At 42.1% G+C, this 114,330-nt stretch overlaps 4 protein-coding genes, 1 long non-coding RNA gene and 1 gene segment (V, D, J or C); 2 read left to right on the forward strand and 4 right to left on the reverse strand.

Annotated features, from left to right (window-relative positions):
- The first annotated feature begins 6,665 nt into the window (after positions 1 to 6,665).
- Positions 6,666 to 29,104, forward strand: col1a1a (collagen, type I, alpha 1a). Its single transcript, XM_041061829.1, has 48 exons — positions 6,666 to 6,914; positions 9,172 to 9,363; positions 9,692 to 9,714; positions 10,077 to 10,112; positions 11,653 to 11,745; positions 13,588 to 13,656; positions 13,747 to 13,791; positions 14,409 to 14,462; positions 14,554 to 14,607; positions 14,715 to 14,768; positions 14,868 to 14,921; positions 15,028 to 15,081; positions 15,772 to 15,816; positions 15,924 to 15,977; positions 16,106 to 16,150; positions 16,452 to 16,505; positions 17,152 to 17,250; positions 17,505 to 17,549; positions 17,740 to 17,838; positions 18,063 to 18,224; positions 18,997 to 19,050; positions 19,199 to 19,297; positions 19,386 to 19,439; positions 19,538 to 19,636; positions 19,780 to 19,833; positions 19,930 to 19,983; positions 20,182 to 20,289; positions 20,390 to 20,434; positions 21,180 to 21,278; positions 21,382 to 21,489; positions 21,706 to 21,867; positions 21,995 to 22,048; positions 22,176 to 22,283; positions 22,384 to 22,437; positions 22,666 to 22,719; positions 22,813 to 22,974; positions 23,219 to 23,326; positions 23,705 to 23,812; positions 24,349 to 24,402; positions 24,870 to 24,977; positions 25,090 to 25,143; positions 25,247 to 25,354; positions 25,454 to 25,507; positions 25,627 to 25,734; positions 25,899 to 26,178; positions 26,394 to 26,584; positions 26,840 to 27,082; positions 27,389 to 29,104. The coding sequence occupies exons 1-48, from the start codon at positions 6,833 to 6,835 to the stop codon at positions 27,533 to 27,535; spliced, it is 4,344 nt and encodes a 1,447-aa protein (XP_040917763.1). The 5' UTR covers positions 6,666 to 6,832; the 3' UTR covers positions 27,536 to 29,104.
- A 933-nt stretch (positions 29,105 to 30,037) lies between these two features.
- Positions 30,038 to 34,140, reverse strand: LOC121198896. The gene is made up of 3 exons (XR_005896385.1): positions 34,005 to 34,140; positions 31,228 to 31,297; positions 30,038 to 30,158 (listed from the first exon to the last, which is right to left on the reverse strand). It is a non-coding gene; the product is annotated as an uncharacterized LOC121198896 (long non-coding RNA).
- On the forward strand, positions 31,072 to 42,575 carry LOC121198895. The segment is given in 8 exon segments: positions 31,072 to 31,148; positions 31,247 to 31,543; positions 33,291 to 33,293; positions 39,541 to 39,585; positions 41,162 to 41,509; positions 41,617 to 41,634; positions 41,729 to 41,835; positions 42,340 to 42,575. Coding segments are annotated over 8 exon segments (909 nt in total).
- Positions 42,576 to 46,663: 4,088 nt separating this feature from the next.
- On the reverse strand, positions 46,664 to 52,749 carry LOC121198987 (insulin-like growth factor-binding protein complex acid labile subunit). Its single transcript, XM_041063407.1, has 7 exons — positions 52,695 to 52,749; positions 51,092 to 52,124; positions 50,150 to 50,559; positions 49,108 to 49,253; positions 48,722 to 48,890; positions 48,465 to 48,627; positions 46,664 to 47,898 (listed from the first exon to the last, which is right to left on the reverse strand). Exons 3-7 carry the CDS (start codon positions 50,453 to 50,455, stop codon positions 47,591 to 47,593), a joined length of 1,092 nt encoding a protein of 363 aa, XP_040919341.1. The 5' UTR covers positions 50,456 to 50,559; positions 51,092 to 52,124; positions 52,695 to 52,749; the 3' UTR covers positions 46,664 to 47,590.
- A 21-nt stretch (positions 52,750 to 52,770) lies between these two features.
- pex12 (peroxisomal biogenesis factor 12) lies at positions 52,771 to 55,705 on the reverse strand. Of its 3 annotated transcripts, none has more exons than XM_041063403.1 (4): positions 55,482 to 55,705; positions 54,648 to 54,778; positions 53,797 to 54,335; positions 52,771 to 53,217 (listed from the first exon to the last, which is right to left on the reverse strand). In XM_041063403.1, the coding sequence occupies exons 2-4, from the start codon at positions 54,768 to 54,770 to the stop codon at positions 52,779 to 52,781; spliced, it is 1,101 nt and encodes a 366-aa protein (XP_040919337.1). In that variant the 5' UTR covers positions 54,771 to 54,778; positions 55,482 to 55,705; the 3' UTR covers positions 52,771 to 52,778. The 3 variants fall into 3 exon arrangements, with proteins under 3 accessions (XP_040919337.1, XP_040919338.1, XP_040919340.1); XM_041063404.1 differs by having other exon boundaries at positions 54,648 to 54,781; XM_041063406.1 differs by having other exon boundaries at positions 54,648 to 54,782; positions 55,479 to 55,705.
- A 779-nt stretch (positions 55,706 to 56,484) lies between these two features.
- hdac5 (histone deacetylase 5) lies at positions 56,485 to 109,439 on the reverse strand. Of its 3 annotated transcripts, none has more exons than XM_041062075.1 (29): positions 109,204 to 109,439; positions 96,182 to 96,356; positions 81,533 to 81,619; positions 79,780 to 80,036; positions 79,482 to 79,626; positions 79,261 to 79,366; positions 77,383 to 77,516; positions 75,389 to 75,520; positions 75,101 to 75,210; positions 73,723 to 73,839; positions 73,292 to 73,403; positions 72,970 to 73,083; positions 72,654 to 72,847; positions 72,458 to 72,576; positions 72,155 to 72,350; positions 69,138 to 69,249; positions 67,263 to 67,396; positions 66,660 to 66,780; positions 66,165 to 66,214; positions 65,963 to 66,070; positions 65,818 to 65,873; positions 65,548 to 65,635; positions 64,473 to 64,592; positions 64,022 to 64,119; positions 63,703 to 63,821; positions 63,456 to 63,589; positions 62,846 to 62,945; positions 62,563 to 62,743; positions 56,485 to 62,125 (listed from the first exon to the last, which is right to left on the reverse strand). In XM_041062075.1, exons 2-29 carry the CDS (start codon positions 96,201 to 96,203, stop codon positions 62,086 to 62,088), a joined length of 3,306 nt encoding a protein of 1,101 aa, XP_040918009.1. In that variant the 5' UTR covers positions 96,204 to 96,356; positions 109,204 to 109,439; the 3' UTR covers positions 56,485 to 62,085. The 3 variants fall into 3 exon arrangements, with proteins under 3 accessions (XP_040918009.1, XP_040918010.1, XP_040918008.1); XM_041062076.1 differs by having other exon boundaries at positions 62,846 to 62,927; positions 109,075 to 109,439; XM_041062074.1 differs by having other exon boundaries at positions 109,075 to 109,439.
- Positions 109,440 to 114,330: the final 4,891 nt, after the last annotated feature.

Genomic DNA, 114,330 nt, shown 5'->3' on the forward strand with positions numbered 1-114,330 from the left:
TAAGGTCTCTCACCTTTGTCTGAGTGGCTCGAATACAGTGCACGGTGAACAGCATATGACTGATTTAGCAGAATATTATTTTTTAACAATCTCAGTCATGTTTTCATTATCTCCAATCATTTATTACTGCATTTGTCAAGCTTTTTCTAATAGTAATAGTTCTTTATGCTTCGTTTTTAGGGCTGTGAGGAAACTTATTTTTAAAATATGCTGTGGCTTCTCAGAAAGGATAGAGCCTGCTGCCTCCTCAGGTTCCTTCTCAATGTTTTTCCATGAAAAAGAATTTGACTCTTCTTCCTTTCAAAGACACTGAGCCAACATTTCCTTTTCTTCCCCTCACTTTGTACCAGTGTGCAACCTGTAGACGACGTCCCTATCATCAACTAACCCCTTCGCTCCAAGTAACCACGAGTGGAATCTTTTTTTATGACACATTTTTATTATCTTTTTTTATACCATTGACACTGACAGACAAATAAATAAAATAAAGATATTAAAAAATAATATCACTTATCCTCCCACAGTACAAACACCCCTCTGGTCACTTTGCACATCATACAAAACTCTGCTTATGCTCTACACAAAAAAGAAATCACAATCCATAATTCACAAACAATAATCATTTATGAGTAAGTGTTTTAGTAAATTGTCAGCTCTTTTGATGGCAGCATTTCATGTAAACTATTTACCGTACAAATACAATGAATATTAAAAAAAAACTAAAAGACTGGAATGAGGACAGCCACTGTTACATGTGTAGGGCATGCTGGGGTTTTCAACTTAAAGCAAGACTTCTTATGGTTGCAGTCAAGTCAGACAAAAATGACCTTCTCTTAAAGTCTTCATAAGTTAAGTAATGAGCAGCCACTCAGCAACACAATGTTTTTACTCCAGTAACATCTGCTATATCTGTCACTTAAAAGTTCTTCTTCACATAGAAATCAGTCCAGGAGCTGTTATAGGTAACTGAGAAACTTGGACGAGGGTCTCAAGTTATGTTGCAATCCCTTCACAATGTCAATATAAAATTATTTAATACATATAGATTGTGTATTTCAATTTATACCCAGCAGAGAATTTCTCAATACTCTGAGCATGAAAGAACAATGATATAACTTAAAAGTAGTTGCCATCCTGCAACATATATCAGACATTCATTCATATACACAAACAAATCGTCAGCATATATAGAGATTTTGGATTACCACTGAGCACAATCTGTTGCTTCTTGTCAGGCTCAGTCAAGCCACAGATTTGCTGTTTTCATTGGTCCGTAGTTTGACCTTGCTAAATCTTATTGGCCAGAACATTGAACTCAATCTCCCAATGTGGTCCTGGATAATAATCCAATCACTTACTAAAGCAACAAGATACAGAGTCAGTCTTTGCCTCTCGTTTTGGTGTCTCCCTACTTCTTCTCTGACCTTTGAGCATATATAATATCATTTCAGCCTCTTCTTCTCTTCCTCCTGTGCAGGAATCCTAAACATTTCCATGGTTTTTCTCCAGCTCTGCTCTGGCAGGGAAACACTGGAAATTACAGAGTAGGATTTTTTGCTCCACTGATCAGTCAGACTTTACTGCTATACAGCTTTGCAATATACTTTAATTAGATCATACTTATACACATGGACTGTGTCCATGTAGACGTGCGTGTGTGTGTTGTTTCATCTCTGGGGTCAAACATACTGTTCTGCTTGTAAGAACTGATCTGACCCAACACGCTAAAGATAAACCCCTTGAAATTCTGAACCAGCCAATCAACGCAGAACTAATTACTGACAGCTCTCTGCATGTAATGTGTGCTAAGAAAGACTTTTTAGGAATCAAAGTCCTAAAGTACATTTATAGAAATAAAGACAAAATCTACATGAATGTGTACTCTTTAATTTAGAGGTCACATTACTCTTTAGGCTTGAAAAATGATTCAAGCATCAATTTCACGAAAACAACATATTTGGTCCAGACTACATAGATGGAAAACTTTCACTGGTTTACTGTGCTTTGTCGACCAACATGACCTTGTTGGTACAAGATTTGGATGTGTGTGATCTGAAGCTGATATCAAGATTACATTTTGGAAAGAACAGTTTCATAGTGCATTTAGAAAATCTGTGATGTGACGGTTTCTTCAATGCTAAGAGAAGAGCTCAGAGGGGAGCCAACGTGGGGCTGTTGGCTCAAATATGTGCTTCATCTCCCAAATGATTTATTTCACTTCTGCAATGCGTCACATGTCAACATGGAAGATATTCAAGAAAAAAATCCTGTGTTCCAGTCGTACTAGCAGCTGGCAGGGATGGCAATTTTTCTCTGCCGGTTTGTCTCTGTCCTTTGGTCATTCCATTTTGGTCTAGGACTGAATTATCTCAAAAACTACCAGACTAATTGACATGAAATTGTGTACAGACATTCATTAGGATCAGAAGATGCGTTGTAATCACTTTGATAATCCTCTGACTTTCAGGTAGCACCATCAGGCTAAAACTGGAAGCAAAACAAATGGCAGAAAAGTTAAAAAGCAAACACACTAAACAAAGATTCTGAATATGTAGGAAGACTTTGCTGTTAGTATAAGACAACCCTAAACTCATTTCCTTTACATGCCCAAGTCTGAGCCTACCTACATTCATTTCAATGGAAACCATTATGGTGTATAAAGAAAGATTGCTCACTGATAGCTACTGACAGCTGACATGCTGTAGATTACACACAGTTTCTAAATGACTGAAAGTGAACTGAAAATACCACATAGTGAAATTGCTGTTGAATAGTCTGTGGTGTGCTGCTGAAATGAGAGTGATGGTTTTTTTTTTTTTTCATCAGAGATACAGTGGAACAAAAGTGAAGTGTCTGTGACTGTGAATGAGTGTGTATGTGTGTGTATGTGTGTGTTGGCGTGTGACGCTCTGAGGATCCGATCAGAGCTGGAGGTCGAACCAGGGAATGATGAGGTGGCGCTTTCCTCCCTTTCTTCTCCTTTTCTGCCTCTCGGTCTTCCTGAAAGACAGATTGCATTCCATCCTCTTCCCTGTAAAAAGGAGCAGGCAGACACATGGATAATGTGAAGGTATCTGCTGTGTGTGCGTGCGTGTGTGTGTGTGTGTGTGTGTGTGTGAGAGAGAGAGAGAGAGAGAGAGAAAAGGAGAGAGGAGGAGTGAATTAGAGGCTTGCTTGGCCAGCTTCAGACTGTGCAACGTGTCTGCTGCTGGTGGATCAGATGGCAGAAAGCTGCTGCTCTGCGTCTCCCTGCAGCTCATCTGCTCCATAATGTCTGCTTTCTGCTTAATTACAGCTCACCTGCAGCCCGGCCGGCGCTGCACACAGCCTGCTGCGGGGGGGAAACCAGAGAATCGCCCATATAAACCTTTATTTGGACTGGGGGGGAAAATGCAGCTGCTAAAAAAGGGCTTTTATTATTTTGAGCCAATAACAATCATAATGTCTGCAAACCCCACAATTGTGCAGGTATTTCAAAACAGAAGCAGTTTCAGCCGACTGCAGCCGCTCACTCAAAAAAATGCAAACATCTGGTTTGCATGCATGTGGGGGAAGCTGGGGGGAAACTACACACTGTGCTATCTATCTATCTATCTATCTATCTATCTATCTATCTATCTATCTATCTATCTATCTATCTATCTATCTATCTATCCACAGTATATCTGCTGTGTTGAAGTGGAGACAAAGGTGCCACAACTATTACAGTCCACCTTAAATTGCAATAAAATCTATTTAAGTAAGTGGAGGATGCTTTTGATGCTGTTGTTTTCACAAATCACCATTCTATACTACACTATACTATAATATATAAATGAGCTTTTCCCCGCATAAGTCAGTCTGCAGGTGAAATTTAGTTTCAAGCGTCCTTGCTCACCAAGAGCCAACAAACACATTTCTTAACTTTTAGCTTCTGCACCAACTGAAATACTTCATAAGCAACAACATAAGCATTAGGTCAATTTTAGGGCCAAGGAATCAGCTTCTAGGCATCAGGATAGCTCATTGAGTTTGTACATGGCATCACTCTCCAAAAACTACAAATTGGAGCACTGATGCTTGAACTTTAGGTTGGGTTATACACTGGAATGCAAAATGTGAACCCGGCCCATTAACAGTAAGCAGTCCTTTGTGTTATATGAGTGAAACTGTGCCTGTGTGTTAGCAGGAGTAGAATATGAACTTCATTTTTTATGACAGTTTTTCTCTGTATTTTAAGGCTCCAAGAAATCAGAGAAAAAAGTAGTTGGCTCTGACAAAGCTGCCATAATACTTTAATATGCCAAAGGCTGTGTCAATGTGAGAGGTGTCGTTCACAGTGATGAACCTGCAGAGAACTGTCACCTGCATCTGCAGCTCCCCTCAGCTTTATGGAGCTTTATAAGGACTGTTTTTTTTATAATGAAATTAACTACTGCTCTCATGTGTCGCTTTCAGACTGAAAGACCCTAAAAAAAACCCCCACTTCACACTACCTGTACAGCAGCAAACAGCACACAGACACTATAGACAAACAGAGATATAGAATATGAGAAACTGCTAATGTTGCTCTGTCAGCTGGACCTAAATTTACTGGGCAGATTTTCCAACATGCGTTGTGAATCTTGATCCCCAATAACAGTAATGAACTGTTTTCTTGGTCAAGATTAACAAAATGCTGTGAATATTCATGGTTCCCTGAGAATGAATCTTGGTTGTTTATTGTGATCTCTTGACCGTTTCTCTACTGTCACCTGAAGCTAAAAAGCCCATTTGTACTCCAGAAAAATCTCTTGTCCTGTATTTACATTTACTGATCATGCACACGGTCCCCAGAGGATGAACATGTTCAGATTTAGACACTCTGTGGGATTTTCTCAAGCCAAAATGTCACCTTTGCATACAACACACCTCATAACACATAAGGCAGTTGATAGCTTGTGAGCATGTCATTACTCCTGAGAGGCCACCATCAGGGGAAACTCTACTTTTAAATCTTAGGACAATAAAATCATCAGAATATTCATTTATTTATCTAGTGGCGATTGAAGCCACACAAGTCAGCATCAGGACTTTTCAGAGATTTGAAGTGTGCTTAAAGGGGAATTCTGCCAATTTTACACATCAAAGTTTGTTTACAGGTCTCTGGGAGGTCTTTGGGGGGCTACATTAGCCTCTGCACAAAATTAAAAAAAAAGATAACATCTCTGGTTCTGCTGTGTTAATTCTGAACTCAGCAGCACAATTAAACAGAAGAATACCTTTCGCTCACAGACACTCAGGGAGGATGACTCACTGATAAAGATCTCAGTTGTGTCTGAAGTACAATCCCATGACGAAAAAGCCCCTCACACACTCCTTAACAACAAGCTCAGGGAGCCATTTGGTTGTAAGAGGCTGTGGTCAATGAGTTGCCAGATGCAAATTAAAGGTACATTCCAGATATTGAGTATTGCACTTTCATAAAGGTTGCAGGACTCACAGGAATGGTCAAAATCTAAGCAGCAGAGGCAGGGATATCTTGACTTACAGTCTCTGGCATTGGTCAATATCTAAAAATGCTGGATCCTACAGTTCCCATAATGCAACTTGCTCTTGCTTGTCTGGCAAATGCTTCCTTCTTTCTAACTCCATGCACCAAGTTATGTTTAACAAATAGTATTAACACAAATTTGTGTTAATACTATTGAACAAGTAGGAACTAGTAGGCTTTTAAATTCTTTATTCAGCTTAAGAGGAAGGAGAAATTACTTAAACCATAAAGCAACAGTTAATTCTTCTGCAGTGACAACATGTAAAATGATTTGTACAGGATTTTTTTGAGACCAAAAATGTGTTTTGTCAATGTTGTCTGTCAAATTAAAGGTTTCAAACTATATTTTTGCTGCAAGAGGTTGTAACTACTAAACATGATATCCATTTATTTAAAGTCACGTGATCAATGCAAATAATGAGACTTTCCAAACCTGACATCAGACCCTGACCAGAACTGAACTGGCAACAGAAACAAAAACACAAGTTAAGCTGAACCTACAAATGAAACCAAACACTTCTAAGCCAGCAGCCATGTTCAGCACATGTTAACACTGTCAGCTAAAACCATGAAAACACTTCAAAAAACTAAAACAACTGTGACAAATCTGCAACCAAAAACTAATTTAAAATGTTTGAGAACTTAGCTTAAACCAAAACTGACTAAAACTGAATGTTCTGAGACATTAGTTTGTGAACTAGACCTGAACAAAGACTACAACTGCTCTGAAAATCTAAAACTGATACTAGACTACCAGAAGCAGTCTAAAATTCAGCTGAAATCAACGTGCACCAGGAAGCAGACCAGAACCAGAAATAAAAGCTGGATTAAACCCATGCACTGCTGGAGGAGGAGATCCTCCTTCGACCCTCCGATGCTCTTCAGGATCAGGTTTCCTCCTGCTCAGCCCCCCCCTTCTTTCTCTGATCCAAACTCCAACTCTTGGAATTATGGAAGGAGGGACCTGCTTTTTTCTCCTTCGTCTTTCTCTCTTTTCCTCTGTTTTTTTTTCTCTTTGAAGGAGGGGTCCATTCTTGTCTTCCCTAAACGTGAGCGGCAGCAGCGGGGTAATGAGGGTGCGTCCCCAGTCGGTCCAGTCCCCAGCACCTCCCAGTTCTTCAGGCTCCCATATAAAAACCCTGGTGGAAAGTGAGTGTAGGCAGTAGGGAGTTTTCTGCTGGGGTCAGGAGGACTGTGAACAGACGAGCGGACCCTGCCCCAAACACCCGTGTATGAGTGGAGTGTAGCAGAAAGAGAAAACACCCCCAACTTTTTTCCTCTCTTGCCTCAAAGAGTCTACATGTCTAGTGGCATCTAGACATGTTCAGCTTTGTGGATTTGCGGCTGGCGCTGCTGCTCAGCGCAGCAGTGCTCCTGGTCAGAGCGCAGGGCGAGGACGACCGTAAGTTTCATCACTTTACTGGAGCTTCTCAACCCTTTTTTTTTTTGTCTTTTTTTTCACGGGTTTTTGAAAGTGGATTTTTCTTTTCGTGGGTGGACGGCTGCTGAGATCTAGACAGAGAAGAAAGGAACAAGTTTGAACTAGAAATAAGAACTTTGATGTGTGCTGCTCCTTTGTCTCCACATTGGCAGACAGACATACAGATGGATAGATAGATAGATAGATAGATAGATGGATAGATAAATAGATAGATAGACAGTAGTTTAGACAGTACAGTGTATACGTAATGCATTGGGCATCTCAAGAAGGCCCCTCTCTCCCCCTCTCCTTGTGTTTGTCTATGTCTCTTTCTACCCCCCACCTCCCCCACATGCATGCAAAGCAAGTTGCTGCAGGTTTTCCAGGCTTTCCTCCAGGCAAGGGTCTCTAATGGAGACTACCAAAAAAAAAAAGCAAGAAAAGGAGCAGGAAAAAACATAGATTTTATTTCTGGCTTGAAAAGCTTGAATCCTCCATGACGTTTTGTGAGTCTACTGCCTTTAACTATGCTGCCTGTACCCCAGCCTCCCAAAAGTTAACCTCAACCTGGTTGGTAAAGCTGGTAAACAGTGCCGTTTTTAGATGTGGGACTGGATGGGTCTTTGCGCTCCATCAGCAGCGAGGATTATTCTGCTTCTAGCAGACGCGAGTCAGATAGGGAAAGCTTCTCACAGGCCTGATTGATGTGGCAGAGTAATTCACTGCCTGAGGCCAAGTGGTGAGTTGGCCAGGTGAGCGAGAGAGAGACTCACATAGAGGGGAAACAGAGAGAGACAGGGAGAATGGGAGATGAGCAGGCGTAGTCTTGTCTGCTGGAAACATCTGATTTCGACAGTCTGAGCAAGCTGCTACTGTATGCTCTGAGTTTGTATTAATAGCACAGCACAGAAAAAGAAATCACTTGCTATTCAGTGGAACAAAGACTTCTACTGGTGTTTAGACACAAACATTTTCCTCCTGTAAGAAGACAAAGAAAATCAGTCTTACAGGCTCAGCTCTGGAAACAACCCGACCCAAGGAGCTGAAATTCTATTTTTCCAGATGTTCCTCTTGTCTGGAAAGGACTCAGCTGTCTGCCTGCTTTGCCTGTCTATCCGCAGCAGATGTGGTTTGACCCTCTGAACTGTGTCACAGCGCCACCCAGAGGCATCTCTCGCCACCTGCAGACACATCTGGCCGCCACGTCCCCCATACCTCCCTCTTTTTTTCCCTCCTCCTCCTTTTCTTCTTGTTTCCACGCTCTCTTTTTTTTTTTTATTGTTTCCTCTAATTGCAAACACATGCGGAGTGTTTCCAGCAGCAGCTGCCAAGCCAACAGTCTGCAGCGCTGCTTGCTTTTCCTTCTGAGCTCAGCACTTTGGCACGCTGGGAGATTTATAAGCCCTAAAAGGAGCCCCCACTTTGGGTTTAGTTTTGCTGAGAAATCCACAGCAGCAGGAGTGATGGAGCTCAGGTCGGAAAAAGTGACTTTGTGTTAAAGCAGAGGAACGATCAGTTTTTCCTGTTGTTAAAGGGAAATGAAGTCACTCGGGGGACGCGTGCGCTCCGTGCGTAAGCAGCATCTCACCGTGCGTAACGACGGTGTGACCTGCATCGAGACACAGCAGGCTGGTGTCCTCTCTGTCACCTCAGCGTGTCCTCTTTCCGGTTTCTATGGCTCAGTTCATGTCCAAACTTTTCCCACTCTGAGTTCTCCACCTTGCTGTTTTTATGTGTTTGCCTCAATCATTTCCTCTGTTTGTGGTCATAGTTTTTTGTGTCAACACATCTTTGCTTTCTACTATTTGTTTCTTCGAGGTCAAGCATTTCAGAAAGTATCTTTTAAGCTAAAAGTGGTATTTAAAACAAAACTATAGGCCTGTGTAGATCCCAACTGTTATAAAATATACAAAATGACACATGATTGATAGGAATGTACATTTTAAGGTTATGCAATATGGGTTTGAATATTTTAGGGACTAGTAAAATATCGTTAAATACCCTTAAAATGAAAGCTGGACGTTTATAAAATAGGATATTGTTATAATAATAAATGCAGTTTAATCAAGTTCATTTTTTTTCCCCTCACCCTTATAATTGTAATATTTTTGAGCACTGAATTTCCTAATTTAACGTCTTCATCTAGACCCTTGTATTTCTGTGCACGTGTGTGTGTGTTTGTGTGCTCAGGTATCTCACCTGTCTCTTCCTCTCTGTCACTCTCTGTCGCCCCCCTCAGGCACGGGCGGAAGCTGCACCCTGGACGGCCAGGTGTATGCGGACCGGGATGTGTGGAAACCGGAGCCATGTCGGATCTGCGTGTGCGACAGCGGCACGGTGATGTGCGATGAGGTTATCTGCGAGGACACAACAGACTGCCCCAACCCCGTCATCCCCCACGACGAGTGCTGCCCCATCTGCCCCGACGACGGTATGATTTCTTTCTTTCTTTGCTTGATAATTCACTTTGTCTTGTATGTATTTTAGATCGCACTGTAACACACCGGGCTGCACTCCCAGCGTGACTAAACACATTGCCTACGTTACCCTTCCCCCCACACACAAAAACAAACACACACACTCACTTTTCCTCCAGTATTACACAAATATTTGCTCCTCGACCACTACATTACTTATACCGTGATTTGAGGATTTAAAGTTCTGTAACTTTAGCTCCACATTTATTATAAAAATCTTTTTTTGTGTTTACTCTCATAATCTAAATTTACATCTCTGTCTCCCCTCTGCTCTCTCTGCAGGCTTCCAGGAGGCTCAAGTTGCGGTAAATATTGATTATTTAATTGATCATCAACCACTGAAATGATTGGTCAGAATAGTTTTTAGCAATCACTAATGTCTTACAGGGTCAATGTAGTTATCATCACCACCGAAACAGTATAATACAGTAAAACAATTATACCTAATTGGTTTGATGTTACTGTGGATTGTCATATTGATTACTGATCGATCACTGATGGATGTTGTTTATTGGTCTGAAAGAGCAGATACAGTTGGTTGATTGATCATTATCATCAATAGATCACTTTATTGATTAGATCAGATACATCATATCCTGATATATTAACAGGATTTTGTTTTATTATAGACTGAGACCTTTTTTTTTGTTGTTTTTTGTACCCACAGGGACCCAAGGGAGAGCGTGGACCCAAGGGAGACAGAGTAGGTTCACACTCCTTTTACTCTTTTTCTCCCATGCTTCAATTATGAGTCTTTGGTTTCTGGTCACCTGAGGGCCAGATGAGGTGCATTTGAGGTCTGGCACTCAGACAGAGCAGAAGCAGCTAAACTGACAAAAACTTTTCAGAGATCATTTAGTCCAGTCCAGAGTTGTGTGTTAGGCATAATACACACTGACTATGGTGTAAACAGTAGCTGGTCCAAATGGCATCAGGTCTAACTACTTATTGGCAATTTGTCAAAATTTTGCATCATATTTATGGACAGATTTTTTCATTGAAACATTTTTCGTGCAAAGCAGCTGCAGCCATTAGATAAAGAGCTAAAAGTCCCATCTAAACTGCACTGAAGGGTAATACTTGTACTTTATCTCCACTGCTGAGTTATGTCAATATGTTTTGTTTTTTGACATCATTTTAAAGCAAGAATGTAAATTAAAGCAAACAATTTGCTTTAACAGAGTTTGTCATTTACTGAGAGGAGTGAAATGATCAGTGACTGAAAACAGGCCAGGGGTTCAAGTTGAAGCCTGAAGACTGAGGCTGAAGTTGTGTGGGGAAGGACAGGAAGTTGAAACTTTGTTTGGCAGACTGAAAGTTGGAAACTTTAATGAAGATTTTTTTCCCCACCAAAGCTCACTGTCAAAATCAAGCCAAAACCCAAGCCCAAGATTCTGGGTAAAGTAAATATTGGCATTAACTGCTCAATTTTTGTGGGGATTGAATTATTGAGACATAATTTACACATGAAACAAAAATGACTGATACTCTCAAAATTCAAAGTTGGCTTTAATTTTTTTCCTGCAGTGTTTAGAATTGTTTGTGATGCCACTTTGACCTAAATTGATTTTGAATTGATCACTTTAATGTAATCAATCACTGGATCTGATTCATCTAGCTGCAGAGATCTCTTTGTTTAGCTGACAAGTTGGATCAGAAACTGTAGAAGACTCTGGCTATTTTCTTAAGGCTAACTCTCTTGAAGCTGACTTAATTATGATCATTTGTGATCAGGAGTTTTCAGTAATTATTTTTATAGTGTGTTCCTCATGTTAGCTGCAAAGTAGAATTAATTACAATCACTTATTCTGAGCCTGTGATGATGTTGGTTTTATTCCCCAGAGAACAAATACTTTCTGAAAAAAAAAAAGACTTTTTTGACTGTTCTTACCAATTTCCTGTATCCTGGTGTCACATGACTGCTACCAGTTCCTTCCTGGTTGGCCACATGGTCAGTCTTGCAGGGAAGTAAACCGCATCTCCTCTAGGTTTAATGCTGCTAGCCTGTAAATATACACATAGGGAATTAAATATTATACACAGATTTGGTCTGATGATGCAGCATGAGTATAGGCTGTCATGTGATTCAGGGCTGAACAAATCAAACAGCAGATTGTGGTTTTCTGTCTTTTCGTATGGTTGTGTTTGCATCACAGCCCTGCATCCTGGTAGCCCTTGATTCTGACTCTTGAGCCTGACCTTCCTTCTTTTCTTTATTTCTTCCTCTTGTCCCCCACCTGCAGGGACCTGCTGGTCCCCCTGGTAAAGATGGTATCCCTGGACAGCCTGGACTGCCTGGACCTCCCGGCCCCCCTGGACCCCCTGGCCTCGGTGGAGTAAGTTGTCTGAGTTTTTTTTTTTGTCTTCTTGACTGGACTAGGTTTAAACTAACCAGTTATTGTCCAACCAGGGGTGGAAACAACTGTGCAATGACCCATGCATGTGGCTCATTTCCTGGACTGAGTTGTGATATTGTGTCAGCCTGCTAGTGTCGATAACTGCAACTTCTTCTTCTGTGGTGGTCAGACAAGATAAGATCACACACAAAAAAAAACAGTTCTGTTTTGTTCCTCTTGGCTTACTGGTACTCATAGCCCACTACCCATAATTCCTTGTGTTTCCTTGTTAGATTGCATTTTCACATGAAATGAACAGCAACTCAGTGCTTCTGTTTTCCTAAAATTTCCAGTGTCTCTGTGTTATTATTTGGAGAATGGCATAACAGCTGACCAGTATAAACCAGACAGGGCATGCTGAGTGTGAATGCAGACAGATCAGGGAGATCTGAGACACTAAAGTTCTGGCTTTTCCATCATCTTGATGATCCAGCACATCATCATTTTTTGGCTCTCAGTCTGAGGTCAGAAGGTCAGGAGTTCATTAGTGTCAATAGAAAGATGCTGAAGATGCTCAGGGAAGAGAAGCAGAGATGCTTTTGATGCTTGTTTATTGTAGAATGGCTGAATTTGACATGGGAAGAATTTCATATCCACAAGCCCCATCTTATCACGCTAAGCTAGTCTCACAATATAATTTAGTATGCTATGATTCAGTTTATCGTTGACTTGCAGGTTAGCATATGAAAATAACATTCCCACACTGACTCTCCTTCAAGTTCAGGATACTGAGCTAAAGTTCCCAGGCTAATTTCACATTTTTATGTACAATTCCCATTTACCCACTGGTTAACTAACCAGGCTAAGCTAACATGATATAAGATCTCAGTCTTATTTACCATCCTGATGTAGAGCTTTACAGGTAACTAAATGCTTGCCATGAATAGCTGGAAATATCAGCATGCTTCAGTTTACAATACTTAGTGTTATCCCTATATAAATTGAATGTAGCGTGTTAAAGTAGAATTGATTTCAATCCTAACAAATCACAACATGTCAATAACAGACTTTTGTTCTAATAGAATAAATGCTGACCATGTTTGCACATGCACTGTGCCTGTGTGTCACAAAGTGACTTTGGTGGTCAGATCAGCTGCAGGTGATCAGCAGCATCCAAAGAGAGGACCTTGAGCTCAGCCAGTCTGTTACCTAACCACAATAAGGTCAAAGGTCAGGGAATGGCCCTGGCTGAAAGAAGAGTGAAGGGAACCAAGCTTTCTACTCAAATCTTTACAAAATGCACTGGAATACTTCATCATCCACAAGACTGGTGAAACAGGCTATTTTGGATTTAGTCATATTTTGGAAATATGACTAAATGATGGGATGTGGTAGAGCAGGAGTAGGAAACAGGAGAGGTTGGAGAGTTGGACACTTACAGCTACACATAGTATAACCAGTATCGTAGTTGTTACTTAGTGCATACTGCTTTGCTTGAGGTTGCTTCTGCATAAAAATTAATTTATAGTTTGTGATTGAGACAAAAATTTAGGCTGTTTTGGCTGGACTGCCCAGAAATGTATTGGCTGGTCATTGAAAGATTAAAGAGACATGGATTTTGATCTTGTCATAAAACTGTGTGAAAATGGTGTTTTACAAATAACTGGTATATAATACTCAGTGACAAAAGAACATAGAGAGAAGGTATTTTGTTTATGTCATGGAAAGTTCAAACCTAAACTGCAGGGAATTGACATTTTCATATAATATGTCATATGACTGATGAATTTGAATATTTCAGCATGAAACACTAACGTGTCCATTTCTATTTGTTTTTTGCAGAACTTCTCCCCTCAGATGTCTGGTGGCTATGATGAGAAATCTCCTGCCATGCCTGTGCCTGGACCCATGGTAGATACATACACATACACATACACTGTATTAGTTCCCTCTGAATTATGATGATGCAGTATCTGACCTCGCCTCTGTTTGACTTGACAGGGCCCAATGGGACCCCGTGGATCCCCTGGACCTCCTGGTCCTAGCGTAAGTACATTACTTCTCCCTTCCTCTACTCAAAATGTTTCAAATCTGCAGCTGTGAGGATAGAGGAGAGGGCAGTGACAGAATGTGTACCACATACACCATCACAAAATCATCATGACATCACTTCCTCAGCACCCAGTTGGCAGGAAGTTTGTGCCAAACTCTATTTCAGTGATTAATATTTTAGTTGAGTCAGGTTTTAAAAAAACCCACCCGACACAAATTTGATGTGAATTGATGCCAACATGCAGCTGCCTGAGCTGAAAATGTTTCAGTTCATGTGAGAAATCCTCACATACCCTGGGGCTTCATGAATCTGAACACAAATGCACTCCCATAGACACAGTTTGTTCTATTTATTCTAATATCTGTAACGTTGGTATGCTGTTTGGGATGAATCAACACAAATGGTCCAGTGGTCAGACTGACTTGGAGGTTTGGACAATGATAGGAGGCTAGATACTGTAGGTCTGTGTTTCAGTTTTGACCAAGGTCAAACACATAGTAGTGTGTCCCTGTGTGTGATGCAAGACAGACAACATCTCCTGTTTGAAGTGGCTCATATATAGTATTGGGAGTGTTTTAGTGATGGTGTCTTGGTGTGTCTCCCCCTACAGGGACCTCAGGGATTCACTGGCCCCCCTGGTGAGCCTGGAGAGCCTGGAGCCGCTGTGAGTGTCAACCACATGGAAACTCATCACATCCACATTGCACCTCGCTACTCTATTGCCATTTTCACCTTGTGTGTGTCTTTCTCTACAGGGTCCCATGGGTCCCCGTGGCCCCGCTGGAGCTCCTGGAAAGAACGGAGAGGATGTAAGTCCACTGGACCTGTTTATGTTCACCAGCTGTACCACAGTTTAGATCACAGAATGATTTTATCCTTCCACTCATCCTCTTTTCTCTGCCTCTCTTTCTCTCAGGGTGAGTCTGGCAAACCCGGTCGCGGAGGTGAGCGCGGACCCCCTGGCCCACAGGTAAGTTGCCATGGCAACACAGTTCCTTGCCGTGTGATGTAAAAGCAAAAACAGAGCTGTGATAGTAAATTCTGTCTCCCTATTTTATCTTTCTCTCAGGGAGCTCGTGGTTTCCCAGGAACCCCCGGCCTGCCCGGAATCAAGGGACACAGAGTGAGTCAAAACTTACATCTCCCCATTTGGCAAACTACAAATCAGCAATTTAGCATCTCCTGGCTGTGGACAAGTGTGGACTCACTGAATGTCTCTTTCTCTTTAGGGATTCAGTGGTCTGGATGGTGCTAAGGGAGAGACTGGCCCCGCTGGACCTAAGGTGACTGTCCCTCTTTTTCTTTTTCTTGCTCTTCCACGTTACATTTCAGTGTCAATTGTGAACTTCCAGTGGAGGGTTAGTTCAGTAGCAGTATAACAGAAGCAGAGTAATAATCGTAGCACTAATAGAAGTACTAATAGTACAATTAGCAGCAGGAGTAACAGTAGAAGTAGCTGTAAAATGGTGCTAATAGCTATGGTAATAGTACTATCAGGAGCAGAACTTATACCCAGAGTATTAATGGACCACTGTACTAGTATTACACTTCCATATAAGATTTAAAAAAGAATGGGTAAAATTAAACCTGCAGACGTTATGATGTCCTGACTTTCAGTCCCTAAAATTGGCTTAAACTGGCTCCTACAGTTCCCATAATGCAACCAATAGCATCTTTTCTTTAGGACTGCCCTGCCACATAAATAAATACACTCACCATAATCCACCCTTAACGACTTGCAAACTTACTTTTATGTGTAAAATCAGTGGACTGTCCCTTTAGATGAGTAAGGAATTAGTATTAGTTGTAATCACAGTACTGTTACAAGAAAAAGTGGTAGCAGCCATATTGGGTAGTTATTCGTTTGTGGCAGCCATATTGGCTGGTTGAATTAATGTTGACAAATGATGCTACAGTTTCATTCTTTCATTTTCATCACCTCACCTGCATCACCTGTGTTTATGACTGTTTAGGGAGAGGCTGGAGCTCCTGGTGAGAATGGAACTCCTGGTGCTATGGTGAGTAAAACATCCAATGTTTTCTATTTATTTGCTGCCTATACTTTTCTTTCCCTTCCAAGTGATGCCAGATTAAAACTGACTGGCTCTGTCTGCCTCTGTCTCAGGGACCTCGTGGTCTGCCTGGTGAGAGAGGCCGTACTGGTGCTACTGGAGCTGCTGTGAGTCGACACACACACACACACATACACACACACACACACACACACACACACATCCAACTCCTGTGTTCAATCAACCAGTCAGTCAATGAATATATCAACCAATCATGTTTGTCTGTGTGCTGCAGGGAGCTCGTGGTAACGATGGTGCTGCTGGTGCTGCTGGACCTCCCGTAAGTCTACCATTCTCTAAAGCTTCAGCTCTTCCCACAGCTTCAGATTCAATAAATCTCTAGTTTTAGGCGTGAGGGGAAACTGCAGCTCTTCTCTTTGATTAGCTGTTTTTAATGTACAACTTTGAATGTTCCCTCACTCTTTGAAAAACGAGTAATTCTTAGCAGAATTTGAATTTTGCTCTGTTAAATCAATAAATCAATCAGATCAAAATAATTTTGCTGTATTAGCTGTAGTGGCACTGGCCAGATAAGTCTGCAGTGTTTCTCTGAATGTCTTTGTTTAATTGTTTCTTCTTAGGGTCCCACTGGCCCCGCTGGACCTCCTGGATTCCCTGGTGGCCCTGGAGCCAAGGTACAACTAAGCCCTAAATGATCCACACCAGTAATCTTTAATATCCTCCATTTTTAATGTCCTTCATCTTCCCTAATAACATCTTTCACCATCCAAAATGACACCGTACATGACATTTTGCTTCAGACAGTCTTCTCTTCTCTTCTCTTCTCTTCTTTTCCCAAGAGACATTGTAAGGTTCATTAGAAAGTCATTGACTTTGCAGTGCTTTGAAGGTAGTTGACTCTTAATTTGACCCTTGACCCTTCGACTATGTGAATGGGGTCACATACATACATACATACACAAGGTACAAGGTCATCTGAGTTACATAGGAATTTCATTCTGTGTCCCAATTCCACACTACATGCTAATTAATGCTAATATTAGATATTAGAAGATATTATTAGAAGATCAGTCTTCAGTGATACTTTATAATATTACCATGAGTTTTAAATTGGGGCACAGCTTTACTTTTGTAATTTTGTAAACTGACACCACCACACTGGCATTTCTCCGTTCTCCGTTTGTCATATTTTCTTTCCTTTTGCCTTTTATCTGTGATACCAGCACTTTTCACTCCTCTTGGCCATGTTGGATCATAGCTCTGCTGTTGGTTTGGACATACCTATCTGAGTTCTTTGCTCTTTGTTTCCCCTCTGCTCAGGGTGACGCCGGACCTCAGGGAGCTCGTGGAGCTGAGGGCCCATCTGGAGCCCGTGGTGAGCCTGGAAACCCCGGACCTGCTGGCGCTGCCGGACCCTCTGTAAGTACAAACAGTAATGATTTATTTATTCTAATGACCCTAGACTGTCCAAATTAAGGACTGTCAGACAGGAAGAAAATGGGCCACAGAAGAATTGTTTGTTGTCCACTTTTTTAAGTTCATCAGGAAAAATGATAAAGAAAGAAAAGCTTCCACATGAGCTGCTCCTTTATGATTATATAATGGTAAATTTACAAAAACCCTTCGGATCCTGGATTGTTCATGAAAATCTTTCCTTTTCTTTCTCCTCTCAGGGAAACCCCGGAGCTGATGGAGCCCCTGGAGCTAAGGGAGCCCCTGTGAGTATCTCTCCCAACACATTTCCTTCATAGGCATGTCAGAGTTAAAGGTTTGAATCCCTTGGCTCAACAGGTTGAGCAAGGCACTAACAAAGCAGCCAGGGCAGTTAGCATAGCCACAGAGACTCATTACTGCCAGGACAGTACGGCATGATTTGACTGTTATGTTGTTATATGCTGCCCCCTGCAGGGTGCTGCTGGAGTTGCAGGAGCTCCTGGTTTCCCTGGACCTCGTGGACCCCCAGGAGCTCAGGGTACTGCTGGTGCCCCTGGACCAAAGGGTAACACTGTGAGTAAAGCTTTCTCAGAACTAGCTAAAGCCAAAATTCATTTTCTTGAATCGGTCTCTTGTGATGGACATAAAAAAAAAAGTCTTTAGTCCAAATATACTACTGAAGTAAAAATGCTGAATCAAATGCCAATGTAGTAGATGTATTGCTTCACTTTCCTACCAGTCTTTTTACTGAACTGTTTTTTACTTTGTTTGTTTGCTTATTTGCTTGTTTCCCTCAGGGTGAGGTTGGTGCCCCAGGAGCCAAGGGAGAGGCCGGTGCTAAGGGAGAGGCTGGTGTCCCAGGAGTTCAGGGACCCCCAGGACCTCCTGGTGAGGAGGGCAAGAGAGGATCCAGAGGAGAGCCTGGAGCTGCAGGAGCCCGTGGAGCTCCTGGAGAGAGAGTATGTATCTTTCCTAATTTTCACTAGATTATACTGTAATATTCTTTAAACTAATTGTTATGGGGAGGGAAAATCATGGAGTCGCCTTCTGGTGGTGTATTCTTTTTTTTTAATTATTCAGATGACTTTTGTGCAGCTTCAGTTTTAACATGATTTTAAATAAAAACAAAAATATGCTGGCCATTGGAAATTGAATGACATGTTGTTCTCTGCTTGGAATCCAAGCATGAGAGAGGACAAAGGTCAAAACTTACCTATGATGCAGACATCCTTCTGTCTCATCAAGGCCATGTAAACAAACACTCTAGAGAGCCTGCAGAGAAAAAAGCAGAACTGTAAATGAAACATCTGGAAAAAAAAAGTTACTGATCTGTTACATGATGGACAGACAAATGAAATAAAATAGAAAATGAATAGCCTTAGACTCGGGGTTGCAGAGTATCATGCTGCCACTTGGGGGTGGTCATGTCACAAGAGCCCCCCCCCCCGGCCTTGCACAGGAAGTATAAAAGTGTTTTAGGTGTTTGAGTGTTCATACAAAATGTTGTATGAATTCAGAATCAATTTAAAAAAAAAATTCTAAACTCGTTGATAAAATCTAACTAATGTAGAGTAGAACTTGAATTTCTTTCCAGAATACACTTTGCATGGATCAGTCATGCCAAAGGACAGGACAAGATTGAGCTCATGGTGTACGGCACCCCTGTCTACATGTAACAGTGCTGACTTTCGGTCATAGGGCTAAGCAAGATGTACTTGATTCTCCCTACAGGGCGGTCCTGGTGGTCGTGGTTTCCCTGGTTCTGATGGCTCTGCTGGACCCAAAGTGAGTAAAGCATACACACATGCATTTGATACATCTTTCCAGTTCTCTTTTCAGATGCTTCAGAACAGTTTAGATTTAACTAATCCTTGCCTTTCTACAATTCTTTCCTGTCTGCCTCTTTCTTTCTCCCTCTTCCTGCCCACTATAGGGTGCCCCTGGTGAGCGTGGTGCCCCTGGTGTTGTTGGACCTAAAGGTGCCACTGGTGAGCCTGGCCGCACTGGTGAGCCCGGTCTGCCTGGAGCTAAGGTTAGATACCCTACTAACTATCTATCATAATTGTCAACAACATATCCACTGCATAGGCTCTCCTCTGACCTCTGGCTCTGACCTGTAGGGTATGACTGGCAGCCCTGGCAGCCCTGGACCTGATGGCAAATTGGGACCTGCTGTAAGTTCATGTTCACTATAATACATTTGATCGTAGTCTCATTAAAACCGCCATTTTGAGTTTATGTAAGTTAATCCTTAATTAATTCTTTTTAACAGGGAGCCCCTGGACAAGATGGCCGCCCTGGACCCCCTGGCCCCGTTGGAGCTAGAGGCCAGCCTGGAGTCATGGGATTCCCTGGACCCAAGGGAGCCGCTGTGAGTAATGTGTCTCAACTGTTGCACAGCATCTTTGATCAGATGTTTATGAATAGTTCAGTGATTGGGTTAGTGAGAACTGCTCTGCTGATAAAATGGCTTCCGCATCTCCGTTAATAGTGCATTTCTACTCCTGTCTGTAGGGTGAGGCTGGAAAGCCCGGTGAGAGAGGAGTAATGGGACCCACTGGCCCTGCTGTAAGTTGTCCAAGCTATTCTAGTCTTTGAATCTACTGTACTTTATTGTTATGTATTTAAGCTGTGTGTCTAAAAGCCTACCATCTCTCTACCCAGGGTGCCCCCGGAAAGGACGGTGATGTTGGTGCCCAGGGTCCTTCTGGACCTGCTGTAAGTAAAACACACAAACCACACACATGCTCACATTAACACCTGGCTCAGGCTGTATACCTTATTAGCCTGATGGCCTCTCACTACCAAATACTTCAAACTACACATGTAGCTATGCACAGCAAGCAATACCCACACAACACATTACTACTGGTCATTTCTGTTAGCTCTGACACTCCCTCTCTTGCTCATTGTCAGGGTCCTGCTGGTGAGAGAGGAGAGCAAGGACCTGCTGGAGCTCCTGGATTCCAGGGTCTCCCAGGACCCCAGGGTGCTGTTGGTGAGACTGGCAAGCCTGGAGAGCAGGTACTGAGATATGATTGATTTGCGTACCCTGATCATATTAATACTTTTGAGTGAATTAATGCATTAAATTGCCTCTCCCTTTGTTTCTCTGTCTATCTAGGGTCTGCCCGGTGAGGCTGGAACCCCTGGACCAGCTGGAGCTAGAGTAAGTCACTCCTTATCATCATATTCACAATTACTCACTAGTCTGCTCGTGGCAGTGTCCTTTAATGGAGCAGCATTGGAAAGTTGTGTATTACAGTTGTATTTGCAGTTACAGTGAACTTTTGCCTTAGTGTTTAGTTCAAAACATTGTTAGGTTTCTAACTAGCCAGCAGGTTCATTTAGCACACTGATGTTGATTCTGCTAACCACTAGGTAGTAATAGGCAAATTCTATAGGGAGGTTGGCTACCTGTTTTTACTGCTAACTACTAAACTGCTTTCACACATGCACTTCAACCATGAACTTTGCATTACCCAGAGGACCTGTATGTCTGAATACAAATCTCCAAATCAGTTGAACCAGACATTAAACAGACTCCTGCACTACCAAGGCACCACCCCTCACCTAAACCTTTACTAGGTGTGAACATATCTGACACAAACCATCTCATGTTGTGTGTTATGTGTGTGCCTTTTCACACATGAAGCATATGAGGTCATATGTGAAAACAGCATTGCCTAAAAACAAGGACCTCCAGTAAGGCCACTTGAGGAAAGGCCCTACATAAAAAAAGAGCCATGCTTACCATTTAGCTCTTTTTGTTAGTGAAAAAGTCTATGTATGAGGGGAATACCATCTACCTTTTAGATGGGAAATCCACAGCTACATAGGTCCTCAGGATTTGTTTAAGCATTCCTGCATTCCTTCTTCAACTTGTCTAACTCTCTGCCTCCCTTTCCCCTCAGGGCGACAGAGGATTCCCTGGTGAGCGTGGTGCACCTGGCCCTATTGGACCAGCTGGTGCTCGTGGATCCCCTGGAGCTGCTGGAAACGATGGTGCCAAGGTAAAACCTGGCAGTTGTTGAAGAATGGATGTCCTAAGATTAGGCAGCGTATCTTCTATTTTGATTTCTTTTTCCTAATCCTTATTTTCTTCTTCTTCCTCAGGGAGATGCTGGAGCCCCTGGTGCTCCCGGAGCTCAGGGTCCTCCTGGACTGCAGGGAATGCCTGGTGAGCGCGGTGCCGCTGGTCTTCCAGGACTGAGAGGAGACAGAGTGAGTGGCTCCAGCAGTATTCCTAGTACTCCTGATATTCCAAGTATATAGCATGAGGTGTAACTAGTTACTCCTTGTGACAGAAGCTCCCCAGTATCACCACATCATATCATAAACAGTAATTACTTGTCTGTTGTAGTACCACCTACAGAATGCTCTCAGTATTTCAGGATATGATGTATGATCATGCCCTGTATACCCCATCCAATAATTTAGGGTGACCAAGGAGCTAAGGGCACTGATGGAGCTCCTGGTAAGGATGGTCCCCGTGGTTTGACTGGACCAATTGGACTTCCCGGACCTGCTGGAGCCCCCGGAGACAAGGGAGAGCCTGGTGCCCCTGGAATTGTTGGACCTGCTGGAGCCCGTGGAGCCCCTGTAAGTAAACAGTCTGTCTATGCCTCTCAAGAGCAGAAAACGAACCTTCAGCTCAAAGTTCTCTCACCGCTTGACTCTTGAATCTTCAATTCCTTGATTGACCTTTCTTCCTCCGCCTTTTCCTCAGGGTGAGCGTGGAGAGGCTGGACCACCTGGACCTGCTGGATTCGCCGGACCTCCTGTAAGTCACTTCTTCACAAATGTCATGGATTCTTTTACCAACCGTTTTTCTTTTGCTTGAAGCTTTAACACAGAATTTACTGAGAAATTGTTTATCTCTCTCTACATCCACCACCATTCCAATACAGGGTGCTGATGGACAGCCTGGTGCTAAAGGAGAGGCTGGAGAGAATGGTGGTAAGGGAGATGCTGGTCCCCCCGGCCCCGCTGGACCCACTGGTGCCCCCGGACCCGCGGTTTGTAAACTTAAAATATTCACACCCCATTATAGTACAGAACATGTTGTAGTTTGCAATGTTCTCTCATGTTGACTAAAACTACACTGTGTCTTTTCAGGGTCCCATTGGAAACACTGGCGCCAAGGGAGCCCGTGGACCTGCTGGACCTCCTGTAAGTCATCACTCTTCATCAACTCTGTCCTTTTCTTCCTCTATCACATTTGCATTTATACCAACCTGCCTGACTCCAGCTTCAGCTCTTAGATCAGGAACATCTCAAACAGTAGTCTAGATTTCAGAGGTGACAGTGCTCCATACCATACTGTCAGTTCTTGAAAGAGCTTGATCGTTTGCACTGACTTTACATCCTTCATCTAAGACATCTCATCTGTCTCCATAGGGTGCTACTGGCTTCCCTGGTGCTGCTGGCAGAGTTGGACCTCCCGGCCCCTCTGTAAGTCTCTATTATTATTGGCACTTCTTGTTCCTGTGGCAAAGCTGAAAGTCCCGGATGGTTTTTAGCAGTGTTGTATCTTACCTTACACAGGGCAACTCTGGACCTCCCGGACCATCTGGACCAGCTGGCAAGGAGGGTCCCAAAGGAAACCGTGGTGAGACTGGACCTGCTGGTCGCCCTGGTGAGGTTGGAGCAGCTGGACCCCCAGGACCTGCTGGAGAGAAGGGAAACCCTGGTGGTGATGGTGCTCCTGTAAGTTATCTTTACCACAAAACTTTGAGTAACTTTGAGAATACTACTGGAATGACCGACTTAAACCTCAGTCTATCACAGCACTAGATGATTGATAGCCAGTAAACATCATCTTGATTTGATACCGACGAAATGGAGAGGTTACTTAAAGTAGTGACACTGAATTTGTTGCTATATGTTTTTCCACCCTGCATCTTGAAATCTAAGCAATTTTTTCTTTGTTTCTCTCTGTCACCACCTGCAGGGTAGTGCTGGTCTGCCTGGACCTCAGGGTATTGCTGGACAGCGTGGTATTGTTGGTCTGCCTGGACAGAGGGGAGAGAGAGGTTTCCCTGGCCTGCCCGGACCTTCTGTAAGTTCTTAATTTTACTCTGCTTCAAAACTACAAAGTGCACAATGGATCTAATGACAAAATGAAAGGAAATTAAAAAGTCTTTAGCTGGCCAACACCATGTTCAGAACCAAATATAACCCTAAATCCTATAAGTGTACAAACCACTCAAAGAGGATCTGATGTTGAAAATAAAACCTCTGAGAAACACTATTCAACTCTAGTCAATGGCATCTCTGAACTCACTTGACTGTAATGCTGTGTGGCCTCTTGCAAGCAAGTTTAATTACTGACTTCCCATTTGCTTTCTTGGCACCTGCAGGACAGAGCAGTTTTAAACAGTTAGAAAAGCAACTGAGAATATCATAACTGAACTGATTGTGGCTGTGTCACCCACAGGGAGAGCCTGGAAAGCAGGGACCTTCTGGCCCCGGTGGTGAGCGAGGACCTCCCGGACCCATGGGACCCCCTGGACTGGCTGGAGCCCCTGGAGAGCCTGGACGTGAGGTATGACAAAACAATTGCACTTTAGAACAACAAGGCTCTCTGTCTGTCTTTTCTATACTGTCTGTCTTTTCTGTACTACAAAAGACAGACAGGGCTGTTTATAAGTCAGCCCTGTAAATCTAAGATAAAATCATGGCTTAAATCAACCCAATCATGCACTCATCAACCATAAATCCTACTGGTTCATAATCCACTGATTTGTAATTTTAACATTGTGATTTTATTGCTGTGTGAAACTGTTATTGTTGCTGTCTGATTGTTATTGTTTGTTGTCCCGTTGTTGTTTGAGAAGGCTGTTTCAGTGACAGTATTCTAATATTTGTTGTATTCTTATGTATGTATTTACTTATCTTGGACTGTAGTGTTTTGTCTTAATACTCAGTGTTTATTGTTCCTGCTCAGGGACTACAGATGAAAATTAGCTGGTAGCTAACTCTGGCATGGCTGAGAGCTATGCACTGTCCCTGTTAAATAAACAAACAAATAAATAAAAGTAGGTGTTTCTTAATCAGTTAACCTGATTGTTTTTGCTTTAGGGAGCCCCCGGTAATGAAGGAACAGCTGGTCGCGATGGAGCCGCTGGACCCAAGGTGAGTTCATCGCTAAGTGCCCATAAATTTGTCAAAGAGACTGGTTGGCTAAGCTAGATCTTCCCAATGGTCTAGGTTATAGTGATACAATAAGCTTTGTCTTTAATTTCAGTCTGTGCCACAGTACTGAGCTTTAGAAGCTCAATTGATCCTAATCAACCAATGGTCAAGACCAAGGTCATTTAGTAAACAACATTCTTACACCACAGTGGCTCCTTCTAAATTCATTGATATCTAGATGAGCATCTACTGTAGTTAGCTGACTGAAAAGCTACCATTATCACACACTGTAAAGCTTATTTTTACCAAAGATCTGTGAGTTCCTAAAGGACAGATATTTGGTTTCATCTTTTCACCACCGCAGACCTTTAACTTCCTTGGATCTAGAACTGGAAAGGCCATGACATAATAATGACATACAAAGACTACAGCTGGTGAAATTAAGTTATTTTGTGTTTGCGTTGTAGGGAGACCGTGGCGAGACTGGCCCTTCAGGCGCCCCTGGTGCCCCTGGACCCCCTGGAGCCCCCGGACCTGTTGGACCCGCTGGAAAGAACGGTGACCGTGGAGAGACTGTGAGTGATGAGGACACCCTGATAATTCTTCAGAAAATTAGCCACCATTATTAGATCAACTGTAGGTGACTGCAAACTGCGTCTACATGAAACAGATTTTTGTATGTTTCAGGGACCTGCTGGCCCTGCTGGTCCTGCTGGCCCTGCTGGACCTCGTGGCCCCTCTGTAAGTACCAGCATCAGCACCATTAATAGACTGCTGTGACAGATGGATCACCATGCAGGGGAAGGTAAAACAAAACTCTTCATCTCCTCCTTCCTTCTAACAGGGAGCTCCTGGACTTCGTGGAGACAAGGGAGAGACCGGAGAGGCTGGAGAGAGAGGCATGAAGGGACACAGAGGATTCACTGGCATGCAGGGACCTCCTGGACCTGCTGTATGTTACTTCACATTTTAGCCCACGTGTACTGCCTACAAACAACACATAATGTACACACTCACCCTCTTAATCCTGTTTTTGTTTATGAACCCATAGGGACCAAGTGGAGATCAAGGACCTGCTGGTGCTTCTGGACCTGCTGGTCCTAGAGTAAGTTAATACACCAAACAATCCTTTCAACTGCTTAGAGCAGTTTTACATTTTCATATTTGCAGTTTTCCATGTCTTGACTTTTAGACATTTGAGGTTTTACTCTATGCTGTTTGCAGGGCCCTGCTGGATCTGCTGGTTCTCCTGGTAAGGACGGTATGAGTGGCCTGCCTGGACCCACCGGACCTCCTGGACCTCGTGGACGTTCTGGAGAGATGGGACCTGCTGTAAGCAACTAACTAACTGTTTAACTATCCATCCATTTATATGTTTGTTTACTTTGTGACTCCTAACTCAAGGAATATGGAGTTTGGGATGTACCACAAAGGATTTACCGGTAATGAATTAACCAACTTCTTCTTGTCCCTCCTCCATCATCTTCTCCTCTCAGGGACCTCCTGGACCTCCTGGTCCTCCTGGAGCACCTGGCGCCCCTGGTGGCGGATTCGACCTTGGCTTCATTGCCCAGCCTCAGGAGAAGGCACCTGATCCCTTCCGCATGTTCCGTGCTGATGACGCTAACGTTCTCCGCGACCGCGACCTTGAGGTTGACACCACACTGAAGAGCCTCAGCCAGCAGATTGAGCAGATCCGCAGCCCTGACGGAACCCGAAAGAACCCCGCCAGAACCTGCCGTGACCTCAAGATGTGCCACCCTGACTGGAAGAGCGGTAAGTATTTTCAATAGTGATAAGACAATTGAAAGGTCAGAGTGGCGGTGGCCCTACTGAACTGATGAAAAATTTTCAGGGCATACACATATTCATTAACCTTCAGAGGAAGTAGAATGAGTGGATAATGGTAGACTAAGAAAATTTAGTTTTAGGGAGATTGTCTGGAAGACAAACAGCTGAGGTTCTGATTTTTCATCTCTGAACTCCTTCAGGTGAGTACTGGATTGACCCTGACCAGGGCTGCACTCAGGATGCCATCAAGGTCTACTGCAACATGGAGACTGGAGAGACCTGCGTATCCCCAACTCAACGCGAGGTTGCCCAGAAGAACTGGTACGTCAGCAAGAACATGAAGGAGAAGAAGCATGTCTGGTTCGGAGAGGCTATGACCGATGGCTTCCAGGTAAACTTGCTAAACCGTCCTCTTGTTCCAATCACTAACTTCACTCTACCAATGGGCTCCATCCCTTTCCTAGGTCAACTTCCATCTCAGTTGCTGCCTCCTCTGTCCCTCTTCTCTTCTCAATTCCATTTCCTCTAACTCCTCTATTTGTTTCCCATGTATTCCTCAACTCCATTGTACCCCTCTGCTTTTTATCCCTCCTCAGGGCTCACAGTTTCAGTCACTAACTCCTCCCTCCTTCTTTTTCCTACACAGTTCGAGTACGGCAGCGAGGGCTCTCTCCCAGAGGACGTCAACATCCAGCTGACCTTCTTGCGTCTCATGTCCACCGAGGCATCCCAGAACATCACCTACCACTGCAAGAATAGCGTCGCCTACATGGACGCCGCCGCTGGCAACCTCAAGAAGGCCCTGCTCCTCCAGGGCTCCAACGAGATTGAGATCAGAGCCGAGGGCAACAGCCGCTTCACCTACAGCGTCCTGGAGGATGGATGCACGGTGAGGAATCTTTAGTTGATACTCTTTCCCTAATTCTAGAGACAGCAGAAATAGAGCAATTAGATCACAATTAGGTCACAATTCAGGATGCATATATACGTCCTGATGATATACACGCAGTGGTCTCGAGTAAGCTAGCAACAACATAAAGGAGTGTGTAAGGCATCTACATGCATGCTAACTGCTGTATCTAGTCTTGCAGTGTGCTTCAGATTTCAAGCAAAATTTCAAAATTTCCAGTATTAACTGCGCAGTGGCCATTTTGAATATTGACTCTAACTCCACTTTCTTTTTCTCTCCTTCCAGTCACACACCGGTACATGGGGCAAGACAGTCATCGACTACAAGACATCGAAAACATCTCGCCTGCCCATCATTGATATTGCTCCTATGGACGTTGGTGCTCCAGACCAAGAGTTTGGCCTTGAAGTTGGACCCGTCTGTTTCTTGTAAAAAGAGAAATCTGGACTTGAAATTGTTGTTGTGTGTGTGAGTGTGTTTTATTTTTTCTAGCAGTCATCTCTCTCTAAAAAAAAACCCCACCAAAACGTTCTTCTAATGCCATTTTTCTGAAAAAGCCAGCCCCTCGCTCCTGATTCTACAAGTTTCCATTCGGCTGTTGTTCCGATGGTCCACTTTGCCTAAAACCTGCACTTCAACAAGATGGCGGTGATGTAGCAGTGTCTGCATCACCGTGTTTGGGACCACTACTTTTTTTGTTTCTGACTTTTTTTTTTTTTTGTTTTGTTCTGTTTTTTTTTTTTACCATCACCAACACCAAGGATCCTGTAGAGAAGACATTTTGTTTCACTGGCAACAAGAAAATAATATATGCTTCTGTAAAGTGTAAAAAAATTTACTTCCCCTCTTCATCCAGCCAAACCAGGCCTCTCTGGAGTTTACAGAAACCAACAGAAACACACAGGTGACTTTTGTATTTTTATACACCACTGCGGTGAGAGGAATGAAAGGACAGTCCCAACAGACAGAACCCAATTGCTTTGTACCACGTTTCAGGTGTTGATGAATAAACGGTGAAACTTACAGCCATGTTTGTCTCTGTTGTTCTGCCCCCATCCTCCGTCTGCCCCAGACAAGGCGGACAACTCTGTCATCCTGTTCCGCAGATGTAGCTGTGATTTGTTTGTTGTGGTCGCTTTCCTGTTTGTTCCTCGCTATTTCTCTTTTTTTTTCTATAAAGAAAAGTCACATTAAAACCACCAGCAGAGAAACATGGGTTTAAAACTCTTTTTTGAAAGAAAAAAAAAATCCTATGGCTACCTCAGAAAGCAAGGAAATTCCAGCTATGAAAATGGGCCCAGTGTTTTAGAAGTGCCTGCAGTAGTTGCGGCGGTTGGTGGGGTAGTCGAGGTTTACTGACACTTTAGCAGAAGCAGAAACAGCTCAAACTTACGGTGCTATTCTTTCTTTGAGGTCTCCTGCACGTCCAGTATGGCCAGACTGTTGTGTAGGGTTAAGGTCACTCTGGCGTGGCAGGGCCCTCTTGGTGCTAAAATGAAAAAATGAAACCACAGCTTTTATTCTTGATGTCCAGCATGAGACAGATTTTCTTCTATTCCCAGCCTTGATCGTGCTGGCAGTGAAACTCTAGCTCTGTTTTTGAGTTCAAGTGAAAAGTGGATCCGCATCCCTTCTCTTCGTCACACTTTTTGGTTTTATGTTTTGAACCTGCTGTCCACCTTACTGTCATCCAAATTCTTCTCCACCTCTCCAGCCACATATCTGTTGTGGTTAGTTTCTTGTTTTCTTGTGCGTTGGGTGAATTTTCTCAAAAGTAAAAAATAACAAAATATTGGAATCAAATAGAAATTAAAAAAAAAAAAAAAATTGCACAGAAAGAGAGCCATCAGCGAAACGTTTGTGAGAGAAGGCAGACAGATACACCTATGGGGGAAAAACACCACAAGGATCTGTACCTATTTTGTATATGTATAATAAATTGAGATGTTTTTAATTATTTTGAATGCTGAAATAAAGCATGTTAAGTGGTCTAACATTGAATCCTGCCTAATTCCCTGACTGACTCACTGAATGCCCCCCCCCCCCCCCCCCCCCCCCTTTTTTTTTTGGTAATTAAAGCAGCTTTACACCTTCTAACCAGTTGTACAGTGACTGAATGTGAAAATAGCTTAAAGGGAAAAAAATCTCAGAAATGTCAAGGGCCAATCCTGACTGAGACAGAGAGTGTGAGTGTGTTGAAAGAGAAAAAGATGCAACAGGAGGATGATTTGTTCCCTGGTGATTTGCTTGTTGACTTTTAACTTTGGTTTAGGGGCTAAATCAGGTCTTAGTCCTGGCTTTGTGTGTCCTTTTATGCTTAGAACCTCAGAAAAGACTGGAAAACATTTTGGGGCAAAAGTGTAACATTTGCATATTTACTTTTCTACACAACTTTCAACATTGTTTCCCCCAGTGATCTCAAATATTCCTGTTTGTGGCCTAAACACGTGGCCCACATTTTGCTAGTAAATGTGGCTCCTAAATGGGCACAGTGTCTGAGTGAGAAAAGAGGAATAACTGTGGCCTACCTTTCTGTTGGTGGAGACTCAGGAGCTTGTCAGGTAATCCCAAAAAGCTTGTGATGTTTCATCTGGGCCATTAAATCCAAGAAGAAGATTTTCAACGTCCATAATCCACAAAGAAATCCAACATAGCTCTGATAATCCAGCACTGATTGTGATGATATTTGTGCATCCTGAGTTGACCTGTAGACATCTTTTATCAAAACTCATGAGGTGTTTCCACAGCCAGGCAAACCATCTGCACTCAGCTCAGACAGCAGAACTGAGGGGCTGCAGGGTGGACCTGCTCTGGGCTCAGTCTGTTGGCACCCGCTTGGCGTCACAAAGACACTGATTGTCCACCTTGAGGGAGGCAGCTGCCCAGGAACAGAGGATAGGTTTCCACTCCCAGCGGGAATCTGGACTATTTCTGCAAGAATCTGGGTCTCTGTTTGAGGCCTGGGCAGAGGAATGCTGACCTCTCTGGTTTCAGACACAGAGGAGGCTCTTGTTTGCGAAGAGGAAATCCCTCTGCAGGCAAGTAGGACGGTACACTAAGGGAAAACATCAGAGGGATCTTATTGAGGTGAAAGCAGATAGAAAAGGAGATGGTAATATACAGAAAGAACTATGAACAATGGTGTCACAATGGGTTTTCTGGATTGTGCAAAGTAACTAATGCATGCATTTAATACTCAAATTTAAAAAAAAAAAAGATATTGGTCATCAGAAAGAGCTGCAGTTTTTCAGCTGAAGAAGCACAGAAAATTGCTACATAGAAATTTGTATGTAGTACTGCCCTGTATCATTTTCTCCTCTCTACAAAAACCCTCCCTGATGAACAGATAAATTAACTAAACTAAATAAAATAAACTCTGAGGAACAGAGAGCACACCTGTGTGTAACCACAAACTTTAGCAGGAACTTGTCACTGAGAAGACGTAAACTCTGCCTGTTTTAACCAACATTATGACAAATGCTTAAGCAGATATGAAGGTTTTCCTGTCCATTAAAGGACAACTCCACTGATTTTACAGCCGGTGCTAGCCGGTGCTATCAGAAGACACCCATATCTCCAACAGAACTGTTGGGGGTTTTGTTGCATTGTGGGTAAAGTAAGTGCCAATCTTTAAATAAATCTGGTGGAATAAAAAAGTCACTATCTCTGGTTCTGCTGCATCTTTCTTTAAAATAATTCTTTACACAGTACAGTAGTGTAATATATAAATAGCTTGGTACACTACACCCCAGAACTAAAAAGGCATGTTTTACATGTTTAAAGTCTCTATAACTTCCACATTTACACAGATCACCTTCATCTGTTAATTGCCAACCTGAATTTGTTCACAGACGTTAAAATGAGAGTCACACATGTAACTACAGTTCTGTGAATTCTGGCCCCTCCCCTGCATTTCAAAGTGCCATCCCATCCTCTCTTCTATCTACTCAGTTTTCACTCTTCATGATTCTTTTGCTTTTGTCCTGCTCAGAGATGATGATCATACTGCTCATACATGCGGCTGCTCTGCAGCTCTGTTCAGCAGGTAATGTTGAATGAACTCACCGCTCATTTAAATACTAATTTAAAATTGAATTTATTATCTCAAGTAAAACTGTACATACCGCTTGTGTATCTCTGCAGAGCTCTCAACAAAAAGCATCCATCAGGATCCTCCTGACCTGATCGAAGACCCTGGAAAAGAAATCAAGATTAACTGCCGCCACTCTGACAGTGATTTTAATATGATCCAGTGGTACAAACAGTCTGCTGGGAGTGCAGAAATGACTCTCATTGGGTATGCGAGGTATACCGTTTTGGCTGTTGAACATCCATTCAAGGAATTTTATAACGTGAGCGGTGATGGGAAAAGTCTGTCATCTCTCCATTTTGTGGCGCTGAACAAAGCCAATAACAGCGCGGTGTATTTCTGTGCCGCCAGTGAAGCACGTTACTGCGTTAACCCTCTGACTTTAACAAAAACCCTCTAACACAACTACCATTCTCACCTGCTGTAACCACACTATCAGACAGCGAACCACAGCTTTGAGGGATGCAACACTTTTATTACCCAGTGGAGTGCAGTGTTTCTCTCCACAAACAGTCTCACATGTCTGCTATGTAAATGGCATGACTGTCATAATGTTTGAACTCAAACATTCACTGGAATCAAATAAAACATATGTAGGGAAATTAAGATATTTGCAGAAAAAAGACCACCTGAATCTTGCAGACTCAGAGAAGCATTTTTAACAAGCATAAAAAATAATGTGAAGCTCAACACTGCGTCCTAAAGGAGGGACCTGTTTGAATTTACCTTTGACCTCCAGTCACATCAAAGTGACCGTGACAGTAACATGGCAGGTGTTTTTTTTTCCCCTCTTGCTTTTTCATTGTCCCTATCGGTGAGAGTTATCAGACTTCATCAAACAATAACATGCAGTGAATGTGTGTCTCTCAGCTGCAGTCATGTCAGTCATCCCTGACGACGACCCGATCCTCGTGCACAAGCGATCCCAAAACAGGTATCTTTACCTGTAAGGGCAACTTATTTTCACCACTGTCAACCTTGAGCCAGGCTTCATACAGAGACCAGTCAGCGGCAGACAAATCTGAGCGAGGAGGCATCAGTCACAATTCTAACATCAGAAGACCGTGAAACATATTCCTGTACAGTGCAGTGCAGCCTATTATGAGTAAATATTTCTCCAGCTAATTTCAAATACGACGCATGTTTGGATTGATTACAGAACTTTCTGACTAGCTGAGCTCAGCTGTTACTTATACTTCAGCTCTTCTTTAAAAAGGACCTGGTGTCTTAACTAAGTCTGGGAGCCATCTGCTCCTCACAAACGAGCTAAAACTCAACCACTGAAGTTTATATATATGGATGTTAATTTTGTCGAGTGAAGACATTTTCAGTTCTTTAAACTGTAAATACTTACATAAATGTCTCTACTGTCCATACCAATGACTGTATGAGATGCTTTCTATAATACGTTATATACAGCCATTAGTCCACACCCAAATCTACGCCCATGCACCACCCACCTTAAGACTGTCTGTGTGTTAAACTGAAGGATGTGGGTAAACGGTGGGACTGCATATCCACTGAGGACAGCCATTCAAAGCAACAACATGATCATCTTACTCCTGATCATAGCTTGTAATACTGTTCTGGTTTCAGGCAACGCTGCTGAGCAAGAATGGATCTTTTTAATTCTGTTCCCAGTGTATGTTACTAATGGTAGTTCTGAATTTTATCTGTTGAATATTTTTTGGTATTTATTTGCATCTTTTCCACAGGTGCCACATTTAGTGAGCAAGTCCAGCAGAGCTCAGCTAACATATACACACTTCCAGGACAGACGGCCAAACTCAACTGTTTACACACTTTAACAACGGAGAAACTCGGCCTGAACAGCAGTACAGCATACTACTGCGCTGCTAGTTTCCACAGTGTTATCTACCAATGCTCCTCAGCACAAAAACCTCATCGCCACAAATTTTATCATTTCTGTATAACACCAGCATGATATGCCTATCATGGTTCTACACTGTCTTATTTTGAAAGGATCACCATGATTAATCGGTTGTTCATCATATTTAAGTTGCCATTTAGATTGCTGGAACTGAAGTGGAGGAGCAACACGAGAGATGCTTCTCACACATAGATGTACTGGTACAGGCGGTGTACAGAGGAAGCCATCATCCACACGCAATGGTTGGTGGGCATCTGGACTACTGAGGGGCTGTCAGAGAGCAGGGCTCTTACTGTGAAAGACTTGGCGCTGTACTTTTGTGCCATCAGCCGACACAATGTTGTTGATGGTGAGATTTTTCATCAGATTACTGCAAAACTTCTGACCTACTGTTTATGATACAGAAAAAAAATTTAGGGCATCACCAGTATTTCTGGGTTTTATCCTCAGAGGAACATGGAAAGCTTTACAAAATGTCTTAACAGTCCACACTGAGAAACACAAATGGCAACCCCATGGTGGCACTACATGAAAAGAAAAGTCAGGGTATTACTCTACTGGTCATCATCCATGTCTGTATGTACAAGAATTCATGGCAATAAATTTAACGGCATAAATTACAACAACATTACAACTATACTTGACGCCTACATGAAGTTGTTCACCATGTTTATGCTGCCACATGGTGGAGCTATCCACACCAAAAACACTTGCCACCAAATATCATATAAATCCTTTCAGTTGAATTTTCATTTCCTGATACCTGCTATAAAAATCAACAAACAACAAACAAGCATACATAGCTGTCTTAGGCATAGCTATTTTTCGGACGAAAAATCAACTTGCTATTACAGCCAGCGGCCGCAGCGGGTGACTTGGGTGTGGTGGAGGTGGAGTTCAGCTCCAGCCACATTTCTTACCTCACTCTGTTTTCCCTTCGCTCCCTCCTCAGACCTCAGGCAGCTCAGCAGAGGCACGGGGCTGATTAGATAGCACTCCATCTCTGTGGGGAAGAAAAAGAGAAAATGATCTACTTTCTCTCCTTTTTCTGTTGCCTGACAGGTAATGACAAAGATTTCTGCTGAAAATATTTGGGGAGGCTTTCGTTCTCTCCGCAATTATTCTGAAAATTTAAAAAAAAAATCTCTCTCTTTTTGTTTTCAGGTGGTTGTCTGGGTATTGAGGTCCATCAGACTCCTCTTGCCCTCATCAGAAGCCCTGGTGACAAAGTGCAGCTTGTCTGCACCCATGAAGAAAAAGACTACAGGGTGATGTTCTGGTACCAGCAGCCACCAGGACAGACAGACATGAAACTCATTGGATCTTTGATCTATGAGAATGTGAACATGATAAGGGCCTATGAACAGCAATTTAAGATCATTGGCAATCTGAATGCGGACAAAAATGTTTCTCTAGAATTTGAGGTGGCTGGAGCTGAGGACAGTGCCGTGTACTACTGTGCAGCTCAGTATTCACGATGACACAAAGTCTCTGTGCTGTTTACAAAAACTCTCCACTATCATTCAGTATCGGTGGTTTTGTACATGATGTGGAACAGCAGGCACCTGTTTCAGTGGTTGTAATTTGGTTCGATATCCTATCACCATCAGCTAATGCTGTTCTGTAATGTGGATTTGAATATTACAGATGTGTCTTGTTGACAGAGTCGGGAAGGTTACATAGAAGTACTCCATTACAAGTCGAACTGATTATACTGAATCATTATAGCCCCTGACTAAATGTAAAGCTCCCCTACACCAAATGGAAATCATAAGGCAACAGTTGCTATGTGACAACACCTACAATAATAGTCAATCTCATTGCAGACTGCGGGACATCTGCCTGAATACCACCTATTTCCAGTACAAAGGGGGGTTTCAGAGACCAAAGCATGGCTGTGCCAGGTGCCCCACCAGTATGTCCCATTGTGGCCAACTTCTAAATGAAGGAATCCTGCACTACCAAGCTGAGAATGTGCCCAAGCACCCAGGTCCAAGAAAAGGAGTACAAACACCTGAGGGATGGACTTCAAACCTGTGGACATCCAAACTAGACCTCTCTGAAAACAGCCACAAGTACCAGAGCACCAAGGCTGCAGGTGCAACAACGTCGTCATCCCATACATGTCCCATACATGTCCCTGTGTTCTTCAAACTCAGCAACACACTCAGACAGAAAGCAGCCCAATCCGAAAGACCCAACACAAGAAAAGCAATCTAGTGTATGCAGTCCAATGCAGTGAGGAAAGCACAGACGTATATATATCAGTGAAAGAAAACAACCACTGAACAAATACATGACTTAACACAGGAGGGCCGACTCCTCATGTCAAGACTTTACCTACACCTGAAAGATAAGGGACACCTCTTTGAGGACAGGTGCATATTTTAGATAGGGAGCACAGGTGGTTTGAAAGAGGAGACAGAGTCTATCAATCTCCTGGTCAACAGAGGAGGAGGAGGAGGTCTATGACACCACTTATCCCTCACCTATGCTGTCCTTTCATCCCTTCTCAGGATATTTAGCAACCATTCACATTCATGTGACTCCAACGAAGCTAACGACTGTTACAAAAGCAAGGAGCATTAACAAACCAACAAACATCAATGGTCTCGGTAACGACCTTACAGAGATTAAATACCTGGGACTCACTACCTGTCAGTCAGTACTGCAGAAGCCTTTTGGATGAGAGATAAAAATGTCTACAAGAGCTACAGTCAAGTCCAGCTGCTCTAAATTCAACCCTTCTTGGATAAGCATGACCTGGGCAACTGAAAATCTGCACAGACTTAATAAATTAGCATGAACAGGTTTTCAACTTAGAGCCACTGTCACTAGATTTACCAACTTTTCAGACCAATTTAGTACATTTTTTTTAAAATACCAAGCAACAAATCTAGAGACCTTTTGGACAAAGGACACGTCTCTCTGTCTCATTCAGTTAACCGTATGGTAGCTGACATAGATATGAATGAGCTTCTGTCTTTACAAGTAAATATAGACAAAATCACAGCACAGACTTTGTCTTTTACTTATATGTGCGGTGATTTGATCAGATGGAAGCGACTGCTGGTTAATGTGTAGTCCTAATGGGCAGTGTTACAGTCACGGTTTTATACCTGTTCAGTTGTCTGACAACAGAAAGAGACAAAAACATGTAAAGAAGAGCAGCTAATTGGGAATATGTCTGTATTAAATTACTGTACATGTGAGCACAAAGAGTATGAGAGTAAATAGTAGATAAAGGGCTACAACCGGCTGAACCTAGGCAGAGTGGAAATACAACAAAGTGACGTCATTCATGTGCTAAATAGCATATTAGATTGTCTAATGACAAATTAATCAATTTCTCGAGCAGGTTTAGCTACTTTTATATTGAGCGTAATTGTTTACATTGGTTACACAGCAGTTTTCACCCACATCCTCAATTTTACATATTGACCATACAATGGTGTCACAGGGAGACCCCGTGTCCTAAAGTAAGGCACATGTACTACGCACTCTTACTCAGGTAGATTTTATCAGAATGTTAATACCTGGTGGAAACTGCTGGTGGGATGTATGTGATATGAACATTTGGAGGAGGGGGTGAAAGGGAGAAGACACATTGTGACTGGGTATTTGATTTATTGAATTTAAACTGTGTTCACCTGTCTCCTTTGTTTCACTTCTTCCCCTGTTAGACCAGGAACAGCCAAACCTGAGCTGGAGCGTTCCATTTGGTTAAATAGGTGGGGGGGGGGGGGGGGGTTCACAGGGGAAGAAACCAAGTGTGGTAGACTGGGAGGGGTGTTTTGTCTTTTGTGCTGAAATAACCAGTAGAAGTATCTTGCTTAAAAAGAAATATGTGAAATATGTAAAGTAAGTTTAGCTGAACTTCTATTTGACAATGTGTTATTTGATGTCAGTGGTGATTTTGTTATTACTGTAATTGTGCTGGAAGACATAATTGATTTTAATTGTTTGGGAAGGTGTAGTCCAGCAGTATAAAAGTGAGGAGGCTGTGGTGGCCGGGAGCTAGAGAGAGAAGAAAGTGCTGCAACTCATTGTTTCATTCCGGGTTTCTCGGCCACCCTCACACACGGTCCATATACTAGTTTGACTTAGTCTGGTTCATATTTATCCTTGGACAGAACACTTGAGTGTTGCAGAGGGAAGGTACACCACATGAGTCACGTGTCTGCTCATCTTCTTCTCATCTTGTTTGCAGCGCATCACTTCCTTTCCTGCTTCACACACATACAGCAAAGAGCTGTTGCTCCTCAGCTGAGGTGATGCTGAACGTAAACATGATGTTGATTGCAGTTATCATCCCACTGTTCTGGATCAAAGGTAAATTTATTTTTACTTCAACACTGATCATGTGACTTTTGCAACATGAATTAACATCCTTAATTTTCTGTTCTTTTCTGCAGGAATATCAGCAAATAAAACTCAAAATGTTCACCAGACTCCAGGTGAACTGCTGGGAAACACAAACAGTGAAGTCAAACTGAGCTGCAAACACAGCCTCAACAACTGCTACACCGTTCTGTGGTATCATCGCCCGGGAGGAGACACCTCTTTAAACCTAGTTGGTGCAACAAGTTACACATCCGTTCATGTTGTTGAAAACCCCTACAAGCATTTCTTCAACGTGAGCGGAGACGGCCACAGAGAGGCATTCCTTCATTTGCTCAAACTGAGGCATCCCAGAGACAGTGGGCATTATTTCTGTGCAGCGTATGGTCGCACCACAACAGAAAATCCCCAAGTGCTGCTACAAAAACCCTTATCTCACCCTGCACACCTGCTGACAAGAGTCAAATATAAACACTTTTACTGTAACGATGCATGGCCTTCTGAGTGAAATGCTGGGGTACAAGATAAGATTGGGAATGAAGGACTATTTCAACAAGTCCTCCAACCTCATAGGTCAACCATGTCTCCTGTCTCTAACCTCACATGTAGCCTATAGGAGTGTTCTCTAACTATTAAAAAAAAAATGAAAAATGAATCCATCATAGATCAGATTTAGGCAACAGGTTTAGGTTAAGAACATGGTGAACAGAGTTTTGCCCATGCTGCAGCAAATGGACTCTGAAGAGCCACGGCAGTGACTGAGCTGTGCCACAGAAAACCAACTAGATGTGTTAGATAAGTACACAGGTGCTACAGCAGAGTAAAGAATGGCTGTCTGTCCCCACAGAAGACTCTTCACTCACATCTCTTTCATTCAGCCTCAATTCTTTCATTATTGTTTGCATCCTGAGTAGATGAAAGTGTTTCATTCTATCACTGGAAGGAAAGAACCAGTTTAGGAGTTGATCATACACTGACCTCTGCAGGACACATTTGGAATGACGCATTAAAAAATCCTGAGTATTTAAAGAAGAAATAGACACTAGAGATCTGCTGATTTAAATTTCTTTGTTTATATCTATAAAACAGATCCAAGTGAGAACTGAAAACGTTAGAAGAAAAGTCAGACTGACATCGCCACTGTAAACACTCTGAGGATCACACACAACCTTTCAGTGAAGGCGACTCAATGCATCTCATGAGTTATAACTGGGTGGATAAAGAGGTGTGACCAGGAAAGATGTCACTTCCTCTGTGCAGCTTCCTGCACATAGAAACACAATGTTTTCTTCTTTTCTTAGCAGTCACAGAAATAGCATCAGTCAGGCTGCATGGAGCTCACCTCAGCTGTCAGTCAGCCCAAGCTGCACACCTGCAGAGAGAGAGAGAGAGAGAGAGAGGGAGATGGAGGCTGAGGTTTGAGGAGGCCGGCTGGGGGGAAGGAAAGATGAGAGGAGCAAAGAGAAGAGAAGTTTTTGTATCGTGCTTTTTCACTGTGTAGACAGGGGGGCACGGTGATACAATCAGATAGAGCAGCTGTACAAAAACCTCCTCCTCCTGTTTAAAATGCTGAGCGTGGAGCTCCACAACTTCACTGTGACGCTTGGCAAAAAATAAAAACCCATCAGCATGTTGGTTTGTGTCTGTGCAGGGCGGCACTGGACAAAACCAAACCTCAGTGAGAAATTCATTTGGAATAAAATAAAATAAAATCCAGTCCACGCAGCTTTTGGGTGTTATCTACACGTCTTAAATTAAAAACCAGCAAACCTGGAATGCAACATCACAGGTTGTTTGGCCATTTCCAAGAGCCGCTTACAGGCACTTTGACTACTTTTGGTACAGGATGCAGTTAATGTGACACTGGAGCTGAAGCTTACTTTGGAAGTGGAACTAAACTAACTGTTAAAGGTAAGTTTGATCTCTCATAACTTCAATTCACCATGAAAAAAAAAAATGTTTATTTTGTTAGACAATGAAGGATGCAGGTGTGACTCTTTTAGGCAGGAGCAGGTAAATAAAGGTTGAATCACAGTGCGACCAGAACAGGAGTTTTTATAAACCTCACCTTCTTGGACTCAGGCCTTTTTGATATCAAGCTCATTCACTGTGCAGATTATGAAGCCTATTTCGGGCCGGGCACAAAAGTGACTGTTCTTGGTGAGTAACGCGTCCGAATTTTCATTTCATGAATCCATTCGTGAAGGAAAACATGATGTAAGCCTCACTCTTTGTTTCACCTATCGTTCAGACAAAAAAAAATTAGTCTTCCACATTTAACATTCAGTAAAACAGTGATGTTGATTTTAGGACTTAGGGGAAAGTGATATGAGTAAACGATAAACTGAAAGTATTAAAGGCAAAAAGCATGAGCTGCATCCTCGGGCAAATTTGAGCACTGTTCAGGTTCACTGTGCTGCTGGTGGTTACCAGGCTTACTTTAGTGGAGGAACCAGATTAACTGTCTTAGGTAAGAAATCAACATTAAGTTAAATGATCATAAAATGTCACAGAATAATGTGCTGAGTTTTTTATAAAAGTGATCTGAAGCAGAGAGAGGCTTAATCCACTGTCAGCTACAGTAGATCACAGTGAAAGTCTCCACATGACAGAGTGTGACAAAGCTGAAGAAAGCTCTGTGTTTGCCTTTCACAGCTTGTTAATATGAGAGGACAGGTAATACCTGGACTCTGCTTTTAGGTGATTTTATTTTCCTAAATTAGCAGTAAATGTTATATTCTGCCTTTAAACAGCCTTGTGGCACAAGTTAGTTTGGTTTCGGTCCTAACCAGTGAGTAACTAACTAACTAACTGTCCACACTGCTGCCGCAATAAAAGAATTGGCTCAGTGTCCACATTACTACTCTTACCAACCCTCTGAACCACTGTGAGTTTATACGGCAGAGTTTAAAAGTCAAATGTAAAATGTAATATCCTGTAAGGTTTAATCCCAAATTAACTGGATTAATATTTAGAAGGTAAGTTATGTTAACCTGTTTTCTTAAATTTTTATATAACTGTCAGAAGATGTTTCACTTTGTCATACAGTCTGAATTTGGAAACCATTTTTGTTTTGTTTTTTTTCCTGTGAAAAGGAGCAAAAAGACAGTTTAGAGCTGTTAGTGCTGAAAGCTTGAGCAGTTTTTACTACAGCAGTGTGTCAGTGTGACTAACTACAATCCCGCTTACTTTGGTAGCGGCACCAGGTTGACAGTCTTAGGTAAGAAAATGCTACATATTACACGCCATAAATAATCTTTTAATTTAAACTTTGTGATAATAGTTGTTTTTGGTCAAATGCAGGGTTTTTAGAGAAGTTAAACTGAATGAAATCTCTAGGGAAAAATTTAAATAAAGCAAACAGAAAGCAACTTAACTTACACAAAACTATTTATAAGTCAGTGACATACTAATACATTGCGTTTTAATTGTTTTGTTCAGCCATTGTTTGCATGTGAGTGTTGTGTAGTGCTCTGTTTATTTCAGAGAACAATACTGAGCTGAATGTGTTCACAGAGCCAGGTTAGTTAGCTGTTTCCCTCTGCTTCCAGTCTTTATACTCAGCAAAGATTACTGTCTGCTTTCTCTAGCTAAATATTTCCTGTCCAGACATGAGAGTGCTTTCAATCCTCTACTCTAGCTCTCACCAAAAAAAAAAGAAAGGAAAAGAAAAGACGTCCATTTCCCAAAATGTCAAACTGTTCTAATAATTTGTTCCCTTCCTTTGTTCCTGCAGAACCAAACTGTCCTATCACCAGGCCAAGAGTGACAGTGCTCACGCCTTCAGAAAAAGAGTGTGAAAATGAAAAGGAAAAGACAAAGAAGAAGACCTTGGTGTGTGTGGCCTCTGGTTTCTACCCGGACCATGTGAGCGTGTCCTGGCAGATCAACAGGGAAGATGTGAAAAAAGGGGTGGCCACCGACAGTGCTGCCCTGCGGGATGGGAAATATTATCGCCTCACCAGCAGGCTGAGGGTCCCGCTCCATCAGTGGCACGTGCCGGACACGAATTTCACCTGCACCGTCAGCTTCTTCGATGGAAACACGACTGTGTACACGTCAAACTGGACCACAGGCATTTTAAGTATGTTCATTTAGAAGAACCTCAACATGCTGTTCATGAAGTGAAACTCCAAAATTCTAATTGCACTGATAAAACCTGTATCTCCTTTCTCTTCCCGTCATGACCAGAACCTCGAGTTGTAAGAGGTGAGCGTGGTTTTGTGTGAACACATTCAGCTCAGAACATCAGCACTGCTGAAACATGTCAGTGAAAACCTATGATGTTTTGTTTTTTTTGCAGGCAAATACATGAGGACCACTCACAGTGCCAAACTGTGCTACAGCACTTTGATCGTCAAGAGCAGCATCTATGGAGTCTTTGTGGTGTTTTTGATGTGGAGGCTTCAGGTTCGTCCTAACATCACCACACTGTATAGTTATGTCTCTGTATATATTTCCCCAATAGTAGAGTCAAGAATTAGTTCTGGGTTTGGTGCAGGCTTTTCTAAAGATGATAGAAATCCATGGGATGTGTTGCACACACCATGGGAAATGATTCAGTATATTTTAAATCAAAGAGCTTGTGGCCAGACGGCCAGCGTAGGTCGAGCGGTGCATAGATGTGATGCTTTCTACACTCAAATTTAACCTGTGGATATAATTCAGGCAGCAGTTAAGTTTACTATGATGACTTACTTTTAATTTCTAGGAAACTAATTGACTTAATATTTATACGTTAATGCATCACTGACCCCCCCTTCAGTAGAAGGGGGCTTCAGGGTCTAATCTCATCTAATCAACCAGTCATCTTTGATTTTATCGAGCAGGAAGTGATTTTTAGTCCTTTGTGTCCACGACATGATATTTAGGTGATCTATTTGTTAAAGCTGTCCCTCTCTAACTGACCCACAGGCTCCACCTGGAAAACAGAACAACGCAGAGCTGAGCTGAACGGCTGGGTGGGTTCTCTGGGTTCAATCAGCTGATCACATTCTGCACAACTTAGAGCAACTGGCGCGACTCAAAAGCATTTGCATGGTTTTATAATCCAAAGCTGGTTAATATTTTATGATACTTTCTGTTTGTGTAAGTGCTTGTGAACTGCTTTAAGCTGAATTTTCTGCTCAATAAACCCATTTCAGAAGCGATACATGACGTTGACTTGTTGGTGTCTAAGATAACACAACACATCCTAGTGATGATCACTCAGTTGTTATTGGCCGGAGGCAGCGATCATAGATGCGTTGTCAGTTTCCATATATGTATGAAGACAGGAATTCACTGCCCTTATATCTCGTGGCATTACAGACTCAGAGGAAGTATTTTTAGCCGCTTGCTCATCTGTCGCTTTTGTGACAATAAGCCTTTTGTTTCTGTTGTGTTTCCATTCACTGCACTAAGCCCCAGCCCTGCGTCATTTCAGTGATCATGAGATTTTCCAAAGAGTAAAACAAAGAAGGATGTCTCTACTTTAACATTAAAATGCTAAAATAAATCAAATCTACAACTATAAATCATTTACACATTCATTTCACTGGACTCAGATCTAGTTTTTCCATTTTGCACAAACTGATTTGCAGCTGTGTGTGTCTGTAAAGCTACAGACATATGCCTTTAGGTTGAAGGAGTAAATGTTCAAATGTGAGCCCAACCACAGCCCATAACAACAGGAAATAGATGTTTCTCACCTCAGTACAGAGGAAGGCTGAAGGTTGCTGCTTGTGAAGAACAAACTGGGGCATGAAGGCCTGCGGAGGCGTTGAGAGCGACAGCAGAGCAGAGGATGTGGTCACAGAGCGAGCTGCAGGTCGATCTCTGTGCAGAGAGAAAGAGGAAGAGAAGTTTTTCCTCCGTACCACAACCTCTGCAAACAACACCTGCATCTGTGCAACAACCCTCCGCACAACACAAGTTGTTTCTGTGTCAACTGAAGCTACAGCGTGACCCAACAGCTGCTCAGTTTGAGCTCCTGCAGTCTGAATATAAAGAAGGTAACATAATCATTATCAGGTACGATAAACAGCTATCAGTAAACCTTTCATAATAAGAGTCTGTCAATAAGAGTATGTGTAATTTTTAAAACTAAAACTATTTAAAGGCAAATACATGAAATAAAAAAATGTTCTCAGCTGTTACTGTGCTTAAATTAGTGTTTGATGGATCAGTATTCAGTGTTATTCAGTGATCTATAAACATATGTACATATATGTGTATTTATGTCTGTGGGTTTATGAATGTTAGTCTGTAACCAGTTCTGAAACAGTTTATTTTTCAGCCAAATAGAATCAGTATGGGTAACAGTGCAATGCTGAACGAGCCCCACACACGCACAATACTGAGATTTAGGTTTAAATACTAAAAAAAAAAAAATGTGTGTTTATCAACTGAACTTTTGGTGATTTAATGCTGTGTTGATTGAAGGCGAGGCTGATAATGAAAAAATGACAAGTTATTTATTATGAAGCTACTACTAAGCTACTATTGAGCTTCCAAGGTGGAAAAGGTGTGTGTGTCCTGCTTATGTCTACATCTGCATAATACACACAATGAACCTGAAAACACACCAATGATCAGACCTGGTACATGCTGACATTTTTTGATTGACAGCTCTCACAAGCTATGAACAGTGGGAAATGAAAAGAAGTAGAGAATCTGTATTTAAATAAGAGGTGGCACATCTTAATGGAGTCATATTACTGTAGGCGTTCACCCTCAGGATAAATGGACATAATCAGTTAGGTGTCTCCATCTGCTGGACAGTCAGTGTGGTTACACCTATGACTTTAATTCCTGCCCTGCACAGCTGGAAACTGAATTCTCCACTAAAAATCAACAGAGCAGCAAGAGACAAGGATGCAGGGTTGGAAAAATCCAGTTCACCAAAACAGGACGTTTTCACTCTAACTCTCATCCAGCAGGAGATAAGAGTAACAACTCATCCACCGCCCCCCCTCCTCAGCCCCCACCACTCAGTTAGGGTCTGAAATATCCTTGTTGTCAGTCAGTCACTGTGAGGTAAATCTCCCTCTAATCCTTGTTGTTCCAGTCTGCTCTGTTCAGCTTTAAAATCTGTTATCTAAAGGAAGGACAGGGAGGTCAAATTTGTCTCTCATTGATTCATGACATGATCGGTCCTTTTCCTTCAGCTTCCAGTGATGCGCAGTTACACCATCACTGGCTGAATAACTCTGGGATCGCCACATTTTCTCTTTGCATTTCAATATTTCACAGTCCATTTTCGGGGTAATCCAGCGGGGTTTGCTTAGTGTTAATCAGAGCTGCTCACATGACTCGGGTAAAATTAGTAATGACTTACAGCAATGTGATAAAATGTGAGGGACTACAATTTAAAATTCAGTGACTACATTATATTTTTTAAACATAGACCGAAAACGCCTCTGTGGGATCCTCATGTTTCTGTGCTCACTTAGAGTCCTTCTCCAGTCAAGCAGGTTCAGATCGTCCACATCCAGGACCTTCACCGGCCGAGCCGAGTGACTTCCTGTTAGCTTCCCTCATATGTGGATGGAATAAAATAATTGAATCATGTGACTCTTTCCCAATGTTATTCAACTGAATGGATCATCTTATAAATTAAAATTATAAATATGTGAATACAAAGAACACTCAAATTAATTATTATGAAAAAATAATTCTGCATGACAATAAAAAAAAAGGATGGCAGTCCGTTGCCTGTCTGGCCTCTGTCTCTTTAATACCTGCCAACACACACAAATTTAATAAATGGATTCCAATCCAGCAGTAATCATCCTGACATCTGGCCTTTTCCTGTAACCTCAATAGGACTGTTTCTCTTATTCTCTTTGCCCCCATCAGCCCAGCATTAATCCTGTGTGTGTCGAGAGCCATATGGTCCCTATTAAGACCTCTCTCTCTCTCCCTACAGCTGACTGTCTGCCTGAGTGTCAGAGTGTAAAAATAAACCTTTCAAAATGTATTTGGACGTCTGACAGTCACAGGCAGAGGTGCTGTAGAGGTGACTACCCAGAGAGTTTTGTGTTTTTTATAAACTCAGAGGAGTAAAATAAAAGCTGTGAAAATATGAAGTCACTTACTGCTGCCAATGCTCTTGCTCCTCCACAACAAGATGTCCCTCAGCTTTACAGGCCCATTAGAATTGGATCCAGTTTCTACATCAAAGCAGCAGGCAGCTGGTTTGTCTGTGGGAGAACCGTCCTTAACAGTGTAAAGTTAAGGACGGAAAGTTTTGTTAGCAGTTGTGTTAAAGACTGAGGACTTTGCCATTTGGGTGGACTTGACAGTTTTAGGTGCCACAAGTGCTTTAATCACAGAGTGCAGGCTAACAGTGAACCAGGGCAGTGACAGTGAAGGAGTGATGGTGTGGACAGAGGTGTGCTGATTGGTGCAGAGCTGGGTGAGCAGGATAAACTGTGAATGTAGCTATTCATGTACATTATGATCCACATTTTTTTTTCTTACCGATCCTGCAGCCACGTTTAATGTAGTCCTCCACCAAGTCAGATCCCAGGCCGCCATGTGAGTTGATCTGTGCTCAGCCAATCAGAGCAGTTTCCTGATGAATAGTGGACCGTTACTTCCACCAGCAGTAAAATTTGACCATGTGTGATTGGGGACAGAAAAAGGCCCTTAGAAAAGCAGACACACATAAACTGTACAGATACAAATGGACCGCATAGATATTCACCTTTATATGATCAAACTTATTTAAAAAGCAGTGAGCTGTGATCCACTGTTCTGGACTGCACTCATGTAAAACTAATTTTGTTTGTTTTAAAGTGTGCATTGAATGATTAAGTTAGAACTACCAGTGGAACATGATAAGACCTTACCATCAAAATATGGCTCCATCCCATTTTCTGCCACTTACCTGGGGTCAGATCAGACGTTCCTCTCCACATCAGTGTTTCCCAGCTTTTCTTGGGGGACCTCGAGGTGTTCCCAGGCCAGATGAGATGTATAATCCCTCCAGCATATTCTGGGTCTTCCTCAAAGTCTCCTACCTGTTGGACGTGTCTGGAAGACCTCTACTGGGAGGCGTCTAGAGGACATGCTAATCAGATGCCTGAACTACCTCGGCTGGCTCCTTTCAACACGAAGGAGCACCGGCTCTACTCCGAGCTCCCTCTGTATGTCAGAGCTCTGACAAAATATGTAATAATATATAACATAATAATATCCACCAACAACAATATTAGAGGGACATGCCACCAGTTTTATACAGAGATCAGTTTATTCATGATGTCAGATTAGGCTTGAGACTAAAAAAATCTTTTACAAGGAGCCTGAGTTAGAAACTAGATTTGTGGAGTTTGAAATATGAGGGTGTTTACCAGGCAGGGAGGGTGTGTAAGGAAACACTGAACTGAGCTGCTTTATGGTAAATGTAGGAAGGATCCAGTGATCTTGGAGTTTGTTCCATCCTGGGGACTCAAAGTCTGTGTTTCCTGTCCTCTGTTCTTCTGGTTTTATCAGTCTGTTTCTCCCAAGCATTCTCTACCTTGTGGATTCTGAACTGGTGAAATATCCATTTAAATTATCACCCAAACTGCATAGCAGCACAACCGGAGCTGGCGCTTATTAAAGCTGACAGTTTGCTTTGGGTACATGGTAAATATTTGAAAAGACAGTGTGAGTGTGATTTATATCTGTTTCATTTTTCTGTTTGCATTCAGACTGGTCTTCTTCATTCACACTGATTGACTGTTCTTTCTGTGCTGTTTGAAAGCACCGACTAAACCTGACAGGATTGGCTAAACTGATTTACAAGCAGTGATAATGCTTTATGCACATCAAAATACACTTTGAATTATACTAAAGCTCCTGTCTTTGAAATCTGAAAATTTCTGACTGGTGAATCCCATGACTGAAGACAACACATAAGACGGCACTTTAAAAAATCTACACGTAGGGGCTTTAAAAGTATTATCAAAATATTCTGTAAAGTAAAAACATGACCAAAAACTCAAACTACACAGAGTCCTTCAGACAGTACCAGGCAGTACGTTCTATTCCCTGAATTTCAAAGGAAAAAGGGAACTTGTCCGTTCAAGTAATCGTCCATTTGTGACAGCCATCTTGAACTGTAAGCTGCATGCTTACTTGCCACTAGAGAAGCCAGGCCTCCTCCTCCTCCACCTCTCTCTGTTTATCATACAGGCTCTCAGGACGGTGGGCTCTGAGTTTGAGTCTGGGACTCAGTGTCCCAGTTCTTTCCGTGGTTCCTCTTCCTGTTCCTCTCAGCCATCACCAAAGCTGCCACCACAGTCACCAGCACAGTGACAGTGATGACGAGCACGGTGGCGGTCTCCGCCACGCAGAGCTGGCTGTCCACCCAGGCCAGCGAGGCCCCGGTCAGCTGCGGCGGCTCCTGGCACGTCACGTTCCTGTAGTCGTCGATGTGGAGGTGGCGAACGTGCAGGATCTTACTGAAGACACGATGCAGCTCACAGTCGCAGCTCCATGGGTTACCTGGAGGGGCAGTGAAAGGATAGATGTAGAGATAGATGAAAAAAGAGTGGCGAGTGAAACATAAAGTGGTTGACTCTACTACAACACGTCCACCATACTCTTCATTCTGTAATATCTCTTTACATTTTTTTATTTATTCAGTGTCAACCGTTCAAATATATTGTCTGTAAATTCTTTATCTCTGTTGCCTGGTGGGTAAATGCTAAAAACCAATCAAGACCATTCAAGATGATTTATCTCATGCATGTAAAATAATACAGTGCAAAAAAATCTCCATGAAATTTTATACATTCATGGTTCCCAGATGAAGAATCCTACTAACTTTGGTGAGTCTCTGACTTTTCATTTCAAGCCATTATCATGTCCAAATTAAAACTTTTTCTAATACCTTTGAGAAAGAAGTAAATACTGTCTAACACAGACCCTATGACAGCTGTTCACTATTATTCCAGCTCTCTAACACAGTGACTAAATGCCTTCATATTGTGAGCCAGAGTGGTGCCTCTTCACTTGATAAACAGAGGAAGAAGATGAACACAGGTAATATCAGCGATGATTTCAGAAACCTGACAGCTGGATGTGTGTGGCTGTCGTGTGGAGACTGATGAAGGTTTTAAACTTGAGGTGATGCAGGTTGTTTCCCTCCAGAGCCAGAACGGTCAAGCTGTAGAGAGGAGCCAGAGCGTCGCTGTCGATCCGAGAGATGTTGTTGTTACTCAGCTGGAGCACCTGAGACAGAGAGACAGACAGACAGGTAATTAGACAGACGGCATACAGACAACATGGTCTATATACATAATTATTTAAACAGTTAGCTGTGTACCTCTAGTCCAGGCAACATGTCCAGGCTCCCCTGCTGCACCACAGTCAGCCTGTTGTTATGCAGGTAGAGCTGTCTGAGCCTGGACAGGCCCCTGAACACACCGGGGCCAACTGACGCCAGCCGGTTATAGCTGAGGTCCAGCTTCTCCATGTTGTCCAGATACTCCAAGCTGACAGAAGGAGAGGGAGACAGTTATGGAATGAGACACAGAGGAATACAGAGACAGGAAGGAGGACACCAAGCTCAGTTCTTGCTCTTTATTTCTTTACTAGCTAGCTAGTAAGCTTCAGCGCTGGACAGGTGATGTACAGTTGGTTATTAGGGCTAAAAACTACCCAGTGAGAGCAGTCACATCTGCTGCATGTTGAAGGCAGACAGACAGGTACCTGTATCCAGATATATAATGTAAGTTGTTGTGCTCCAGCCGAAGCTCCCTGAGAGCTGACAGGCTGGCAGAGAAGTCTGCAGGGAGAGATGTTAACTGGTTCCAACTGAGATCCAGCTTCTCCAGGAAGGACAAAGAGAAAAATGCCTGTGGAGAGAGAGAAAGAAACGGCTTCAGAAAGTCTTCAATCTTTTAACTTTCCGTTCCTTCCTCCTCCATCCTCAGTTTCCTTTACCCCCTGTTGCTTCAGTTCAGCGGCTTGGTGTTCATTTCAAAAGCTTTCTGACACTTCAACAGATTTTTTTTCTCCTGACTCAAGAGTTACAGCTACTGCTACTTCTCTTACACATCAACGAACATTTCAGCTGCTGTCCTCTATTATTCCTCAGCTGCTTATCATTTTGTCCTCTCTTGTTCCTAAAATGACACTTCGAGTACTTTCACAGCTTACCCACAAACTGACAATTCAACTGCTTTCAGCATTTACACATAAATTCACATTTCAACATATTCATGCAGCTGAACTGTCAGCTTAGGTCCATGCATGTTTGCATGTGCACCATGGCTACGACACATGTCCTGTAGTTGCTGTGAGCACTAATTGTGCACATTCTCACAAATTAAAGCCACGCGAGGTGCAGTTCAGCACATTGTACACAAGCACATCTGAGAACAATGACGCTAGAGTTGCAGCCGCTAGTAGTTAATCAGTGACCTTCCTCTTCAGTTTGACAGTTCAGCTTCTTTTTATTTCATATTTTAAATAAGACTTCAGCTGCTTTCAGTGACTACACTTCACCTGACAGTTCTACTGCTTTCAGTGGTCTCACTTCACAGAGCTGAAACTTCAGCTATGCAGTGATCAACCTTCTGCTGACATTTGAACTTCACCTCAGCTCCTTTCAGTGCTTGAACTTCAAATGCTTTCTTGGCTTGAACTGATAATTTAAGTTCTTAAGTGCTTCAGCTTTAATGGTAACTCGGCTACAACCTCACATAAGCATGAACAGTAACATCTGAAAACACTTCCCCTTTGTTGTTACCTGTGGTTGTATCTCTTGTATCTGGCTGTTTGTCATTACCAGCACCCTCAGGGACCAGAGTCCAGTGAAAGCTCTGGTACCAATCTCGCTCAGATTGTTCCCCCCAAGCTCCAGCAGCCACGTCCCGTGTGGGAGGCCCCTGGGAACATGCTCAAACCCACGGTCGCGACAGTCCACCAGGTCAGCCTGCTCATAGCAAACGCACTGGTGCGGACATTTACGTGAGCACTCGACGGATGGGAAGAGGAACGGGGGTGAATAAAAGGCAAAAAGAAGGCAGAGGAGGGCCGGGAGGAGGAGACACATGTTGCTCTGCGGACAGCTCGATCAGTGGAGCAGTTAAAGAGTAGAAAGCCGAATGAAGACTCGTAGTTCAGTTCTGCTGTTGTTCACAGTCAGTGTAGATGAACCTGGACAAAAGAGTGCAGAGTTTTTAGTGGATCTAATAAATGTTTAAAGCTGCAGTGTGTGATGAGGCACACACACATATACTCTCTGCAAATGCTGGAATTAAAAAATAAATAAATAATCCAAATTTTCATCATTACATAACTGACTTATTTGAAGTCGTTCTTGTAATTGTTCGACTGGTTTTTAACGCAGGCTTTTCATTTGTGTCTGTCCTCCAATTCCCATCATCATCCCAGCCATCATAATCACAGCCATTAAGAGCAGAGCAGCAGAAAGGATTAAAATCAGTGACCGTCTCTGATGACTCCGCTGTGTTTCACAGTAAAACACAGTGTAAAACAACAGTAACAGATGCTTTTTATAATTTACTGTCAAAAAACAGTAGTTTTGTTGACAAGACACTATTCACTCATTAAACTGGAGGAAAACAAAAGTCTGTGAAGACTGTTAAATGTAGATTGTAAAGATGAAATCTGACAATGAAACACACACACTCAGAAATAAAGAGTAAAAACTGAACACCTGACTCACCTCTCCTGCTGATGAGGAATCCAAACACCTCCATCCCGGATCATCAACTTCTGCGTGTCCTCTGACTTCGCCGCATGACCGCTCGACAAAGACAGACGGGGAGACGATTGGCGATGCTGATGCTGGTGGAGACTAAGTGCAGTCAGCTGTGTCGGTAATCCTCTAATCCTCTCCAGTCACCAAATGTTTCCTCTCATCCACTAAACTCTGGCAGTTCGCTTGGTTTCTCTCCCTCCTCTCATTTTCCTGCTAATACCAGCAGGGAGCCTTGGAGTTTCTCCATCCGTCTATTTCACTGACTTAAATATTATATAAAGACTCTTAACAGCTTGTGAAGAGTCTGTGTGAGGGAATTTCTCGGAGACAGGCAGAAAGAACGGAAGATAAACCAACACAGAGAATCAGAGCCACAGTAGATTTTCCAGCCAAAACACATAAATGGACCAATAATTTGTTTATTAGGTTGAAATGTTCTCAGCAGTTTTATAGGATTTCTTTTTCAGAAGTCTGTTTCATTTTCATAATAATTTCTGATTTCAGGTCACTTTTTTATTTAATAAGGTCACATTTCAGTGCTAATGCTAATCTAAAGGTAGAATAGGGGTCATATAATTGGGGATTTAAACTTTTGAACAGTAAGTCCTATGTGTTTCACTGCGAAGAGAAAGAATGATGAACAGTGAGTTCAGAAAGTGTTCACACCTTCACTTTATCTTACCTTATGGCTGCTAAAATTGTTTGAATTCATTTTTCCCTCATCTGTCTACACTCAGTTCCCCATAACCACAAAGCAAAAACAGAACTTTAGAATGATTTTTCAAAATCATTACAAAGGAAAAAATGAAATAGTAGTAGTAGTAATATTCAGACATTACTCAGCACTTAGTTAAAGCACCTTTGGCAGTGATTACAGCCTCGAGTCTTCTTGCGTTGGACTCACCTGGATTTGGAGATTTCCTGCCAGATCTTGTCGAGCTGTCAGGTTGGACAGAGACATTTGATTGGGCTCCAGTCAGGGCTCTGGGCTCAGCAACTGAAAGACATTCACAGAGTTGTCCCTAAGCCACTCCTGCATTGTCTTGGCTGTGACCTGCAGGTTCAGTGTGACTTCACTTTTAATAGCAAAGGTTTAAAACAAAATGTGCCAAGTTTACATGCATTTGAAAGCAGCTCTGTCATCCAAGTGCCCCCCAGTTCACCCTCTCCCTTCCTTTGAATTTAATTACTTATTATTGTTTTAATTACCCAGCTTACTGTTCACTTCATTTCACCTTCATTTTCTGTAAATATTATTACTCAATATGAAGGTCTCAGGGCTAGAAGTTTGGCGTTTTACTTGCCAATAACTCACCACATGTGCAGTAGGTCTGGGGAAAATAATAATAATAATAAAAACCCTTATTATCATTGAGGAATGATTTATTATTGAATCTGAATTGAATTTATAAATATTCAGCCTGAAATAAAAATTTAAGCTTCACATCAAAATCAGCTCATATCACTGAGGGATTTATCAAAAACTATATGTACACAGGAAAATCTACTTTATACAAAAGACAAACAAAGTGCTCTTATCTCAAAAAATACACAGTGTTCCACCCACAGGTAGTTTCACCATGTTGAAGCAAGGCCACTGTTCCTGATAAAGGGGGGAGTTCTTGGTCTCCCCACATGCTGTCACTGTGGTCTAGCTCTCCGGTGAATATATCTTGATGAGGTGCTGCAGTTCGGTGGGATATCCGGTGACCGGGCAGCGGCGGTTGGCTTTCACGTACGTGTAGATGCAGCGGTAACAGAAGACGAAGCCAGAGGTGGACAGTACCGTGGTGTTGGTGCGGAGCCTCCGGCACAGAGGACAGTTCCTGAGCTCAGAGCCCTGCTGAGTTTCTTTGCGGTGATTGGTCGAGACGAATGGAGAATCCCCGCGGCTGTGCTCCTCCTGCAGGTGGAGGGGGGGCGGAGGAGCAGGCAGGGAGGTGAGGGCTTTGACGGTGCTCTGGTTTTCAGAGGAGTACCACCACTCCAGGAACTGCAGGAAGAACACGCCCAGGGAGAGGGAGGTGGAGAGGGGGACGGCCACGGCCCTCGCTGCTTGTGACATCAACCACCACACTCTGTGCACCAGGCTGCAAACAGAGGAACAATGCATTGTGGGTAGTGGATTTACTTTTGTCTGACATTGAGCCTTATTCAATAAAACCTTTGTATTCTTAACCTGAACTTTTCCCACTTTTTAGTGAGGTTTGCTCATATGAGAGTTCAGAAAGTTCCAACTCTCAATAAAGTTAAAATAAAATGATAACATGTTAATGCACCAACCAAATTTAAACATCATGCTGACACAGACCTGATATTTAATGATAGATAAAGTCTGTATCAGAACATCAGAGCTGCATTAGAGACTTAGTTTACTGATTTGATTCATGTCCAATTACTTTCAGTAAAAATCTTAAAACTATGAATATAACTATTTTTGTATTTGAAATAACTCAGAAAGCAAATGTGCTCATTTCAGCCCTGAGCAGTGTCTGCAGTCTACCTGCTGGGCTACATAGAGCCCCAATAATCAATCAGCAAGAGAACAATGTTCAGAGAGATACTAGAAGGGAAGCAGTGAAAGTGAAGAGCAATGTGTAACTGATATTTTGGATAAATCAATAGCAGACAGACGCACACGTTTACAGTTCAATTAAACTGAGATCTACCTCTTGCCAGCTGGGTTTCCAGTGTTGCTGGCCTTCAGCTCTATGTCTCTGATGTCTTGAGCGTTCAGTCGTGCCAGTCTCACCCTGGCCAGCCACAGCAGAGGACTATGGGTTTTAGCAACGCCAAAGACAAAGAGCAGCTGCTGACAGAAGACCCAGGCCTGCCAGGCTGTGTTGACGTACGGGTACGCCGCCACGGCCGCCCGGTACAGCCTCTGGCTCCTGGTTCGTGCCAGCTGAATGGAGAAGTCCTCCTCATCCCTCTGCTGCGCCAGCGTCGTCTCCAGCTTTGCCCGCAGGTACGGCACCAGGCACAGAAGAAGAAGAGATCGCCAGTGCGACTTCCAGTTCAGTCCCAGGCGAGCAGCAAGTCCCCCCCGCTTACCTGAAACTCTTTTCAGGCCGTAGAAGTTCTCAGAGAAGGAGGCACTGGAGTGAGACAGGAAGTGGTTCTGGAGAAGGAGGTCCAGCAGCAGGTAGAGCTCATCAAAGCGCTGCCACAGAAAGCCAAAACTGGACGGGTTGGACTCTGCCAGAACCTGAGAGGGTAACCAGCATTGAGGTTGACAGCGAGGTTTGTTAACCGGAAATGCTAATGTTTGCAGTTTACATCAGAGCAGGAGAACACACAGTTTAATCCACTGTTTAAAGTTTGTGTTTGTGGTTTTGTAAAGGCTAAAAACAGACACCACCCTCCAAACTCTTTAGATACTGAGTGTCTGCATCATTACAGCTCCCTGCACGACGGAATCCACAGCAGACCTACTGTACCTGGTTATAGGTGCTAAGCTACGATAGGACATTCGCTTCACACAGGCAGGGATTAATCAACTGTCAGTCATGACACTCACTTTGACGGCGTGTCTCAGTGCAGGTTTGACCGCCTCCATCAGAGACTCTTGTGCCAGGACCTCAAAGATCGACGGCTGCTCGTTAACAGCGGTGGAGGTCAGATGAGCTCCGGCCTCGGCCATGGCTGCTGCTGCAAAAAAAAATAGTGACATGATTTGTGTCTCTCGTGTATGTAACATTATGTTCATGTCACAGAGCTAAACCACACTGATATACTGTATAACTAATAATGACACTTGGATTTTTCGCACAAACTGACCAAAGACTTATGTCATTCCTGTCCACCATCTTTGTTTCAGTTAGGTAACTTCAACTTGAGAAAGAAATTTTAATTATTTTTTAATGTGCAGCAGACATTTTTTTTTTAATCTAGATTGACAAAGGAGTCTGTGCAGATTCTCTAAACCTCGCTTTAAACAAATGTTTCTACTTCTGTGATAAGCATGTAAAGTTAATAATTAGAGACACAAACTGGGGCTAAGCACACAGGTTAAAATGTCAGGTTTTTTTTTACTTCTGCATAAGAGTTTACAGTTCCCCAGAGCTTTAAGTTAAGTAAACAAAGCAGGCAACAACAACTCTGAGGGTTTAAACATGTAACCTCCTTTATGGAGAAGTATATGACTGCATGTAAGGTGCCTTCAGAGAACGTGTGTTACGATTTGGCCCAAAACAGATTATTCAAACCGGTTTCAATTAGAGCAGACTGACGGTACTCCCCCATTTTAAACCATATACAGATATAATCCAGAACAAACAGAGCCACATCTCGCAGACATTAGTCTGTCCCCCGCTGATTTACGCAGCCATGTGTTCAAACTTTGGACTCATACCTTCCTCTGCTAGCTGTTAGCCGCTGGTTAGCAGGACTACGTGACGGGTGTTTCCTGGCGTCTCTTCGACATCACACGGTCATTTACAAACAGTTCATGTTGCGGAAAACAGCACAGCAAAAACAGAAAGGCTGGTTATTTCCCATTTCTCATCTGCTGCTGATAACTCACGATATACCGTACGTCCATATATTTACTCCACAACAACCACAACTTCCGCCTCCTTCTTCTTCTTTGAAATTTTTTTGGGCAATATAAAGTTGTAGGTATATACCGCCACCTACCGTGCCGGAGTATATGAACAGAATCTAGTCTGTGACAACGGAAATGGTAAGAAGTAATATATGTATATTTATATTTATATATTATAATATGTAATTTATTAAAAATGTAAAATAAGGGTAAGAAACATGAGAAGTTAGACAATCAGGTAAACAGTTATCCCATATTTTCTAAATCATTAGTTTCCAATGCAGAGGTCAGGACTCCTGTAAGAGCATGGCTGGATTAGCATGTTTAAAGGCCCTGAGGCAAAAATTAGTTGCTGAACCCCTGTTGCCTTCAAGTTCCTATCAAGTAGTTGTAGTTGGCAGTGTTCACAGGACACTATAAATGGTTCTCAGTGAGTTGGATGAGAAAATTGATGCCACTCCCCTGTCTGTACAGTAACTACATGACTGGATCCAGAGGACTATTAATTCATTTAAACACAGGCTCATTTTGTAATCTTAGAGTCAGGCTAGCTGTTTCCATGTGTTTCCAGTCTTTATGTTTAGCTAAGCTAACAGTTGCTGACTGTAGCTTCATATTTAGTACAGACGTGAGAGTGGTATTAATTTTTTCACCTAACTCTCAGCGAGAAAGCCAATAAATTTCCCAAAATGTTAAACTATTCCCTTAAAAACTGTTCCTGGAATTTCCCTTCCTGCGTGGAATAAGAGAAGAACGACTGTGTTATGATTCTGCATTGGTTATACGAGCACTGGGAAATGAAACAGTCAGTGAATTGCTTTATTGAGTTTCCAGACAAGTTTAACAACAGACCCACTTAAAAAAAACAACAACAAAGAAACAGATAATTAGGATCAACGTCACAACATTACAGTGAGACTAATTAAAAAAGGGCTTCGTTAAAATGTCCACAAACCCTGAAATGAAACTGAGTGTGAAGAATCACAAGAGTCACCTTCCCTTTTTAAGCTCTTGCAACGCAATTCATCAACAGGAAATCAGGACGAGAAGAAAAAACGGACTGAAGGTTCGAAAAAGGGACAAGTATAATCATCAATAATAGTCACAGTAATAGATTGCTCGAATAGCGTGTATTGCACATGTGTACACATATATGCACTTTTATATACATGTGAGTCAGAAAGAATTAAACATGTTGTATTGTCGCAACAGGAAAGAATCTGGATAAAACGACAGCACAGACAGAGAATAATCAGGAATGTGCTTGTGATCAGTTCCAACAAAAAATAAAACAAAAAAACAAAACCAAAAAAAAAACCAAAAAAACAAAGCTTTTCCAAATTGTTCAGTCACGAGCCGGACGAGAGAAAGGTAACAGAGAGAACGTCTCCCCACAGAAACAGAAGGAGCTGAAACAGAGAGAAGGTGACAGTCACACTGATACTGAACCTCCTCTGTCCCACTCAGGAGTCCAAAAATAACCACTCCCACCCCCCCCCCAACCAATCACAGCAGGACACTACAGTTACACCACAGTATCAAACATATCAAGAAATATACAGTATTAACTCATGTAGCAAAATAGTCTGAGAGTGTGTGAAAATGTGCGTTTCACCTTAGTGTGGGTGGTAGCAACAGTAAAGCTGTGTAGCCTCTGGACTGGGGAGGTGCCCTGACAACACAAACCATCAGACTGTGTCAACACTGCTCGTATTGTATTGGTAGAGTTTAAAATGTACAGAATAGAAACTCCAGCGGTGCAGGTGGTTTTCTAGGTGTCCCCTCTTTTCAGTAGGACCACAGCAGCTCCTGCGCTCGGTCTCAGTTACTAACCAATCAGAACTGAGCATCCTCAGCTCTGCACTGAAACTGCTTCAGTCTACAGCCTGTGCCTCTGTGTGCCCTCGGACAGCAGCGCAAGACCAAGCAGCAACCATCACGACTGAAAAGAGAGGTCTGATTTGTTGGAATTTGAGTCTTGCTTTTGTGGCACTCACCAAAAATCTCCCAACACGGCAGAATCTCTACAATGAATGGCCTGGGTTTGTTTGAAATGGACTACTTTTTATCGAAGGTAAAAATGCGAGGGACTGGATGCAGTCATTGTTCAAACGAGCTCACACTCATGGACAGTTTATCCTCAAAGGCATTTATCGTGTTGCACGTGGTTGTACACATGAAATGTGACAGGGGTAGTTGTGTGAAAGGCGCTTGGAAAAAGTTCAGTTCCTGTTCTCTCTTAAAGACTTCATCATTTTAGATGATTTTTCCATTTATTTTCAGATTGGTAATCATTCATTAAAATCCCCAAATTTGTTGTCAGTCATGAATGAGACTGATTCTCTGAGACTGATTTTTATTACACTGATCTAAATACCCCAACTGCACTGATAACAGTGAACCTAGGGCTTCTGGGGCAGTGTCTCACTTTGCCCGGTTGGTGTGAGACGATAGAAAAGTTGGACAAATTTGCAGTATATTTTCTAACCTTTCTCTAATCTTTTAAGTACCTATTAAGTTGAAGAGTGCAGTTTTCTTATTACCTATGGGTATAATGGCCACAAACACAAAATAAGGTCCAAATTTATACAAACCAGAATCAACCCTTTATGTTGTTATTTCAAGCTGCAGTTTCTCATATGGCCACAAGATGCTGCTCAAGTGACAAGGAAAATCCCAATTTTCTGCTATGAATACAATCTAAATTCATTACCTGGTGGTGGTAATTAAAAACAGAAATTGTTGAGAAAACATTAAGGCATTTTTAGTAGGATGTAAATTGTTGTTTACATGTATGTAAAATGATTAGTTGACAGGTTTCTCAGCTGTGGTAGTTGCTGCTTGCTCGTCCCACCACAGTTGTTTATTGTGTTCCTCTGTGCCTCAGTCGAGCTCAGCTGTCAGACCCATCCAACCCTCCCACGTCTGATGGCTAATTTTCATCTGTCTTAGATCTCCTGAATTTAATGGACAAACTGGTGCTTAGTGTTTACATTTGTACAAAAAGACCACACTGAACCACCTGGAAACACAATCAATCAATCAATCAACCAATCAATCTCCTGATCAATTAGTATGGTCTATCCATTTCACCTGACATATAATACACACAAATAGCACTCAGCCGTGTGTGTAAAAGCTAGAAGGAGCTCCACAAACAAGGCAAGCTGTGATGCTGTCTGCTGTGTTACCATGGCAATGCTGAAGCTGGACGTTGTAGTCTCCATCCCCTGTCCCTGCTGTCCTATCAGTGTTGTATTGCTTTGTACGGATGAGACCCAGAGGTAGCAGTGTCAGCTACAACACCTGCTACACCGCAGAGGGTCCTCGGAAATGGGAGTTTAGTGAGGTTGAAGATTGTGTCCGGTAGAGTGAGCTTACTGACGTCACACAATAGTGTTTCTGTAGATGTGAATAACAGAGTAGTCCAGTTCTGAAGGTTCTTTTTGTCCACTATGCATCGTCAACGAGGAGAGAAGTGGCTAACGGTTTGCTTACACCTCCAGCCTCTGATGTGATTTGTCAGTTTATGAAAAGTGACGCTGGAAAACACATCACACTTCTGAAAACGTTGAGCTGTGCTTTAAGATTGCCACGCAAAAAAAAAAAAAAAAAAAAAATTCTCTGAAAGAAGGAAGCTGGAGGTTGGAGGTGGCCTAAAGCGTTGTGAGTAAAGCCTAGTCACACAACCTCCAATGCTAACCCACTGTAGTTAGCATGTCAGACCCATGGTTTCTAACAGTGAATGGGATGTGTACAGAGTTTTGGCTGTATTTGTATTTTTAACACACAAGCCTTAAAACTCTAGTACACTGTTTTAAATTGAGCGATCATTTGTAATGGATTTACTAACTGAACTGTAGCTGTTAAAAATGTGCTCTATTTAAATTGTAGGGACGTAGCATTAGTGTAAAGAGTAAAGTGTTTATGCAAATGGCACCAGAGCAGTAAGACCACCGTGTATTTTTTTTTTCAAAGGGTAGCCTGTTGTCAGCTTTTGATTAATACTGATTTATCCCTTTGACCTTGTGTAAGCAATGCTGGTATGTGAGGATTATTACATATAAACAATTATGTAGTTCAGAGTAGCCATCTTTCTTTACTCAAGACATTTCAGTCACAGAGTGGTTTTGTTAGCCCTGATCCAAAAACAGCCTCCATGTAGACTTGTTATAGCGAGAGTACTGAAAATATGAACCGAGCAGACAGTGTGCAATCTTGCCTGAAGGGTGTTCCAGATTACAGGTTTAGTGAAATGTAAGTTCAATAGAAGTATTATTATTGTTATTGTTATTGTTATTATTAATAATCAGCATTTAGCTAAAGTTAGCTAGGTACCATTCCCTGTCATCTCTTGGACAGTCGTGGGTTCGGGGCCTTTGAGGCCAGACTTTGTGCTGCCACTGGTGGCATCCTGAGCACACTGTGACCTCCTGCAACACTGACATGACTTTACATGGTTGACTTTACATCTTATACAGTAAGTCTCTAAGAAGAGAGCCGACTGTCCAGTGAGTTCACATCTCAAACATTCTTGCTGTAACAATTTCTACGTGCCGCTCAGTGACTGAAACGTCTGAATCACAGAAGCTAAGAATACAGAACCGATATGTGGTACGACGTTTAGGGCTAATGAGGGGCTAGCTAACTCTCTGTTGGACTACAAAAATACACCATTACTGGACCAACTTATTTACCCAGTCGTGACCTTTGACCTTAATATCCCCTTTTCTGCAGATGCTGCTGTTTGCCTGTGGAAGGCAGCACCGCCTGCCTGGTCCTTCCTGAGGAACTGCAGCTGGCTGTTCACCTCCAGCGACAACAAAAACAACCACCACCACAACATCCAGCAATCCTCAACATCTGTATAAACAAACAAACAAACAAACAGGTGGTGGTCCAATGATGTCAGTGCTTACTTCCTGTCAAACAGCTAAACCTTTAAAACATCAAACCTCCAAATAGAATATATTCATAAATCCAATCTGATTGGATAGAACACTGTTTACATAAATATATATATATATTTGTATGTGTGTGTCTGTGTGTGTATATATATATATATATATATGTATGTGTGTATGTATATGTCTTTTTTATACAAAAAGAGAAAGTATTTTGTTATTTATACATATATGTATGTACAGCCACAGTTCCCTTTACAAAGCAAAGGGGCAGGGCTCAGGTCACAAGACTCTCAACCAAAATGAGTGAAAGAGAGAGAGGACTGATAGAAAGGTGTGTGTGTGTGTGTGGGGGGGGGGGGGGGGGTTTAAAACACTGAATACTGCTAAAACTGAGCTGATCCTGAGACACATTCACCAGATTCCATAAAAGTCTGATTGAATATTATTGATATTCGTATTAATATTCAATTGAGATTTTTACTGGATATTTCTAGTGTGTGATGATGGCTTTAGAGGCTTTTCTTCCCTCAAAGAAATAAAAAGAAAAAAAAAATCAAAGTCTGTTGGGAAAACCTGACATAGATATTGTCAGATTTGAAAGAAAGTACATTTCTTAGCAGTTATTATACATTTCTGAATAATATTTATATCATCTCTCCTGATTTTCTCTCCCTGTCCCTCTGAAGGTTGCTAAATAGTGAGATAAGAACAAATTAAGGCATCCAGATGAAGAAACAAAGACTCAAAAATGAACTGACCGACTGAAACAACAGCAGTTTGTGTGTGTGTGTGTTTTTGTGTGCATCAGTGTATTTCTTCAGTCCTGATTGGCTGGTTGGTTTGCTGAGGTGCTGCGGCGGTGGTGTTTTGTGGTTTTTGATTTAATGGTTTTGTTTTTGTGGACAAAAAAAGGCACCTAGTTCCTCCTCCTCCTTTGCTCATTTAAAAATCGGTTATTCCTCCTCAACCCAAAGTTCGCTCAGCCTGTCCCTCTGGTGCACCGACAGACACACAAGAAGACAAGTCATCCTCTTGGAGTCTGACATTTCGTTGGGATTCAAATGCAGGTTTTCCACAGCCATTGTCTCTCGGTGGAAACAGAGGAGTTGGGACGAAATAAAAAGACAGAAGAATGATTGAAGGGCGGAGGGGAGGTTCTCAGTGGTGCTGTGTCCTGGTGGTTAAAGTATACAGGTTAGACGTGCGTCCTTGCTGACGATCCCCTCCTGTGGTTTCCATGGAGATGCGAACAAGTCGTCTGCTCCTCCTTGGGCCGATGAACCACTAGAAAAGAGATGTGTCCACGTTTCTCACAGCCCCGCCTTCTCCTGCCTCGACAGTGTTCTCCTCGGGCCGATCGGAGTTCTCCTCAACGGCACAGTTCCACTTTGTGTGTGTGTGTACTTACACAAACTCCGTGGAGGAAGAAGAAAAGGAAGAGGAAGAGGAGGTGCTAGAAGGAGGTGAAAGTGGAGTTTTTTGTGTGCTTCTTGTTTAAGCTCCTCCTACAATACAGGCTCTTCTTCCATTGGCTCCTCTGTGGACCTGTGGGCAGTTCAAAATCAAACATCACAATCAATAATATCCACCATTCCTCAGTTGTCTCACTGCCACTGTCCACCAGAAGCTCTTCTCAGTCAGGACTCTGTTTCGTTATGATAATCATTATTCCCTGCAGGATCATACCATTTTTTTTATTTTGGTAGATAAATACTCAAAAGCTTATATAATATAAAAATTGTGCTAGTTACTGTGTGTCTTTGCTTCTTTTTAATTCTTCTATGGCACAATAACATAGAAAAGCTCCCTGCTGTTACGCTTGGACACCATGCGGTTAAATGTCAGCATGCTGCTTGCTGCCTGTGAGCTGCCTGACACAGACACAGGCTTGTACAGTACTTCCATTGCTGGTGCTCAGACTGTCGTCATGTTTCATAATGTTGTGACGATCAGAAAGTCACTCATCACAGTGCACTGCTGACCTGCTGGTTTCTGAGTTGTCAGGAACAGAGCCTGGCTGCTCAACATCAACACTCAGGGAAGCCATGGCGCTGACTGTTTCTGCCTCGTCCTTCTCCGATTGGCCCAGAGCACCAAGGGGGCCATCCAATAGCGAGTGACCACTTGTCTGAGACAAACTCTGGAGGCAAGACCAGTGTTTACCTGGAGGGACATACACAGGGATTAAGGATCAAGACATGCTGTAGCTTCACTTCACTGTGTGTATTTACTGTATGTTTGTGTGTGTGTGTGTGGGCTTCTTACTCTGGATCTCTATTACTCTCTCGAGTGAGGCGCAGGCTTTTGGACATGGCTTCTCCTGAGGCCACTGAAACACAGAGTCACACTGAGAAGAACAGAGAGTCTGTGTGAATAGAAATGTATGAAATAAACATCTTACTTTATGTTCAACAGATTCAAATACATCCCACAAACATCTCACAGTTTATCACTGTAGATTCACACATTCAGTGTCACTGACTGACGGCTTCATTTGCATGTTTTGATTTGCACAGTTTAATAATTTAAGATTTTTAGGAAAATCACATTCGCTCTCTTGAAAGGACTCTCACGTCTCTGTCTGTTTAAAAGGCTCAAGTCATGGTTAACATGGTTAGCCTAGCTTAGCATCAAGAGTGTGGCCACTCACACTGTGTGCTAATACATGAAGATTCGTTTGGTTTGAATTGTAGTTACACCATTTCACCAGCTAATTACCAGATCATAGACTTAACATGCAATCTGAGACAGACCATTAAAAATGCAAATAATGTTAATGGTGGACAACACCTCCAGTCTGAGAAAGGCCAGCATGGTTCGTGTTTCAAATTAAAACATGAATAATAATGGATGGTAATCGGACTCTCTGCCTCACCGTGTCTCCCAGAAGCGCAGAGACACAGGCCTCTGATGCGTCACAGATGGCGGTGAGGTCATGACCGCCCTCCAGCGCCATAACAACCCGCCCACCTGCCAGACCCATCAGCAGCTGCGTTAGCTGACCGAAACCTGCCAACACACAACAGTCACAGTTAAGACACACTAATTACAACCATTTCGTCGAGATAGTAATCAAAAGCTGCCCCAGTCCGGGTCACCGTGGTAACCACGGTGGTACTCACACTTGGCAGAGACATTGTAGCCTCCCAGAGGAGACTGATGCCCCTCCACTGCATCGAAGCCTGCAGACACCAGAACCACATCGGGGCTAAACTGCTGGGCGATGGGCATCACCACACTCCTACACACACACACACAATGGACATTTTAAAGCAAACTACTTCCTTAAGGTATGTTCATACTGAACACAGTGTTTATTCTCCACAAACAGCCAATGCTCCAAGTGTTCATAACCAGTAGGTGGAGGCGTATGTACCTCAGTCTACACTTCTTGGAGCACACACACAATTTAATGCTAATAATTATAATAATTCTGTTTACCTAAAGGCAGTAAGGTACTCCATGTCACCCATAGGTGGCTCCACTCCTCCAGTCCAAGCTATGTTCACATTAAAACCAACGCCTGCACCTGATCCCACCTGCAGAGAGGGAGACAGAGAGATGTCATAGTTGTTATCATCAGCTATTGGTGATTCTTGTGTGTGTATATTTGTGTGTGTGCAAGTTGGTCAGAAATTTTAAATATGAAACAAACACCAAAGAACCACCCATATATTATGCGAACCCAATAAGTTTAATGAATTACTATAAAATATCAGAAATAAATGTAATTATGCTGCAGCTACAGGTCAGAGAGTCCATGAGAGTGCGCTTACTGTCTACAACGGGTGTACAGTGACGAGAGGAAGCACTAGTGTGTGTACATCTGACGCCAGTTCAACAATTTCTGAATTCTCACATCAACTTTGTGATTGTGTGTGTGTGTGTTTACCTCTTCAGGAGCTCCACTCCCAGGAAAGAAGTTTCCATTATCGTACCGATGGAGGGAGATGTAGAGGACATTGGGGTCACTGTAGAAGGCCTGCTGGGTGCCGTTGCCATGGTGAATGTCCTGCAGGGACAGGTCACCGCGGCATCAGAGAGAAGGTCAGTGGGATGTTATGATACGGACACATCGAGTTTGGTCAGCATTTTATCCAGATTAGTCCTGCTTGCCTTCACAAAAGCCTGTTCAGAATAATCAGCCATTCACATGAAGCGTACTGCGACAGCCGTGAATAAACCCAGTCAGTCTTCTTTTTCAAGAAGCAATGTAGTAAAAACAATTCATGGTGCAAACCAGCCTCCAGCTTTACTCTAAATTCTTTTACTCTCTTCAGAGCCACTGTCCTGCTGCTGGCTCTTTCATTACAAAATCATACTGCGCAGCCAGATGCTACTCAAACCCACAGGACTTGATTTTGAATTCTAGTAGCGATCCCAAAGATAACGAATGTCAGGCTGAGGTTCTTTAAAAAGTGTAAACATTGTATAACTTCAGTGAGGAGCTGGAACAAACTAATCCAGCACAGACGTTAACTTGGGCCAGACGCGCAGGTGCCCACGGACCCTGAGCCAAGGAGCCTGTGGGTGTATTTTTCAAGACAGTATTAAAAGGCAGCGTGGTTGAGGGAATGAATCAGCTGGCTGGTAAATTCCACTTAGTAAAGAACACGACTTTTTGAGAATTTTGCTAATTTTACTCTTCCTGTTTACTAATTTTGATCTTACTATTTATGAGTAAAACTCTCTGTCTCTGTCTTCTTGTTGTCAAGTATCTGCAGTTGTCTCATCCAACATTATTGAATCATCCAACAATGTAATTACTGAAATTAAATACAAATATTGTTTTTAGTGAATTATTCAAACTTTTAAGCCTTGGAAAAAAAAACAAATACAAATACAATAATGCAATAATACAATACAAATACAAAATGTTTGTTCCCTGACACAGGTGACCATGCTGACGACGATGTGTGTGTGTGTGTGTGTGTGTGTGTGTGTGTATGCCCATCTGTGTTACTCACCCAATCCACAATGAGGATCTTGCCCACTCCCAGTTTCTGTTGCAGCAGCTTGGCAGTGATAGCTACTGAATTGAAGAAACAAAAGCCCCTGTTCACACACACACACACACACAAACCCACACCCCAACACAAACACACACACATGCAAGCACACATATGTACATATGTGTATATATACAAAAAGAAAAGGGTACAAACTGTTAGTCGCCATCAGGATGTGAAGTGGCGACATACGTAGCTGTGTAACAGTAATGCTGTGGGTGTCCTTACATGGCAGTGGATTCCTCAGCATGGTGACCTGGTGGACGCACCACTGCGAAGCCATTCTGGTGCAAAACCAAACACAGAGCGAAGGACGGGTCAGACAAAAGTTTATTTTCAGAAGAGTGTGTACAAACTTGTGAATATTTCTCACCTTCAGCTCCCCTGCCGCCACTCTGAAGGCCAGCTCGATGACCGAGCCCACCGCCATGCGGACCGCTGCCGACGAGTGCATCTCATTCCACACTGTGTCACTGTCCACCTGCAGGGGGACGCACAGAGCTCAGTCCAGGACTTAAAATCTGTGTGTTTGTACAGTATAAGATACAGACAGAGAAACAGGAAGATAGTCTCACCCCTATTCCTCCACAGGGAAGAACAGCGTACATCTTCTGGCTGATTGGACCTGAAACAACCAATCACTAGCAGTTACTGGCATTGTACTGTGTGAGCATCAGGATGCACTACAGAGAAGCCACAGAGTCCATGTTAGCAATACTGTATATTGTATATGCACTTAGTTACGGTCAAAACTGTATAACACATATTAAATAATGCACTTAATTGCTGCTAATTTTATCTTCTCAATCATACAGCACGACTAGTTGCTTTCAACTAAGATGAGCACAAGGAAAACAAGAAATATAGTGAAGAGACTGTACAAGATAATCTGAGGTCTAAATAAACAGCACAGTGCAGTGTATTAGTTTCAAGTAATTATGATTGTATTTTATCATATGGACATGAATTCTGTTCTATTACACTGTATTATTATGATATTATTTTGAGGCAATAGCCTAAAGACATACAGACAGAGAGACAGGCAGGCAGACAGACAGACAGACCGCTACCCAGCAATTTCTTGTGGTCCAGTTTGTGTCGATTGAGCGGACTGGTTCCATACAGCAGAGTGTGAAACTCTGAATGAACAGACTGGATCTCATCCAGAGACGCTTTACGCCCACGAATCCTCTGCTCACACACATACAGAGAGACAGACTGAGTAAGGTCTTTGTATTTTTAATTTGCACATTAGAAAAAATATATATAACAGATAATTAGCAATTACCTACTTTTAACAACCAATTGTTTCAAAAAAAAAAAAAAAAAAGCTTTTGTATATGAGATGATGCTACTCTGGTGTATACATGCAGAGATGATGCCTTTAAGGGTGATGGAAAGATCTTTGCAGTGAATGATAAGAAACTGAGCAGCAAACCATGGATATACAGCACTGTGGGTGTAGCTCTGCTGTGAATACAAGGGTCTTGTGTCGAGACTTTAAAGTCTATGTGTGTGTGTTTGTGGTACTTGTATTGTATCTGTGGACCAGTTTGAGTTTTGTTAGAATAAGGTTTAGTTTCAGGTTAGGGTGTGTAGCTAATGTATTATGTCAATAAGTGCCCTCACAAAGACAGAAGTACAAACGTGTGTGTGTTTGTGTGTGTTTGTACCTCGCAGCGGCCCAGAAGCCCTGTCTCCTGCAGTCTGGACCAGATGCTCTGAACTCTCCCAGCATGCTCTGGGTGGATGTGAGCGTTGCCACACACACACTGATGCTTCAGCATCAGACTGTCATATACAAGCCCTAGAGTAACAGTGAGAGACAGACAGGTGTGAATACCACGTATCCTCAAATAAAGGCCTGTGCTCCAATAACAGCGGAGATGTGGCCTTTAAAAATAAAACTTGGTCCCAGTACAATATGTACAAAATAGAGAATAAAATATGTACATATACAGGGGCCTTTCTGTGTGGAGTGTGCCTGTGCCTGTGGGTTTCCTTCCGGCTTTCCTCCCAAAGACATGCAGGTGTTAAATGGCGACACTAAATTGCCCATAGGTGTGAATGTGTGCATGACTAGTGATCAGTCTCTGTGTGTCAGCCCTGTGACAGACTGTCCAGACTGTATCCTGCCTCTTGCCCAGTGTCAGCTGAAATCCAGCCCATTTGCAACCCCCAAAGGATACACAGTAATGCAGCTAATGTATGGATGGATGAGAAATATATTTACATATCCCCAGCAACAAATGTATGTTAATGGTCCTCCACTGTGTTATTGTATTTTGTAGTAACAAATACACTCCACAAGATGTCAGTATCTAAAAGTCAAATACTGGGTGTGTGACACATGCAGGACATTGAATTTACCACAGCACTTGTAGCAGACATGCTATAATATGTGTGTATACATATGACCAAATTAAGAAGAGTTTGCAGTGTCCCAGCCAGTAGATCCTACATCAGGTTAGATGGAAAATCACATCTCATCAAACAGTACCCTTCACATATATGTTATAAGTTTATAACTTGTGCCGTACAGGCTGTCAGTAAAGAAAAAAAGCCACAAATAACAAGCAGTTAAGGATTTGGAAAAAACAAAATTTTTGCACTTTGCTACTTCTTGTACAGCCATTATTACCATATGTATTGTTTTTGATACACGTGTGCACCATGTGATCTTTACTTGTAAAGCCAGTTCAATAGCAAATGTATTGTGTTATTGTCTAACCCTGGAGCTGGTGGCCTCGGAGCTCTTAACAGCTTGACCTTTTCATCGATTGCTTTTTTTTAAATTCAGAAAGCATTTTGCTGAATCAAATCTTAACGTTTCATCCTACGCCTTCATCACAGGTCAGCCAGGATTAATGGGTTGAAAAGCACTTTATAAACGTTTTCACACAAACAAACAAGCAGTCAAATTGTCATTTCATTTATTGTTTGGTATGGCAATTTAATTTCTTACAGCCTTAACAATGCTTTTTTGTTCTGATATCTAAAAAGTAAATTTTCAATTTGTCTTCCTCAAATACATCGAGGCGCATGAGCATTTTAGCATGTTAACCATCCCACTGGCCTGTGTCCTTCAGGACTCCCCAGTCACAAGACCTTTGGGATGTGGTAGAACTGGAAATTGGCGGCATGAAAGGAGGCAAAAGGAGGCCCAACCCACCCAACCCAGTATTAGTATGGTGATACCAATAAAGTGCTTGTAAAGTGAAACAAATACGGGAAATCTGGAGTAAATATGAACAGGGAAGAGCAGCAACACAACAAATAACCACATAAAAAGTAAGTGATAATATACAACAATACTGAGAGATATGACTTGAACGTGATCAAACACTGTAAAACAAACACTACTTTAAAATTTATGGCATTTCATTCAGTTCACTTCGCTCATCAGCCAGCGGAGAGTCAGCTCCTTGTTGCTAAGCAACAAGCATCATAGCTTATAGTAGGTGGACTGATGTCAAACTCTCATCCAATCACAAACCAGATGTGCACACACAAACACACACACACATACACACACACAACAAACTGACCGGTAGTAAAGAGGTGTTTGATGGGATTGACAGTGGCTGCAGGGGAGGACTGCGCTCTTCCCAGAGGTCTGTGGGACAGTGAGGACTGGAATACACCCAGATGCTGCAAGGCCTGATGGGAAGGGAAGGAGAGACAGAGGAGGAGAGAAAGTTAGGATTCATACCAGAAGGATGAATCAGAATTCAGTCCATTCACTGCGATGATGGATAGCGTGCGTTTGTTTGAGTGTGTTTGTGCGTGTGTGTGTGTGTTTGTGCATAAAACGGGACAGCATGCTCAACACCAACACTGCTCCTGTCTCTCTGCCTGTCATCACACCCACACACACACTGAAATCATTATAATTCTAAATACTGTATCATTCATAAAAATCTGTTACACCCAAGAGTATGAAAACATGTGATATAAATTAAGACCAATACATTGATTAATTAAATAGACTGGAGCTGATTGATTGATTGACTGATTATAAGAAAACTGCTACTACACTTTTTTATGGCTCTTAGAGCCTTGTGTTGACATCTTGACTGACTGTCCACAAAATTTCACCAATCACCAACCCCCACTCTGTGTGTGTGTGTGTGTGTGTGTTTTATGGTTTGTGTAAGCATTGCAGACACACATGTTCTGTACAGTCTATATATAGGGAATGTTGCTGTGCTCCCTGCTGCACACTGGGTGACTCATCATGTGTGGGTGGACACTAAAGCACACACACTTGTAGATATACAGACATAAAGGAACACACACAGAGCAGTGAGTCCAGTGGTTGAGTCACCAGCCGGTGATGTCACCACAACGTCAACAACTGTGTGTGTGTGAGGTGTGTCAAGTCTCTCAGTTTTGGCTTGCATGGACACCGACAAGGCTCTCGTGTGTGTGCGTATGTGTGTGTCCACAGGTGGGTGACAAATTAAAGGAAAAATCTGAATAAATCAATGGAGAAACATAACAAATGCAGATGCTTCCACACAGGTGAACTAAGCAATTAACATCCAGTCATGCTCTGTTAAAATGCGTATGTGTTAACATGCTGAGCAGGAACAGCTGATTCTGTATCAAGGTGAAAGAGGAAATGATCTCAGTGACTTTAAAAGAGGGTGCATTGTTGAGCACAGGGGTTAGGTTTAGTGTGGCGTACACCAAGAGAACGGTACAGGTCTGAATGCTTGACCTGGGGGGGGGGGGGGGGGGGGGTCTGTTATGCTGTGAGGGGACATTTGGGGTCATATAGTTTGATGAGTATGAAAATAATGTGAATCATATACTGTGGACTTTGTAGTCACAAAATCTCCAGCCAAGTGAGTACCTGGGGGAGATTTTGGACTGACGTGTTTGACAGCTCTGTCCACCACCATCATCAAAACACTACTGAGGCAGCATCTTTTGGAAGAACGGGCTTCATCCCTCGAGCGGAGCCCAGAGACATGTAGAATCAATGAACAGGCACACTGAAGCTGAAGTGTCCTGCAATTTTATATTCAAATCCCACCCTTTTCTGTTTCTGTAAAATGTCAAAGCTTTCTCCTGATGACTCATCCTGGACTTGTGTGCTTCTAACCAGTTAACTGTGATCATACATTTTAGACAGATCCGTTCAACCATCCCCTCAAATAAAAGCTGCTTTTTCCACAAGCACAAATGCCACCCACAGAGAACATAGGTCAGAGGTGTGTGCTGGGTGCGATGAGGCAGAAGAAAAAAGATCAATGGAAAAAGCTTAAAAATGTGTAGGTTAGGGCTGGAAGACAAAGAGAGAGCTTTACTCAGTCTCTGAGAAAGTTGATGTGCTGTATGTCTGAAGGAATCATTTGTGTTGTAATGTGCAACTCATTTAAAAGTAGAGTTTTGCTTAGATCAGAGTGCATATAGAACACCAACACTATTGAAACAACATGAACACTACTAACTGGTCAGAGTACCACACTGGTAGGAATATGGCATCATTTAAACTAGTTAGTCAAGCACACTAAATCTCATCTGTGATGGGAAAATACACTGTAAAAGTACATGTACTTGTCATTGAGAGAAGATTATAGACATGCAATGTAATGAGCTCTCTGAAGGAGCAGCTCAATAAGAGAAAAACACCACACGAATACCCAAGAGTGATACGCAAACGCACTGCAGCTCAGGATTTTTATGTGTGAGAACAATTGTGCACAGGTGAAAAACACCTGAAGCCATCTCAGGTTTGGACGGAAGTAACAGGCCAACTGTTAGCTATGATGAGTCAGATCGCTAAAACACAGCAACATCTGCAACACAGCAAATAAAGTGAGACACCAAACAGCAGGAGGTTGGCTGATGATGCATTTGTGTGACTCATCCCTCTGTGGGATGATGCTGTGTAACCAAAATGCCCTGAGTTTAAGACTGACCAACCTTAAAGCAGTGCTTCCCAGCCTTCTTTCGTCTGGCGTGCCCCCACACCGGGGACCAGATGAGCTCAAACACATCCATCATGTCCCAAATGTGTTTATTCCAACTGATTGAAAAGTGGATGTTAAGAAACACTACAAAAGTGTTTCATCATCATAATCATTTCAAATTTCTCAAAATCCATTACTTTACCTAAGTACTCCAGCTGTTTGAATATGACCTTTATCCTGTTATTCGACTAGTTAAAGCATTTATCCGCGACCTTTAGCTAACTATAGCTAACTTCTCTCTGACAGCATGCTAACTGGAGTCGTGCTCTCAATAGAAATATGTGGATTTGATGCGATACAACCGAGTCAGGTTGGTTGTGTATTCTATAGCCTACAGTAAGCTAGTAGCTTACAAGACAGGAAATTTACACCAATTTGTAATCCTATTTGGATGTTTTGTTTTTCTCCTAAACACATATTGTGTGGAGATATTTTACCCCCTGGCTGGGAATCACTGTCACAGAATATAAGCGGATGTGGAGAGAGTGTGTGTGTGTGTGTGTGTGTGGAGCTGCTGATGTGAAAACGGCAGACCGCATCACGTTGAGTCTCCGCAGAGAGAAGCGTTGTGTCTACACACAAACCTGCGTGTAGCTCCCCCTCTCCTCTTCGTCGCCCTCCCTCAGCTGGATGATGTCCTCATCCTCATCTTCTTCGTCCAGCTCACTCTCGGTGCTCTCCCCTTTCACGTGCATGCCCCCGCCCTCCTCCTCGCTCTTTAAGTGCACCCCAAGTCGCTCAGAGGGGGGTGTGCTGTCATCGGACCCCTCCTTCTGAAGCCTGATTGGTCAAAATATTAGGACAGACAATTATATATGTGGAAAAACATGAATCTGAAGCTTAAGCAGTCATCGATACTGACTAATTGGTCATCAGAAATGTCACACCTGTGAGGGCCCGCCCCTCCATCATCCTCCTGCATGTCATTGGTCTCTGTTAGCTCCTCCTCTGTCTCCTCTGGGTGCGTGGGAGGGGGCCTGGGAAGTTCAGTCCCCTTTGATAGTATCTACACACACAATTTAATGTTAATATATGAATGTGCACCTTGTAAGTGTGTGTGTGTGTGTTGGTTAACAGGTGTACCTTGTAGTGTTTCTCCAGAAAGTGCTGGTGTTGCTGCTGAACCACCAGTTGCTGCAGGGCCTGGGGGGACTGAGGCAAAGGTGCACTCTGGGTACGAGCCAATGGGCGATGGCGAGGCAGCTTGTTGACGGCCCGCATGCCACTGGACACGCCTCTCTCTGCTGTTACCAGCGGCGACTGGCTGTACATGGGGACTGAGTGGGTTGAGGGTCATAGCAGAAAGACAATGAGTTGGACACTGTGGGTGGACACTGCCCCTGATGTTAGCAATGGACTTCAGAGTACTGCACGTGTTTGTGTGTGTGTGTGTGTGTACCAGCTAGCATAGCAGTCTGTTGTCTGGCCTGCTCCAGTAGTAGTACATGTTGTAATAATGAGGAATGGGCAGAATGAGAGCTGGGTGGTGGGGTCTCCGCATCGTGCCCCACCCCTGCAAAGAAACATTATTAAATCTTTACAAGATCCAAATAATATAATAAATTTCAGAACTATTTAAAAGAAATTCTGTTTTGCTTTCCCCATTTATGCCATTGACACTGCCCCACACTTTAATTGTTTACATGCATAATCTATAATATTATAACAATTGAAGCGTGATAACTCTGTATCAATTAAATGATGAGCGATGTAAAGCTTACCTGCAGGTAGAGAGGATGTGGAGAGAAACTTCCCTGTTAGACCTCCGCCACCTCGCAGTGACTGGATGGCTTGACGCTCTGCCTCTTGCTGGGCAGACAGTTTCTGGGGGGCCTGGAGGGGGAGATGGCTGTTACTATGGTTACCGCACAGTACACGATCACTTCGGTGGCCATTTTTGTGTTGGCCAAAGTAGTAACTGCAGGTTACTGGATATCCTTTGCCCCAGGTTGTAAAATAACTAGTGTAGAGTAAGTTCAAAAGGATTCTCTGAATGATCATATTGTAAACTATTACATCCAATAGCCTGAACATGTACTGGAAGAATATTATGAAGATACTGTTGACATTTCATTGGAAAGGCACCAGTTTACATGCATTTTTTACAGTGTGTGTTTTTGTGGAGGTGAAAGTGTGTGTTGAGCGGACCAACCGTGATGTGTGTGTTTGCAGGGAGCCCCAGGGAAATATTTGGCAGGGAGGGCGAGGTATAGAGACTCAGAGGACTCAATGTCCCATCAGCCCCCAGAGTCTGATGGAGAGATCTCAGCTGCAGACAGACAGAAGACACAAGGGCGGACTGGTTAGTTTAGGTGTCTTGCTCTGGGGAGTCTTAGAGAGGGCGGTCTGAGGGTTACACTGTAGATTGATATGGGTTGCTATGGAAACCACTGTTTTTAACATTTACTGACAGTATCTCTCTCACATCAAGTCATTTCATCCTCTGAATCCTCTTTCTGGAGCTGTATTTTCTGGGCCCTGCTGTATATTGCTGCATATTCAGTCTCACATCCCTATCAGACACGTGCCAGTTTAACCAAAACTGTCCAACTGTGTCCTCCCACTTCTTGTTTACACTGCACTTCAGACTTACATCCTCATATAAAAGTTAACCTGCACTCACTGGGATAAATGATGATGCCTGTTGACTCAACATCTACAAGCCTCATTATCCACGGACACAAAAACATGGCACGACAACAACAAGACAACAACTGTATATTTCACCACACTTACATTAGCAATAAGAGTATTACACTATTAAATAAACACTCAAACTCAGTATGAATCATTAGCATTGAAGCTTACTACTTGCTCACTGGACATAATTATATATAGCTCTCTTAACAAAGTATTTGATATTACTGGGCTCCAGTATTTTATCCACATTCAACCATCTCCCTGGTCAATGCTTATGTCCCGTCCTCCTGCGTGACATCATTCAACCTTTAATCAAAAAACCAAACCTAGATCCACCTAGATGCTTAATAACTTCCTGCCATCTCATCTCTTTATCATTTCTACACTGGTGACGTGCACATATATTTCCTCCTAAAACTGAGCAACACACTTGATCTTTTTTTTCCAGTTTTATTGAGCCTCAGTTTTCAAATGTCCATAAACACACAAGAAATCTGGGTGTCACCTTTGATTCTGCCTTAACATTTAACAAACTCAGGAAACAAACAGGAAAATGCAGAAAGCATCTTTACTAACGTGACCAAACACAGACTGTGCTGCCAAACAGAAACATAACCAAACACAGAAACCCTCTGCAAAAACAGAAAACACAACCAAATACAAAAACGCTGCAAGTTAAACTGAGCACAGAAAAGTGTTACAGACCCAAAGAGATTCACAGAGAATCACTTTGGTCAGCACTTGTTTTTTAAAATGTGCACCACAACCAAACTGACTTGACTTTTCTGAAACAACAATGAACTGTAGGGGGCATGCTTGAGCTGTGTGGTGTACAGTATGAGGAAATGAATGGATGACTGTGAAAATGAAACCAGCCCCCGTGTGCATACCTCAGTCTGTATGTTCGGGACCGATCCCGTGTTGCCATTGGCAATAGCTGTATTGGAACTGTTGGGACTGCTGGGACCTGAACCCGGAGCACTATTACAGAGAGAGGAGACTGGTCGAGGGACACAAGCACACACACACACACACACACACACACACAGAGAGGAATTCATCCTCAAGTTAATCAATAAAACATGTAATTTATTATTGAAGAATTTCATTTATTTATTTAGAGCGAGTTGAATACCTCTGTATTGAGTACATACTTGTTGTTGTGTATGTGTGTTCACCTGATATCTCTATGGCTCTCTTCTTAAAGGTACTGATGACAGTTCCATCCTTCCTGCGGAGAAGTGGAGAGCTCCGCCTCTCCGCCACCTTCTGCTTCAACCGCGAACGCACCTTCAGGTTAGGCTCCGAAACTGGACGAGAGAGACAGAGAGAGAGAGAGAGAGAGAGAGGAGGGGGGGTGAAAACTGCTAAGTTTGGAGCCAAAAGAATAAATGGTCACTTGAACACTACAGTGTTATATTACAGTCTGTTTTTAATGTAGGCAAAAGAGGGAAACACAGTTTATGTCAGTGTAGCTGCTTGTGCGTATTGTCGATTTTTAATCTTGTGTTCTCATTTTTATGTTTTCTCGACATATAATTTGTGTTTTTGTATCTCTTGTGTTATATATTTCATAGCAAAGTGCAGTGTTTTGTTTGGCAGAGTGTTTAATGGGGTTATGTTGAGGTGAGTGGTGATTTGCCAGCAGGAGACTGCTGTAATCCTACATTACATTTTGGCTGGCTGCACATATTGGCTGGCTAGTCTGATTGCCGGATGAGCAGCTGCAGTAGGTGTATCTTAAGGTAATTTAACTCTAAAAGTAAAGGTGAAGAGCAAAGAGCAGGGAGAGAAAAGAGCACCCAGGCTTTATGCTGCCTAAACAGTCTCTGACTGAGCAACACTCAGGGACTGGGACACAAGTGGTATAAATGGCCATATTTTAAATGTATGCTATAAATCCATCTGTTTTCATTAACTTGTATAAGGCTGCAGGGGCCTGGATACAGTGTCCCAGGACACATGAGAGGACATTTAATAAGCGTGACATCGTAAATTTTCATTTTAGCAGGGTAATTACTACGAATACAGAACTGCAGATGTAAATAAGCCTAACTGCAGTTCATCTGATTTGCCTAAGTGCTGCTAAATAAGACCTGATGGTGCGCTGTTTTCATATGTGCATGTCTGGAAAACAGTGGGGCGCAAAAGAAAGTGCTTTCCGCTGCTGAACTTGGACTACTGGTTGAAAAGAAGACACTTCTAGAACTTCATGCGTGTAGTCATCCCACAAGAGGAGGTCTATACTGTGTGTGGAAATATTAATAATTAATAGCCTGATGCTGTCAGCTCAACAAAAACATCAGTGATTGAATGACTTATGAAAAAGTGTGGGAGATTTTTACATTCCTTTAACTATGTACTCACTATAACGGATTTAATATAATACAATGGGCCTGCTAATATAAAGAGTTGCTATGAGAAAAAGTCAGGAAACTTTTCAGGCCGTCCGGTTAGCTCAGTTGGTAGAACACGAGACTCAATCTCTCTGGGTTGTGGGTTTGAACCCCACTCTGTAGTGGCATGGTGGCAGTAGCCCCTGCAACCTGGGCCCAGACACAGATAAAAATGTTTTCATTAATTTCCAAACTCTAAGATTTTTTTTATTTGCAAATTGAAAATTTGCACAAAGGAGACAGGTGGAAACACGTTTACTGTTTAAGAAATGACTTTGCATTTTGATGGTATTTCTGTTACCATCATCAGTGTAATCTGCATGTGTACCATGTAAGAATGGAAAGCTTGACAGACACAGCGATAGAAGTGGTCAGCGAAGGCACCTGTACGGACAGATCCAGGTCCAGGGCCTGACCTTTGACCTCACATGGGAGAACATGCTTTCACATGGTGTCAGATATAACAAGAAACAGTGTGTGTGTGTGTGTGTGTGTGTGTGTGTGTATTTTATCTCTCAGTTTGAGCTACCTCTTCACTGGTGAGTCAGACTGAGTCATCAAAGCAAGTACACATATCCACACACACACACACACATACATACACATGAATATATATAAACACACCACACTCCACACTCTTCCTCCGCATAGACTTTCGTCAAACTACTTTTACATGGAAAGTGACAAATTACACACACACACACACACACACACACACACACACACATCCTCCCTCTGTCTGTATTTGCCTCCCTGCCTCAGTCTGTGTCTCCTACCCGTCTTGCGGAGCGGGAAATCATCCTTGCTCTCATAGTTCCCCAGCAGTGGGGGCAGTTTGTAGGAAGGAGGAGTTCCTGGGGTGTTACTCTGCGGAGGAGAGCTCTGCTCCAGGGAGGTGTGCTGGGCTCCCCTGCAGACACGCGCACACAAAAACAAACACAAATCAAAAAGCCAGTTAGCTGGCTGGAAAAATAATTCCACAATATTAACTGGTGAAGTGTTGCACCAAAGGTTGTTTTCCGTCAGCCTGCTCAGTGTCTCTCTGCCTCCTTTAGTCATTGCCTACATTTCCTCGAATGCCTTTCCTGTTATTTCCTGTTACTGTGAGAGTGGAAATATTTTACTTTCTTCCTGTATTACTACACAACGTTGTTGAATGATGGATTTAGGAAAAACCTTCTCAAGGACCGACACTAAAATCTGACTTTTTTTTTTTGTGTTCCAATGCTTAGTTGGAACGGCTAAAATAAACTGGACACGGCATCACGCCATCTATTCAGACCTCACACCCTTTTCAGACAAACACTTTACATTCATCTGTCTGTTAAAGTGATGCCTTTACATTCAGACAGAGGGGATCCAATGCTCCTCTCCTAAACTTAACATTGTCATATTCACAGTGTTTCTGTGAACGGTGGTCTTTGAATTTATGAAGGCCGCCCCTTCAAGCTGAGGTAACTTTTAACAAAGGAAAGAAAGAAAAAAAGAAAGAAGACTTTAAAGCTTTAAATCCTTCTCTGTGCATGTAGTTCTTCATGTTAATCTGACAGCATTCACACTTATACCACGCTGAAACTGATCTAAAACATTTTTAGGTCCGACCTAGTAAGACTGCCGTTATGTAAAAGTGACTCAGGCTTATTCAGACATGTGACCATTTAACACTGCCATCACATCAGATAAACTCTCAGATTAGTAATCAGTTTTCTTTCAAATATATGAAGTTCCAACTGACTAAAATAATGGATGAGTTTGCGTCCCAGCTACAGGAGCCACTCATGTGAGGCTACGCAGGTTCTGAGTTCTGGTAAACCTCACTAACTAAAAATACTTACTGTAATCTGAAGGAATGATACTGTCTAATCTGTGACATTTTCCCATTTATACAGCACATTTTCCTGCCCCCCCCCAATTAAAAACTGTATTCACAAGATTTTTAAGGTTAAACACGCACAGAAAATTAATCCAGCACCCAAAGAGTCAACTGCAGGTATGATTAAAGACTTTCGACCAATATCAATTATTTCTGTTCTTTGCAAAACCATGGACAGAGTTCTGGTTAGTCATCTAACTTCATATCTGGCCAGGCACTACAACCAATTTCAGTTTGCCTACATATGATGCGCTGCTGATTGTGTTAGCAATGTTATGCTAAATGTTATGCTAAATGATATGCCAGGGTTTTATTTGTGTGGTCAGCCTTTAACTCGTCCTTTCACAAAGACTCATTGATCTTGGGGTTAATGGTGACTTAATTCTGTGGGTAAAAGACTTTCTTTCTGATCGACCATAGAGAGTCTGCGTCAGAGGACTGTAAGCACAGGTGCTTCTCAACAATGTGCTCTGTCTCCTGTTCTGTTCTCCTTGCACACAGCTGCCTCCTCTTTTTAGGAAACTTACTCTAACAGCTTTCAAGCGAGTCAGACAAAAATGTATTAAAGGTCTACTTGACATGATGGCTTGGTCACCTGAACTACGGCTTTAGAGGCAGGTTGGATAGAATAGCTGTCGCTGCCAGTTAAATAACTAGGAATGCAGCCTGTATTAACCTTAAAATGATAAATTTAGAAAACATTCCCAGAATAAAGCTGAGGAAATGTGACACTGATGTGACTGATCTGTCCAGGGACAGGATCAGCTCTCATAATCCTCACCAGCACTTTGGGGAGAAGGAATGGTTCAGTCCACCGGGACCAGGCTCTTTCTTACTGAGAAGGAATTCCTGGAGCTTCAGCTTCACCTCGGTACTGGCAATGGCACCTTCCAAAACACACACATGCAGACAGCAATCAGCACACACTACATGAACCTGCAGACACAGAGCAGACATGTGGACATCATGGTAGCAATATCAGTAAGCAGGAGCATAACCTACTCTCTTTGCCTTTCTCCTTGTTCCTCAGCAGCAGCAGTTGTTGCTCCAGTCTCTGTTTTTCCTGCTCCTCATGTCTTTGTTGCTCCAGTTTCCTCTTCTGTTCCAGCTCCTGCTGCCTCTTTGCTGCCAGCAGCTCCTGTTGTTGCTTACACACACGCACACACTTTACTGAATGACTCTTGGGATGACTAATTAACCAACAAACTACAGATGAGAGTCAGTATTGAAGGTTGCTGTTCTGTCAATTAGCTCATACTGTAGGCTCTGACACTAACTCAGTGACTACGTGACTAGCTACCTTCAGGTGTTCCTGCAGCTGGACTTCGTGTTGTCTTGTTAGCACTTCGTGTTTTTTCTGGAACTCTGCAAACAGCAGTTGTTTCTGAAGTTCCTGCTGTTGTTTAAGTAGCACCAGTTCCTGCTGGAGCTGCTGCTCTCTCATGGCTGTGTCCACTGCCGCTGCACCCCCAGAAAGAGACCCCACCCTGGGCTCTGTCCGCAGGTCCACTGGACCTCCTCCTCCTCCTCCTCCTGGGCCTTCTCCTGGACCCCCACCTGGAAAAGCAGCAATAGACAAGAGGTCAACTTTACTCATCCTCGCTAAATTGCTAATTTTGTTGCTTTTTCATCATGTCCCTTTTGCTTTTCTCTGCATCATGTTTCATGTTCTAACTTTAACTATCTTACTTCTCTGCCAGCAAAAGTGGCTTGAGGAAAGCTCTCCAAACCAGGATGGTTACCCACTTAGCTGGGTTCTAAGGTAAATCTAATGCAGTGACTGCCTACAATTTGGAAACGAATTAGTCCAACTTTACTGGAACTATTGTGAAACCATCTCAAGAGACCAGTGAGACCACTGTAACCTGCTCAAAGTATCGTTATGCCTTCGTAAAGGCCAATTAAGACCACATCCCATGATCCTTCTCAGAGACCACCAAGGTCCTCTGGAAGGGCTTCCAACACACCAAAGAGCAACCCTAAAACCAGGCTCAGACTACAGGAATTGTAAAAGCTTAACCAATTTTGAAATTAGGTTGCATCACGCACATGAAGACAAACTTCAAACATGCACACACACTACAAGATTTGAGAATAATGGTGTGTGACATACTACTAGAGAGTATTAAGATTATTGCGCCAAAGGGAGCAATGCACCACCTCACATGATCTAATGGGGAGGCCGATCTAAACAAAAAGGAGACTGTGGTGCAACCCCTGGCTGTGAAGTTAGTAATATTCTGCAACAAAAGCAGAAGGTTAAACAAGTCTGGATGAGGAAATGGTCTTCGTGGGTTGTCGATTCTTAAGTGAGAACTGGAGGTGAGATTTTAACTGTCACTTTTAATCTGTCATCAGTAGTATACTTGATAACATTAGCCTTAAGGGGTACGTGGCAACACTGTCAGCTGCTCCGGGGACCAACAATATGTTGTACAGCTAATGTTTAGCTCGCTAGTTCAGAACCGAAACTGTCCACTGCATTTCATTTTTTTTTAAAGTTATATAATCTTGCTTTAAAGCATCTTGTGACACCAAGAATGTAAACAAGAAAGCCTCTATGTACAGCTGTGTTTATACTTGTACATTAATGGATTAGGGCTGTAGATACAGTGTAAGCTACACCATAGCTAATGTGAGCCTGGAAATAACACATGGATGCTACAAGACCTCTGAGTGGTCGGTTTGGGATACTTTAGGACCTTCAAGAAAGACTTAGTCTTCTATATAAGCACAATATGGCCTGATCATGTACAATACATGCAAATACACATACAATACATCTACTGCACAGAACTGAGGTACTTAGAGGACTAACTATTTCACTGTAGTTCTAGAGATCTTTGATTGGTGTTGAAGAGCTCCTTTACGTAACACTTGAACCCACCCCAAGGATCCTTCGAATCCCCTAAAACCTCTTCGACATGCCACTGATCTACTTTTAGGAAGCATTCAACCCACTGAATCATTTCCCTTTTGGAAACCTGGACCCCCCCCCCCCCCCTCCCCGAGCCCACCCCACCTCAAGGACTCTTAGAGGACTCCCCACTCACCACCTTCTCCACCTCCTCCTCTGTGCTCGCTTGCTGTTCCTACTGGGCTCTGCATGCCCGATGGGAGGCTGCTCTTCACCTCCACTACTGCAGGGAAGAGAGAGAGAGAGAGAGAGAAACAGAGAGAGAGTGATTGATTACTCTGGAAAATGTTGACAGGGATACAGCGCACTATTACATCAGTCTTTGCGCACACACACACAAAGGCAGTTCCCATTTTATTCAAATAGGCTGTGATATTGTTTTAAGAAAATGAGGAACCCAGCATCCCGTCACAGCCCAGCACTGGGTAACACTGACTTAGAATTTTCCTAATGTTACCTTGGCATTAGCCTAGCCTATATTCACTGTGGCTGGGCTAAAGGACACTGCAGTTTATGTTTAAATGTGCCATACACATGAACGCTGCTGTTATTTTTAGCCATAAGGTGGAAATTGAAGAAAGAAAGCAGTATAGCAGAAAGAAGCAGCGCACTCTGTCTTTACAGAAATTAGTGTAATACAGTGGGAACTGTTAAAAACCAAATATGTCAGCCCCCCCCCCCCTTTCAATCAGGGACAAATGTGCTACTTTGCACTGATTTGGATTTGTGGCAGCCACTTGGGCTAATCTGTATGACAAATTAATATTGATTTCTTGCTTCAGGCAACAGAGCCGCATTAGCTGACATTTCACCTGGTGGAATGAAAGATATGGGAACTCAGCAAGCAAGAATTCATCACCTTTCACGTCTGCCAGTGGAATAAAAGCTTCAGTGTTTGGGAACATTCCTGCTGTGATTGTCTGGTATTGTGTGGTCTCCTGGATTTAGCTGTGCCAGCTATTCATAGATGCATTACTAAGCTTGAACATCCTTCCTAAAATATTACTAACTATTGGCTAGTTTCTTTAGGAATGTAAATTGAATGTTAGGAAACCTCTGTAGCGCTGTGTCCAATCAAATGTAATTAACTATGAAAACAGGAAGAGAGAATAAACTCCAAAAATTACCAAAAGGGCCCAAAAGCTTTGCAAATGTAGGCATTTGTTGTATTTACCATATATGACAAACTGTGTACACCCCTGTACATGGTAATGACCTGCCTGAACAAGTAAGAAACCTGATTTTTTAAAGATGGGAGAGGGTTAGAGCATCAGTAGACTACTGCACATAAGCTGAAACACAGCTGCAGCAGTGTTTAGGAGGAATAGGAAGAGCCATACTACCAAAATAGGATGGCGCCACGCACAATTACGTATTTCCGCAATTTGTGAGGTGCGTCTGACTTGGCACAAGAATTATCTGTGGAAATTGGTGTTTCAGTGACTCCGTGATTCAGACAGTACGAAAGACATTGTATTAAGTCAACCTCCACAGACGGCGTCCAAGAAAAAAAACACTGTTGCTCACAAAACTAGATAAAACTGCACAGAAATGTGAGATTAAACTTGGCCAAAGAGCACCAAAGGAGGCCTGAGGAATATTACTACCAGGCCTACCACAGTGCTGACTGAAGGAAATATTCAATTAAGTTAACCTAACATGACATTATTTGCTCATTTAGTAATTATGTTATGGCATATTTTATAATTCGGTGTAAGCTGTGCCATCATTATTAAACAGCATTTAGAATGTTTCAGGTCAGATATGTCGTAAAATATGTCGACTATATTTTATATTACTCTTCCACACCTTTACTAGTAAGGTAATGTCAATTTTGTTAGTTCAGTTAGCTACTCTCAGTTATTATACTTATTTCAAATAAGTATTTCTTCTTACCAGTTTGTGAGGGGGCAACCTGTTTTCATTTAGCCATGCATGAAACTCAACATAGTAAACACTTATGTCAGAACCAGGCTAAGTTTGAATTTACAAACAGCTGGTGCAAGCAGCTGGTGGAGGTCAAGTGGGTAGATTTGCTTGACGGTGACCTAAAAAATACACTATGTTTTTGGGACACTGACTATTGACAGTCACGCATGCTGCCAATGACTGTGCTTTGCGTCAGTGTTACAGGATTCACAGTCCTCATGACTTTATTTTGATGCATGCATCATTTTCATGTATGAAAATGGATTTACTGACTAATTTTCTTCACCACCCTCTCTAGAGTCGTTTCCATCCAAATTTAGCACAACACGAATTCATGTATGTAAATCATGAACACCGAAAAAAAAAAAATCAGCAAAAGAAAATACAAATTAATGCTTTTTTTAATCTACTGTTGTGCAGATATTAGGAGTAAGGCAAAATCTTAACAGTTGGTGGCGCTAATTCTCATGTCAGATGGCATTTGAATACTGCAGAAGAAGAGATGCAACAAGATGATGTAAATAAAAGATTCAAACAAATGAAAGCAGTGTGGAAACATGATGGTAATGTGACATTTATGTCTGCTTTATGTATAAAGGAGGAGGGTTACTCGCTCCTTTTTGAACCATACAAATCTCTGGTGGACAGTTAAGCTACATGCTACTTGCACTTTGTGTCACTTTGTCTTTATTGATACATCAACCTTTTTCCACTTCAGCCAAGCAAAAACTATTTTTTTATGAAATTGTTTTTGTTCACATTCACAACATTTCGTGCTTTTTAATGTGCAAACTGAAAATGTGCAGGTGAATGGAAACGCACTCAGGTTTTAACAAGATTTAAGTCCAGTGGGGTCCAAAAGTCTGAGACCACTTCAGCTCCTCTGCTGGGACTCAGCAGCACTCAGATCGGAAACTCCAATCAGCTTAGCTGCTCCAATCAGCTTAGACTGATCACTGAATGTGTGTGTGTGTGTGTGTGTGTGTGTGTAAGTGAGCATATAATGTCATTTGAACTATTTCTTTAGGTTGGCTTTTTGTAGCACGGAGGATCAACAAGTCAAGGGCCAACAGGTTAACATACTAACACAGACCGGGCAAACAAAAAAAAAAGAGAGAAAGAGAAAAAGAAAGAGAGAGAAACATACCGGTAGACAGACAGACGGAGGTTTTACCAACTTATCACCATCAGCAGCTATCAATGTGCCCCTGAGCAGGGCAGTGACCCTGACCTGCCATAGGCCTCTGGCAAGTAGGCTCTCCTGGTCATGGGTGATTACGCTATGGAATCAGACTACTTCCTGAAAGACGCCGCACACTGCAACGTGTTGCGACGTCAGGATATTTCCTGTCTGCTGGCCAAGGAGGAAATTCAATTAGGATATTCTTGCTGTGTAGTCTGATCTCTGACCCTTCTTTACGAAGGTGTTCTGACTGGTCACTTCCCATTCTCTGGCACACCCCTTCTGCTTTCGTGTCCCACGTGGGTTCGAAGCTAATCAAACACCAACATCCACAATAAGGCCAAGATGATTAGCTCTGTTCTAGAGGATTATGACCAGTTAGAGGAGGACAGATTTCATCCTTTCAAATCTTTACTGTCTTTAATCCCAACCTGACCTCTGACCTCAGCCCGTGACATGAGAAACATGTACAGTATCTACAGTGAATATAAAGGTTGCAAGCTCAGATTTTACTGCCGACAAAATCTTGTGGGGTGAAAAGATTATTATTCCCTTACACACAAGTACAAGCACACACACTGACAAAGAAGCAGCCCAGTTTCAGATTTTGTGGTTTGTGACCGTTAAGTTAGCTCCGTCACTGAAAAAAAAAAAAAAAAGTCACAGAAAAAGTTGGTTAAAACCAAAAAAGTGAGAGCCAGGGATAAACAAGGCCGTGTGTCTGTGTGTGCATGTGTGTGTCTGTGTATATGTGTGCAGCCACTCACATCTAAATTACCTAAACAAATATTCTGGCATTTCACTGTGACGCACGTGTCTCCCCTTCCACTTCAACACACACACACTGCCTCAGTGTGTGTGTGTGTGTGTATGTGAGAGACTGGTCTGTGAGTGTGTGTACAACAGTCCGTTTGGCAAGAGAGCAGCATTCCACAGCAGCCAGGGTCTGACGTCAAACTGAAGACATTTATAGTCTGGTAAACACACACACACATTCACACTAACGTACAGTCTGACGAGGAGGCGGGGCTGAGGCAACCTTTCAGTCAATCATATCAGTCTAACTGAGTATAGCTCGCTGCAGTTACACACAGTAAGTCATGCATCAGGACAGATGCAGTAAAAAAAATAAAAAATAAAAAATCCATCCAGTTTGACCAGTCAGTAAATCCTGGTAGAGATGAGCACAGACTGCTGATTACTCCTTGGTGCTAATATGACTCTGTATGCGTCACGCTAACACGTCATTCAGCACTAGAAGTGTTTCATTTGCTCCGGAGAAAGTAAATTCACAAGGACTGAAAAAGTCCACAGTGCCTCCGGACGTCTTTCCAACTAAAAAAATGAACCAGAGAGAAAATCCGTGAAACAGCCAACAGTTACAGCTGATAATCACAGAAAAAAAGGCTAAAAATAATGGTTTTACCCATGTGTGTTGAAGATGCTATAATCATCCATCCATCCATTTTCTACCACATAATCCGTCAGGGTCGCGAGTGAGCTGGAGCCTATCCCAGCTGACTATGGGTGAGAGGCGGGGTACACCCTGGACTGGTCGCCAGTCAATCGCAGGGCCGACACACAAAGACAGACAACCACACACGCACACACTCACACCTATGGGAAATTTAGAGTAGCCAATTAACCTAACCTGTGCATGTTTTGGGGATTGTGGGAGGAAGCCGGAGTACCCGGAGACAGTGCTAACTACTGCACCACCGTGCCGCCCCTGCTATAACATCCAGCTGATATTACAGCCAATTCACTCATGACAGGTAAAATATTGTCCAAAGACCTACTGTACCTCCTGTTTGAATAAAAAGCATGAACAAAACAGAAATGATCCAGAACTACTCAAATTTAAATGATGTGACAGATAAATTATATGAATGATAAGCTGATGAACATATGACTGTGACACATCACATGTGCACGGCTTCAGTTACTAGAGAATCTTCCACAAATGAAGTAAGGACTTTTATTTTGGTATCGGACCACTGGAATGCACCAGTGCTGTACTACAATCCACCAACTGGGAATTTCCAACGTGTGCCTTTGACAGGAAGGTTATGTGTGCCTGCTTTAAAGATCCAGCCTGTATCCAGAGAAATGCTACACTAAGTGCTGGCCAAGATTTGTTGCTGCTAATATTGAAAAAAAGGCTTGGTTCATAAAGACACGAAGAAGGAAGACAAAGGTATGTATTTTAAAGTCCAGGCTGGATGAATTTTCTCTCTTTGTCTCCCTCTTTCTCTGTTTCTATTACTCCTGCTTCAAATTGCTGCTGCTGCTGCTGCTGGGAGGTATTTCTGGAAACCAATATTCCTCTTTTCTCTTCTTTCTCTCCCTGTCTTGTTCATTCCGCGTTGCTAAAAGAAAATAGGCACTATGACGTCAGCCCTGCAAAACACTCTAAAAAAAGCCAGGAGAGAGAGAGAGAGAGAGACAGAGAGGGAGAAAGAAAAGACAGAGCAAGACGGAGAGTGTGGTAAAAATAGTATAATGGGTGTGTGTACTTTAGACAAATTAGAAGCTTAGAGCGAGAGGAGTCACATTTGTAGCACTGCTTTAGAGACAGGGGGTGGGTCAGAAGTATCATGGGCTACACAGACTGTAGGTTATCCACCGATACTGTCTGTCGATGCTCAGTGTCTTTATCAACGCCTGATTGAATCAGTTACACAGTATCGGTTACACTGTTGTATGTACTGATCAATGATCTTATTTAAACAATGGTCCAAACAGCTATGTATAATGTCCAGGGGACAGTGTTGGGGAGTAGTGAACTACATGTAATTAAACTAGTAGTTTCTTCGTTGTAGCTCAACCACATTCCTATCTGCAGTGATTCACGTAGTTAAATTACTTTTTTGTTATTTCTGTTTACTTAACGACTGAAACTACAAACAATTTTGGGCCATAAAACGATATATATAGTTTTTTTGATTTTATTTCACCATTACTTCTCTTCTGTAATTGAACCTCCTTTGATCAGCCACGTCCACCCCCCCACTTCTTTCATCCTCACCACTGTGAAGGCATGCCCATGCAATGCATTCACCAGGCTGCCACAATCACACATTTGACCTTTGTGCAGCGCATGAGCAGAAGCCAACGACGGGTGTAGCTCAGCGCTCACACAGCGACATCATCATCATGGATAAACCACCCGATTCTCAGCCTGAGGAAGAATCACTGTGGCTGTACTTAAGCAATTATTGAAAGTGCAAAGAATGTCCAAAGCTGACATTCTTTGCACTTTCCCATGAATAGTGGGGTATTTTTTTTTTTTTTTTGGTTTATGTATGACTTGTGAATAAGTAGGCACTTTTTGCAACTAACTCATTTTAGTGGCATTTTTTGCTGGCATGTGACTTTGTGTAGTGTATTTTGTTTCACACATACACTGCCAGCTTCACTAGATTTCTCCCCTGGGTAGATTTGCTGAAGTTCTTCCAGTGTGAAGTAACTGGTGGCTTGCAGTGTTTTACATCCCCATCACTGGGGGGGGGGGGGGGGGGTCACTCATTGTGATGAACCAGAAATTAGTATCATCCAACTCTGCAGCTCCCTTCAGCTGTTTGGTGAACTTTAGCCTCTTTCAGCCTTCATGTTTTGATTCAGTCTTAACATTCTCATTAGCCTCATGAACCAACTATAAGCAATGTGGCCAGTGCCCAAGAGCAGACAGGAAAAGTTAGCAACTAGCTGGTGAACATAGTGGAGCATTTAGCGGCTAAAGAGCCAGATATTTCATTCATCAGTTGGTGGACAGCAAAAAAAGAGACAAACAAAGATAAAAAATAAAAATAAGTATTGATCTTACACTTGTTGTGTGGACAGAAATGTGACTCCAAATGAATATTTCTCTGTATCTGATGAATGTGTAAACAGGAAACTGTTTGCAAGTTTGAACAGTAAAAACATACTATTCCACAGTAAGATGTATTTTGTAGTCCAAGACCAAATGAATGACTCTCTGTAAAAGTGTGATCTGAATTGATTTGACTGCTGATTTGAACTGTTTTGTTGTTATTGGCTTTGTAGCCATTATTGTTTTTACATAAGCAGTTGTCTGCAAACACACATCAGTGTCACACAAAATGAATAACCAGCTTTATGGAATTTGTTTGATCAGTATTAGTAAAGAGCAAATGCAACCTAAGAAAACACAAGCTGCAGCTACAGAGCACCCTACAACATCCGTGTACTGTGTGAGTCTGTGTGAGCCTGTGAAGTTTGAACACACACACATATATATACACTGACCTGGGTTTGCCAGTGAGCCAACACTGCAATTGCAAAAATAAGATTAGAGTGAATGTGCGTCTTGCCTGTACCAAATAACAACCTGCTGGCATCAAGAGGTGGCATCAAGCCAGACTCCAAACCTAGCTCACCTCACTTCAGTAACCACATTATTCATCGGACCATACTCCACCTAAACCTGAACAACAGATATTCAGATTTTTTAGCAGTCGTGTGTCGTCACTGAACTTGCCACAGAATTTCTCAGCTCACACACCAGATGCGTGAGAAACTAGTTAAATTACTAAACCAACCAACTCCCTTTTACTAACAAGTGTAAAGGAGAGTTGGCTGAACGCAGCACTTAACACTGACAAACTGACTAAGGTGCACGTGTATGTGGATTCAAATCAAACTAAGCTAGTGCTCTGAGGAGAAGAATAAATTCTGACCGAAAATGCAGCAATTGGGGCTCCGAGGGTTTTTAAAGTACCTAACCTGCATCCATGAGCTGTGTGTGTGTCACAGTCACCTCTGCTGCTACAACTGCTGGCCGTGTCGATAAGCAGGCCACATCAGCAGACCCAAACAACACTAACTAACTAACTTCCTGTGGTTTTAAGAACACTGGCATGGACCTGTCTCCTCACACAGTGTCTTTAACCCACATCTCACACACACGCACACATACACACATCCTTTTTTTCGTGTTTACAACCATCCACTGGCACTTCGCATGACAACGGCTTCTGTGATACACCATAAAAAATATTGTGAAAAGGCTCAGCAAAAACCTAAAACCTAAAAAAAGTTTTTAACAGACACCTGTACCACACACACAAACACGCACTCACAGACACACACCTCCTTCCCAGATATGACTCACCGGTGGTGGGCATGGCAGTGCTGGAGCCCCTGTTGCCAGTCAGGAGCTCCAGAGGCTGGTGGTGACTGTCTGTGCTAGCAGAGGAAAAACAGGACTCAGTCTCATAGATGGTCTGCAACATGGCGCACAATCCTGACACCGTGGGACGCAACAGCATGCCAAGACAAGAGGCAGCGTTCTATTTTGTCACGCAAAAAAAAAATAAATAAATAAAAAAATAAAATACCAGTCAGTTTCTCTTATAAGATGCCGCCATGGCTTAGTTTAGGATTCAAGTTGTCAAGGACAGGTGGAAACAAACACTGAAGTGTGCTTTCAAAAGGACTGGTTAAATTTAAAACTTCCTTTATTGTAAAATAACATAAATTGTTAGAATTGGCATGAATTCCATCCAAAAAAAAAAAAAAAAAATCCAGAAAAAAACTCCTCTGAGATTTTGTTGTGTAATCCAAGAAAGACAGCCCAGTTAGGCTCCAGTCTCCAGACTGATTCGGAGCTTCTGCTGTTTCTGGCTTCAGTTTGTGCTGTGACAACCAGTCACTGACACTTCGACAACATCCTCTTTTCTAATGGTGTAGTCTCAACTTCAGGTTCCAGAGATCCACCCCTTCTGTGAAGCTTGAGGAGTGAATCAAAATCAGAAGTTCAAATTTAGGAAATACGGTTGACCTGAAATATGACTTCCTGGTCAGTTAGTATTGTCTACATCACCTGGAGTCCTGATTCATGCGAAACACTTCGCCAGCTCCTGAGATGGTGGCAGTGGCTGGTGTGTTTTGAAGTGTACCAGTCACTGTTGCAGATGGTAGAAAAAAAGTTTCCTCTGGTGCACTGAACCCTCTCGGAGTCTCTGCCAACCACCAAACCACCAACTATGAAACCAAGACCAGGAGGGAATCAATGAAATCTGGTTGCTTGCCAGGAAATATTGTGCGTTTCCATAAGCTGAGAAGTGATGGAAGGGATCGGTTCAAGAGCGGAGCAGCTGCAGCCTCTTTGCTGCTTCCCACAGCCAACAACACAACAAAAATACAGAGACGAGGAGAAGCCGAATTCCCCTGCTCTGGTGCATCAAAGGATCCTCATGCTGTTCTCCTCCTGGCCGACGAGAGGGAGAGGAGAGGAGGAGGAGGAGGAGGAGGAGGAGGAGGAGGAGAGGCAAGGACGTAAATAGCTTTGGGAGAGCGCTCCCCGAGGTTCCATGCTTCCAAAATTAGAAGGAAGAGCTGAGAGAATGACAGTGAGAGGGAAATGGAAGGAAGGAGGGAGAGGGAGAGAGCAGTATAATAAAAAAAAAGGAAAAAAAAGAGGAAATGTGAGGAGAGGAAGGCTGAGCTGGAGAAGACGAGCAGCGCGTTAGAATCCTCCCAGAAAAATGAACAGCCAGGGATCACATGTTGCCCTCTTATCCCTCCTTGCTTGAAAACACACAAAACGGACAAGACAGGCGGCCAGAAACAGCTGCTGGTCAGACAGCTAATATTCACTGTCTAAGAGTCACTGGCAGGTTTGTGTGTGTGTGTGCGTATGCGGGAGTGTCTGTGACGCTCTTTGAGCTGCTGAATGAATGCTGAGAGAGAGAGAGAGGGAGGGAGGGAGGGAGAGAGGGAGAGAGAGAGAGAGGAGACAGAGGGAGGAGGGTGAGCAAGCGAGAGAGACTGAAAGTAGATCACTGGGTGGAAAGGAAGTTAGATGGGTGAGGAGAAAGTCAACAACAGCTCATTTCATTACATTAGCAACGAGGAAGAGAGGGAACATGGACACCCCTTCAACATTCATCCCTCCATTTACCTTCATTCATTCCTCTTTTTTGCTGCATGTTCCTGTTGACATTGACATTGGCTGCTTTTTTAGATTAAAGAGGTAGAGGACAAGAGAAGAGAAGAGAAGAGAAGCATTTACTAACACAGGAGATGGGGGGTTGATGGAGGGACTATAGCTGAAAATAGCCTGCCAGGGAGGAGGAAGAGCTAGAGATAAAAATAGACAGAGAGAGAGAGCAAGAGCAGTAAGCCTACAGCTCTGGGGTGGGGTGGAGGAGGTGAAGGGGGGGGTGGGAGGCTTTCAGCACTGCTATGTTTCTGTACTGCACATCCCAGAGATCACCTGTCAGTCAAACAACGTGGGCGTTTTGCCAGATTGGCAGCAAATTTTGCTCAGACATTCATCGTCCACAGTGAATGAATCCCACTGACTAGCGGTGATCCTCAAGTTTCCATCTAGCACCATCACCATGTCAATTTTTATGTTTGTCCAATACTTTGGTTTATAACCAAAACTAATGATATTCTCATCAGACTCAGCTGTGCTTTGTGTTTAGTGCTAATAAGAAAATGTTAACACACTAACATACTAAACTAAACATTATGAACATGCTAAGTATCAGCATGTTAAAGATAAAGCCAGAGATTCTATTCCAATACACTTGCACATGGTGCGCTAGCTGTCCGTTCTGTGTGCGCGCTGGGGAAAAAAAAAAAAATATGGAGAAATGGGCAAGAAAAAGCCAAAAAGGGGAAGGTTAGAAGAACAAAAACTGAAAAAGAAGTGCAATGATCAGAGTGAAGAGACCTCAGAGAGTTGAGTTTCTGTGTTTCTGCTTGACGGGTGAATTAAACATTAGTTATGCTGTGTTTCACAAAGTCATCACGTCAGTAATTTTCTGTCCTGCCTGCTAATGTTTGTAAAAAGCTAATCCCAACTGGTTAGTTAACAAGCAGGTACCAGTCACATTTGTCTGTCCGGTAACGTCAAATCAGGTGTGCTTACTACTGTCTTTTTACCCGCCCCCTCTGTGTCACCCAGGGTGTGCAGGAAAGCCTGTTATGTGCGTGAGCCAGGACTGGGCTCACTGGCCAATCACCATAAGTAATCAATTAGACAATTAGAGTTCGACAATATATGGCTGATATCATTCTTAGGTCATACAGTAAATATGAGGCTACAGCCATCAGCCAGTTAACTTAGCTTAGCATAATGACTGGAAAAGGGGAAACAACTAGCTTAGTTCCATCCATAATTAACAAATCCGCCTACCATAACCTCTAAAGCTCACTAATGAACATGTTATATCTCGTTAGTTTAATCCATACTAAGCTAAGGTATAAAGAGCAGTTTCCAATCATGGTAATGACAAGATTCCAAGAAGAAACTGTAAGCACATTTTCATATTTTTTTTCATTTGTGCGTAAAAAGTGGAGCTGAAACACCAGAAATTCTACAAAAGAAAATACTGCAAGAAGAAGAGCTGACACTTCTGCAGTGGTTTAACAGCATCCGACTGGAGAATCACTTAATACCCCCGAAGTTCTAATATTCACACCACGGTATGGGGATGGGAACACACACTGATACGATCTGCAAATGTTCTATATGTTCTATAAATGCCAAGAAATTTCCCAACACATAACCACCAGTGAAAGCATGTGGCGTTTTTACACTTCAAAAGCCAAGAGCAGCATTTTGGGGGGGTGTACTGCACCTGGGAAATGTCATGGAGAATCACAGAAAGGTCACTTTTTTTTTATTTTAACCAAAAGCTGCACTTCTCACTTTGCTCTTAGTGTGGATATTATTAATTGAAACCACTGGCTGCTATTTATAGGATTTGTTTATTCCATTCAGCAGCTCAGTCAAGTGCAGCTGTACTTTAAGGAATAGGATCCAGTGTTTTAACAGAGTGTAAAGGGATGTCTCTCCGACTGCTGGAAAACCCGGCGTGCATGGATTACAAAAAACTAAGGATCAGAATGAATCTGGCTTCATGTAACCAATGGTACTGCATTAAAAAAAAAAAAGTCTTGAATTGCTCCAGTAAATCAGCTCAGGACAATTTTGATTCATTTAATGAGGTAGATGATTTTGACTCCCCCGTCTTTGACAGCTTTTCATCTCTGAGCTGATTGTTGATGCTGCTATGACAGCTTCCTTTCCAGGAATGATAATATTTCATTGAATCATTTTATCATCACCTTCATCCCACCTCCTCTTCACCACCTTCATCGCCCTCATCATCCTCACCTCCTGTGTAATCAGCTCTGTGTGTCCTCAAGCAGATTTAGTTCTGCCTCAGTATGACTCACAAGCACAAATACTAAATAGACAAAAAGAGGAGAAAATGTAAATACTGAAAACTGCCCAGGCAGCATGGGACTGGTCAGGCAACATGTCTGACATCTCAATGGTCTCATGTACTAAACACATCTGCTAAAGGTGTGTGTGCGTGTCTGCAAACACGGGTTTTTGTTACCTTGTTGGGACCTTTCCTGGTGTAAACACAACCTGGCTAAGGTTTGAGATAAGGTGTGAATTTAGGACAGGTTTAGGTTAGGGTTAGGCATGAACTGGTTAGGGTTAGGGTTTGGGTTAGGCTAGCTACAATGAACGGAAGTCAATGCCATGTCCTAACAAGGATAGCTGCACAAATGTGTGTGTGTGTGTGTGTGTGTGTGTGTACTGCAGTAGCTCAGTGGATGACTCATCTCTGCGTTTCTATTTGAGGCGCATCAAACCCTGGAGTCACACTGCTGTCTGTGTGTCTGTGTATGTATGTATGTATGTGTGTGTGTGTGCGCGCGGGTTTGTATCATGTACTATATCTGTAGTATACCTGTATCCATGACAACCAAATTACAGGCAGTCAGTCAACCAGTCTCTCAGTCCGAGACTAAGTTGTCAAAAAATACCTGAGGTTGCCTTAAAGCTGTCTTTATTGTGTGCTGTCCAGTTAATTAATGTGCCATGCATTGATTGTCTAAACACACACACACACACACACACACACACACACACACACATAGAATACAGTACATAATACACACATTACGTGTTGGAAACCATAGCAAGAAGAGACTGGATATTGGACTTTCATTCACCAGGTGACATGACTCTATGAATGATAATGTTCCTCTTTAACTGCTGGATGTGCAAATAAGCAGCCATCTCCTAACAGGTTCACTATATCAACTTAGAAGGTGATGATATGTCAATGTTGTGTTCACAACTTATTTCTGCTGCCCCCAAGTGGCCAAAAAAATCAGTTATTGCAGGTTTAAGGTTCCAGTGTTAAATTTCACGTTGTATCGTCGATGATGGATGAACAGCTCCACTGCTTCCAAAGTTAAAGCCGTTGTATAAAATGTGATCAAAACTACGAGGATAGGTATTAGCTCTGAAATCCCCTTTGGCTCCTTTAAATAAGGCTTAGGCACAGCAGTGCTCGAGCAGGTCACATCACCAAGCCAACATTATTACAATGATAATGGCTGTGTCAGAAACCCCTCACCGGAGTGTCTGAATTCTGAGAGTGAAATCCAGCTGTACAAAGCGCCCTAAAAAATTCCATGCAGTCCACGGCACGGACACTTTCTGCGACTAATGCTGCAGTCCAAGGCGTCAAATTTTATAAACGACAAAGTTGTAGCGGTACAACAATACACCTGTGAGTGACGGCACAAAACGATGGTGACTCATGAAAAACCAAGTTTTTTTCTGAGTATAAATGAAATTGGTGAGTTTGTGAGATTGCACTTTGCTCAGGATGAAGAAGCAGATAAAAGAAAACAGAAAACATGGAATGGAAAACATTACTTACTGACCAAAATTATGGAAAAAAAAATATCAAATATACTTTATGATTATTTAGTAAGCACCAAAGTATCCTGAATACCTTCGCTGTTCATTATCAAAACTGAATTTCTTCTTTTCCTTTTCTATTTTCTGTTTCCACACAAGCAGCATGGCTCCATGGTTTTTGTTTTTGCTTAATTTTTTTTTCTTTATCACACAGTTAATTTTATTACCACACTGCTTATACATAATGAGAATTTGGGGAAAAAATGGTCCGACTCTCTCTGTCATGATCATGTTCGACTGACATCTCTGTGAACAGCCAAACGGAAAAAATTCCAGAAGTTAAATGGCATTCAACCATATCATTATCATCACACACCCACCCACACATACACAACCACCCAAACACACAGACACACACACGCAGATATCTACCTGACACTGAAGTATATGGTATTATGATATGATTCTGATTCTGTTATTAAGGTGGAAAGTGCTGCAGCAAAGCTTCAGGTATTTCAGTCCACCTCACACTGGCTACCCCTGATCAGTAAACTGAGCTGCTGGCTCAGTAAGCTTTCCTTTATATAAAGGACTGAGCTGATAAATGCAATAACAAACCACACAACAGAGTAATCCGACCCTGAGAAAAAAGGCTAAAGCTCGTGTTGCTCATGGATTAAATCAGGAGGTCAAAACTTGAACACAGTAAATACAGGGATCATGTCAAAGAACGGTATCCTTAAAAAGGGATGCCAGCATCTCTGGATAAAATGGATACAAACACAAAGGCTGCAAACTACAGAACCACTAGCACCACTACTAGTGTCAGCACCAGCCAGTCAGACACTGTTCCATTTATGACACCAGAATAAACCATGAAAACACGTGTCTCACTCCAGTTGCACCACTATTACGGTAACCACAGCAGCTGTCTGAGGTAGAAACACAGATTGACAGGGACTCACCTGAGGTGTGTGATGAATTCATGAAGGTTGAATCTGGGCTTCTCTCCCCAATCCTTCCACTCTGTGTGTGTGTGTGTGTGTGTTAAAGTGGGTCCTCTGTGTCGGCCATGTGTTGGAGGACAGACGACGGACAGACAGACAGATGAATCAGACTTCCTTCTCAATGCTGGTTTTTCTGCAAAAGAAAAAAAGAAAAAAAAAGAAATTTGTCAGCACCTGCTATTCACCTTTTTGTATTTTCTGCTTTTCTTGCACTTATGCTGTTCTTTAAACCCCTGCCCCAATCAGCAAAACTGTCCAATCACAGTTTAGCAAGCATAACTAGGCACCGCAGGTTTGCCAGGCTTTTGATTTGTCAAAATGTTTAAGCACGGACAGTGTGTATATAAAGAACCTGGAGGGTAGTGTCAGTTTTTTTTTTGTCTTTCTACAGCCAAAAATAACAAGAGCTAAAGTGTAATGAATAAATTAAACTCTGTGCGTATACGCTCTAACATAAGCTAAAAACATTTTCATGTCTAACATGCAGCTAACTTGTTTGTTTTACTTACAGTAAAGATCTAACCCAGCTTTACTTTCAAGGTCCAGGAACATTTTAATCTTTGTGGGGTTAAAAGTTATGTTTTAAAAAATCATCAACATGTAGTATTTCCCCTCTGGGTGGATGCCAGTTCTGGATGCTACTATGCTGTATCAGAGTACAGGCTGAAGTTAGCCACACCGCCCCCTTCTTTATTGGATTTGGGTAAATTTACACTCCAGCAAGCCCAAAATTATGTATTTCAAGTGGTGACTCTGCCTCCATTGTCACTGTAACCTTCTATGTGCCTTGTGCAAACAAATGGCTTTGGTGTTTGCACTGAAACAAGTTTCCTGGTGCCTTCTCCCTATTGTATATGGTTGTTTTGCCATTGTACAATGAAATTATGGAGGTGGAAATGTGCTTTATGAATGACCAGCCTTCTATTGTGGAGTTCAACTTAATTATAAGAATGCACAAGTTAAGGTTCCAGTTACTTACATGGCTAATTTAGGATTCTTACAATACAGTTTCTTGCATTCCTGCATCTACACAACATAATGATATAATGATATAATGACTCTGTTTACTATTAACTTCTCATTTAAAAATATGAAGGGGACTTTCAAAGTATTCTAAATGGGTATCAGCATTTTGCTAAAGTTAGCTCAAGTGGTGTTACAGGGTGGTTTCCTGTTTACAAAGAACTGAGGATGTTGGGTCTCATAACAGCTTATACACAGACATTTTCACTAGTTTGGTGGAAGCCTATTAAAGTACAGTTCACTGCATACCTTTATTTAACCGCACACCACCTTTGATCGACACGCTCATGCAGCTAACAGTGAGAAACAGCGGCTAGTGGCTTTGATAATGCTAATGAGGCGATGCACAAAGTTAGCTCCACAGGTACAGTGAAATGACCTGTGTGTGTGTGTGTGTGTGTGTGTGTGTTCAAAAACACCAACTGACAACATGGGTTAAAATTAGCATTAAAAAGCTAATGTTGCTATGCTGTTTGCCTGCTGCAGTTAAAAGCACTGGTGTGTTCATTCTGGTCATCCTCTCTGTAACATCAGCATGGAAGAAAAACCTACTCTACCCTCAAAATATACCAGACACTGGATATACTGTACGCCAGACGTGCTACATTAATGAAGAAATTCTACGGTGTAAACAGGCAGACCTTCACTCCTGGCAAACTGTGTCAATACAAGATTTAATCTGAATTATTGATCAGCCACACAGGATCATGAAAAGAGCCTCTGTACGCCTGTTTCTAATTTTCTGGAAAGCACAACAATGTGACACATTCTCCATCCAAAGCCATCAGTCTGCTCCTCTATCAGCTGTCACTGATTCCCAAACTGAAACTCAAAATGCATGTCAAACACAGAGCCTCAGCAATATTCTTTAAACAGCCTTTAACACACAGCAGCCGTCTGATCTTAACTCTGGCGTTTATTCCTGCACTTCCAGTGTAAAAGCATTCACACAGCTAACAGCCAAATATAAACTCTGAGCCAACAGGCAGGTTTCCGTCTTCAGATAATCAACATTTTCCACTCGTTACTTTTGTGATTTGTGCAGTTTTAGGCACAAAAGACTTTCACATCCTCATAAACTCTCAGTCATTTTGAGCTGTTTTCTGCGCCACGCCAGTGCACGTATATCAGCGATGTTTAGAAACCCGTCTACACCCAATTTAATATGTGTATTTGAAATATTAGAGTAGCTGTAGTAATTGGCAGAAAAGAAAATGTGGTAAGAATACATGCTTTTCCAACAGTCTGACTTTACTTGTACAGTAACTCGTTTTTCTTTTTCCTCTGTGTTCCCCTTTGGACTTCACTGTGTCTAAAGTTTCTGTGTAAAACATTTTTAGCAAACATCTGTGAGCATGTGACTGTTTCCACTCAGTGTTATGTGACATTACACTCTATTCTCAATCCATTAGAACTGTTCAATTTCATAGTCTGAAATAAAAATTTCATTTCATTTCATTTCTTTTTAACCCGTGTAGACAGAGATATAGTAATGCACTTTAATATCCCACTGAAAATCACACACCATCATGTTAACATTACCTGTTGCGCTTTTCTATGTTATATATCTATTAAACTAATACCAAAAAATACAACTTGGTACTTAACATGAGTATTTCCATTTTATGACACTTTACACTTCATCTTCAGCTCCACAACATTTCATCGACACATTTTCTACTTGTTGCTCCACTACATTTATCTGACAGCCGGAGATGGCCTGTGTCCCCTTGACCAGTTACAACATAAAAGAGCTAATTGAAGCTAACACTTGAGTAGTATATCAAACACAGCGGCCATTCTGCCGGCATAATGAGTACTTTTACTTGGTACATTTTGCAAAGGCCTGAGTAACTCATTGAAATGTTAAATGCCAGATGTTTACCTGTAATGGAGTATTTTTACATTTTCTGCTTTTAGTGAAATAAAATAGATATTTCATTATCTGTAACTGCCTGTCCCAGTAAAAATAACCTGGTTCCCAAACTTTTTTTTTTCTGTTGCCTTTGGAAGCAGAAAGAAATTCACACCAGCCTGGACATGTGAAGTGAGTGTATTTTTATCAGCAAGTAACAACACTGGCAAAAGTAATGAATTGTAATAAAAGGAACCCAACTGGCTTTTGCTGAAATAACATTGTCTAGAACACGAGCTGCCTGTTTCTTCTCATGAAGTCTAAATGTTGTCTATCTTGTACTTTGCATTTTGTTTTGCTTTTTGAATAAATCTTACAAACCTGACTCCTGACAGCCTTGGCTCGATCACACACTTGTTATTTTATTGTCTCAAAGTAAAGACATTTTGACAGACTGCAATGCACTGCAGAAACTAGTGTTAATATTACTTACACCTGTGTTTGATAGGTCAAAACGTTTGCTACGTAGGGGGCTTTCTTTCAAAAGGGCTTTTTAACCTTTGATTCTACATTTTAACCTCAGTCATGACTTATCTGAAGTCATTTGAGAGTAAAAACTCATTAAAACTTCATGAGCACAGCAGTAAGTGATGAGAGACATGCAGTTTATGTTCTTAAAGATGTTACATGAGGTTAAGAGTAAGGTTAATTAAGGTTTGACTAGTTTCCCCATTATGTTTGCCATGTAACACTGTACACTTTAATATGCCCTTTTGTATATTGTAATTATTATTCATACCTAAACCTATATACTCATATTTATATTTTAAATACAGCATCAAGACTGCTGGAGCTGCAGCAGTGGATTTCTGGATTTCTTCCACACAAATATTTGTACCATTCACTTATATAGTTTCGGGCAGGGGTTGACAATAAAAGACTAATACAGATTTATTAAAGTAGTTGTTTCAGGACTGTATCTGGAGGCAGATGATATTTTTCTCCATTAGTCAGTTTGAACAAGCAGACTTACAGAAGCCCATGTTAATATTCAGCTGTCGAAAAATGACTCGTACACAAACCTGCATTTTGTTTTGCACTGCAAAACTGCAGATGCACAGTAACTGATCGGTTACCCACACATAACAAACAATGACTTGGTTCATTTATGGTTGTTGTAAAACAATCTCACCAACATGTTATCACAGATTGCTATTAAAAGTTACAAGGTCATATTTAATTATATGAGCCTTGTTATTATATGGTTATCTACAGCAGATTGTGAAAAAGCTTTCATCCTAATTTATCAGGTTTCTCATCTTGTACCATGTTGATTTCCTTTATGAGGATCAATAAAATATAACCTTACTCACAGCCTAAAACAGATCCAGTTTGGGAACCACAGCCCAATCATACCAGTACCTCTCTGGTCTACATTTCAGAAAGATTTAATCTATATGTTGTGTCTTGACCCAAAAGCAATTACATTAAGGAAACAAGCTGCACCCTGTTGCATAATGTGGCTGTCTGGTCCTCTGGCGCCACCTACTGGTCTTGTATTGACAAAGTGTACCTCAAGTGAAATCAAGCATGAGAGACAGAGGGGAACAGGATACACAGAGAAACGTCACACACTCCGACATCCTGAGCAACTGTCTTGAATGTATGTCAGAGGGTCTGTGTGTGTCACAAGTCTTGCTCTGATTCCCCTCATCCCCTTCACCCCCACACGAACACATACTCATCATCATCATGTCACTTCGACATGTAATGACACATTACATTTGCAGTCGGCTGCATTACATGGTCCACCTTCACAGAGAACTGGTCCACACTGAACTGGTTTACAGGAACTGTAAACTGGTCTGTGTGTGTTTGTTAAATTAGTCTGCATGTACATCAAACTGGTCGACAAGTACATAGTTTTAACCTGCATATGTGTTTCTAATATTCTGTCCCACTCTTGTATACAATGGACTGGGCATTACTGCAGCATTATATCAATGACCTTATATACAACTCCAACACAGATCCTGGAAATATTATTTCCTCAGATTTTTAAAAAATTAAATTTTATCCTTAAATCCTTAGACGGCCAACAAATTCCCTCCATATGAGTATTTGCAGATGATCATATTAGGGATGCAAATATTCTATATCAGATCAGTCTAAACGTGTTGGGCCTAACGTACAATCATACATTTTTCCTTTTTTCAAAGAGCTATAGCCTTCAACGGTAAATAATCTGTAACGTTATCAAATAAACATGAAACAGGTTACCCCAATCTCGCTACAGCAGACTCTGGTTATATAAGATAATACTCACACCTCCTTGAAAGGCGAGGAGGTGCGCTCGTTTTATAATCTGTGCAGCCCTTACAGGTGGTCAGGAAACACATGTAACTCCATCTCATGAAACAGTTTGGCAACTGGATACTACAGCAAACTACAGTTACACCGGACATCCTGGTCTTCTGCACGGTCAGTTCATATTTTAAATCAATTACATTATTAATGGCAATTAACTGATAATTCATTGACATCACTATATCACACTGTGTTACACTGTGATACACAAAATGCACTACAGCCCAATTCTGTTCCTGGGGGCTTGACATCAGGCAGCACAGACAGCAAAGGCGTTACACATGCCGACAAATCAACAACAACAAGCTACACAGTCATGCGACCACTCGTTGGAAACATCTCACTGTGCGGAATTACGAAGCTTGAAGTAGGAAAGTTTATCTACTGGTTGAAACACAACAGAGCAAGGTAAATCACTGATTTCCATCATTTTTGGCCACTATTTTTTTTCTGGCCACAATTTTTTATTTTTGGTCTAACAAAGTTTTTCTATATAATACAACTGTTGCAGTAGTTAAGAAGCTCCTCAGCGGTAAGGTTCCAGGACTGGATGAGATTCACCCCTTAAATACTTGCATGGAGGTCGGGGACTGTAACAGTGGACTGGTAGGCCTGGCTGGTGCTTCCCATTTTTAAAAAGGGAGACCAGAGGGTGAGCTCCAATGATCTGGGTGTCACACCTGGGAAAGCATATACCAGGGTGCGGGAAAGGAGGCCTCAACTGACTGTAGAACCTCAGCTCCAGGAGGAACAATGCAGAGGTTGCCAGAGGGGTCACATGAGTTTGCCCATTCAGTCTACATGTGTTTTGTAGACTTGGAGATGGCTTACAACGATGTCCCTCGGGGAGTCTTGTGTGAGGGTGCTGCAGGAGTATGGGTTACTGGGGCTGCTGATATTAGCCACTGGGCCCTTATATAATCACAGTGAGAGTGTCTGTATTCTCGGCAGGAAGTCAAACATGCTGGTGTTGGCCTATGTTAGCGTTTTCCCTTGTCACAATTCTGTTTCATGGACAGGATTTCAAGGTGCAGCCAGAGGTATGGTGTCCAGTTTGGGGACCTGCTTTTTGCAGATGATGTGGTTCTGTTGGCCTCACCAGACTGTGACCATCAGCACGTACTGCAATGGTTTGCAGCTAAGTGTGAGGCAGCTGGGAAGTCTGAGGCCAGACTTAGAAGTAAAATGGTGGATGGCTCCCTCCAGGTTGGGAGTGAGCTGCCGCCCCAGGTGAATGAGTTTAAGTACCTCAGGGTCTTCTTCATGAGTGAGGGTAAAATGGAGCATGAGACTGAAAAGTGTCAGCAGTAATGTGGGCATTGCACCAGACTGTTGGGGTGTACAATTTACCAGTTCATCTAAGTTCCAGCCCTCACCTACGGTCATGAACTTTGGGTAGTGACCAAAAGAATGAAATTGCAAATACAAGCAACTGGAAATGGACTAGCTCGCTTAGCCTGCTGCTTCCACAGCCTGACTCTGGAAAAGCAACAGAAAATGGATGGATGGATGGATATGAATAGCTAATTCTGTTTTTCATTTTGTCTGAAGACTGTAAGCTTTTGGTTTAACAGTATCCAGTTTTAACAGCCAGAGGATCAATTTAATTTAATAGAATTAGACTGAAGAGCAGTTTGGTTTACAGCTGAAACAATTAACTGATTCAGCTGATCAACAAATAATAAACTTAACATTAGAAACAAGTTTTCATCATTGTTCAGACACTTGCCAAACATTAATTGAAATTTAACATCAAACTAAAAAACAAAAACAACTGAATCGTTTAAAACTGTAATTAGCCTAGTCGTCTATTTTTGGCTCTGGCCAAACTGGACTAAAGCTGCCTTCATGGCTCTTCTCCAACTCCACTAACTCTCCAAAGTCAGAGGAAGTCCGTATTACTACAGCAGCTGGGCTGGGTGCCGTGGTAACAGTGTCAGGGCCTATATAATGGGATAAAATGCTGTGGGTGTGTGCATGTGTGTGTGTGTGTGTATACTTCTTAGGTTATGGAGTAAACTAGCTGTGACAGACTAACCAGCTGGCTAGCTACTATATTAGCCTGATGACAGGGTCACACACATCCAAAGAAAGGAAAAAACAAACAAACAAACAGAGCATGTTTGAATACAGAACACAACAAGCTACCACTTCAGTCATGTGTCTCCATGTTGCCAAAGCATCAAGAAATGAAATTCTCTCTCTTTCTCTCTCTTTGCCACCTCCTCCTCCTCCTCTTCACACCATCATTTCCTAAAATACCTGGGCCCTCCCATTCTGGAGAGGAGCAGGAAGTGCTGCCTGGCAACCAGGGAGCTGGCTGCCGTGGTAACGGTTCACCTGAGCACCTCTTCCCTAAACAAACAGCAAGTGTGAGTGAGAGGGAGAGAGCGGGATGTAGAGTCAGAATCACAGTCAGTCTGTCACAGTATTTGTTTATAGTCTCTTCTTCTTGCTCGCTCTAAATTGTTTTCCATCACACACACACACACACACACACACACACACACACACACACACACACACACACACACACACACACACTGTGCACTCTGTGCACTCGATGAATGTAAGTCCATTATTCCCTCTCTTTTAACTCTATTTTTGGTCTATATTGCCTGTCTTCATTTGATGCTTTTCAGTTACATAAATACTGATTATGGCTGCTTTAAATAAATGCATGCTTTAACTAAAAAAATAAAAATAAGGGGCCAGAACTTCATCGTAAGGGGTCACAAGCCAAAAGGGTTGGGATCCACCAATGTACGGGACCTATAACATTAAATTAAGTGTTGAATCTTTGGCTTGTTGACTGCTGGGAAAAAAACTAATTTTTCTGATGACATCACCTTGGGCGAACGATCAATCAAGACTGTTTCAAAACTGTTTAAAACTGTTTCATATCAGGGAGAAATTTTAAAGGACAAGAACAATATTCTAAAATAAATGGGTAAACAAAATCCCTCAACTTTTACAAATGCATTCAAGTTCAGCCAGAGCTTATCTGAGGCTTCAGCAGTCTGAGCCAAATCAATTGGGTATCTTTGTCCTGGCAGTCGCGTGTGTTGCCATAGGATTACTGTCAACCTACATCTGAGCACCACTACATATCCCTCTGCTGCGCTAAGCACAAACATGAAAAAGGAATATTTACTCTACATTACAGCTTTACTGTAATGTTGGAAGATGCCAATTTCAACTGGCTAACTCAGACTGCTGATGACTGTTATTTTGTCCCTTATTCATTACAGTGTAGTAACTTTAGGAAGGATCAACTTCATTGTCTTTATGGAGAGGAGAGATGCTTTAAGGTACCTATAACTAAAGAATACCCAAAGATGTGGTTGAAAGTACTGGAAAAAGCTATTAAGCTAACCAGGTGGAAAGATGTGGGGATCAGGCCCTTCCTTCACAGAGGAGGGGCCATAGATGTATTACACTGGATACAGCTCTCAAAGATCACCCGATTCATTCCTAAGGAAGTTACTTAAAGGGAAATGGCAATGAAAAGAGGGAAGGAAGGAAGAAAGGAAGGAAGGAAATAAGGAGAGGAGGAGGAAGGAAATTTAAATTTAAAGAAGGAAGGACAAAGGAGAATTAAAGGATTAGAGGGTGAGGAGAGCCAGAATGCTGAAGTAGAAAGCTGTGAACAAAACTTCGAGGACAACTATGAGAACTATGAGATCTTGACAGACAATGTGCTGTGATTCACTGCAGCATTTTAAATGAGTGGAGTCAGTCATTAAGTGTCACCCACCCAGATAAACACACTCTGTGACTGAACATCTGCAAACATGCAGCCCTATCAAGAAAAGAGTTGTCTTTACATCTGTTTTTTTTTTTTCATTCAAAGATATAGAGTATAAATTTATCATTTATAAGCAGTACGACTTAACATGCTTAACATTCCACCTTAACTGTGTACTGGTGTCATTAGAGTGTGTGTTAGAAATGTGTTAGAAAGATACTGGGAGCATAAAACATTCTGCGTGTAAATGAAGATTAAATATTTGTGTTTTCACACAACGTATCTTCAGTTCTTTACTATCACACAGTTGAAAAGTAAAAGAAAGAGATTTGATTCAGGGCCGCCAAATGCTAACAGCCCAGAAATTATAGTAGCCTTGAGCTGTGTGAAAACAGAAATAGAAAATTGATGTCAGTAGTCGGGTTTCCATCCAGATGTGGCACAAATTATAGCTGGATTTCCAGAAAATCAGCAAAAGAAAACGTGAATTAAAATACCTTTCCATCCTCTAACTGTTATGTCCAGATGAGGAGATGGGCCTACTGAGATAAACAGGTGGTAGAGCTAATTCTCCATGAAACCATGGCAGAAGAAGACAACACAACGAGATTACATAATGAAAAGAGTGCCAATCAAGCCTCAGATGGTGGAAAATGATGTAGGAAACAAAATGGAAAAATGGCATTTCTGTTTTAGTCTGCTATTTTTCGTGTCTCCAGTGGAAATCACGCTGTTTGTGTGTGTCATGATTTATTTGCTAAGTCTGTTTCCACTGCACTTTGTGGCATTTACTTTTTATTGATACACCAACTCTTTCCACCTCAGTCCAGCCTAAAAACCTTTTTGTGATACTTTTATTTTATTTTTTTTTTATTATTTCCTGCATTTCCACTGAGGTTTTTTATGCGGCAAATGAAAATGCACATAAACACAGACGTATGGAAACGCACTTACTATAGCACCTCCGATATGTGCCAGACTACTGTGCTGAAACACAAAATAAAAAGATTACAGACTGAGTCTAAGGGGGGCAGGGCAATGGATTAACATTGCTGGTAATGGCAGGAACAGGTTCATATTCTGCTAAGACAAAGCATAAGTACTGATTTCAAAATAAAAATCAACATGTCATCATTTCGAAAGTGTGAAGCTCTGGGAGAAAGGAATTTTAAGCGTCACAGTCGGCTGTAAAGAGCTGAGAATAAAAACCACCAAGAGCAACCAAAGTCTACAGCAAACATCCAAACATGTCCGCACTAATGCACAGAAATATGAAGAGATTTCAGTCACAGTAAGCCAACACTTTCCACCACAACAAACTGAGCATTTCAAAAACACTCTCTCAAATGGACAACCATGACTCATCTTGAACCTCACAGTGGTTGTTACTTTCTTCTCAGAAGTAACAACCACTGTGAGGAGAATTTAAGCCTCACGAGTTTTCATTTGATATATGGATGCTAAACTTGGCCTCTACAGTACATGATGCCACAAAGACCGGGGATTTTCATGATTGATCAATAAGCCATCCACCACATTTAATAAATTTGACATCATGGATAATAATTTGTATTATATTATACTTTTATATTATGACAACTACAAATTCATTCAAACGAATTGCATGTCATTTCAAAGTGACAGCCCTAGTAACCACTAGAGTTCTGGTGATAGATGACCCCACAACGTGTTCGTGTACCAAAACAAACACTGACAGCAACCAGCAGCATGCACTGTTTTTATGGAGTGACATTTGAACTGAAAAAGACTGAAACAACATGCAGGACTGCACAGCCAGAGCTACCTTCAGGTAAAGCTGTTTGTTTACTGGTATGTCTCCCTCAGGCGTCACACACACATGATATCATCAGCCTCCAATGTCTGTCACAAATATCAAAACATGTCTAAAAAAAAATCTTTTTGAGAACAACTAGCTGCAACTGGATCTGAACATTAGAATCTTTACATATCACACTCTATGATTTTATCTGCCCACTGTCAACACCAGCTGAGCCACACCGGCACACACCCTGTCCAACTTGGTCCAAACGCCCAAATCATATTCATAATAGACTCAGCAGTTATAATGTGTGTCCTATCCCGTCTTAAACAACATTCCCCTTCTCTAGATGTCCCCTTTCCCATATTGTGTTTTAAACTGCCAGACAAACTGTGCTAGGACTAAAACATCAATTAGCTGCTGAATAGAAATTTAATCTGCAACAACTCTAACAAAAAGAATGAATCATTTCTTTCATTTTTAAAGCAAAAATGATAAACATTCCCAAGATCCAGCTTCTAAATTGTGAGGATTTTCTGCTTCTCCTTGTCCAATACGACAATACACAAAATATCTTTAGGTTCTGCACTGTTTGACAGAGAAGACAAGACATTTGAAGGCATCACCTTGTACTTTAGGGGAAGCTAGGACAGGGATTTTTTCACAGTGTTCTTACATTCTATAGACCAAAAAGATGAATCAATTAATCAATCAATAATTAAATCAATCCTTACAACCATAAACTACACACACAACTGACCCCAGATAATGTAGAAGTAGTCTGTATCATATTTCTAACTGCTATAACAATTTGCATTAAACTACAGCTCTTTTTTGCTAATATAAGGGGAAGCTGGGCTTTGTTTTAAGTGCTAGACCTGTCCAACATGTTCAGTCATCTATTTGCCCTTTTTAACTGGACCACAAGAACATGCTTCAGCCATCCCATGGTGTGCCAAGTCTTGATTTTAGGCATTTTAGAGCAGTGGGCAACTGTGCTGAGCTGGAAATGTGTGTGTCCGCTCAGGAGCAGGGCCAAACCTTGACAGTGCTCACCCTCAGCCAAGCTGTGTCAATGAACTTAAACTGGGTATTAAAAAGTTACATTACGCCAAGCTTTCAGTGCTTTTTCAGTAAAAAAAGAGTTGTACAGTGGCTTACAAGAACAATAATCTGTCTGTTTTGTTGTTTGGGCTTTTTTTTTTTTTTTTTTTTTTTACAGTTGCATTGCCCCATTCCTTAGCACCTGCTAGAAACCCAGGTAAGTGTCAGGCATATGACACTTACCTGGGTTGCTAGCAACACCACTGCTAAAATGCAGTCTCAAAATGTACACAATGTACACAAAAATGTACACAATGTCAATGTACGCAATGTCATGAAGTAAGAGGCTGCCATATTTTGTGCTGCGTACTAAACTGATCATTAGGAAAAGGCTGCTGTCCTCACTGACTTTGCAATTGCAAGAAGACTCAGCAAAATGTCACACAGCTTCAAGATTAGCAGTTTGGGACAAATGTCAGCTATGTCAGTTTCCAATAAGGAACCTCACTCATAAATGTAAGTGCAGATTGGACAAGAATAACATAATACTACACTTGTTTATAGTCACCTTTCAAGCTTACAGAGCTCTGGCATGTACTTGCTACTAGTAGTAGCTGTAGTGTTTCTAGGTTTTATGGCTGGATGTTCTTCACTGGTTTGCACTGGCAAGTAAATGCTGACTTCTAGCCATCCACTAACCATCAGTGCATACTGTTAATTACTGTCCTCTGTTAGCTTTAGGCTTGTGTAGTAGCTGGCTGGCAACCTTTTGGTTGTCAGCTGTACTCTGGTACCCTGGTTGCTAGCTATTAAGTTAACTCCTGGTCAGCTACTTGTAGGAAGGTAGCTGTTGCGTGAAAGCAGATAATAGCTGTGCAGTGTTACCTGTTTGATAGCTAGTAAGCTGTTTTAACTATCAGGTGTCATCTTATGTCCTTTAGCTAGCTATAGCAGTAGGGTAACTTCCAAGTTAGCTAGTGTGTTAACTGTACAGTAGAAGTACAGGCAAATGCTTGGCAAGCACAAGATCTCACCTCGCACTCTGCAACCATTCTTCTAGAAACATTAAACTGCCTGTCGGTAGGTATATCCTTCTTGGACGGTCACGCACTCACGCACGCAGGCAACCTCTCTCTCCCTTTCTCCCATAAAGCTCACGGTACCGTGGATGTCGGCGGGTCCTCCTGGAACGCGTATGTGCGCAGAGGTCGCTTCCTCCCGGCTTTAGTTTCCGCCGAGGCTCGGTGTGTCCCTCCGTGGAGCTCCCGTGCGCTTTTATTTTACATGTAAAACGTTTAATTTGATAAGAGGCACGGCTCTCACCTCCTACCGTTTCACCTCCTCCATATTTACAGTCTGCCTCTCTCCCTCTCTTTCTTTCTCTCTCTCTCTCTCTCTCTCTCTCTCTCTCTCCCACCACCAACAACAACATTATTGACGTCCTCCGCTGCCACGTGACCAGTCTGCTGGGGCTAAAAATAGATTCAATAGAAACCAATGGAGGCGGACAGACAGGCAGGCAGGCAGATGTACAGTTTAGTTTGCCTTATTTGCCGACTTAGCCGTACTTCCCCATGTTTCCTACATATACGGTGCCTCGGTAGCTCCATGGTATAGAGCTGCTGAGTTTGAACGAACTAATTCCAACTGTCAGACCTAAGGACAACGAGCGGGGACTGCACACTGAAAGACTTAGAGACTGCTCCCAACCACTTGTGCAATGCATGAAATACAGAAACATTCAACATAGAACAATTAAAATCTCTTTTGATAATTAATATTTTTTGCATATTTTTTTAGCATCATCAGCCTTTCCATTCTCCCCATAGACCCATATTATTGCCTCTTATGTATTATCATTGCATTTATCTAGTAGAGCTAAACAAGTCTGGATGCTCACCCAGTGGGTCATTTAACAGCACACGCTGATCTGAGGGTATTTCCAGAATATTAAAGTACTCCCCTAACCACAATCAGAGATTTTTTTTTTTACCTGATTCTCAAGTTGTAACTGCATTTCCTGTCCAGCTATCCAAAACTAGACATATGTCTTTAATCGTTTTGTATAACACGGACAAAATATTAATTTGAGTAAAAATATAAAATATTGGACATTGGCAGCAGTGCAGTGCATGAAATTGTGCAGATACAGTTAATGTTCATATCAAACATCAGAATCTCAGTGACTTTGACCATGGTATGATTGTTAGTACCAGGGGATACTGCTGTTGTTGCGGTACAACAGCAGAAGGCGACGTCAGGGTCCACCCTGCCACCCAAGAACAAAAATCTGAGGCTGCAGTGGACACAGGCTCACCAAAAACTGGATAATTGAACACCAGCTGCCCTGAGACAGAAACCCACCCGGGACTGGAAAAGCCCCAGATTTACAATGTGACTATTGGTTTTTGGTGATTTCACAAATTGTAGACTAAACTTGGGAATATGTACCCAAGTAAGTAAGTTCAAGATCAGCTGACAAGATAACCGCCTTAAGGAGGGACCTGTTTTATTAACCGATCTCTGGGCTCTGTGCTGAAGAGGATCTTCATTATAGTTTTATCCTTGTGTCTTTAAGACACAACACAAGCAGCATAAAAACATCAATAATAGTGGGTTTTGTAAAAAAAAAAATATGATAGGCATTTTTATTTTATGCTTTTACAGATTAATCAAAAAAAATGTCAATAATGAAAGCACAGTGCATCTGAAACTACAACAAGCAGTCAAATGCCACTTTAGCTTGACCACTTCACTGCCTGTTGTGATCCCATTCAAACAGCAAAAAAGCTAAGAAGGACCTGTACTGTATGCACCATGTTCTGGTCCCAGATTTGCTGCTCAAAACATTAAAAAGTTTCCAACCAACTTTAAAACTTACTAGCTACAGCTAACAAACTCTGCTTGTGACAGCTGTCATTTCAGCCAATAAAATCCAAGACCATTGACAAGAAATGAAAAGACTGGTCCCCTCTATGTAACCATGACCATTTATGTCGAATGGTAAATCTACACTTATCTAAGGTAATCTAAAGTTATCACTGTAAATCATTGTAGTCCTGTACTATCATGGAAAGCGTGACAGGCGTAGTAGCAGCAGCCTAAGTGGTCAGCTGTAACTTATTGAGCAGTGCAAATATGTGTCCTATAGGGTTTTAATAGTCATATTACATAACATTCTGTTATAGCCCATTGAATACACACTGATATTGATAAAAACAGGTGAAGGGCTACAGTGGACACCATATTTCTATGTCTTAATGAGCCTATTCATTTTTCTTTTACACCACTTTAGCATTTCCAACTCTCAGATGGCTGTGAATCTTACTGACCCGCATTGTATCTCGAGCATCTGTGTCGAAAACAAATCTGGTCAATGGGTGCAAACTGTGCACCACTGAAATTAAAGAGATGGGTCAGCTCCAAGTTTTTGCTCAGAAACAAAAATACAAAATACACTGCAGAAATGCATTATGGAACAGAGTCTAACAAAACAGAAGCGCAGTGGGACGTTGGCTCGGTTTAGAAACAAGCCTCTGAGGTTTGGCAAAACCGATTAAAAAAATATCTTCAATTATGATGCAAACAAGAAAAAAATTACTGTCAGAGGTAATATCTACAAGATCTAAAATGAAAGAAAGGTGAAATCCCACTTTCATTCATGATTGTTTAAAATATAAGGAAAGGAGAGGAGATGAAAAGAGAAGAGAGGAGGAATTATGGTTGAGGCTTTAAATATCTTCACTCAGTGCGAAATGTGACTGCAAAAGAGATGGGGGGAGGAGATGGAGGGAAGAGAAAAGAAGGAGGCAGGAAAAAAGAGCGCAAAGAAGGTTGGAGGATGTGACTGAGCAGGGAGGTTAGAGAAAAGATGAAGGAAAGAAGGAGAGAAACAGGGACAGAGATGAAGGAAAGGAAGATAGGGGACTAAGGGATCGTGAAGAGGAAAGACAAAAGAAAGGAGAAGGCAGAGAAACAGGAACAGAGGAGAGGAGAAATATTATGTATGAAAAGAGGAAAATAAGCTTGAAAACAGAAAGCGGGAATGAAAGGACAGAAAGAGTGAGAGACAGAAATAGAGAGAAAGAAAGAGCTATTCTGGTAATGATGTTGTTGCCATGGAGACGCTGTCCTCAGTCAGACTACTCCACAGGTGCCACGTGGGTATTTTTAAAAGACTTCGCTGATTGGTAGAGGTCTTTGGAACAGAAGGCTATTGACTGGTTGACATAGGTGAAAGTGAAAGGTCACCTCATTGCATCCCATTACCCTGCAAATGCTTCTCAGCACAGCCTTCCCCTTTCCTGCTTCTTCCTTGGACTGTTTGTGAATCTCTCAACAGTCATGAAATGAGTAACATTACACCTGCACAAAGCATGTTCTGTTTAAAGCAAAGACATTAATAACCTATGTTTGATCCTGTTAAAAGATCTTTGTTTTCAACACATCCGTTAAAGTGGCTATAATCAATATCTTTGTATCAGCAGTGGATCACTTGACAGCTTGTACTGTATGTTAGGTGGCCTGCTTGTAGTGAGGAACCAGCAGAGATTTATCTATCTAGCATCTTTCAGCTTCCATTCATCAGGTGGCCAGCAAAGCAACTGCAAATGAAAACTAATGTAGCTGGAAATCAGCTGGAAATAGGCTTAATTTTCTGCAGCAAGTTCACCATACAAATGTAAAAGGTAATTATGAATCAGTGCTGTGTTCATAGGCTTCTCTACAATTAAAAATGTATGCTATCAGAATGATTTAAAGAAACTATAATAATGAAATTTATCATTATTAAATGAATGCTTAAATGAATGCCAAACCAGACATAAATAGACATTTGAAATCACATATCACATACAGTATATCAGATTTACACACCATTTATGCTCCAGCCTGAAATCAGTGTTTCTTTAATTGTGACCTCATGCTGCACCAGTGGGTGGATGTAAAATCTGAGACTAACAGAAGCATCGCAGGTTCAAACCTACACAGGTAGAAATGTGTCCAGTCATACTGAAGGAGGGACCGAGACTTCATTATAACACCAGAGTGAAGGTGGGAAAATGGGCCCACATGTGTCATTAAAAGTTATTAGACAATAAAAGATGTGGAGAGAGAGAAAGAAGGAGCAAATGATGAAAAAAGATGAACGAATAGCATGTCAATATGTAGCACACACACACACACACGCACACAGCTAAAGGAGCAGTGGTGAGTCAGCCTCTTGTGAGTCACAGGAGAAATCAGAAATGTCAGACAGAAAAAGAGAACACACAGCAAACCACACACACTCACACACACACATGCAGCTGTAACCAGTTTCTGACATTAATGAAGATAGCCTTGACAGCTCATCTCTTCACCCGTTCACCCCCGAGTTCTGAGAGTGGAGGGTTTGCAACACACACACACACACATCCCGTGCTGCCTGAGTTGTAAACCTGTCAAAGCCAAACATTTCCCAAACATGCTTCTTCCTATTGAAGATCACAGCCCAGTTTCAGAAATGTAATCAAACTGCAACAGCAGTTTTACCTCCTTAGATTTTAGACGGACATCTGAGTGTAGAGGGGGAGCGCCTCCATGATTTTTCATCTTCCTGTGTTGCCCTCTGAGACTTCAAGTCCCCCAACATGCCCCCCAGACCCTGGGGTGAGCACTGCTGATCCTGCTGCATCCGTAAATGCCGTACACCACTATGACTATAAACTGAATTGTCCAAGACTGCAGTGCCCTCCAGAGGACATGGAAGACACTGCAGGATGTTCATTGACAACTCTCAATACCCTTATTAAGACTACTTTACTTGAGTAAATGTGCTTAGTTACAATATTTAGGTAAAATATTGAGGTTGCTTGTACTTGTACCACAACAATTAATACACAGTGTTACTTTTTATTAGCAGTTTATGGATATCTACAGTATTAGTAATGTGTAGGTTGTATGTATAAGCTTAACATATTAATTTACAGCTTCTCTAATTATTACACAATATTCCAGATGTGCCTTTAAGGACATATGGTGTTAAATTTGCATCTCGTGAGAGACAAAGCCTCTGTCAGTGTGTAGATGATATTATTTAAGTTTAAGATGAAGTTATTTTAGAAAACAAATAAAGCTGAATCTGAAAACGTGTTTCCTTTACAACTGTTTACTGTATGATTTTCATTAATGAACCTAATTAAAAAGGTTTCATTAGTCATATGTGGGTAACAGTCACTGCTTTATAAATCTCGCTTTATAAACTTACTGTCTCAGACAGCTTGTAACTGTGTAACAACAGCTGGTCAATT

Source organism: Toxotes jaculatrix, chromosome 18 (assembly GCF_017976425.1).
Source record: "Toxotes jaculatrix isolate fToxJac2 chromosome 18, fToxJac2.pri, whole genome shotgun sequence".
Classification (NCBI taxonomy): Eukaryota; Metazoa; Chordata; class Actinopteri; family Toxotidae; genus Toxotes; species Toxotes jaculatrix.

What these genes read in the sequence shown, in the direction of transcription:
- pex12 (XM_041063403.1), bottom strand. Translation starts at nt 54,770, where the DNA reads ATGGCCGAGGCCGGAGCTCATCTGACCTCCACCGCTGTTAACGAGCAG. An exon ending in CACTGAGACACGCCGTCAAA is followed by an intron (nt 54,336 to 54,647) that starts GTGAGTGTCATG and finishes TTACCCTCTCAG; the next exon opens with GTTCTGGCAGAGTCCAACCC. An exon ending in GGAAACCCAGCTGGCAAGAG is followed by an intron (nt 53,218 to 53,796) that starts GTAGATCTCAGT and finishes CTCTGTTTGCAG; the next exon opens with CCTGGTGCACAGAGTGTGGT.
- LOC121198987 (XM_041063407.1), bottom strand. Translation starts at nt 50,455, where the DNA reads ATGTGTCTCCTCCTCCCGGCCCTCCTCTGCCTTCTTTTTGCCTTTTAT. An exon ending in TACAAGAGATACAACCACAG is followed by an intron (nt 49,254 to 50,149) that starts GTAACAACAAAG and finishes CTCTCTCCACAG; the next exon opens with GCATTTTTCTCTTTGTCCTT. An exon ending in ACATGTTGCCTGGACTAGAG is followed by an intron (nt 48,628 to 48,721) that starts GTACACAGCTAA and finishes TCTCTGTCTCAG; the next exon opens with GTGCTCCAGCTGAGTAACAA.
- col1a1a (XM_041061829.1), top strand. Translation starts at nt 6,833, where the DNA reads ATGTTCAGCTTTGTGGATTTGCGGCTGGCGCTGCTGCTCAGCGCAGCA. An exon ending in AGGGTCCTTCTGGACCTGCT is followed by an intron (nt 19,984 to 20,181) that starts GTAAGTAAAACA and finishes GCTCATTGTCAG; the next exon opens with GGTCCTGCTGGTGAGAGAGG. An exon ending in CTGGATTCGCCGGACCTCCT is followed by an intron (nt 22,049 to 22,175) that starts GTAAGTCACTTC and finishes ATTCCAATACAG; the next exon opens with GGTGCTGATGGACAGCCTGG.
- hdac5 (XM_041062075.1), bottom strand. Translation starts at nt 96,203, where the DNA reads ATGAATTCATCACACACCTCAG. An exon ending in GAATTCATCACACACCTCAG is followed by an intron (nt 81,620 to 96,181) that starts GTGAGTCCCTGT and finishes TCTTCCCTGCAG; the next exon opens with TAGTGGAGGTGAAGAGCAGC. An exon ending in GAGAGTAATAGAGATCCAGA is followed by an intron (nt 62,744 to 62,845) that starts GTAAGAAGCCCA and finishes ATGTCCCTCCAG; the next exon opens with GTAAACACTGGTCTTGCCTC.